At 42.0% G+C, this 121896-nt stretch overlaps 5 protein-coding genes and 1 long non-coding RNA gene across 15 annotated transcripts in view; 4 read left to right on the forward strand and 2 right to left on the reverse strand.

Moving 5' to 3' along the window:
* wt1b (WT1 transcription factor b) overlaps positions 1-5921 on the forward strand; it is a 7881-nt gene extending 1960 nt beyond the window's left edge. Inside the window, exons 2-9 of one of the 2 annotated variants that reach the window (XM_034562186.1) lie at positions 845-967; positions 1762-1858; positions 3238-3318; positions 3736-3841; positions 3934-4084; positions 4283-4372; positions 4937-5029; positions 5196-5921. In XM_034562186.1, coding sequence (XP_034418077.1) covers positions 845-967; positions 1762-1858; positions 3238-3318; positions 3736-3841; positions 3934-4084; positions 4283-4372; positions 4937-5029; positions 5196-5317 — 863 coding nt within the window. In that variant the 3' untranslated portion in view covers positions 5318-5921. The remainder of the gene's footprint in view (positions 1-844; positions 968-1761; positions 1859-3237; positions 3319-3735; positions 3842-3933; positions 4085-4282; positions 4373-4936; positions 5030-5195) is intronic. The other variant, XM_034562178.1, reaches the window with a different exon arrangement.
* Positions 5922-12798: 6877 nt separating this feature from the next.
* Positions 12799-18780, reverse strand: rcn1 (reticulocalbin 1, EF-hand calcium binding domain). The gene is made up of 6 exons (XM_034529417.1): positions 18271-18780; positions 17224-17417; positions 16938-17116; positions 14823-14883; positions 14238-14437; positions 12799-14107 (listed from the first exon to the last, which is right to left on the reverse strand). The coding sequence occupies exons 1-6, from the start codon at positions 18489-18491 to the stop codon at positions 14000-14002; spliced, it is 963 nt and encodes a 320-aa protein (XP_034385308.1). The 5' UTR covers positions 18492-18780; the 3' UTR covers positions 12799-13999.
* Positions 17790-25446, forward strand: LOC117728651. Its single transcript, XR_004609239.1, has 4 exons — positions 17790-17901; positions 18777-19100; positions 22480-22532; positions 25015-25446. It is a non-coding gene; the product is annotated as an uncharacterized LOC117728651 (long non-coding RNA).
* Positions 25447-35067: 9621 nt separating this feature from the next.
* On the forward strand, positions 35068-55881 carry pax6b (paired box 6b). 2 transcript variants are annotated; one of them, XM_034561971.1, is made up of 12 exons: positions 35068-35198; positions 40849-41030; positions 43803-43856; positions 47112-47242; positions 47701-47916; positions 48274-48439; positions 51578-51736; positions 52051-52133; positions 52242-52392; positions 52949-53061; positions 53333-53474; positions 54165-55881. In XM_034561971.1, the coding sequence occupies exons 2-12, from the start codon at positions 41018-41020 to the stop codon at positions 54248-54250; spliced, it is 1314 nt and encodes a 437-aa protein (XP_034417862.1). In that variant the 5' UTR covers positions 35068-35198; positions 40849-41017; the 3' UTR covers positions 54251-55881. The 2 variants fall into 2 exon arrangements, with proteins under 2 accessions (XP_034417862.1, XP_034417855.1); XM_034561964.1 differs by lacking the exon at positions 35068-35198 and adding an exon at positions 47580-47615 and having other exon boundaries at positions 40962-41030; positions 54165-55789.
* A 2695-nt stretch (positions 55882-58576) lies between these two features.
* elp4 (elongator acetyltransferase complex subunit 4) lies at positions 58577-107224 on the reverse strand. The gene is made up of 10 exons (XM_034526906.1): positions 107028-107224; positions 105598-105633; positions 101198-101319; positions 99668-99802; positions 98103-98239; positions 95375-95459; positions 92837-93025; positions 89313-89421; positions 87294-87400; positions 58577-59692 (listed from the first exon to the last, which is right to left on the reverse strand). Exons 1-10 carry the CDS (start codon positions 107203-107205, stop codon positions 59564-59566), a joined length of 1227 nt encoding a protein of 408 aa, XP_034382797.1. The 5' UTR covers positions 107206-107224; the 3' UTR covers positions 58577-59563.
* immp1l (inner mitochondrial membrane peptidase subunit 1) lies at positions 106939-121576 on the forward strand. 8 transcript variants are annotated; one of them, XM_034526914.1, is made up of 7 exons: positions 106939-107102; positions 108976-109053; positions 115639-115752; positions 115861-115949; positions 116132-116258; positions 120743-120853; positions 121419-121576. In XM_034526914.1, the coding sequence occupies exons 3-7, from the start codon at positions 115648-115650 to the stop codon at positions 121497-121499; spliced, it is 513 nt and encodes a 170-aa protein (XP_034382805.1). In that variant the 5' UTR covers positions 106939-107102; positions 108976-109053; positions 115639-115647; the 3' UTR covers positions 121500-121576. The 8 variants fall into 8 exon arrangements, with proteins under 8 accessions (XP_034382805.1, XP_034382806.1, XP_034382801.1 ...); XM_034526915.1 differs by having other exon boundaries at positions 108979-109053; XM_034526910.1 differs by having other exon boundaries at positions 106941-107102; positions 115642-115752.
* The last annotated feature ends 320 nt before the right edge of the window (positions 121577-121896 follow it).

Genomic DNA, 121896 nt, shown 5'->3' on the forward strand with positions numbered 1-121896 from the left:
AAACCTCTGAGAAGTCAAATGTCTGTTTCCTGGATATGATGTATCTGCCTTTACTGTAAACGAGGCATGATTGTTGTCTATTGGGGCTCACTACTCAGATGTCAGGTTTAAGGCGAAGTGTCTGCTGATGTGGATTTCATAGTCAGTTTGCAGTCTTTTGTTGTTTGCTCACTGGAATGTAATTTTTGATGAAGCGATAGACAACTCAGCGTAGTGCTCTGCAGGCTGAAGGGATTTAAGTAAGAATTTGTGAGTCATTTTTCTCAGAAACATTTCAACAGGCCTGACTCAGGATATAGCAACCTGTCTACGCTGTGTATGTAAAATAAACATGCACACACGTTGCATATGTCCGTATCATCATTTTCACTAGCTTTCTGAAATACAACACTCTTATTTAACTTCCCATCTACCCCCCCAAAAAAGAGACGTAACTATTTATTGCTGACTTGAATGAATGAAGAAATGAATGAATGAATTAAGCATACATTCAGTTCATTACTTCTAAACCTTGTTTTTCTACTGAGTATATTCTCCAGCACTCATCTCAGTCTGTCTGTGGTGTGTTTGCCAAATTTATTTTTCCACCTGCCATAAATTTTGAAACCACAAGGCCAAAGATAGATGGTGGGGATATGTTTCAAGGAAATGGGATTTACAAGTTTGATGAATGTCTCTCTGTGGTAACCCTTCCAGGGTCTAAGAGCTACTACCGGGGGGGATTCAGATAACTGACCAGATACTGCAGGCTTTGTTTGCGAGATGGTGATCTAATGACTCAACCAGGCAAATAAGATCATTTCAATTGACCATTGCTTCTCTTTTTTTTCTTTTCTCTTTTTAGGCTATGGAGCAGTGGGTTTAGAGAGCAACCCCAGTTATGGTCACACTCCGTCTCACCACACCCCTCAGCTCTCCAGTCTGTCCTTCAAACACGAGGACACTCTGTCACCGCCAAACAACATAGGTAACTACAGCTTGACGTCTTTTCTCACTAAATTGACTCGCAGACTGGAAGACTGTCATGTCACAGCAAGGTTATATAAGTAACCCATCATTTTTCATATCACAACAGAATCACTGTTCTCAATTTTTCCTTCATCTCTCTCCGTCTCTGTCTGCACACGCGTTCATGAACGCAGGCATACATAAACACAGCCTGCCTCTCGTTCCTAAGCATACGTATGGTTAATGACTCTGGAAATGATAACTTGAGGAAACAGCTTTATGTGACTCTCCTGGAATGTCAAAAACTGTCTCTGGAACAATATACTAAATGAACCTGAAAGAGACCGCTGTTTCTGATTGACCCGCTCTCTCTTTGAAGGAAGAGCTGAGTGTTTGTGCATGCATGTCTTAATACTCATTTACAAATATATATTTGAGTGCATTTTGTGTCGGCTCTGATGAAAGGAACTTGAAATATCCATCAAATGCAAACAAGAATACCTCAAGAACATTTTTGGGAGAGTTTTCAACTTAATACTGGATAGTAAGCTGAACTTTGAAAACCAGACATTTTGAAAAGCAAAACTTTAACCATCTGTCAATTGCCAAAATTCTTGATCAACTAAGTGTTTTTTTTTTTCAACTAAAGGTGTGAATATTTGTCCGTTTTCTTTTTCCTCTGTGATGATTAAATAAATATCTTTAGGATCTTTAGGGCAAAACAATCCATTTAAATATGTCATCTCCTGGGAAAATAAATGTTATAGACCAAAAGATTGAGAAAATAAGCAACTTTTGTGTTTGTATTTTCAGTTGACCAGTACCCTGCTCCTCCTCCCATGTTTGGTTGCCACAATCCATCTGAATCCTGTCCAAGCAGCCAAGCTCTGCTGCTGAGAAACTACAACAGGTACAATGATTTGATCCTGCATGCTGCTACATTTGACTCCTGCTACTTTGAATCTGCTCTTGTTACATTTCCACTCTTCCCAAACGTTTTCAGACTCCTCACTCAACAATTAACGTCAGATTCTTTCCACCGGCACCACATGCAGCTCCATCACTTGCTGGTAATTTTTAGGAGTGTGAACTCTCTCTGATCCGATGCTTAGCCCTGGTCTGCCTCTGTACTGTCTGGATCCTGAATTCTAATTTGTTCTGAGGTTAAGTGCTGCCCACTGGTGCTCAGCAGGCCAAAACAAACACAGAGCGATCTACTGCTGATGTGTCTGAGTCTGCCCTGAGGAAAAATTAAGGGAAAAGTAAAAGAGACAAGTTCAGTGAAAGTGAAAGTTAAGTGGGGGGTGAGGGGTAGTTGAGGCTGGGAATCTGCTCAATGTAACCTCTGAATGTGCTTCCAACTTGTTTTCATTTTGATGCAAAACATCTCAAACGGCAAATTAGGATGACATTCTTTGAATGCCGCCCTGCGATGTTGTTGGAGAAAAGGAACATGTGCAACCCAAATACTGGAACAGAACAGTTGATAAGAAGAAGGAAGACTTTGCGGTTGTTAGAGCTTTATGGCATGAACTGGAAACCCTCAAACAAACACAGAGACACGCACACACACACGCACACGCACACGCTCTCACGTAGACAGCATGAATATATGTCAGATATCAGTGAGTCTTTCCACAGTTTAACATAGCTCAGAGCTGATTAGCGAGCCATCGCGATCCTTCCTTCAAGGACTTCTCAAGGAATGCCGTCCAGAATTCCCCCGAAACTGGTTCCCGCCTAATGATACTGAGGACAGAGTGATGTCATGCACTGGTCCATGGTGTACTAGGCACGGAGGCACTCACCCCCGCAGAGTGCACAACTGCATCTCCAAGTGTGTGTATTTCTGTCAAGTGTGTGTGTGTGCGGTAGTGTGATCTGCCAAGGTAAAGAATGGCTCTCAGCCCATGTTTTTTAATGAAGCCAGTGAGGAGTGTGGTGGGTGGACAGGATGTGTTAATAAGCGAGCAATTTGGAGTTTCCCCTGAATGAAACGCTTTCATTATCCTTAGAAGGGGAAATTAATGAGAGGAACATAAATATTGTAAGTGTTTCTGATTTCACGATTTCCTAGACAATTAATTAATGAAGGCAGAAAACAAACAAACAAACACACACAGTATTTTCCCTTTCGTCGTTCATAACCTCAGAGCTAACATTGTTCTATAACCCTTTGATTTGTGTAACGTTTGTTGTTGTCTTTAAATTTCACAACCCACAAAAAGAGTGAAAATCTAGTTTTCACAAATGTAAAATGCTAATGACTGTGCTGCATGTTTCTCTCAGTGATAACCTGTACCAAATGGCATCTCAGCTCGATTGTGTAACATGGAACCAAATGAACAACCTGGCATCTTCCATGAAAAGGTGAGCATTTTTATTTATTTAAAAAACATGCTCTATTCTTCAGTGTTGACCAATGTTTGTAGTGGTGCAGAGGAGGAGGAAGAGGAGGGTTTGACCAGATGGATGTTGGCCTACTGCCAAGGGAAATCAGTAGAGGGAGAAGACCATATTCATGTTTGTGTATATGTCGTTTTTTGTGTACAGTCTTGAGCTTCTATTGTATGTTTTAAAGATTGTTTTTGCAAAGTAAGGACACTTTAGTTTTTAGAGTTAAGTCATGATAAAGATAGCTATAGTTTGTGCAATGTAGGAGAGAAATACCTTTCTCATGTAGATTAAACTCTCTGACTATATTAATTTTGACTGATGAACACAATTTAGTATGTATCTGTTTATCTAACTGCCTGCACTCAAACTCATTTTGCTCCTGCCCGGCAGTGGCCATCCACCCAGCTATGACAGTGATCCCACAGCCCCTCCTCCACCCATGCTCGTCAGTGCCCAGTACCACATACACACACACGGTGTCTTCAGAGGACTTCAGGTCAGTCAAAGCGAACACACATGTGATACATACAACAAGTAATTACAATAAACTTCTCCACTACAAAGTCCTCTGACTTCTCTTTCCTAAAGGATGTTCGACGCGTAGCTGGTATTGGTCCACCAGTTGTGAGGTCATCATCAGAGGCCAACGAAAAGCGTCCATTTGTATGTGCTTATCCTGGTTGCAGCAAGAGATACTTCAAACTGTCACATCTGCAGATGCATGGCCGCAAACATACAGGTGAGAGGATTTGACTTTTTTCCTGCTATAAGAATACTATGAGAAATACGTACAGGCTGTTGAAGTTGAGTTTAAAAATGTAATTAAAGATTCAATATGTATGCCATAATCTGTTGGTGAAACAAGTGTTTATGCTCAGGTTTGAATGTGTTAAAGGAAGATTGATAAAGCTGTTGATATGGGTGGTTTATTTTGCAGGAGAGAAGCCTTACCAGTGTGATTTCACAGACTGCGGCCGCAGATTCTCTCGCTCGGACCAGTTAAAGAGGCACCAGCGCAGACACACAGGTACACTGGTGTCAAGCTACGTATGAGTTTCCTCCAGGGACATAGCTACCACTGAGGTCATGACCTCTATTTTTTTCCTTGTGATTAACATGGGAGATTAACATTTCACATTATTAAAAAAATGTTTTTGTATAGGCAGATTCAAGGGTTTTTAGATTCAGTAGATTTCCCTTGACTACTTTTAGGCCAATAAATAAACAAATACTTCTAGGATTTAGTATATTCCCATCACGGTTGTATTCCTGGCAGTTTGGAGAAGGCCATGTGAAATAAAATTAGGTCTACCAGAAAATGTAACAGCTAAATAAAATAATAAAATATGACACTAAAGGTGTACTAAAGGTTAAATATATTATTCTGTGTGAATTCTAAATGATTTGAATTTAAAAAGTAAAAAAACTATTTGTTTAGACTGTAAAATCTCCCTGGACAATATTTATTTGTAATGATTTGAACCTCCACAGTGATCACTCATCTCATTGTGTATTTAAACTGTTGACCCTCACCTCACCCTCTTCTCATGTCTGTCTCAACAAACAAACAACCGTTTGCACCTCTGTGTAGGAGTGAAGCCCTTTCAGTGCGAGACCTGTCAGAGAAAGTTTTCACGGTCAGATCATCTTAAGACACACACTCGGACTCATACAGGTAAAACAAGTGCGTATACCTTTATTTTCTACCTTTCCATTCTTTTTTAGTTTGTTTGTTGGCTCACCTGACTTTAACTCAGACAACAAAACACAAGTTTGCATTCCATGAGTTGAATTCACTCTAAAGCAATGATTTCCATTTTTTTTTACCTTGTCTGTCCCCTCCTTGTCAGGTGAGAAGCCGTTTACCTGCCGCTGGTCCAACTGTCAGAAGAAGTTTGCTCGCTCTGACGAGCTGGTGCGCCACCACAGCATGCACCAGAGGAACCTGACCAAGCTGCAGCCTGCCATCTGAGCAGCGAGAGGAGGAGGAGGACGAAGAGGAAGGTGACATTATGTCGTGCCAGCGAGTGGAGGAGGACGCTGGAGCCTGGTCAGCGGTTATGGTGCCTTGCCAGACTCGCTGAAGTGGTGAGTCCAGCTGATGCCTCCCTCTGCCAGACGACGTCAAGAGACTCTGATGAACCCCCGATCTTCATGATGCACCTCAACTAGAACTAGTTCTGGTGATTTTACTTAAAAACTCAGACTGAGAGGGTACAATACCACAGTGATCCTGAGCCAAGAAGAAAATTGTTTTTATGTGAGATGAGGAAAATGTTGATACACTCTTTTGGATATTTTAGTACACTTGCACTGGCTTCTTTTTTATTGTTAAAATGGTGTCACCTTGAAAATGTGCAGGACAATTTAAACTGGATTTAGGAAATAGACAATGTGTCTCTTTTTGTCTATTAAGTTGAGGTTTTTTGCTTTGGGGAATGTGAACATCCTTATATTCTTACAGTATATATATAGTCTCTAAATTGCTTTGTATATATGTGGTGTATTTGCTTATCTTTATGATGTTCCTTTTGTATTTGTTATGTCTTTTCTAAGTTTATAAAATGTTGATTCACGTTGTTGTCTTTTAAGAGAGAGAGTGTGTGTGTGCGTGTGTGTCTGCTGTGTGTGTGTGTGTGTGTGTGTGTGTGTGTGTGTGTGTGTGTGTTAGAAAGAGAAGAGGTGTTGGTGTTGTCAGGTTAAGAGGCCACCTATGAGTGGTAGTGTGTGTGTGTGTGGGGGGGCAGACAGTAAAACAGCACCCAGCTGCGACTCTGACAGGGTGCAGGTCTCACCCTAAATCTCTGACACACATCTTCATAACTAGGAACATCTGGAGCCCAGTAAATCTCATTAGAAAAGACACATACCTCAGTGTCAGCTGGCTGTACTTCACTGACTTCCCCCTTCTGCGTAAGCTGGGCCCCTACATGCACACATGTTCACACACACACACACACACACACACACACACACACACACACACACACACACACACACACATTAAAGTCCCAATTGTAAATAATATCCTTCAGTTTGGAATGGCATTTTACATCATGGAGCCACATGATGGCAGTATCAGCCTTTTCACTCCAGCTGATTCACTGTGAGTGCTGGAGTGCGACTGACCCCATAATAGTGCTTTCATTTGTACATATAATACATGCCCCGAGAGGCCACAATAAATATGTGAAAATCAACCAAAGTGAGAAACAAGAAGGCACGTTCAGAGCATGCCCTGCCCCATCAAATATACATGATGTGGATGAAGTTGTGTGTCAAGTCCATCGGCGATGAGCTGATTCAGCTACAGCGGGTAGGTTAATAAAATATGACTCAATGTGGGAAGAATAGAGCAGCTGTATGACGCTGTGGGTTAATGATGACACATACCTGGAAAAGCAATGTAAACACGCACATGGTATATTTAGCTGTTGGCTACATGTTACACAGAAACCACAACGCACATTCACTGAAGGCATTCTCTCAAACTCATAAACACACATACAGTACACACTCACACATCTGCTTCTGCATTGCTGCTTTTATTCCATAACAGATCCTGACACTTTCCAAACTAACAGAAAGATTAAAATGCCATTCTGCTATTTCAGGGTCACAGACTCATATGAAGTGGTGATTCAGGTTGTTTTCCAATCCACTAAATGGCTACGAAGTAGTATCTCTGTGATCTGTTTTTTTCAGTTTCTTAATCCAACGCACTTTGATTAAGAACTGCTTCTCTTTGTTCTCTCTCTGCGGGGCCCCAGGAGGAAGAGGAAGATCAGAGGGACATTTTACTCACTCCAGTTCACTCTTAACTGGAGACTGCCCAGGCTGTGTGGTGCATGAGGAACCCATGCTTTAAACCTCCTCAAACATTACTACCAGAATTATTGCACATATTCAAAGAAACCTTACATGGATCTGCCTGTCCTTCAAAAGATTGTTTCTGCTCGGAGTTAATGGGAGAAAGTTTCTCATAACACCACAAATGTCTGCATTACTCCCTTTCTGCCAAACGTTACCACCAATCTGAATGCATGAACACACACACATATACACGCATACACACTCGCATGCACACACGCCACCAGATGCCCCCTCAGCTGTACTGCTGGCTGTTTGCCTTTAAGGGGTGCCAGTGTGGGTAATCTCAGGTGACGTACACCTGGTAACGCACAGCCCAAGACATCTGTAGGACAGCAGGCCTAGCTTCACAGCCTCCATATCCACGTGCAACCCCCCAAAAAGCCTTTGTTTTGAATGCAAGTGTGATTTAACCTCACTGTCACAATGAAAGCCAAGAAAAAAGCAGTTAATTTCATATATGCAAGATCAAACATGAACTTTCTCCAAAATATTAAGTCTTTTCATTTACTTGGTCTAATAATGGGATATTATTTGTCAATAAGTCATTCAGTGCATGGTCCAGGTGCATCCAACGTTATTATAAAGCTCCGACTGTGTTTCTTTGGGCCAAAAAGACATTATTTAACCTCCGGGAGCAGGAAAGGTCAATGCACATGCAGCACACTGAGGCCTCTATGAGCCCCAAGGGATTGTTAACAAGGTCAAGGCCCCAGAGAGGAAACTAAACGGGAATACAAGAAGGCCTGCATGCAAAAACAGTGCTACACCAACAGGAGGCGCTGTCAAGAACAGTTCAAATGTTTAGTGAAGCATGTTCTTAGTTGTATTCCCAGACAGCATCCCCCCTCCCCTCGGGCTAGCTCTCTTGTGCAGAGCTGCTGCTCCACACAGTCTGAGGGGCCTAGGGGTTCTTGGGGGTATTCCCTGTGGTAAAGCAGGGAGCCTGAGGGGCTCCGGTGTGCTTTGGGAATGCAGAAGCCTTGGGGGCCTGGAGCTCAGATGGGGCCTAGAGGGTAAACTTTCTCACACAGGGAGTAGAGATGGAGCAGATACATAAAGACAGCGAGGGGAAAACACCTTGAGAAGAGTCTGTCAGAAATGCAGGCAACAGCCGGGAAGATCCCACGAGGATACACAGGCACAGAAACACAAACACACACACACATGTATGTACTATACTCTAATCCAAAACCAATATGAGGGCCAGCAAATAGTGTTTTTAAATATTCCCCTCTCTCTTCAACCATACCATCTTTCATCTTCTCCTCTTTTCTCCCCCTGCTGTCTCCTCTATTCCACTGGAAGATATTAACGCCTAACAGGATTAGATGTGTGTCTATCATGTGAGACACAAGATCACAAACCAACCCCAGCCCCCTGAGGAACAGCGGGACAGGAGGGATGAAACAAGGCCACGTCTCCCCTCTCCTCCCCTTCGTCCCAAAGGTATCCAGATGCTGGGACATGGGGAGAGACGGCTAGAGAAAATAAATAGGCATATGTTGACAAATTAAGTGCGGGAGGCGTTTTGTCCAACGATATCAGTCTTACTTTGATAGCATTGTCTCCACACTCACTGCCGTGAACTCCAAAACTACGAAACTGTGGGCCACTTGTGTCTTTTAATTAAAACTTGAAAAGTTTCTCTCTGCATATATCATTATAAGATATGCAGCGGCCTGTCAGAATGAGTGGGCAACTAAAGGAGCAAAGCAGCAGCATAAAAGCAGTTTGAAACTGATTTTGAGTCATCCTGACCTCAGTCCAAAGGGCTCCCATTACTCCAGAAGCAGTTACAATTAGTTACCAACTCACTAGGTTTATGGTTCTTAAATTGAAATATATCACTCTTTAAAGCCTTCTCTCTAATTGTGTAGTCATTAATGGCCTATTCCATACTCTACGTTGATGGGCACTTAAAAAAACTCATGATGATAGACGAGCACAAGTGCAGTTGTTAAAACAAGAGGAAGTCGCTTCTTGTTCTGTCTCGTCACCACTAGGCGGAGTAGAGTCCTGTGATGGGGGAGAGGAGGGATAAGCACTTTCTACAAGATGTCATTAAAGATTGATTGATTCCTTCAAGCTTCATTGTCCAGAAGTAGACACATGTGAGGCGCCGAATTAGCCTACATCCACATGACACGCACATACAATCACACAACTTGCACAAACACAGAAGGAATGGTCTGCGTAGCATTGCCAGCATTATAGAAAGGCTGAGGTCAAAGGTCCAAGTTCACAAAATATAGCCCCTCCACCACACACCAGACAGAGGATACATGTTTTCTCATCATTTGGATTTATCAAATTGATTTGGTCAGCTAACTGTTCAATTATATTTTTTCTACATTTGAATTTCCTATGATGGTCTAAATGTTTATTTCACAAGACTGCCTATTCCACATCTGCACAAAATCCACAATATGTATTGCAAGTATTCACATGTAATCTTATCAAACAACTTTGTTCTGTGATCTAAGTTAGATTGATTCCATTTAATGTTTTCTTGTTCGTCATTTACTTGAAGAGCTTGGGATAAGAGACAAAGTTCATTTTAATGTGATGTAAAAGAGTTATGCTCCCGTATGACACAATTTGACCATTGAAACATAATTTGTATTGGTGTCTTCGAGGAACATGAGGAACTGGAGTCGGCCTTTAAGATACCCTCCATACGTTTTTGGCTGAAGAAAGAAAAGTCCTCCCTTTAGATTGCTAAAACCACCTCATTCATCAAGAAATGAACGAGGACCTCATTAAACTACATTTACATGTACATATTAGCAAGTAGTAACTAATTATGACGGTGATAGCAATACAAATGATATTATTCTAAATGTTATATATCACATATAAGTTCTTCTGTGTGCGGTCACAGCATGCATTTGATTCGTTCACTGCAGTTCCAGAAATTCAAACTATGATCTGTCCTCCACTGAGAAGACAGAAGGGAAAGCCTGTCTCTCGAGCTGTCATGTAAAGGCAAAGAAACATATAAAGTTCAGCCATTCAGATTGGTAAATATTTTGTCTAAACAGCTCAATAATTAACTGAGATTGTACCGTTGTTGTGCCATTATGCATGTTATTATATAATGGGTGCAATGCCTGTTATGAAAGCCTCAGCACAGGATGGTTCAGATGTCCCAAAGATCATTACAAACAACACAGTGGGCTACGAATCCCCAGGGCACAAGGAACAAACACAAGAGATAAAAGACAAAAATGACGGAACTCGGATTTATGCAGCTTAGAAATAGGGCATCGTGATGGTAAGAGTCATGAGGGGAGTTGAAGGGGGGGATGAACTGTATAGTTTATTATGCAGGCAGTTTAACTGTAGTAGTCATTTTGGGTTAGCTGCTGTTAATTACTGTTATGGAAATGGAAGTGTACTATGAAAAAAAGCTCTTTCAAAGGAGATGCAAGACTAAGTGAAAATTATACTAGGGGGCTTCTTAGACAATAATATTCTACACTTTATGACCGTCCTCTCCCACTGTTTCCACCCTGTTCTCACCCAGAGGGCTCATTATTATCAGTGGAGAGGGGTTGATCTACGCAGACACTCATATGAGAGCTGTCTGAAGGCATTACTGTACACACACTCCCCCAGTGTGAATGATTAGGAACCTATCATAAACAGGCGGGGCAGGCTGTTAAACATGACCGCGGGGCAGGCTGCACAGATAGCCCATGTGCCCCCTTCTTGCTCAGTCAAACACACATTTGGTTCTTTTACATCTGCGTGCACCACTAATACTCATCCACCTTCACTCACACACTGGCACCGACTCACAGATGCACCCTGACACATGACAAACCTCATATGCTATTTGGAGGAAGTACATTGAGCTACTTAGTGTTTTAGGCCTCCCAATTATTTAAATGTGTGATGCAAGTCTGACCACACACTCCTTAGAAAGGCAACAGAGCAAACATTTGATTATCCAATAGACATTATAGAGACCAAAAATAACTAAAAACTTCAACACCACAGGCAACACCTCCACTTTGAATGTTCCTCAGACCTGGAGCTTTTTGTCAGATGAACAAAGAAGGAATTAATCTGAAAACAAATCTGTATTCTTGGATGAAGCTGCACAAGTGGAGCCATGCCAGAATATGGTAACCTATTTCTGCAAATGTGTATGAAATAAACATTGTTATTGTCATGTCGTCCTCTTACAAAGTTATCTAAACCTGCAAAATGAGAGAGAGATGTATAGTAAAGCCAGAATAGCTTTCCAGACATTTTTGTCTTCTTGCAGTCGTGGTCTGAGTGTTTGAGGAAGGTTCTCCATCACAACAGAATAACACACCCCACACATACATCGCCCTGTCCCTTATTCCTAATGAGCTTTATCGCATTGGTCCCGCTTGACTTGTCTTGCTAACTGGCACACATATATCCATATGTTCCACATGAGCAAGCAGAGGGGACAGGCTGGGTGGCAGAGCTGCTTTCTCAGTTACATCTGAGAGTTTCACTGCAACAGCCAGCAGCAACAGCAAGTCAGCTTAACTCCATCTCTGCTGTGACTGTGAAGACTGCAATTAGTCATGAGAAGTGTTCACAGCATCCGCTTGTTCTTAGTATTCAATAAGTTAATAGTCAAATGCAGACTAGAACATTCAATGGCCTATTCCCGATATAGCTCCTTGAGCTACTCATCACACATAGATATAGTGCGAGGAGAACCATAAGAGGAAAAGACTCTATAAGTTCTATAGACTCAAATGCACAACACAATGGGAGCCTGGTGTCTTAAAAACTGTCCTTTGCAAGTGAGCAGAGGCAGAATGAGTGTGAGTAACAACAGCAGGAGAATAAGAATGAAATTGTGAGAACAGAGCAGTGTACTGGAGGACTGAAAGGGTGTTCAAAAGTATTATGTGCTGCAGTCTGGAATCTGTGTGAACAGACAAGTGTTGACCAGCACACATGTTCTTTAATAGAAGGGAGACGAGGAAAGTCGGACACGGCTCTACAATTATTAAAAATCCGATTGTTCCTCATGGTGAGACTACGGTATTTGTATAGGAGCCATAACCGTTTAGACTAAGAAATCAGTGATATCGATGTAAAAATGACGCAATGATATACAGGCTGCATGGTGGTGTAGTGGCTAACACCGTCACCTCACAGCAAGAGGGGCCCGGGTACGATCTCCCGTCTGAGCGGTCCTTGTGTGGAGTTTACTACATGTTCTCCACATGCAACTCATGAGACTCTAAACAGGGAGTACCCTGCCTTCGCCCCATTGTCAGCTGGGATTGCCTCCAGTCCCCGCGACCCTGAATATGATACATAATTGTATTGATGAAAGGAATACTCCGCATTGGGAAATAAGCTTATTTGGTTTCTTACCCAGTTAGGCGAGGAGATCAATACCAGTCATTCCAGCTTATGGCAGTATTGATCTTCTTTTCTAACTCCGATACAAAGCAAGAGCTATTCACAAAATACTAACTTTTAAGCTGCCATCTATCATATTCACAGAGAGTATATTTCTATCCTTGAACGGCAATAGCGTAAAGATAAATACTTACAAATATAAAAATGATGCGTTAAATTATATTATACGTTTTATTTATCTTGACACAATTCATGAGCATGTGCAGTATGGAAAATGAGACATATCGATGCGTTTGTGCCCATGTGTGAACTATGAATGCAATGAGGTTTGGGACAACAAAGCACAACAGAAAAAGAAAGAAAGAAGGAAGTGACATTAATTTGACTAAAATTACAAATGTTAGTCATAATTGGATCTTTTCATGACATACAATGTACCCATTAAGAAATACAGAACATTTAATTTGAAAACAATAATTAAAGATGACTTTCTGATCAGGTTTATACTGTAAACACAATGCCAAATGCATTATAAATACATGTGGTACATTTAATACAAAAAGATGACCTTGGAGTGATGTAACAGGAAACAAGGGATCATTTGGAGTTATGTATTCAAATCAACAAAGTCCTTAATTAAAATAGACAGTTGTAAAAGGAAGAAGCTCAAATGTGACAAAAGGTCAATTCAATTTAACATAGAGCATAATGTTGGCCTAAGCATACCAATAAATACATTTCAAACTAAGTATAAAGAAAAAAGAATTTCACAGGCTACACTTAAATCTAAACGTGTGCAAAAACCATGCCATTAATTGTCAGTTAATAAACATTTCTTAAAGCACAAAAACAACACGTCTTTAAAATCATGTGGCCAGGAAACTGTAAACAAAGAAACATAATTTGTGAATAAAGACAACCACATTATTCCTCTCAAACTTAAAGTAGAGAAGAGATTTGATAAATAAATTAAAAATTGTTCCGCGCTGTAGTTTCACATTAACAGTGCTATCAAAAACTGTTCTTGTATATTACAATTCACCTAAAGCTCGGCATTCAGCTTTCACAGGTTTTATTGAAGACTATCTACACAGATCTCTGAGGCAATGAATCCGACGATGCGGCTAGAAGGCACCATAGATGAAGAGTAAGTCCACCGTGTCTGGCTTTGCTCCTGAATGTCAGAAACCAAACCGAGACGGAACTTTAGTGTTAGTGGTACGACCAACCCTTATCCCTCGCCTTGTTTAGCATCTACAGTGTTGACTTACAATCCAACACTCTGACATCTGTCCTACTACTACGAGGAAAGGATGGAGTGGTGGTTGCGGAGAGGAGGTGCAAGAGTCTGAGTGGACTTTGAAGACAAAAGATGTTCATCAACCCTCCTCCCACACACGTCAGAAACTGCACCGAGAGCTCAGAGCTCATCGTGGTTCTTGGTGAGGTCCTCTCCGTAGTTTGTGGCCTGGCTTCCCACAAACATGTTCCAGTTTTCAAGGATCTCCTCTTTGGTCAGCATCTGGTCCTGGGGAGGGAGGACAAAGGAATTGCAAGATAAGTAACCCCTATTTTATAACAATAGACGTACATTTTGTTTATCTCAGTCGAAGACCACAGCAATGACGATGGAATACAAATCAGATGAAACTACACACCTTGTCCTGGTCGGACTCATACACCAGATGTCTGGCTTCAGCTTGGGCATGGTCGTAGTCTTGTGGCATAATCCAGTGGCGGATTTCGTCCTGGTCCATCTTACCATCTTTGTTCAGGTCTCGGAAGTCAGAAAACTGTTCCCTCTCGGTCTTGATCCAGTCCGGCTCCGGACCCCCGTCCTCATGGGCAAACATGTCGGCTGAAACAGCAGAAGGACAATGGAAGAGAAACATTTTGTTTCAGGTTAATGTTGGCAGATATAAAAAATCTATTTACAATACTTCTGGGATGCCTACTTAAAGGTCAACAATAGCGGTCAGACATATTTTACATTTGTTTCCTTCCTCAGGTCAACTCACAACATCTAGAGACTAGTCATGAACAAAACTCTAAGGCACATATACACACCTTCAACGTGAGTGTACATGAAAAGAAACTCATGGATTTAGCCATCAATAAATGCTAATGACAGCTATGCTGATGATATAGACCTGTATTGGCCTGTGTCTGTGACAACTGGCCTGTTGTGGACCTTTTAAGGTTTTTACTGTGTGATTTTATTGCATTAGATTGCTTAAACTCACCAATATACTCATCTTCATCCACGTGTCCGTCTCCGTTCTTGTCAATGTCCTCCAAGGTTTCCTGCATTCAGAATAAGTGATGATACCATAAAAGGGAAACACAAGGGTCAATATTAGTGGTAAATATAATATCACATATAGTAATAAAAGAAAAACATGACGCCCCAGGCACAAAGAGGGGATGTATGAGGATCAGCTCACAGCCGGGCTGGCGACTGACACGACAACGAATGAAGGACAGGGTTCCAGCTGATAAGAGCCACATTAAAAGATGATAAAACACTGGCTTTTAAAGCCCTGGGAGATGGATTTCCCACATCTGGGGAATTTGACTGAACAGTTACTTAAAGGATTGCCGTGTAAGCTGATCATTAGTTCACAACCACATACACACAAACATACACTAATTGCAATGCATATAGGTGCAACACACACATGCAGCTACACAGATTAAAATCACTGTATGCATCTGCAGGTGAGATGCCCTCGCTGAAACCTACTGAATGATTAATAGTCATGTAGCTTCTGTGGTCTAATAATAAACAAGCGCAACACTGTACATGAAAAAGAGTTAAATACCAGAATGTTTTATTTAAAATGGTGCTGAGTATTAATACATTTTAGATGGAAGAATCTATGGTTCTTCATCACACCGCATCAAAAGCAGCAGGTTGGTAAGCAACCTACAACTATGGAGGAGGCTCTGTGGTAGGGCTGCAACAACGAATCGATAAAATCGATTATTAAAATAGTTGGCAACGAATTGCATTATCGATTTGTTGTGTCGCGCGATTATTACTCCACCCAATAAGACGCGGAGATGTTTGAGTATAAAAAATAAAAACAAGTTGAGTTGGGAGCGGAGAGGAGAGGAGCAAAAAAAAAAAAGCCGGTAGAGCAAAGACCATCGGAGAGACCTGTAACGTTGTGCGAGAACTAACGGTTATTTCCCCCGTGGTGAACGGCTGTTTCTACGGAGACAAGGCCCCTTCCTGTCCGCCTGCATGTTATGAACCCAGACACCAGGGCGTTAGATGTTCAGACGTTTATGGGATGTCCACAACAAGTATAAAGCAGAACTAGTGGTTATTTATTCCGTGGTGAACGGCGGAAATAACTATTTTTACCGAGACAAGCCACGCCCCCTTTTCCTGCGGTTTATAGACAAGTGCGTCTTATTTATGTACAATTTCTTTTTTCTTTTAAAAATTAGCAGGTGCGGCCTATAGATAGTCCTGAATTTACGGTACCTGTTACCTGTGCATTTTCTGGCACAGTTTTGTTGAATAAAGGGTTGGAAATGAATGCTTTTTTGTTTTTTTATCCGATTCATCGATCAATATCGAACAAATAATCGACAGATTAATCGATTATTAACTCATTAGAGTTTAGGGTTTGTTCGGTTTACAGTGCAACGCAGTGGAGTTCTCGGGCCTCTCAAAGCAGATCGCAGCAGGAAGATATGAAGCATTGAAACAGAACCTGTTTGAATGTAACCTGCATGACGAGCTCCGTTAGTGACCTGCCCTGCTATCCTACAATCATGTCCTTTCCTCGTATGACTCATAGACCATCAATCACTCGCTCTTGTGTGGTTGTGTAAAAGATCTGTGTTAGGAAAACAAAAAAAGGAGCTTAATCTATTAGTATGGTGAGATTCAGGCTGAGCTTCAGCAATCACTGAACATCCTGGCGGAACAGTTGGTAACATTCGATGATGTCACAAAAATGAGAGATTCATTATTAACTCGAACAGAGCAGTGTAGTGCATCACCGCTAACATTTGCCACGCAACTGTTCCATGAAGCCAAATTTATATTTAAAGATCGAGTCGGTCCATCCCACTGGACCTGTTCCAAAAACATACAGAAAGTCAATCATTTCCTGGCCCATTAAAATGTCATTAAGGTGTTATCCAAATGTAGCACATCCATTCAAGTGACCCATTAGATGAAATACATGGATTATAAACTCCAATCTCAGTGGATGAAATTACATAACTCAAAATTAAAAGAATTATATATTTTCATCCATGTAAATCGGAATGTCGAACACTGTGCTTAATGCCACTTTCTAATTACACTTATAATAACCATGTGGTTACAGATAGCTTACCAGAACCACAGTATCCCTCATGTGTTCGAACTCCTCAGGATGGAGGAAGGATGTGAACTCTTCTCTATCTGCTGCCAGGTCCCCATCCAGATCAGCTCTTTTAAACCTCCTCTCATCACGAGGGAGCATCTTCTTGAAGCTAAACTGGTCTGTTGCTTCCTCAAACTCCTCCGGGTTGGCTAAAGATGGGGAATTAAAATCAGGTTACTGTCACAGATATAAATAGCTACTTTAATACTGTAAGTTAAAAACTAAATGACGTATAGCGTGAACAAAACACACGTACAAAGGTAGTATCCGTATGTGGCTTGCTTGTACTCATCCCACGAAATCTTGTTGTCTTTGTTCAGATCATAGTCCGTCCACACCTTAGCCACATTCTCATAAACGTAACGCTTCTGTACACGTTTTATCCAAGCCTTGAGTTCGGCTGTGGAGATGTAGCCATCCGCGTCACCGTCTATCCTGTCCACTATTTTACTGTAAGACAAGAGAATAAAAACAAGGAGCATTTGTTATCATAGAAATTATAGAGTTATCATATACTTTCAATGCTCAAACATGATGGTAAAGACAGTTAACAAACACTTTTTTTCTGTCACACTTCAAAACCTTGATCTATTATTCTTACAATCAGTCAGGAAACATATATTTGGTTGCACCACTTTTACTATCAGGGACGTGGCTTCAATGAGACTACCCTCGAAGGGAGGAGCAGGCAAAGCCCTTTTAGTGAAGAATGCAGTGTAGCCGGGGTATTCTTAGACCTAGTTTGCCACGTTGTGATGTTACAGGGGTCCTCCCACTCAACACAACAGGAAACAGTTTTTTTTAGAGGGCAAGCCCATTTAGCCAACGTGTGTTACATGGTGCCAACTTGTCAACCAAGCAGTGGCCAAAAAAAAAAAGAAAGAAACACTTTGAAGAACCACGTAGCACATGACGTGTAGGCCTATACACTGCGGTAAGTGACAGCAGCTCTACGTACTGCAACACAACTGTACTCAAACTTCACCACCTACATATGGTTCTTTAATTTCGATGTATAATTAAGATTTCAGCTGAGCAATTAACTCCATAGGAGAGTGTGCGACTAGTGCTGGTGGCGCAATAATGCACAGTTTCATATCGCCTTGTAGGTTTGCTGGCATGCACATCTTTCTCAGGCACTTGTGTTCATGTTAAATGTTAATGTCCTTAGCCTGAACAGTTACACGCAAGAGACCCCTTCAGGGGGAAAGTGCGTGATTTACAAAAACAACGACTCAAACGGAGCCCGTGACAATAACTGATATCAAAATCAGCTCGTGTCAGAGTAATGATATGTCCTTACCCAAGCCTGTCCTTGCTCTCCTCGGGAGTGAGCTGGTCAAATGTCCTGGCCTCCTCTTTGCCAAGAAAGGCCTCATGGTCGTATTGGAAGCTTTTATTGTCTTCGTGAGCTTGCCTGCCCAATTCGGGGTCATGAAGAACTCTGTCTTTCCTTAACGTCGGCTTACCGTGCACCACAACCGTGCACAGAAGCGCAGCACACATGAAGCTGTAGACGTCCATCAGTCAGGGATGAAGCTGGAGGTTCCCACTTGAACTAAACAGGCCTGTGACACTACAGCGCACAATGAGCAAGAGGCTGTGGAACTACTTCCACCGCTCGTGCCGATCTAAACCAACCTGTCTTCCTCGCTTCAGCGGCGGTGTGCAACAATGTTGCAGCTGCGCAATAACCAAACCTGCAGAATGCACCTGAGCCTGCACGCGGGTCCACAGAGAACACTTACCGACCTCACTCAAACGTTTTTAGGCAATCCTGTGCCCCTTTTTTTTTTCTTCTGAAAACAGACCGGGGATTTCCTGCCGCCTTACGTACAGCCAATCACAGTGTCCGTTTCAAGTAAGACCCAGCCTGGCCGCCGTCAGGAGCCCTGCCATTGGTCCACGGGATGCCGTAACGCGAGTGGGGTTCAGGCGCCACGTTGCACGCTGATGCGCTAACTCCGTTCTCTGTGGAGTCAGTATGTCAGTTTGAAACCAGTAAGGAGGGAACATATGAACATGGTTACAGCTCTGTTGGTTGCAGAGCTGCTTCTTTCTTTAACATGGTCGTGTTCCCACTCCAACATGCACCCGGACGGTGTGGCTATGTGTAATGTGTCGAGCATACAGGTATGTGCACGTATAAACGTTGCAAGCCCCCATTGCTTCAATTATGCACAGTCACTTACACATAAAACCCCGCAGTCTTGTCTTTGCTGTAGTTTGTAATGTATAAAACAAAGCTTGAAGTTATTGAAAATGGAACAACCAACCTTGAAAATATGTTAGTTGTCCCCAAGAAAGTCCTATATGTTCACTCAGTGTTTGTGTTGAGGCACAGTTGTCTTTTAACACAAGTGAATACTGAGTACAATGTTTGGGACAAAAGCTGTTTCATCACTACACCATCTGAGTATGATATTTGGATATAGAATAACAGCTGTTGAGTCTTTGAATCTGCTACCACAAAAGTACCTAACCTGTAGTATTTTAATTTAGGGATTGCATGAACATTATTAGGGAGGCTAATGCATCTAGTTTGTGCTTAAACAGTGGTATAGGTCCTTGTCACAGTAGCCATGTTGATGTGATTGCAGGTTAAATAAATGTGTAATTATTTACATTAAGTATAGCCCTGTTCCATTAAGGTGGGCCAGGGCCCTGCTATTGTGCATGCTGGTTCGCTGGAATGGCTGGGACACTAAATAAAGTGGGACTATAATTATTGCTATTAATTACACCTGTGTTTACCCTATGTCAGAATGGGTGCTGTAAAAACAGCCTTTACACAGAATTCAAAACAACTATTTTTTATGTAAATATACAGTGGAGTAATGTCTACCTGAGCAGAGAATGAAATGGCTCTCTGTGTGGTGTCATCTGAGCTTCAACTTGCCTTGTTGGCATAGGTGTGTCTTTATTGCATGTTAGCGTGTCCTACTGGCTAGCTCATGACCGCGGCTCTTCACTGCTCTCATATGGGGGTCCTGAGGACTGCATTGATGCGGAGCACCTACCCTCTGGTTGCCACTCAGGTAAAACAATATTAGCTCTGTTGACCCGAGTTTGAGCTGCTAGCAACGTTAGCTACGAGCCATAGCCATGTTGAAAGCCTTTTAGAGGCAACAGAAATGCCCCCAATCTCATATATTTCCTCCTTTTAAGTGTCAACAAAGTCCAAGACTCAGTTCCACTGTGGTCTAGGACCAGCTCATGGGCTGCAACAAAGAAACGAGATGCACCAAGTTGAAGTTTAACAATATTTTTATTGAAACAAAACAACCCAAATTCAGCCAAACTAAAGACATACTTAAAGGAATAGTGTGAACGTCAGTGAAACCAGCAGTGTGTGGTTACATACCCAAACCCATTCAGGTCCCTTGAAGGGCCAGACTGCTACTAGCAATCAGGGCTTTATAGACTGGGAAGAGCGGGCACAGGTATTCCCAGTTGTCCTTAACGATCCCGCCACTAGAACACATGACAGGTCGTTGATCACATAGTCAACAAACAACAATAAAACAGCAAAACATAGCTTTGCAAATGTCATACAAGGATGTATCTACCTGCTGCTATCTGCTTTCAGAGGCCAGAGACCTGCATTGAACCGAACAAGCACCATTAGATCGTACTCTGTATTGGTAGGTTCTCTGAGTTGAGGAATTGGGAAAGAAAAAGTTGTATTGATGCACCCTGTTATTAAATGTAGAGCAGCACAAGCCAGTGACACTACATGTAGCTCTAGTCCAGTACATGTGTGTTACTGTGAGGGTGGGGAGGTGTCCCTGTTTTGTTAACTTAATGCTTGCAACATAATGTTTTAAGAAAGACATAGAAAGAATTTGCATGGGGAGGGGGGTGCGATCATATCTACATGAAGATGACAAGAAGATTCACATTACTTAGATGCATCTTAACTAGCAGACTCTGTACCCTGGAAACAAGTTGCTGACACTGCCGTGCCTAATCCTTCTTTGTGGGCAGGAGAAATGTGTACTTTGCCATTCATCAGTAGCATAATAAGCCAGCACATGGCACTTTGCTGTTTTGCATAAATAGTACACCCCAGTTTATGATTATAAAGGGGCCCTGGGGCTAACTAGCCTCTTTATTCTATTAATGAATAGTTAATGTATTTAAATTAGTCCTGCCTGGTCAATTTGAATCAGTGTGTTGTGCAGACATGAAGAAATACAAATGTGTTTTTCCCAGTAAGAGGCATCTCTGAAATCTACTAAAAAGATATAAATAAACATAAACTTTGTAAAGTCTGGGCTATATTAAGATAATGTTCTTATTGGTATTAGACATGCATCTCACAAGCTTCATCAACAAGAATAAATCATTTTCTGTGAACAATTTTTATAGATGTATAAACTTCTGCATGGTGCTTAACTCACTTGAATTAGAATGTATACCATTTAATCCCACATTATAGTGGATGCTTTTGTGTTGAAGGTTATGTGAAGTAAGGAATAATCTCAAACAATAGTAGCATGGCTGAACAACTGCAGACATTAACATGTTGGAGAGAGAAAGTAGTTGGGAAGAGTGGCTTTCAACATGAATATTTCACAGAGGAATAGAAAGGGGAGGGGGTTGCAGCTACAGGGGTGTTCAGTTAACCATGAGATTACACACACTGCAGAAGGCATTTGGTTAATGTAATTAAGAAAACCCTATGGTGGGAGACACAGAGCATTAGTGTCCGGGATATACAGTTCTGTTGTGGCCTTTTCCTGCCCCACGCTCACAGACACACTGTATATTTATCCCGTTCACTTTTCTTTCTTTTTTTTTTGCAACAAAAGCTCTAGTTTGTTCATGCATAAATTCATCTGAACTGAATCTGAAGTGCTTATTAATAACTGTGATTTGACACTAATTTATTGAAGTGAATATGGCTGTTATCAAAAAGCTTTTTAAAAAACTTTATTTATTGGTGATGGTACACAAAGTATTTACCTAAAAATGCATCTAATCTGTGGGTAAATGTATATATTCCAGTGACGTTTCATTCAATACATAACTTCTCGTTTTTAACAAATGTACCCCCGTTTTGGGTGCAGATTAAGCCAGAATGGTTTGGATGACATGGATGAGGCCATTCCTCAGCTTTTTGCAGTCAAAGCTGAGTTTGTTACTGAGGCATCTGACCAATGAAGGTACATTTAATTGCTTTGCTCTGCTATCAGTCAGCTGCAACTCGTGGTAAGAAAAGGTTTCTTCCTATTTTGCTTGAAGCTGCCTCAATGCAGCTTTAAACCAGAGTTTAGAAAGAAAAAAACATTTATATAACCAGACATTTGAATACATGACCTTTGAAACTACAATGTCATTATTTATCAATTTACTCCTCTGCTTTATTTTCTTCAGGTACGGTAATTTCACCAATGTTTCTATATTATTTTTTATTGTTTTGGTTTCCGTTATGTTCTTGGGAATTCCCAGTGCGTTTCTTAATGAATGTGAGTTTTGTGTCTACAATAATTTTTCCGTCTGGTTTTAGGTTGGTTTGTGGAGGAGTTGAAGTAGAATATTGATTTGACTCAACAATAACAGGTAATATAGAGTCTCTCATCACACAATTACTCTCCACAATGTCCCTCCCCCTTGTGAATTCACATACTTATAATAATTCACCGCCCATACTATTCTGGATAGATTAATAAACTTCTCATTGCTGCCACATAGGAGAAAAGAAACCTTTGCTCTGTTTAATGACAACTGTAAAATGGAGGCAATCATGGGATGCCTCCCATGACATTTCCCAGTTCCTGTCCGCTCCACTTATCTTAGACAAATGACCGTGCCAGGCCACTATCGAGATGAAGCGTTTTCCCCGAGTCATTACGTCTGTCATCAGGGCCATTTCCATATTGAAAAATCTCAAACAATAAACGACGCCTGAGCCTTTAATAACTGTGAAGGAATCATATTTGGAAAATTGCATTGAAGCAATAACCTTTTCTCCCTGTAATTAGATGACAGAGAGGTCCTGGTTTTAATTAAGTCAGCAATTTATAGTTGCACAGCCATACCTCAGCGTGCTGATTAGTATAGGAGGGATCACAGAACAGCGTTGCCTCAATTTGAACAGATTTGATCTAGTAATTACTGTGTTATATGGCAAAGGCCACAGCAAGTCTCAGACTCAAGACTCTGGTGATGCAGTGCTCCGTGAAGCATGGCCCTTCCTATCGTTACTCGAGCTGCAAATATGTGGCGAGCAAGTGTCTGTCTGAATAGGCCTTCAAAAGGGGTCATCAACAGAGGACATCATGTTTGAGGAGGCATATTAAGGTGGGATTGTGAATGTGAGGTGTCTGTGTGTGCACGTGTGTGTGCGTTAGAGGGAATTTGTTTAGGCGCAGCATCATTTTATGCCGCATCTTAATTGATCCCATTGGTCACTGTTAAACGTTAACATTTGCACGAGGGGGCAGAACAGTTAAGGATGCTGTTTTAGTGCTGTGTTAATAAACATGGCAATTTACTGTCAATTTATGCCCTGACAGGTCGTAATGAAGACCATGAAAAGAAGATTAGCTGGAGCTGTTACAGCAGACCGTCTAGGGACCGTCATCATGAGACTGTAGGGACCAGCGCTTGTTGTGTGAGCTGGCACCCCTCTGGCTTTCTGTTGCCGTGCACATGATTGACATTAATGGTCCAGTTTACGGAAAGAATAGTAAATTCGTGTTCTCTCTTTTGAGAATATGACATTCATCACATTACACAGACATGCATCTATAGGCTATCAGAACAATAGCACATGGCAGCCCCCTTGACACATCATTAGTGACATCAAACAGATGCTTGTGATCTGTGCCGCTAATTTCATTAGCTTCTCCGGCTAACCACAACAGTGTTACAGTGTGGTAAAGGTCTGTGTGGCATCCAAGCAAGAAGGGCACATATTTGGTCTGGGTATGCCTTTCTACTCTACTATATATTTAATTTTTGGGGTTCACAGCATCTGGAATTAGCTACGCAGCCATCTCCTTCATGGGGAGTAGGGCATACAAAATCCTGCCAAAATGTCAACGATTTTTTTGACTATACTGTGACACATTATGGGGGGAGGGGGAGGATAAGGGTATTTAAAATTGGACAGGAAATGCACACACCTGGTAGAGATCAGAAGAGCGATCCATGTAGGCTCCTCGTGTCGACTTTTCCCAATCTAAGCAATGCAAATCCCGAGGGCCTAATGGGAGAATGGGGTTAATTAATCCCAGAGGACACCTCAGATTGAGGAGAGGGGCTCCTCAGCCCCCTCAATCTTTCCCCGATAAAGGTCACGCTTCACAATAAGACTATGAATGTGTCTCCACCCCCCCACTCCCCCTCTGAGTACTTCTCGTCCTCTCCTTCAAAACATCTAATTTGATCGCCTTCCTTCAATCTGCATAACTATATTGCCTGAGAACTAACCCTGAAACACACTGGGACATTAAGTGCTAATACTAAATGCCGTCCCCAGGCTTTGAATCATCCATAGATCTGTGACAAAGTGGCCTCAGAGGCAATGGAGTCTGGTGCTAAATGTCCGCCACTGGCTAAACATCATTTGTGTGCTGACGTTGGATGATAAAGACTCGAGGCCTTGGCTGTGTGTCTGTGCCCTGCAATTTATGGGTCATCATTTGGGTGACATTTTCCTCTGGTCCAACATTCTAGTCAGTTGACGTCACATTACTTTATTTACACCTTCTCTGGACTGTGGCATGTTTGAGTGAAACTGTATGACCCGTGCGCACGAACCACAGATGCTGTATCCAGCCTTTTTTGCTGTCGCTGCGGGGTTGTTCTGTGACAGAGGACACTCACTAAGTGAATCCTAATCCTTAATCCTATGTGATTTAAAGAGGTTTGTCTCTATAGTCTAATAACCCGAATTCTTCTCAGAGTATATTACATCAAGAGATCAAAGTCAGATCAATGCTAAATTGCCATGATGATTAAAACACTGGACCAGTAATCAAGAAACTAAATATCAGTACTTTACTTTCTATAAAATACATCTTCTTCCCCACTTTAGGTTATCGACAACACCTGCAAGCTCCTTCTCTGTATCGTCTGACTTGACTCCTCCATCAAGCAGATAGGATGGTTTTGGCTGCAGAAAGAGTGTCTCCCCTGGGCTGCAGCAGAGCTCCTGTCCCCTTCTCTCCCTGCAGCTGGAGCTACCAGAGCCAGATGCTACGTAGCTTCACCACCCTCTGTCCCCCATTTCTCTCTTCCAGGAGGATGGTGCCCAGAGAGGAGGATGACAAACGCCTCTGCCTCCTCTTACTGACGGATTTGGACGACCTGACTCCAGCCCTGCACTGTTCCAACCGCCAGCACAAGATGTTGACTTAATGGAAGGGGGTTGGCTGTGGATTGGCCCATATGCGTTTGTATTGGGAAAATATGGCAGGGCGGCGGTGTGTCTGTGTATTTGTGTATTCAATAGTGGTGTGTGTGTGTGTGTGTGTGTGTGTGTGTGTGTGTGTGTGTGTGTGTGTGTGTGTGTGTGTGTGTGTGTGTGTGTGTGTGTGTGTGTGTGTGTGTGTGTGTGTGTGTGTGTGTGTGTGTGTGTGTGTGTGTGTGTGTGTGTGTGTGTGTGTGTGTGTGCGTGCATGTGTGTGTGTGTGGCCCAGACTGCCTACATCCATCATGCCATGGCGCTCTGGCAGAGAGTGGAACTCAGACAGCTTCACTAACACACGGTCAGTTAAATTGCCTGTTAAATTGTCCTGGTCTATCTTAGGTGTAGATAAAAACACTGCACTTAAAGCCTGCACTTAAAGGCAGAAATTGTCAAGTAAATGCCAACCTCCCTCCATGCATAGAGGGAGAAAGAGAGGGAAAGAGTGAGAGAAGGAGAGACAGAGATGCTCTAAGGGAAACACATTTCCATTACATGACAAAATACTGCAGGATAGACACAGGATAGTGTGTCTCTTGGAGATGCCACAACTGTTGGCTTATTCATATTTTCATCAAGTTATGAAGTTTATACTGAGATAGTATTACCGTCAGAACATTATAGTATATATTTCAAAGTCTAAAACACTTTTTTTTCACTTTGTAAGATTCACAAATGTATCCAAAACGCCAATATACAGTTTATATGAGCTCTAGACTCACCTGATCAATAGGCTAAATTATGCATGAGTACAAACTTCACTGTGATCCCTTAATGATTAAAACAACGGTCTCAATCCAATACGTTTGACATTTCTCTCCATGCAACCAGATGGAAAATGAAGCCTCATTCTTTAAACATTACTGTGATATTAGGATAATTGCCTGCATCCTAATTGTGTACCTGAAGCCGAACGCATTCGAGAGCTGCTCTCCTGGTACCAGAGGTAAAGAAAAGGGTGGTTTATAGTTAAAGCCTCTGGTCAGAATTTGTCATAAAGAAAACTATTACAAATACAAGGGGAAATACATTTCACAGAAACATGAATTTGTATATATCACACAGAAACTTACATTTTGAAAATGCGTTCCAGTTTAAAAACGTTGTTATACTCTCCACTACATCACAGACTAAAAGTCTGTCTCTTGAAATGATACTTTGTTTAATATCTTGCTTAATGCTCTGAAATGTTAAAATAGGTTTTCCTTTGGCTCTGGATTTGGTTCAAAACTTGAAATGTCAACCTTCGTGTATTCAAATGAAGACAATAAAAGACTATTATTAATTACTTACACTAGTTGACGCACACAGTTCTGTCTTTGTTCTATTTTGCTGAAAATAATGATGATCCATAAATACTGATATAGATAGTTTTTATTCTCAAACATCTTATTTTGAGGTACTTTGATAATGTCTCAGATGTTATAACATATTTAAGGCCACATACTGTGGTATTTCTTCGCAGATTAGAAGCTTGATAATTAGATGGATGGACGTATTCTGCCAACATAAACTGTGATATGAGAGGTCATCTCTATTGACACACAGGGAGCTACTGCATCAATGAACAATGTGTGACAATGACTGTAAAAGCATCAATATGTGTCAGCAGCCATTAAGATGTTAATGTTTGCATAAACTAATGATAATATTTGTATTCAACGGCTCCAATGTGCAACACATAGAAACTCAGATTTATACTTTAATATATAATGTAATCACATCAGCTGCAATAGTACTTGCAAAGTTACATTTTTACATTTTTTCCTTGTTCATTGTGATTTATGACCTAAGAACTACATATTTGTTAATGATATTTTATTTTCATAAATCAAGAAGAATTAAGTGAATGACTCTAGAAATTTAGAATAAATAGACAGAGTACTTTATTAATAGTGAGGGGACAATTCACTCTTACAGCAGTTTAGAGCATAAATTTAGATTACAATTAGCAATAAAATGACATCCTCATATGTTGTGTCCCCACTTGATCCTCATTCATGTGAGGCCAAACAAATATCAACATAGAAATTTTAAAAAAAACATTATTTATTTAATTGTATAATATAATTATTGACATATCCCAAAGTATATACTCACACCCCACTCAACCAGTGACAGTAATCATGCAGAAAATAAGTGCACGTGAATACAAACAGTGCCAGGTTACCTTTGTTCAGCAGAGCGCAAATGAAACCTGCAGCATGTTTCGATATTGAACTCCAGCGTCATCACTCTGAGTGCCTGTGGGTCCCCAGTTGGACACTAGGGGGCAGAAAAGCTCCACAAGTGGCGACGGTGGAGAGCACACTGCAGCACTGGCCAAGTGTTCTCCTCCGTTATCACCTGAAGATGGTTTTGTGAGATTTCTGGGTTGGTTTGTATTTAGAGCTTGAGATATAATTGATTTTAACCGTTTTTTATGTTTTTATTGTTCATATAACTGCCGATTGGAAACTTGCCCCGCCCATTTAGTAAAGATTGCATAATGTGCGCGTTCAATTATAAACATATAGAGTCATATATAACACAGCGATAAACTATCTCAACATATCATATTATTAGCATACATTCGGTTATTTATGTCAAAGTTGTTATTGTGATGTTGTGTAATAGGACTCGTGAGTTGCTGATGTTCTTGCGTGCGTTGCTTGAAGGAGAAAGGTTGATGGAGTCTTTCCTTTGGAGTGTTTTTACTTTGGTTCAACCTGGCAACATTCTCTCTCCCTCTGTCGTTTCTCACAGGATTCAATCTTGACTCGTTTTCAAGTCTGCCATTTGTTAAGGGACATGTGACGAGGTCGAGAAGCCAAAGTTCAACCTTCTTGTCGGCCTTCTCCAGTAGTGGCTGAGCAGGCAGGGGGGACTTCGCGTGGGAGTTTTGGCTAAACAACCGCCCATCTGCTGGCCCATCTGAAGAGGTGCAAATGTTTAACTTCCACAATGCAACTTATGGAGGAAGTCTCTTGGTGTGTTGACCGCGTGCGTGCGTATAGACGCAGTGGATGAGTGGGCACAAATGGAAGCAAATCTGATGAATATATATAATCACATGAAACAGTTGTATTGTATTTTCTGCGTGATTAATTGCAGTTACACGTTTACACATAACGTATGCAAATTAATCATAAATCACAATGTTTGCAGATTTGTATTAGCAAATAAGGCAATGTGCTGCTTAATTATTTTGGTGGTACCTGAGACCTGGCTCTACCTTGGATCATGTGCGATCAATTTATTGTATATGCATAACTTTTGCATTTCTCTCATTTGAATCTAATTTAATGTGTCCTGATCGTTGGGGTTGAGACATATTTTTTTAAGTTGAGAATATGTTTGTGCAAATAATTTAAGATGCATGCGCGCGCGCGTGTGTGTGTGTTTGTGAGAGAGAGAGAGAGAGAGAGAGAGAGAGAGAGAATGATGATCATGTCCAGCCTTCGTCCTGTTTGGACCCTCAAATGACGCCCTATAGTGCGCAGGCATCAGACTAATACAGTGTGACCGGGGGGCTCTCTCTCGCGACAAAACCCCAGAGATGTCCACAAATCCATATATGTCAAAAAAATATGAAAACAAACACCCGGACAAAAAAAATGTTTTCCTGTTTATATTTCGTGTTACGATGCATTATAATGATCAGCGACCGCCAATCATAATTTAACCATCATTATTGATTGAACATATATGCATAGACGACTACGCGCTTCTTGGTTTGTGAGCTTCCCTTTCTGCACAAACGCAGAAGGAGGGTTGCATCTGTTAGGGTCCAATGTTAGTCTTAATTACTGGCCTTCATGTTCTCCATGGCCCTCAACCGTCTTTAATTAAAACCTTGATTAGGGGGGAGGAGGTCTCGAGCAAGACTATTACCAGATGGGTTTCCAGCAATAATAATAAAGACTTTATCCGCTGCCGCTGCTGCTGCCTGTGTGCCATAAAGCGCAGAGCTCACTGGCCATCCATATCAAAGCACAGCGAGCAGAAAGAGGCTGTTAATTACGCCGGTAATTACTTGTCTAATTACGGTTCGTTTGTGATTAGATTTAGAAACGTTTCGTGGTCTATACAGAGGCTTTCTGTTGCCAATACGCAGACTTAACACTGTATAGGCTGAAATGTAGTGTGTATCCACAGCGGGGTGCTGCTGAATAACCGGCTATAAGAGATGGAGTGAGTAAGATCAATAGTGAAGCACTGACCCGAAATTTATCATTATTTTTCTCACAGAAGTCCTCAATAATCTATATGTTCAGGTTACAACAAAGTGTCACAAACATAATTTGCTATCCCTCCTCGCCCTTTTGCATGCATTATAGTGTGCGCATTTAGAGTTTGGCAGCCTTTCTTAAAAATAGTAGAGGTCAGCTTATTACACAATTTAACGACGAGCTTTTTCAGAACCTTTGAGAGTCTCTGGATCCCCATCAATCTCATATTTTTCAGTGTTAAAAGAATATTTCCGTGTGTGTGTCTGGGGGAGGGGGGGGGGAGATAAATAATGCATGCTGACATATTCCGCCGAATTGCATATTAGCCATTTAAGATTCGCCACATTATGAATATATGTTGCCAATGGTCTGAAAGTCATTATGAGTGCATGCGCACAGGCACGATGCCGCTTTTATATTCAAGACAGAGAAACTTGCAAATAACAATCAGTTCAATTATTCTCAGAATATTTACTCCAGGATAGGATTTGTCATCCAGACACAGAGAATGAGGGAGGAGACAAGAAGTGATTTCTTGCTGCACTGTGTGCTTCCATTTTCCAGACGGTTTGTCGTCGTTATTGCCTGATTTAGTGTGTGTTGTTTTACATAGCCCAGTCATCTGTGTGAGTTCACGTACAGCGTTGTGCCGCTGCATCCATTTGTACATATCACACAGATATGCGTTGAGTTTGTCACATTTGGTGTTTTATGTTCTGGGTCCTCTCTCGCTTGGAGCTATAGGCTTGTTTGTAGAAGGTCCCACTGGCCTGTGCGCAATCCAGGCATCACATGCGCATTTATTCGGTCATTTTAACATTTGTTGCAGTTTTACGCACATAAATAGCCTCTATATATGCTTCTGTCTATATAAATTGTGTAGCTGGGCCCTTCAGTATGTGACCACGTGTGCAGCGGTACAGTATAATTACCTCCTCTTGGATCCTCTCTCGCTGCTCCTCCTGCAGCAGGTGCTCCGGCCGCTCTGACCCTGCACAGAAAAGTGCCAGAGGCCAGGTGATGGCATTAGTAAAATTATGTCTATTTTTACGCGCACATTCCGCCCCCTCTATCAGGGGATAAAGGAGCGAATACGATCTTTACACATGCCTCCCCGTCACCTGTCACTCATCATGTTCGTTGAATCGTGGGGAGGTGAGCCTCTATGGAAAGTAATGAGTTGTCACCAACAGTGGAGGAGAGATCCGGAACACTCCAAATTTAAAGGCCTACAGTATAGGCTATAATTACACTTTTGATAGTGAGTAAAATATTTTAGTGTAGACGAGGTTGTGGGGAAACAATATGTTACTGCATTGGATGTCAGTATGATGTTCAGATCAAGCGTTGTGCAAATTCCGATTCCATTTATAGTCAGCTGATACAGAAAGCATAAATAAAAGTAGATCAGAGAGTCAACGTAGTCTTCATAAAATGGAAGACAATAGAAGAGGATCAAATAGATATGACCCAATAAATACAAACTGGTATAGGAAGTATAATACAACCGATATTTAAAGTAGCCTGGTTTAGTTAGTCCAGCATCAGCCCAGCCCTGGGGATCATGTGTCATGACCATAACTACCATTGGCTATATCGCACAACATGAATTACACAGGAGAATGCACAACCTCAGCGCTTTGCACAAACATCCGTCAGATCACAGCCCTTCGACATGTGATGGGGAAAGCGTTTCGGAGCAGACTGTAGAGGTGGGGACAGGTGGCAACAGTTACACTGCATCTTAATATTTACACCTGGAAAATAAAGTCGCAAAGGCTCGTTTGTTCCAGTCTGAGATGGATTTGAGTGACACTTTTGTGAGTGAATATAAAACCAGCTAAAGAGACAAATATCCTGTACACTTGTTGAGCAGAATCAAGCAATTCATTCAGATCTTTGATTTTTTTTTAAATTAACAGGTGAGTTGATTTGACATGTAAAAACATGTCCAGATGCTGCAAAGATGTAATCTGAGAAAGACTTTTTCATCAAATGTGACTATGTTGGAAGTCAATGTTGCTTCTGTTAGTCAACTTCAGTCTATTGCTCCGTTGAAAGTATAACAACATAAAGTCCAAGGTCGAAATGGTCTGATAACAACAAATCATAGGTGTTGTATAGATACAAACCTCTTTGGTGGTGCTGAATCCAGGCCAACACCCTTTAGCTGATGCGTAATTTACCTCATCGTGCGTAATTAACTGCGTCTCAGCCAGAACCCGGTATGTGTAACACTTTATTTTGAACGGTGCAATACGTTTCCATTAAACGTTATTAAAGTGCAGGGAGTGACGAGCTCTCATTTGTCTTGTCAGGACATCTGACAACCTCGTTAGCTCCCATTTTCCCCTGTCAGCTCACAGCGCGACACGGACACTGACTTCAGCCACTCCTGGCAAGCGAGTGATAAATGCGCCTACTCAGCCCTGCGCAAAACCGCAGCACTATTGTTGCCAACACCAAGCATCAGAATCAATCACAGGCAAGTCTGCATGGCAGGTGTCAGTCTTTTTTGTTATCTAGTCCACTGTCAATCTTTAATCTAATTTAAAGGGTCATGGATTTGGGGCATTATGTCCCCTCGTTTGGACTTTCCCTCTCAAGCCTGACTCGGAGGACTGACCACTGCCGACACAGTCCGCACTTCGCGCTGCACGCAGGCTCCACTACCAGATTAGAGGTGTCGCAACTGGAATTGTTATGAATATTTGTGAGCAAATGGAGGATCTTGTTATTTTTGCACACAAAAAGGAGGGGGGGGGGACACTTAATGGCATGGGATATTTCCGCTCGCTGCACTCTCAGATGCAATTGTAGATCGAAGTCAGACTTGTCACGTTGAGCCAAAGTGAATTCCTAACATCCAGGACGTGCCTGTCTACTCCGGACAAATTGCATCCAATCACCCTGGGGGAATTCGGCTAATGTCTCGATCCAGGGCCGGGGAGCATGGAGAGAAAACAAATCAAACTCTGCACACAGAGCGTGTAGGGCTTATTAAAACATTTCACACAGGGGGGGGAGAGAGAGGAAAATAGACGAGCAGTGTGTTCGCTGTGTGTGTGTGGGGGTAATTAGGCTATATTATCATTGGACACTGCATCTTAAATTGAAAATAGCAGATGACCTATCTAAACATATATCTGCACACTACATGCCTGCTGTTTGAGTGGCAGGAACAGGCCTAATAACCGTTCCTATCCATGCAGATCAGGCAAGAGTTTGACCAACTTTGGTCTTTGTTTCTAATCTACCAAGTTTTGTCGGACGCGAACAAAAACTCCAAATGCAATTAAAAGCTCATAACTTTATGCATATAACAAAGTTCTAATCAAATGTATAGGGCCTATTTCACAGCCAGTTTAAACTTGAAGTTCAGATAAAACTTACCTTCTCGACTCAATCAATTAATCCTAATTTAGGGGATGAAATGCCCCCTTTGAACGCATCAGCTCCACGTGCACCCTCTGCTTTCTGGTAACGTGCTTGGTCCCATGGACATTTTTCTCTTTCTGCTACAGTGGCAGTAAACAATAAGCTCATGAGGCGTAGGCTATGGCAGCATAATGTTCTGCATGGTTAGAGAGGGGAGGTCGATCATTACACAATTTGTTTCAAATGTGATCAGCGAGCAAGAGATTGGCATGTCCAAGGAAAGCTGCCACCGGGCTTCCATATAGGTTTAAGATATTCTATAAGTTTCATACATGTTGTCCATTGTTCTGTTCACACCCACTTCAACATACTTGGAATCATGTCCGATATTTAACATTTATTGAAATGCATGGTTGCAAAATACGCATGTCTGAGATTACATGCAAAGGCTGATATTTATTATCATGAATAGGCCTATTTGATTTGCAAAATTGTTTCCATATATTCATAAAAAAACTGAAACAACTGTCAGTGTGGTTTAGTGTATGTGTGTGTGTGTGTGTGTGTGTGTGTGTGTGTGTGTGTGTGTGTGTGTGTGTGGGTGTGTGTGCGTGTGCGTGTGTCCCTGTGTGAGTCAGTGTATGTGTGTGCGTGTGTCCCTGTGTGAGTCAGTGTGTGTGTGAGAGAGAGAGGGGGGTGGGGGAGAGGTGGCGTTGTGCAGCAGCGTGGTGACGGCAGAGGGAAAACCGGCTGGACAGATTTGCGTTTCCGCCTGATCTGCTTCTGGAGAGCGGGCTGTGTGGGAAGGGAAAAGGAGCACCTGGCTCGACCGCTGTATCCCATCTCGTTTTATTGACAGCCTGATAAGCAGGGACCAAGCCGTGCGGTTTCCAGCGCGGATGTCGAGCACCCTGCTGCGTTGCACAGTACCAAGGCCTCTTAATGGCTGTTCCTCCAAATAATGGCCCAAACACAGCCAGTCCTGACTGGCCCGTACCTGCGCTTCCCGGCTCTCTTCCTGAGAGACCGGCGGCGGCGCGGTTGCCCATTTACTCACCGTCTTGTTCAAATTGACACAAACATCCGAGGCTGTGAAATAGGATTGGAGGCTTTTAGTTAAAGGAAAGCTAAAGCCCCATTACGACAACTTTATAGGGCTGTAGACATAACACGTTTTCAGCGCACGATGAAACTGCGGAATTGTCTCAAACATAAATCATGTTTATGGTTACAATTGAGAAGCATTGAAACAGAGCTGTGACAGGATAATAGCAGAGTTTTGGACACGTATTTCAACATACTTCCCAAATACATCACGATGAACAGTGAGAGAGGCATTTTATAGGTGTATGGAACGTGACTGCACCCGTTCTGCCCAAACTTGTTGGATACTGAGCATGCTCTGATTTAAGAACACAACAACAATCTACGTTTTTTACGTTGTCAGTCCACCCCTGTCTCCTCAGTAGCCCAGGTGTTAAAAGCAGCAGCTGTTGCAGCTTTCAAAATCCATTGTGTTGAGGCTTACGTTTTCATATATTTAAAGTTATATCAAATCTCCTGCTAAACTTAAAAAGACTACCAGGCTAAAGCCTCCAAGTCCATGTCACATGATGTGTTGTTGTATTTGACTATTCTTTAGTTTCAGGGTAAGCTCATATACCTCTCTCCATATATGACATCATTATTTTAAATGCTCTTAAAACCGTTGGAGTAACACCTTATTTTGTTTCTTGTGAAACCGTCCTTTAATCTATAGCAGCAGAGGGGACGGCGTGAAATACATCAAATTAAAGTACAATAAGAGGACATAAAAGGATAAAACAGGACGTGGTCCCTAGAATGATGTGTTAGCCTTCAGTCCCTGAACACAGCACACACTCGGACAGTAAACAGGCCAGTGTGCTCCACATGGATATTCTACTTTATACACTTCCCCATTCTGAGCTCTCTGTGCTGTCCAAGGTATGACGTCGACCCGTCGCTCCAGCCAATCACTGCCAACTTGAGGCTGATGCTGAAGGGAAAGTTGTTCGTAAGAGCCGCAGATTTTTTTGCCCACTCTCATTGACATTTCAACTCCACCGCGGGTCCAAAGGTAGATAGATTTTAATCGGGACCTATAACTTTCTGTCGCTGTGACACGGAGGAGCGATCCGGGGAAGGAGAGGCGACTTTATACGCGCAGGATACCGGCCAGACACAGCTGCTGCCTTCCAGCCGGTGAGTTTGGACGAACTAGACTCTCATCTATTTTTAATATTTAAAGCCCTGGTACTTTTCAAAATGATCACCTTGAGAATAATTAAATGGGCACACTTTGCCTGATCTCCTTCCAACTTTAAACGGAGCAGAGAAAATTCAAAGCAGAGACTTGCAAACATGCAGATTGATTCTAAAACTGATGGTACGGGCAAAGTTCGGTAACATTACCGGTGAAAGTGCTTGCACGTTGCTCCGTGTAGCCTACGGGAGACGTGGACACCCGCATAAAGTTTAACACAGCGAGCTGAATTCGTTGTTGTTGTCGTCACTCATTCACACACACACACACACGCACACACACAACACACACACAAACACACACGCACACACACACGCACACACAAACACACACACACACACACACACACACACACACACACACACACACACACACACGTGGAATCAGCGATCTTCACTGAAATATTGTGAGCTTTTCGCTGAGGGGGAATTAAAGGTTTCGACCTGGACAGTCAACTGAATGGTTATGGGGATCTCTTCGGCTCTGCTCGACCCATCAGCGCGGTGTAAATGACGCTGTCCATCAGGTTGTTCACTGCGCTTCTTCATCGCGCTGCAATCCACGTGCGATTTTTGGAGAAACAACTTTATATTTGGGCTTAAATGTTGGAGAAAGAAGTTATTAATTGGGTTGTAAAATAAATTTGACAGCCATTTACAAACACAAATGTCGAGTTTAAAATGTGGGTTTATAAAAGGGCCTGGGCCTTGCGTTTATAGTACTAGTGTTTTTATTTTTATTATTATATATATATATATATATATATATATATTTATTTGAATGATATGAGCTTCCATGTGTTTTAAAAAAAATATATTATAATTATTTCCTAGAATTAAAGTTGATGATATAATCATATTTCCAAACAGTAGCTGGGAGACTTTGGCTCTTGTATGTTTGGGTGTTTCTGTCTGTCACGCTCGCCGAGCAGCGCTGTGACACCATTAGCCCCGGTGTTTATCTCCGCCTTCAGCCTTCAGCCTTTTGCCAGGAGAGGGCTTCTGTGGGCTGCACACCTTCTGGGGGCTGCACAACAAATCCCCGATCCTCTCCTTGTCTCTCTTCAACTTCAAGGATCTGTAGATTAGTTGATTTAAAAAAACGCATTTGCATCGCTCAACACATCCTGCGCCATAATTCAGTTCAAAATTACATAATGTAAACCAGAATTGTGATGGAACATGTTTAAAAAACGCTCTCAAAGCTTGTTATTCCTTTTTTTAAAGCAGAATAAGGACCATTTGCGACATTTCTATTTTCCTGATTGTGTTATTTACCTAATGTGCTGAGTAATTATTAGACATTTGTTTTCTCACGCGGTCCATTTACTAAATAGCAGATTAATGAAACAACTGCGCAAAAGTCAAACAAGCATATGATTGTTTAATTATTGTTGATAAAAACAGAGCTGTACATTGTAAAAGTGCAAATAATTTATGCAAATAAACCAGCGATGTCCTCATTAATCTCTTTAGAGAGAATACATGTGACAATCCGAGGCTTTTTGATGAATGACAGGTCATCTCAACAAGAATACATCTTAGAAATCCAGGTCGACATTTGTAGTGATCATTGAGATTACAACATGAATAACACCAGTAAAACATCATAATTGTATGTTTTTCTTTTTTTTGCTTAATTTTTCATCAATCATTTTTTTTACACCTCTAACCGAATAATTACTAATATCATCAACAATTTAAAGTGTATGTATCATAATAAAACAATTGTATAAATAATAATTATATTGAAAATGGATGGATGGATGATAAATTGTATAATAATAATTTGCTTAACAGTGCATAAATCAGGTTTATTAAAATGTGAGGCCTTAAATTATCACTTCTACTGAGCAGCAGGTAGAGTTGGGATTTGTAGGAGGTAATAATAGTTAAAGCATTTATAATGTGCGCAGCGGTGTCCTGAAACAAAACAAAAATCAGGGAAAAAAACCTTCTCTTCTAAAAAAAATAGTATATATATATATATATATATATATATATATATATATTATGCATCAATGCTTTAATTTTCCTTATACAATCTAAATAAATACGAGGGATTCATCCAAGCCAGTTTTTATTTATCTGAAGCCATCTTGTTACAATATTAAAACATTTTCTAATAGACCTCCCCAGATGTCCTGCTGTATAAAGGTGAGTGAACTATGACCTCCAGTGGGATCATCACAAAGACAAGTATTAATGAATTAAGAAATACAACAACAGGTTTTCACAAAAACAAAACTATTTAGAATTACCAGGCATATTTCCACAAGTGTTCCACATTATCAATTACAATTGTATACATTTGCATCAGCCTGTAAAAGGTCAATTCTAATCCTAAATAAGAACTAAATTAGGGGGGTTTACCCTGCACTACATTTCTCTCCCTGTCCAAAAACAATGTCACTGTTTTTCACTGCAGCTACTTTCCCTTATGATTTTCTTTGTTTTTTTCTTATTTGCATTTCAAAGTTTATAGATATAGGTAAAAATACAGAATTGCCTCGGGGGGAAATAGCGACAAGATTAGGCTTTCTTTGCAAGGCCTGTGGCATTAGTTGCTGCTAATCCGAATTGGGCTAATTGCTTTCCTAACATCAGCCTATCCCGTTTTTTTTACTGACTTCCACAGCATCGGTGCCTTACAATAGTGCATATATATAATAATATTAATATTATAATAATAATAGTATTATATTATATTATATGGACAGGGTTGTGGATGATAAAGATGAAAGCCTACTTGACATTTGAGTGAAGGTTGTGAAAAATAACCCTGAAATCTCTCGAGAGGTGGAGACAACGAATTAGCTCTTGGAGCGGATTTACAGCTTAACTAAAGAAATCAATAACCTACTGGAGGTATTGTTTCCAAAGAAAACTACTTGACACACTCATCGGGGAATCTGTCTTTTCAGCGAGGGCAGGTTAGTGGTGGGAACTTTTGACAGCTGCAGTCCGAGACAAGTGAGTGGCAATAACATTTGCACCACAAAGGTAAACTATAAATACAAGCATTATAGGGATAGAGGCTGTTTGGTTTTTTTTTTGCAATTGAGATCACATTTGAACATTTAATTTGACGGGAAGTTCCATGTTTATCAGCATTTTGTGACACAATTGAGCTCAACTTAAGTGTCAAAATCAGAAAATGATTATGTTACTCATGAATGAAAACAATGGCTATACAATTTGTTTTGGTGCCACATCTGAAGCAGCTGTTCAAGCCGACATGAGGACGCATAGTTTAGTAAACACTGTAACAACTTCTTACCCTCACAGAGCGTCTCTAACTTGAGTTCATGTACATTCTCTCCACAGAAAAATATTTACCTCGATAAATAAAAAAAGTAAATTCTGCATGATAGCGTCTATTTGAAAGTTAAACTCCACCTTCAGCGTGTGTCAATCATAACCAACCCGAGTTCCCCTCATTGCACAAACTCCTATCGGGTGGGGGGGGGGGGGGGGGGGGGGGGGGGTTGTTTGTGGTCTAATGCATGTCTAATAGGGGGGTCCTTGACGTGAAAATGTTTGGGAACCCCCCCCCCCCCTAGCTGATATAAGCTGCGGCCATTCACGGTAGGCTATAGGCCGAGCCACCAGTCTAAGTGAGTAGAAACAATGCAGCAAGGAGAAACAGATGAATGTGCTCGTTTAGTTTACGGGTTGTTTGATGAAGGAGTATTGGCCAAAGTGTTGTTCCTCACCGCGGGACCCTCGGTGACAGTTTGAGCCGGTCCTCTCAGCTCATTATCTCGCCGGCCCACTGAGGGCCCCATTCAAGCCGGGCAGTCCCACTCTCTCCCCCCTTCCTCCCTCCTTCTCTCTCCCTCCCTCCCTCCCTCCCTGCCTCCTCTCTCTCTCTCTCTCTCTCTCTCTCTCTCTCTCTCTCTCTCTCTCTGGCAGCGTCGTTTGTCTACTCATTGAACCCATAGTCAGGAATGCGATGGTTGTTAGGGAGCCCTCTTTCACCTCCGAAGTGTTTTATTGATGAGCTCTGACTTCTCAAACTTTTTCACATGTCAAAAGAAAGTCAAGTGTAGGCCTCCATGACTTCATTTCAAGGCCTCCATCCCAAAAAAATGATCTCCCCTCCCCCTGCTTATGCCTGTCCCTCTCCACTCTCTCACTCTCTCGTTGCCCTTTCATGCACCCCCTTTTCTGCTCTAGTTTGGCTTCCACATCCATACAACCCTCATTCTCTTCCCTTCGGGTTTCCTCCTTTTGGAGTAAGCGACGGGGCTCCTCAGTGCTGAGACTGGTGCTGCCCAAAGCTCCGGGTGTATGCTCAAACACGGGCGCAGAGGGGTTGCTTTTGGGTGCGTTGAGGTGTGCGTTAATAGCCAGTTATTCAACCAGCGCAGTTTGGGAGCGTGTGGCCATGGCTGCACAGTCATTTGCTTTACTTTATTTACGCGTGCTATTTGCTGTCAGGTCGGAGGAGTGACGTCGCCGTGTCTCGCAAATGTGTCCATAAAAAGCAGCGGAGCTTGCCTAAAGGCTGCGCTCTTTACGCATGGCGTCCTTGTTGACAGGAAGGGCAAGGCTATTCATGAGAAGGTGATACCCAAAAGAATCAACAAAAGCACGTGGTGGACATTTTTGATCGTCTTTAGTGAATGGAGATCGTGCCTTTTTCAAAAGCAAAAGATTAAAAAAGTACATAATATCCCATATCAGCTGTCATTTCCATGCAGAGGTCTCCTCTCGTGGATGTGTTTCATAATGTATTTTAGAGCAATCAATTCATGGGTTAGGATGACTGAAGTATTTAAATTAATAAACATTTGACAAGTGGAGGCTGAATCCCAACTGTTCAACATAATCTCATAAGTGCATGTGTCTATATAACACTATTTTAATATGTAAAGCATCGGCTGCTTCATAAAAAGTAAGCTGCAGCTCTTAGTACTTAGTACTGCATTTCGTGTTATGAGCTCCACCGCTCACGTGTGCTGCTGCTCTGCTACTTCCCGTTCCCCTCGCAGCACTAGAGCCTGAGGTCGGAGCTGAAGAATAGAGCCTTCCGACCAATGGGCATTTCCGAGGCAGTTGCTTTGCAATAGGGCAATATTCAGCAAGTGAGCGCAGGGTATTTGCATGCGTGGGCTGATTAGTGGGTTGGGAAGACGAGATTCTCCCCCCCCCCCCCCCCCCCCCCCCCCCCCGCGCGCTGTGGCTCGGCCCCGTTTCCCGCTTTTGCTGTGGTGCAGGGGGAAGTGTTTATGTGGGGGATGATGACAGAGGTCGGGTCGCGCTAATGGGGCAGTGAAGAGCGGCGGAGGGAGGAGAGGAGAGGCGCACACAGCAGAACAGGAACACATAGGCCTACATTAATACACTTGTTCCATCGCTAATCAGCATAGGTGTGTTCATTCTCTCACCCCCACCTCCTTCCACCACCACCATTCTCCCTCCCTTCTTCCCTCCTCACCCTCCCTCCTCTCTCTCTCTCTTTCTCTTCCCCACTCTCTCTCTTTCTGACTCTCTCATTCGCTCTCTCACACGCCAGCGCACATCCTCGCCAAACTCCGTGCGTCCTGACATCTGAGTTCACTGTCAATCTCTGTCCCCTTCGCAGGGATATCCCCTCCGTCTCCGCCGAAGACCACTGGAAACTAATTTTTCCTCTTCTAAACTTCCCGAGAGAGACTGATCCTGGTCGGCTTTTTTTTTGTTTTGCTCGTTCTGTGGTGTGGAGAACTAGGCTGTAGCCTATAGTTTACCAAGGACTTTGACAACGACGCAGGATGCCACAAAAAGGTAAGATCCTGACTTAAAGTTAGTCCGTGCAGTTACATTATGGAATAATTATCCCTATGCTTATTCTTATTATCATTATTATAATTATTATTATGATTATGATGATTATTATGATGATGATTATGATTATTATGATGATTATTATTATTATTATTATTTTCATCATTATTATAGGGCATTGATTCTCGCCTGTAGATTGAGGAGTCTTCTCGTTTGGACTGTGCAGCCTGTCTTCTGACTGGACTCTCAAAAGTGCGAACAGCCTTTAGCGCCTCTGTCTGTTTTATCAGCTGGATTTTGTTGGTGTGTTTAGGCCCGCGGATAGCTTACCGCTTATTTATGACAGTCCAGAGTAAAAAGTCACGTTGGGCCAGGACAGTGATCATCGAGGAGAATGGGGCGCAATGACCCGTTGAGGAAAGGTGTCAGATTGATTCATGCAGGCGAGTCACCCAAGCGCCTTCCACGAAAAGAATCTCCATGGAGCACTTGGCGAGGAGGTCCGTTTTAGCGTGTTTGTGTCCAGCTTTCCCCTTTTTATAAGCTGATTCCCTTAATGACAGCGAGTTCAACTACTTTTACATTGGAGCAGTTGGGCTGAGTAGTATTTAAACGCACCATCTTTCACAGGCCTATCAGCCTATAATAGTAAATCCTGCTTTAAATAATTACAACAATATAATACAACAAAAGTATGCATACAAATTGCTGCTTTTAAACTATTTTGTTAAAAAACAGACAAATTAGTAGAATAAAACAGGAGTATTCATGTGCTCTAATTAGCATCTTTATAATGTAATTTTGAAGATAAATTCTGCATAATTCAGCCTAAAAATAGGCCTAATATATGTTTTAAAAGACTGATGGAAGAAACACATCAGGCCTTAATAAGAGGGCTTAATACTGTTTTTATTATTGATCCTTTGCGTTGAGAATAAACATGTTGGCGATATGCATGCTAAAAACTAATTGACTAAATATGTGTAATATTTAACATATTGTTTCAAGTAATGTACTACACTGGGGCCATTGTGGCCCACAAGCACTATTTCTGCATATGAATGTTGTGAGCACGGCCAGAATAAGCATTTTGAATTAAGACATTGTTGTTACGGATTACTAAAGGAAAAATAAATGCAGATTAGATCGTAGTTAACCTCGGGAACAACAACGTTTGAGGTTTCGACTTTAAATAAATGATTAACCACTTGGACCTTACAGGGCGAAAAGCTACTGACTAAACTGCATTTTTAGGCTGGTCAGGCTGTTTTTGTATTTATTATTATTAGTCCACTTTAACTTTGACATGACATCAGGCCAACAACAATAATTATATCTGCATTAGTTCGTGGTTGCTTTGGTAATGCGAGGTTATGCTAAACAGGCTAACTGCGGCTATGTGGCCCAGTGTGATGGAATCTGAATTTGATTAATGCAGCCTATTTGTTAAACATGAAAGAAAGCTACAATATAAATGAAATGGCGGCCCCTGCGTGCATCCCACAAACTAGCCCTGGACTAAACACAGTCTGTTCGAGGCGTCGCTATCAGGGCACTTTGCTCTGCACACAACTTCGCATGGAGGGAGAAAACGAAAACTTCAGACTTCTCCCTCCCTGGCCCCCTTTTTATCTGTCGCCCAGTCAATAGCTTCTTTAATGCATTTGTCTTTTCCAATTTAGCGCCCTACTGCGCTGTTGTGTCTCTGAACCCGCTTTACAACCCGCACCAGCAGCACAACACAACCACCAAATATGTGTTACAAGAAACTACTTCAAAAATATATTTTCTAGAAAGGCATGGGCCAACAAAACTCACATTCACGCACTAGCGCCACCGGGGTCACGATCGTGTGTGTGCGCGTGTGTGTGTGAGAGAGAGAGTGTGTGAGAGGGAGAGAGAGAAAGAAAGAGTGCGTGTGTGCGTGTGTGTGTGTGTGTGTGTGTGCGTGCGCGTGTGCGTGTGTGTTTATGAATGGTCCCGGAGGGGGTGGATGCATGCCTCCGGCTCTTTGTATTAATCTGAACTTGTTGGTGTGTTTAGTGGGGAAGCTGTGTGTTTCTAGTCGCGGAGGCCGAGTTTTTGCCCCGAGTTTGAGGTACGAGGCAGGAAAGGGGGTGCATTGTTGCGAGTCCAGCAGGCTTTGTGCACCAGCTTTGTACCCCCTCCTGGTCTGGACTTTTGCAGTGCAGTGAGGCGAGGTAGACAACGTGTGTCACTGTACAGTTTCTAGACAGACTCCCTCATAGGAGGAATATCAAGTTTATAAGAGGAAATAAATAGTGCTGTAAAAGTTATAGGCCCAATTTAATTATTTTTGCTGCTCTCTGAAATAGGCTTCACGTAATTTTTTCCTGCGTCAATTTTCTTTTATTTGCTTGGCAACAACATTGAGGTTAATTGTAAATAGGGCACAAATAAAGATACAGTAAGTGCATCAGTATAGCTGTGGCTGTGCTAATGTGTTGTTTTGCTTTGTCCTATAGGGAGACATTAAGTAGTGAAAACGGCAGATGATTGACTAAATTGTTAGAGTGGACAGTCATCTCTGTTTCCAGGCAAGTTTAATTAAAATACATACTTACACTGAGGATGTGAATATTCTTTATGCATCAATAATGTTTTAAGCACAACGATCCGCAGACATTCTAATCGAACGATGAGATGAGAAACTTAATTTTTTTTTTTTTTAAATGTTGCAAATAATTTGACTGAAAAAGGAAGAGGTGTACATGATGCTAACCAGCTTTGTCTTTTCCTTGTGACGCGTAGAATACCACAGCCAAGCCACGTGGGAGTCTGGCGTAGCCTCAATGATGCAGAACAGTAAGTGGTTTTCATATTTATTTTTGTTTTTCAAAGTTTTGATTAGAGCCGCAAGTTCTAATGTGGTTGCATGGAAGCAACACCCACTGACATTATGCACTGCTTATTGTTGCGCAATAACTTTAGGAACACTTTAAAGGAAAGGAAATGTACGTGCAGGCATACATTTGCATGACTATGAGGTGCAGGGGGGAAATATTCTCGGTTATTTGATGGCCGTTTCATTGCTGTTAATTTATTTTTTGCAATGATAGGTAGATAAGTTATTATTGAACAAGTTAATCACACGTCGTCCTGCTCCAGAGAGTGAGAGAGAGAGGGAACATAGAGGGGGTTGGGTTGAGAGGGAGATTTTTGTTTCTGCTTGAGTTGGTATTAAATAATTGCACAGCCGTCTGCATTAGCGTTAGAGCTGCTGCCAGGCTGCATACAAGATGAGCTACGTAGAGAAGAGCCCTGCATGAAACATGAGGAATAGCAATAATGTCTTATGTAGATTAGTCCATATTCTTCACGGACAGACAGCATGAACTAGAAAGAATGCTCATATTACAAACCCAGGCTTTAGTGTTAGGGCCAGCCTGAACTATCAGTGGAAGATAAATATTAACAAACATATTGTCGTGGGTGCTAATAAAAAAACATGGTACATGAAGTTGCTTATGGGCCTCTGTGTTTAAAGTGGCCTATGATTTGAATGTCTTATTCGTGTGTGTTGAAACAAAAAAGGATAAACATGAAACATTTTCTCTCTTGCTGCTGGACAAGAGGTGTATGACATCTGTGATGAAGGTGTGTGGGATGATTTTATTATATTATTCTCCATATACCTGTGTGTAATCTGTGCGCATTAGTAAAACAATAATAATGTTTGAATCCAATGTTGGACACCATGACAGTTGGTTTGTTTGATGTGGGGAGAGGTGTGATTTGTAATTAAAGTGACCTGTGGTAAAAATATATATATATATATACTTGTACAAACTGCTGGCATTAGTGTCGTAATTTATAGATGCCGCTATGTTTTTGTTTATTTGTATTTCATTTGTTGCTTGTCAGTGTTGCATTATAGAGATGATGGGGCCTTATCAAAAGCATGTACTTTGCAGCAGATTGATGATAAAGGGATGCTCCCCTGTCTTGGCGTGTGATGTCTGGTGCGAACAGCCGAGGAGATATCACTGGGCCCGGCCCTTTGGGTTGTCTAAAGGTCGCGACGGCCTCGCTGGCTTTTGTGCTAATAACTCCTGGGTGTATATGGTGGGGAGCGTCCAAATTGACACCATATGTTTTCCTATTAGTCGACTTGCAATAGAATACAAGGCGCATAATCAGCGCCAGCGGGCGCGATCGACTCTGGGCACTTGAGGGAATTGTGCCATGATTAAGACTTAACCTTAGGAGGGTTACATTTGTATGTGATGTCCTTATCTGACGGTTTTATCGATCCAGAGGATTTATATGATAGCTATAAATCAAATGTGACGGAGCAGCTCTGGAGAACCCGCAGAGCAGGACTGCTAAATGCGGCTAGGCCAATTTCAACGTAAGAAGTCTATTAATTCCACTTAATCCTGGAATTACCAAAGAGCAGGAGGGATGATAATGGATTTACTATATCAATCAGATCCATGCTGGAAGATTATTACACATAGCGGCCAACGGGGATATGTTACTAATTTAAAGAGGTTTATTTTTACTCATCTATACACAGGCCCCCTTTGATCATTTATATACAATTAAGTCTGCAGTTTAAAGCAGAGTCCTGTGACATATTTCAGACTAAAGACGCCTACCGATTGCGCACAACAGGAATGCAGTGGCTGTGAGCATTTGTTGTCAAATACAAACAAGGGGGGGAGAGGGGGGGGGGGGGGGGGGGGGGGGGAAGAACTGCATGTCACTTTTAATATGTTAAGAATCCAGGCGCGCCCTCGTTCCTGTGACCGCGCGTAGCCCCTGGCCACCTTAAAACGAAGTCTCCCTCGGAGGGTAAACGAGTAGCGTCCAATTTTGCCTGAGTGATATCCAAATGCAGACAGAAAGGGTCGTTTTATCATGCTACTATTTGTCGTGACGATGCGATTTTCAAAAGCAGAGCGGTGTCATAAAGTGACATGCCTGCCACAAGTGCTCCAACTGATCTTTTCAATTAGCCTCCCATGCATGATCCGAGGCGACTTCCGCCTATTTCCAGAAATTAAGCTCAAACTTGACGTGCAGCTAGCTTTATTTTAAAGACAAATGTCAGGCAGGCTCATCATATTTTCCCCCTCTTCTATATTTGGAGCTTATTTATTGCTAAGGAGCCTCTGCTCCCGGAGTCAATGTACCGGGCGGCAGCGCAGGGGAAGGGAGTGGAGAAACAGAGCAGCTCAGGCACTCCGGGGAGTCGGCTTCCCATTTGGCTTCAGGTTTGCCGGTTTATTCTGTGCTTTAGAGAAATACAAGAGCATTATTTAGGAATCGTTTTAAAAAAAGTTATCGTTTGTTAGACAATAACCAATTATAACAATGCTATTTTAGAGCTAGATTCCGATGCGGTGTCTGTCTTTATTTATGCGTAATTGTTGTGTGCTTATAGGACTATATCGTCGAAAGAACTTCTCGATTTAAAGTCATTTTCCAGAAAGCGATTCTTTTGAATGAAAGCTAATTTAATAGATTATTCCAATTCTAGTATTTTCTGTGATGGTCAGTGCTGCTGGTTTTTATTTTGAGGGTAGTTTTTGACTGAGGTGCAGGTGTTGCGCAGCTGTACATGAAGGGATGGATAACGGTGCGACTGTTTTATTACCGACGTTTGCCGGTTTGATAAAAGGTTGGTTTAGTTTTTTAGGAACAAAAGACCGACTGGTTTGTTAATTTATTATTGAAAAAAACGTAATGAGATGTTTTGGTTGATGTGAGACTATTGTCGTGTATTCCTTGATCTGCACGTTGTTACTGAATAACGGCGCAATGCTTGTCTTCATAGATGACTACCGAGCGGCTTAAAAGTTTATTAAAACTATTGTTTGATCAGCGCGCTTCGATTTTAAACAGTTTATTCCACATGTCAATTCATTTTGAAGTGAACTGTTCTAAACCGTCTGTATTTCGGTATGCTGTCTTCATATTTAATCTTTAACTCTGCTATATACGCGCTTATCACATTTTCCTCCCCATTAAAATAAACTAATTTGCGTTATGACCTCTGTTTTAATTCGAGTTATTTTACGATGTGATGACTGCGATGCCTTTGTCTCCATGTAGGTCACAGTGGCGTAAACCAGCTTGGTGGTGTGTTTGTTAATGGTAGACCGCTGCCGGATTCCACCAGGCAGAAAATAGTTGAACTCGCTCACAGTGGTGCTCGACCCTGCGACATCTCCAGGATACTGCAGGTGACAGCCACACTCCTTCAACAGAAAAACAGGTTTCATGCAGAATTTGTTTTCAATGGATGCAAACTTTTTTTTATTTTTATAAAACAATTATGCAAAAATATGAAAGACATAACGGTATGGTTTCCCCGTAAAATCCAGGTTTCCTCTAGCTTAAATTTTTCAATTTAAGATCGTGTTTAAATAAAAAATAAAAAATAAAAAATGTAATCATTACATCATTCCGTTTACTGGAAATGTAATAAGGCTGACAAAAAGGAAAGTAATCTGCCTGCTCTATTAAAGAATACACCTAATGCCTAATATACCATTGAAGGCATATGTTTTGTTTTTATAGACCCATGATGAAGTCCAAGTGCTGGACAGTGAAAAGGTGATAATTCTTTGACGCCATCTTAGAAATTCCGTTAATAGTCGTAAATAATGTATGTGAATTGTGTCTTTTGTTTTCTATACAGGTATCCAACGGCTGTGTGAGCAAGATCCTGGGCCGGTATTATGAAACTGGCTCCATAAGACCGAGAGCAATAGGCGGCAGCAAGCCCAGGGTTGCCACTCCAGAGGTGGTCGCGAAAATCGCGCAGTACAAGCGGGAGTGCCCGTCTATCTTTGCGTGGGAGATCCGTGACAGACTTCTGTCGGAGGGGGTCTGCACCAACGACAATATACCCAGTGTAAGTGTACTGACTGTAAGTTATGTGCATGATTTAATTTGCCACATGAAATGACTTTTTTTCCTCATGCATTGGAGGAAAAGGAGATGGGCAGCCATCCATTCAGTCTTATTAAATAGAAAGTGTGGGGCGCGCATTACCGCATGTGTGATCATCCAAACATTCAGTCAATTAGAAGCGGGCTGTCCATTTGTGCGCTTTGCAGTAACATCTGTGCACATTTATTATGATTATAAGGTGTGTGTGTGTGTGTGTGTGCGTGTGTGTGTATGTGTGTGTCACATCGTTTTACCCGTATTTAGAAACACACTGATACGGTGCTCCATCTAATCTTTACTTTTATCATTTGTCATTCAGGTGTCATCGATAAACAGAGTCCTCCGCAACCTGGCTAGTGAAAAGCAACAGATGGGCGCAGATGGCATGTATGACAAGCTGAGAATGCTCAACGGTCAGACAGGAACTTGGGGGACCCGGCCCGGCTGGTACCCCGGAACATCAGTGCCAGGGCAGCCCAACCAAGGTGAGCCTCATTATCACGCAGTGGCATTAAAGACACCTTGACGCACGCGCGTTGTAAAGACGGATGCAGCCGGCCGGTCTATAGGTTTGATGTCTGAGGCTCAGTGACATTTAAACATGCTTGAATATGGATACATTAGGATTTATGTGAACTCTCCACAGAGGTCACCATAAATGATCACGTTTGGATATGAATAGTTTTACAGCTTACTATTCCAGTGGTTCCGGTCCACGCCTCTGTTTGCGGGAAGGTATTGTATTGGCATGCTTTGATGCCCTGAACAAGACCCCCAATTAAGACTAGTCGACTAGAGTAAGCCATAGGTCATGCATGCAGTCTGAATGCTTCCACTGTCCCAGACATGGATGTGCGTGACAGCGGCTTGTCCTTTCAGCAGAGGTGTCCACCCAACAGCCAGCCGGGGAGCTGTGTGCGGGGATATTAGTACAAAGGAATGTTTTCCTTCACACGCAATGATTGGTTATGGGAACGGTCCGCACTACGTGTAATTGCTCATTAAAGAGGGCTTTGTCTCTCACATGGCAACATGCAGGAGTGTGGAGATGGTAAGGCTGCTGTGGAAATGTTCCACTTCAGAGAGTTTTCGGTCGGCCTACTGCAGGCCAAACATTGAGCACATTTTAATATAGAAGCACCTGTTTACGCTTCATTTTACTTTTTTTTTTTTAAATTTAAGTTTAACTATAAACCATTGTGATTGATTAATATGCATCAATATTGGGAATTAAAAGTGCTGAAATTCAGTCGTTGCAAATAATAATTAGCATTTGTTTGATTACCATTTGGACACGTGGAGCTGTTATCAACAAGCATCAAAGCGGAAAGGATCACATTTACAGCGAAATTATTAACTTTATTTTGGAGTAATAATAACAAACATTATTACTAGTAATACGCCCGTTGTTGTTGTTGTTGTTGTTGTTGTTATTCATATTATTATACATAACAGTAATATGCTACTTTTTTCTGTTTTTGGTACATCCATTATTAATCATCCTTAATAAAGATGATCATTCATAATAATTATGAAACCCCAAGAAATAATAATACAAACATATAATTATTATTATTATTATTAATAATAATAAAAGTAATAACTAACGAGTTATGTGTTTATTTTTTTAATTCAATGACTATTTAACCCACACATGTTGTCTCAGGGGAACGACAATATGTTTTCCATCCAACCGCCGAGTCAGCAGCTATAATGGCTACATGGAGAGTGACAGGGCCCCAAAAGAAGACAACTCTATCCACAGAGGAACGAATAAAAACTCCTTACCGATTTTGTCTTTTATCTCTTTCTCATTCGCTGCTATATGGCTCTAAATCCCGTCTATAGGATTTAGTCTCTCACTTTCTCTTTCAGTTCTAAGCGGTTTCTCAAGAGTGTTTTGATCCAGTCTCAGCAGCTGAAAGGTGCCGCAATTGGTTCGGTATCTCTTTTTTGCTGCTTTTCCGCCTCACTGGCTCAGACATCGTGATACTAAAGAATGAGTTTATTTCCCAGCGCTTTTATAAAGAAAACAAATCCCATCCTAGCGTCAGTGGGTCTGGCAGAAGGATAATAGCTGCACATTCACTCCTTTTTATGGATTATAGAGTGAAGAAACACATAGCGTGGATACAAACTATTGGCCTATAGAAGAATACTTTTGTCTATTTGTAGCGAGGGAAATTGTCAGGAAACATGTCGCATCAGCTTTTCCTCCAGTGAACCAAGACTTTCACATTTAGACACACTAAATATGTTTTCAGGTCTACAGCAAGGATGCACAATTGCTTTTGAGTAAAACTGCAACTTGCTTGAACTCACATGACGGAAACGGTGTTTTTGTATTCTTTTTATAATATTTAACTGCTGCATTTTTCACACAAGGCAACAGAAAGTTTGCACACATAAACTTCAAGTTCTGGGTGCTTTTAAAGGGCACAGAAGCCTAATGCATATGACGTAAGCCGTGCTGCACCTGTTCCTACCTTGCACGAGCAAGGCAATACTCTCTAAAACTATGCATGCTAATCTGATAGAAAAGATGAACAAAATCGCCATACAAAACGCTGAATTCTCATGCATGAGTTCCACCCATGGCTCCAGACAAACATCCGTGAGATATTACATAAACCACTCTTATCAACGCACCCCTGCTTACTTTCGCATTAACTTCTCGGTGTGATAATGATGTCCAACAACAAGACAGACATTAGTCGATAAGCCTCGCCCTGCAACTGAAGGGGCAGTGAATAGATTGGCCTTATTTTGGTTGTTCAGGGGGTTGCATGCTCTCTCCTCACTCATTTGTTTCCAATTGAAGACAGAAATCCTGACTGGCGTGTAGCTGGCCGGGGGACGTGATTAATGATGGTAGTGGATAAGGGTTAACACACTGGACTCAAAGCTCTGTTGACTGGGATCCTCGTGCGCACAATGCCAAAGTACTATAGCTTGTGCGCCTCCAGAGAGAGAGGATCCTTTTGTCATCTCCTCCAATAGCCCCCCTCCCATATATTACACCCACCGAGGGCTCACTGCTCGTCCCTGGCTGTGTCCATAGTTTAATGGTTTCCCTTACTCCTGAAGGCATTGTATCATTCTGAAAAGCGTCTTCTCCTATTCAAAAGTTGGTGGTCACCTCAATGGCTATACCAACGCCCATATGGGAACGACCATTGAGGCATTGCTCTGCCTTAAAAAAAAGGGGGCTAGAGAGTTTTAATACATTTCATAGGCTCTGAAAAGAGGCTCGCCACATCTTGTCACATTTCTCTTAACCTTTTGAGAACACACGCCATTGTTGGGAAGCGATAAGTACGCGGAGCCTTTCCCTCGCCAGCCTGTTTTTCCCACAATATTTTATAAACAGTTTAACCGCGAAGCCTTTTTCATATTGTTCCTTTTTTTCCATGCAGTCAGTCGTCTGTCATCTGGCAACATTAGGGAGCAACTGCAATAATTCCTCGGATTTTGAATTTAATCAACCATGACCGAGGCTTTAATTAATGATGTTGCACCGCGGTCTGTACAATTAGCTGCAGGCCGATACAACACGCGACCCGAGAATTCATTATTCAATTAGCTTAATTGAATGTATATTTCCATCATATGCTTTTTTGCAGATGGATGCCAACCACAAGAAGGAGCAGGAGAAAATACAAACTCCATCAGCTCGAATGGGGAGGATTCAGAGGAGACACAGATGCGACTGCAGCTCAAGAGGAAACTACAGAGAAACCGCACGTCCTTCACTCAGGAGCAGATTGAAGCCCTGGAAAAAGGTCGAGCAATCAGTGAATCATTTAAACATTTATATCCGCCATTTTTTATTTATTAATTTACAAAATATCAATGTTATAATAGACACGTTTCTGTTAGTCTGGAGGTATATGTTAGGATAGCGACACTTTCATGGTTTATTGAGAAATAAAACAAATGATAGGTCTAATATCTGTCAGACATATCTTCGTCCGTTTTGGATAGGCTCTTGACATACATATTTTAAACTGACAGCCCTGCACACAATATAATTACCCTAGACCTAATGCATTCCTGATATACTAACAATGTTGTTGTGCGGTTTCTTGCATTATAGAATTTGAAAGAACTCATTATCCAGATGTTTTCGCGAGAGAGAGACTAGCAGCGAAAATCGACCTGCCAGAAGCAAGAATACAAGTGAGTGATCATAACTTTTTATGTATTTATTTGGTCACAACGGATGTGTGAAAGGTTTCAAAGATAATGACGATGAAAGACAAACTAATAGGCACACTTTCGTTGCAGGTATGGTTCTCAAATAGAAGAGCAAAGTGGAGGCGAGAGGAGAAGCTGCGGAACCAGCGCCGGCAGGCCAACAACTCCTCCAGTCACATTCCCATCAGCAGCAGCTTTAGCACCAGCGTCTACCAGGCCATCCCACAACCCACCACACCGGGTAGGTCCCCGACAGCCGGGACAGATACCCCCACCCCTTCAAATACTACAATTTGTTATTAAAGAATGGACCAACTTGTGTGCTGCATGCATTAATAGTCACATTGCATTTTTAATGTGCGTAAAACACATTTAAGTGTCGATGGTTTCGGGTCAGACAGGATCAATGTTAAATATTACGAAATACTATTATATGCGACATCCTGCGGATTAATATAAAAAGGAGGGAAAAGGCCTCAAAGGCTGTGCGCTCTAGTTTACCGACAGAAGCACCGGTGGTTTCCTCTTGATGGATGATTGAGCAAAACTTCTCAGCTGATTTATATCTGCGTAATTGCCGAATCAGGCACGAGGGCACACCTGCAGAGCGGAAGCTCACGCTCACAAGTCAATCACCTGAGACACGCGCTGTACAGTACGTGCCCGGACCTATCAGCCCGTCAAAGAAGGCGTCACCTCGCGCACGCACTACTAAGCGCTAATGAGAGGGCCGACCACATCGGAGGGCTGCTTGTGATTTCATCGGGTTTTCAACACATGTTCACTTTCATTCACAGTGTCTTTCACCTCGGGGTCAATGCTGGGTAGACCTGACTCTGCTCTGGCGAACAGCTACAATGCGTTGCCCCCCATGCCCAGCTTTACCATGGCAAACAGTCTACCTATGCAAGTAAGTACACGACCATAATGCTCTATAGTCAATCATGTTTAAAGATATACCTATTACACGATATTGTATGATGATTGATGTGATTGTAAGAGTGGTATGAAACACACCATGAGTAATTTAAATTGTGTTTACTGGCCAAACAAAAAAAGAAACTTCTCAGAGAACCAAAAAGTATCAATTAAATTAAATCAAGCCACATCTGCCTTACAGTATTACAGACTACAACTATGGTTGGCTAAGCTAATGTAACATTCTCTCCCCCTATCTATAGCCCAGCCAGACCTCCTCTTATTCCTGCATGCTGCCTACCAGTCCGCCTGTGAACGGGCGGAGCTACGACACATACACGCCCCCTCATATGCAGGCACATATGAACAGCCAATCAATGACCACTTCTGGTACCACCTCAACAGGTAGGCAGACAGTTCATTGTTTACCAACATGCTTGGGAATTAATCATAACAAACAGTGCAATCTTTGAAACATCTGCCACCTTTCCTGTAAACAAGGGGGTACTATAGCCATCTTTGATTCATGATCTGTTGCAGCAACTTTCCTTTTCCTTTCCGTCTATTTGAGAAACTTCATGGTTTAAACGGATCAATATCTCTACATTCCATATAATTTTCCTTCTGCAGTTGCATGAAGCTCATTTCAGTGCCGCTCTACGCCATCATGTCATTCCCACTACTCCAGCCCATAGTTTAGTTCCACCCCATTAGGATGCTTTTACTGAGAGCCATATATACCAGTTATAGTCATGAAGAGTTAATCATGCATAACCACATTTCCTCTGTGCTAAATTGCTAATTAATTTGATTCATTTGCTGTTCTACGCGCTCTGTTTAAATGCCATTGCCAAAGCCTCAATTTATCGAGCTTGCAAGCCTTTTACTGTGCAACCATGTGCAGAGCATTGTGACTCACTGCAGCTCCACTGCTACCTATTTGCAAGCGTTTAACACACAATGCTCTGTGCTATGAGCCTATGTTAGCTGTCACACTAACTGTGCATGGTGCATCAATTTATCTAATTTAGCCTGGTGACTTCTGGGGATTTTTCTTTTTCTTTTTACTGACCTCTTCTCTTTTTGTCTCTGCAGGACTCATCTCTCCTGGAGTGTCTGTCCCTGTCCAAGTCCCAGGGAGTGAGCCTGACATGTCTCAGTACTGGTCAAGACTACAGTAGAGAGAAGAGCTACTTCACCCTGTAACCACCCACTCCACCATCGCCCTCCGGCAGTGCTCCTCACACATACACGGCACAGAAGAGTAAAGAAGGCGAGAGAGGGTTGTGAAGATGCAAAGAACAGGAGAGGAGAAAAGAAAGAGACTCTGGGAGAGCCTTGGGACGCCTGGGCTCTGTTTTTCCAGTGGGACTTTGTGCTGTTCTGTAGCTCTAGGCACATTCAAACGAGGATTTGGAAGAGAGAACAACGATGGAAATTCGGGAAAAAAATGGACCTCTGTAAAGTGCCCGGTGTTAAATTTTTATGGAACAAAAACTTATCTGTTTTTTTTTCTATTTCCAACTTCAGTCATTGTTTCCTTTTTTTCTCTGGTGTGTTAGTAAATGGCCATTTGTATGTTAATATGAAAAACCAAGATCAAGTACTGATAGATGGACTGCTAGAAAACCATGTTGGTCTTGCGTTTGTTTGAGAGAGGAGAACCTGAGAGATTCTGCCATGACTATCTTTTGATCTGCTTATATCGAGACTTTCTACCAGCCTTTGCATGGTCTCTGGACGCTGTTGCATATCATTAAAGACAAAAAGCTGGAGGGAAGACTCTTACTGTGTCAAAAAAAACCTATTTATTGGTCTTATTTCTTACGAATGGATATTTAGCAGAGGAAACTCAAACTCGATCCATCCACTGAGGCTGTGGTCTTGACTCCTTTGACATGGGCCTGCGTTTGCCGGCTTATGAAACACAGATCACTATCAACAGCTCAAAGTGTGCAAAGACGGCGCGACGTGCAGCACAACTTGGACCTTTTGCTTTGGTGGTTGGATTGACTCTAGATTACCACGAAGAACATTAAATGTGGAAAACAGGTGTAAAAGAAAACCTGTAGTCTGTAAATGGTAGACTGCGTCTTCGATATAATCCAGTTTGTTTATGTCAAAATGTAAAGTACTTGTCTTCCCTAGAAATCTTCCAGAAAGATTTCTCCAATAAAAGTTGATTTCATTTATATCCCTGAGAATATTCTATAAATGTTCCATGCATCATAAAATACATTTCTTTAGGGTCAGGTACAATTTGTCTCTTAGGTATAGTTGTATTATAGTGTCCTATGGTCAAAAAAAAATTGTGCTACTAGAAATATTTAATTCCTATAATTATGATTAAAGATTGCTTGACAGAGTTTTAAACTTAAGTGTTTGGCAGTTGTTTACAAGTACATATCAGATTTAATCATTGTTGATTGTAAAACAGACCAAAGCCTTTGTATTTCATCTAGTACACAATGTTTTTTTTAAAAGATATTAGTCTTGTGTTGCAATATTTTGTAAACACGTTCTGTTCGATTACATTGGCTTCGAGTTCGTAAGACTGCAGTCAAACCCTGCAGTCCTTATTTATAATTGAAGACCATTGGAGGGTTTTTCTAGCATCATCTGTCATGCTCTTTTGAGTTTTGAATTTTTATTTCAGTGTGTGCGTAGAACATGGACACACTGGGTTTACGTCTGAGCAATGCTTCTGAGATAAAACGTCTACACGCTGTCTTTTAAATATTTCAATTTAATTTTATTTAAAATGGAGCTTTCTAAATGTATTTTGTGAAAACTATAAAACATTTTGTACAGTAAAATTGTGTCTTAAAGAAAACCTTTTTGCCTGTTCAATGCTGTGTCTTATACAGTGTCAATCTTTTGACACAATGCATCATAGCTGCATATTCAAACAAATATGAATGCTGACAATGCATTTATTACAAGAGCTTGTAATACACACACAATACTTTCAATTCCCACCAAACAAAGGTGTCCAAAATAACAAACCTCTGTATGGGCTGAACCAAGTCGACACAGACCACACAGCACAACACTGCTTCACAATGAGAAAGGTCAAGCAATCCACCATCAGTGGCTCTTGTTGTAGTAGAGTTACGATGGTATGAAAAAATATATACAGAGCCAATGAAGAGGAGGGAGAAGAGGAGGGAGCAGTGGAGGGGGGGAGGGAGGTAGTCATAGAATAAAGCAGTCAGTGCCTAGAGCGAGGCAAAGGAGCGATTGTGTGGCAGAGTGAGTTATTTTGCTTCACTTGCTGCCTCAGCAGGGGGGTTGTGTCTGTGTGTATGTGTGTGGGTTTGAAGGGGTGTGTTAGTGAGAGAGAGAGAGATATACATAGATGGAGAGAGAGAGCGAGAGAGAGCATCTAAGAGGAAAGGATGTAGGCGAGAGAAGTCAGGAAACATTCACAGCATGTAACAGCGCCAAATATCTTGTTAAACTGATTAGTTTAATTTACACATTCCACTCAATATTTAATAGTCCAATCAGAAGTTTGAGGATTGATCAGATTTTTAAGAGGATTTTTTAAAATCACACTGAGTTTATCACACAGACGGAGGGAATGTGTTTTGAGAGCCCAGGGAGGGACAGGGAGAAGAGGAACATTAATTATTACACAGAGAGAATGAACGAGAGATTCAAAATACAAGGAAGACTGCAATTAGTGGAAGTCTAAATAATACACAGCTTTGGGATGAAACGGTTTAAATGTAATTCTCACTCGGAAAACAAGTTAAACAGTATATGTTTCTGGAAAAGTTCCGAAGAACTTTGGGCACTTTGATCTATTTTTTTAATGAGACAACAATTCTGAGCAGCAAACAGAAGCTAACATTCTCCTATTTAGTGTCAGCGGTTATGTTCTGTGTGTGAGTGCGTGCTTTATGCAAACATGAATGGAAATTTCTCTCATCATTGTAAATACAATACATAATGTACTAGCTTTGTATCTTTTGTATTTGACAGATATGGTAACCTCATTTGCAAAGGTGGGTCTGCTTTATTAAACCAAAATTGGCAGAGAGATATCGAGTGTGGTAAAAATGAACTGACCCACATTGTACTTGAATGGTGCTGCAATGTGCTGGCCATTTAATAATAAAACAAATAAGACCGCAGCTAAAGCTAGTGTAGGAAAACAACTATGGCTTAAATTCCTTAAGCCATAGTTGTTTTCCATAGGACGTGAGCAGCGTTTGCCAAAAGACACGTAATCATAAAAGAAGGTTCTCTACACTCGGTCCCATAGCTTCCTGTCTTTGCTTCAGGCCGAGTGTGGCTTTAAAGAAATAGGTCCTGTGAAATGAGTGAATATCTTATGTGTTATTGTTGCCGATTACATTAAGATCAATGGAAACAACAAAAGAAAATAACATGGTATAAACCATTATGAGATTTGATCAACAAAAAAGAAAAGATTAAAAAGAAGAAATTGGGTTGTACAGTATACTGTTTACTCTAAAGAGCCTCATATAAATCATTCATCAAACAAATCCACCCTCAATCAGGTATACAAAGTAATATTCTAAATGTTGTTTATTTCAATCTTAATTAACATGCATAGCTACAAGTATAATATGTGTATACTGAATGGCTGATAACTCACTACATTCTAAATGTAAATACAAATGGGAGAACTCTCATTCTTTACAATGTGCATAGAAGAAATGTATTATATTATTATAAAACTTTGCTAAAGGTTTTATAACTTAGAAAATAATGTACTTTGAACTATGGTGACATGGCAAGTGTAAACAAACAGACAGGGATATGTCAACATTAACAAATGCTAAAATGAAATAATTCTATTTTAATCTACCCAAACCGTGTGTCCTGAATGTCAGCTCTGCCACAACAATAACTTACAAAACAGTTTTTATCTTGATAACTCAAGCTTTTGTTCACCTGTATAAGTGACCCATGTATCTCATCTTTCTCTCATATACCCAATATAAGAGCACTCCATTCATGCATGAAGCTGTCAGGTAACACTACCCTCGCCCAACACGTGTTGCAGATGGTTACCAATACTGCCAGTTTTCACAGGCAAAATTATTCAAACTGGCATCAGCAGCAGACTGAGGAAAACAAAAATGAAACATTTAATTTTTCATGTGTTTTTTTTTCTCCGTTTCTCCATGTCACCATTTGACCTAATTTGTTTTTTTGGACTTGTCATGGCAAAGCAGCTCATCCAGCAAACATGCCTGATGAGGTGTGAAGCCTGCACCCACATCCAGCTCTACTACCCTCTGCCCACATTTCTGCTCAGCTCTCAAGCTCACTGGAGGTAGACGTAACTCACCGGCAGTCTCAGGGTCAGATGGAAGCATCCCTATTCGAACCTGAAACCAGTGAGGCAGACCAGAGATCAGTCATACATAACACACTCACTTTACGTCCTCTCACAGTCTCACAGATAGTCAACTTTCCTTTCAGATGATAATGTAAACAAAAAAACATAAATAAAGAGCAGATGCTGAGCATTGTGTATTTATTTGCTTTTATTTAACTAAAGAAAAGCACATTTTATTACATTTTCCAAGAAAAAGAATACTATTGTACATAGAGGAGCTAGTCAGGAGTGGCCACTTTGGTTGTACAGTACGCTCAAAGCGAGGGACAAGGCAGTTCAATTATTTAATGTTTGCCAAGAGTGAGAGTCTGTGTAGACTAAAAAATATTTCATAATGACACTTTAGTTGTAAGTGAAATCCCCAGAGACCGAGCACAACAAAAAATAAACAAAATGTACAACGTTTTTAGCATTTCTATTGCGTCCACAGGCTCTAAACATCAAGATGGCTGAGTCAGCGGCTAGCAGCTAACAGCGCGGTAACCGCTGTATGAGCGCAGTGAAGAGCGGCGGCCATTAGCTAGCCAGCTGGGCACCACAGAGAGAATCACGTGCACTACAATGCACGAGTGGGCGGCCCGTCTACGTAAACAAAGCACAGAGTTTGGATCACAACAAACACAGAGGGAGTGTGACTTCGTTATTTGCTCCACCATATCTTTACATTGTAAATAGTTGATTGCTGCTATACTAATGTTCTGACTACACCTTTGAATAATCCCGTCATCTTGCATTTGAATTGGGTTACGTACTGTTCACCCTGCCAATCATATAAACCTTCATAAATGGCTCACATTTTTGCAACTTACAGTGAAAAAAAGAAAACTGTAGGTATTCAACCTTGGCCACACATATAAGTTACATGAACTTCTCATAGCAGAATGGCACGTGCAAATGTCAATTTGTGAGTGTACTGTATGTTTATATTAAAAAAACTTGAAATATAGTTGATGTTTAGATCTTCACCCCTGGCTGGGACAGTTGGCAGGTGGTAATGGCTTGCAGGGTTATTGAGGTTGACATTACGTGGGCGAGGGAACAACCTGGTCACCATGGTAAAGAGGACAACGCCGCAGCGTTTCAGGTGTTGGTTGCCCTTGGCGACTGTGTGGGAGCTCTAGAAGTCCAGGTGTTTTTTGCCGGAACTTCCAGAGCCACAGGCTGAAGCCACCGTGGCCGCTCCTGCCAGCTCTCCCCTGCTCACACGACTCACCGTCTCAGACAAGTCTGGAGGCAAATGCAGTCTCTACAGAAGTCAGAGAGAGGGAGAGAGGGGGGGGGGGGGGGGGGGGGGGGGCAGAGTATTAGATCACCTTGTGTGGAGGAAAAAGAAAGAAAGCACTACAGTGGATCAACATACAGTAGATGGTACACTTCAGTGATGTTTATTCACAGAAAGCCATGTTGGGTTGAAATTGCATTAGATGCTTCAGCACTCCCCTCAGCACTGGCATCAAGGAGTAAACCTGCTAGCGGGCTGCTAAATGCTTCAGAGAGCTTTGGGTCTGTTACAGCTCACAGGGAATATGTCTGTGTGTGAGAGTGTGTGAGGTAAGGGTGTTTCGAGAAGTTATGTATGACATTTATGAGGTGAGGTGCGTTCAGACGCAGTTGTGCGTGCTATATCTGGATGTGTTTGCACTAGTGTTGATTGGCTTTGTTTGCAACACAGATGATTATGTTCAGCTAATACCAGAGTCATTAGGATCAAGTCTTTTAGCTGTTTCATAGGAAAGCTTATCTATGGAGTAGCCCTGTGCCAACTCGAAGCACAAAGACGCTAAGAGGTTAATGAGGGCCACTCATGTAAAGCCCTCTAACACCAACACGCTAACTACTATAAACCTTAAGAGGGGCTACACTGCTCTGCTCTCTCAAGAAGCCGTAGGAAAGGCCCCTAATGGAACTTCATGAACAAAGTCTTGAAGAGGTGCTGAGAGCGTGAGAGGAGGTGAAGTATCTCCAGAGTCAAGTGTGCGCCCAACAATGGTGTTGAGTAGCACGTTGCTCGAGTGTCTATCGAGGAAGTTAAATCAGAATACAGGCATCCCGGGTACAAGAGAAGTTAAACCCTGTAATTTGCCCCTGAAAGAATCTGCCATGACATCTGACACCAACTGGTCAAAGCCTGTGCTCCCACCCCACCCCAGCGCTCTGAAAAGTCCACGCATGCCACATCCTTCCCCCCTCAAGACATGCAGCTTTGGGAGAGCCCTTCCACTCCCACAGATACTTATCTTTTTCGTAATGACTAGGTGTTTGGGTACAGGGTTTAACAGCGTCATTACTAAGAGATAATTCAGGACTACGGAGCACTCTGAACCCCTCCAGGACAGACTACTTCCTCCCTTAGATTAATACAGCTTGTTTTAGGAGCATTCAAAGGTCTCAGTCTGAAGTAATTATGTTTTTACATCCATGATGTTCATGTCTGATATGAAGCCTTTTGCTGTGGCTACTGTGGCTAAGAGGTCAGAGGTGCCTCAAGTGGTCTCTTCTCTGTTCAACGCATTGCCTTTGTGTGTGTGTCGGAAGACCGTTTGTCAAGCAAGGAGAGGAAACAAGAGGAGATTATCTGGGGCAGCCTTGAGACAATCTGAAAGACCTATAATTTAATGTAAAATGGTAAAGGTAAGGTTACACATGACTTATAGATGCACAGACGGAAAATACCACTATGAGAAAAGACAAGAGATAAAAAATGAGCATAAACTAGCTCCTTTGACACAAGAAGAATGATCAGTTGGTAAAAGACATGATAAATTAGTTAAACTTCTCTCTGTATAACTCTCTCTGTGACACACACACACACGAACATCCACGCAAACTCATATTGGCCTTGAGGGGGCCTCCAGAAGCTCAAACTTCCACCCCTGCCAAACCTCACCTGTGTAACCTTTCGTGTCTTCAGCTCACTCAAGTGTGATTGAAAAAGAAAAACAATGCATTGATCAAGCCTGGACTCAGTACTGCTTAGTGCACCGCAGCGGAAACACGGTAGAGAGCGAAAAATCAATCACATATACATCACCCTCAGTGGGTGAGTAAAAAAAGAAAAAAGAGATCACACCGTTGTCTTGCTGTCACGCACCCATGGGCCTGGCTACGCCGTGTCTGTTTGGCTCTGAGCTCTGTGAACCCACTGAGCATGTGCAGAGCGAAGGTCAAAGCAATCCAGAAGTGCGGCTCAGCTCCTCTAACCTTTGAGTTCAGGGGCAGATGAGAACAATCAATGCTAACATCAAAGTTGGAGGGAGGAGCAGACATAACCAATCGATCGGTTTGAGGGAGCCTAGTAACAGTTAGCAACTATCCTGCACATCAGTGACAGACAATATTACAGCTGATAACTGTAATTGATTATCAGGGCATGAAAACATTCTTTATATTCAGTTCGACACTCCAAATAAATTACTTTCATATCACTTTCAACGCAAGATAACTCATTGAAGGTCAATCCAATAAAATATTTCAATTCTTTTTCAACCCTATTTTTAAAATGTGCACCCAAATATGTGAGGGGCTGCCATGAACATTTGCATTGACACCAAATTAATGGTCAGTTAGGACTTAGACAGTTAAACCAGAGAGGCTCTGAGTCCGCTTCCCCACGACCTGCACACTCCATGATGTAAACAAGGACATCCGGAAAACACTCAGAGGCATAGTGGGGTGTGTGTGTGTGTGTGAAGTCTTTCTCTGCTGCCTGGCAACATTCACGAGGGTGGAGAAAGAGGAAAAAACGGGAGACGGGGGGGTGTTGGATGGGAGTAGACGGCGGGAAAATAGACCATTGGCTGTGGTGCATTGGTGGAGGTTGGGGGGTGTTGTAAAAAAAATGGATGTGTGCCATAATGTTAGTTTGAGTGTGTGTTAGAAATGTGATGTTAGTGTTCCCTCCCTAGTGGCAGGCAGGGGTGAAGGTCTGTGGTTCAGCTCTGCTCCACAGCCAGAGGGGCTGGGGCCATGCTGGCAACAGGGTGAGGGGTGACAAAGCTCCAAACGAGCACTAAGCACTTGAAATGAGCCCTCAGGGCCGGCCCACAGACTGGCTTTGCCTAAGAGGGTTACTAATATCACCCCACAATGGACAATTCCCCTCAGCTTACTAAACACCCCAAAGACCCGGTTCTTAAGGAATATGGCACTTCATGCTGCTTGCATCCGGTCGCTCACACATACACCGGTGGTTGTTTGTGTGTGGTTGATGGCACATTGTTGTTTTATAGCTCAGAGAAAGCATCAAATCACTTTTTCAATGTTCATTTTAGTTATGAGTGTAACAGAGTTATGTAAGAGCATTATATTCCAAGATCCAAACAGACCAATATTTCCAACTGGAGCTTAAACAGGACCTACTCACACAAAGCAGTACCATCAAAGGCATTCCACTGGGGGTAACGGCTTGCTAATGACTTGAGTATTAGGTGCTAATTTAACGAGTCATTTCTTCCATAGAGTTTGAGCCACACTTTCAAATGGCCCATGTCACTGTACAGCTTAAACTATGGGAAACCTAACACCTCGGTGGAACGCATGACAACCGGTCTGGCTGTTCCAATCAGATTAGCCGATGTTGGAACATGCTCATGGAAGTGACACGATATTTACCATAAACACCTACTTAACACAATCATTGTTGTAATTTGGTCGTATTTGTTGTAAGCTCTATTAAGTCAGTGAAATGAGAAAACTGAACATTGTACCACTAAGCTGAAATCATAACAATCACAGAGGAAATGTCGACAAAGCAATCTGGGTATATGCTGAGAATGCATGGATAAGAAATTCAAGTTATCGTATTATTGATGCACCGATATTTTTAAAAAGTATACAGTTTGAATGGATTTATATAGGAAGTCCAGTATTCATGGACAGTGTTCACATTAGAGGTGATACCTTTTGCCAATTCAATTTCCCCGAGCAGCACAATTGCAGGGCATCCACTGTAAACTAATGTGTATGTCTGTCCATGACACCAGGCCAATGTCCTCCATTCCCAGTCCCATTTCTACAACCAGCCAAGGGTCAAAATGGTAGCATAACGAAATTTCCCAGACTTGCTGGTCTATCCAGTCACTAAACCAAGCTAAATCACCTCCCAGTGCCGTAATCCCCCACACCTCTAAAGTTACACTGCGTTGTGTGGGAAATCATTTGTTGAAGCTATAGGACAGTTCAGTAACAGCATAGGTTTAACTCCAACACACCAAAACCTGCACAATGAAGTGATGTCCGTTTTTATTATGGAAGCAAACTATCATCACATTTACACTGGACATTTCACAAAAGAATTCAGCTACCATACCAGCAAAAAAGCAGAAACAACCCAGCATAAATCCCATCACTTTGGTAATTCTAGCTCACCTGCACCTAACAAAAGCTGAGAAGAAGCTCTTCCTTCCTCTTCTTTTGTCCTCACAAAGAGTGCAACTCGATCCGTGACCTTGCCCTAAGAACAACCTGTTGACTAGGGAAGTTGTTATGCCGTGAACAGTGTTGATTTAATTCATTATACATCAGGTGAGTATTCTTTTTTTGAATAAATGTCAATGCATTCATGTCTTTGTCAGGGCATTTTGAACGTTCTCCCTACTAATAGTAGGAATTCAAACAATTCGGCATCAGCTGAATTAGTCAAATATAACATTTTACATGACATGGAAGGAAGGATACATTTTCTCTATATGTCCTCTAGACATGGAACTATTGTAAATGTAAATGTTTAGTGATTAAAAGAGGCATAAGAAGAGTTCATGAGTGACAGGAGAAGAAAGAAACAAATGTAAACTACACTGGAGCTCATCTCGGGTTTCCTTTTGGTAATCGGGTGATGGTCACCTGCTCGCCATGTCACCTGCTGCCTGATCCAGGATAATCTGAGAGGCAGGCCTACAGACAGTCAGGCGGACTGACAGATAGACAGATACAGACACAGGCTCCTCATCTCTTCTGCTTGATGGCTAATGCAGCTGACACAGTAGGCAGCAGGCAGGCAGAAGGATGAGTAAGCATTTTGAGTGTAATTATATTCCCAAATACTTGGGAGAATGGGAAGGGACTAATAGCTGACTGAATTTTATTAAAAGGGAGACATGTCCAAGCAGGAAATTGATTAGCTGACAATATTTCAAGGTTTTTTAATACCTAATGGAATGTTTATTCCTGTTCTCTTAGCTCCTCACTTACCCTTCACGCTCCACAGGCTGATGTAAAACAGCATTTGATAGTATCTGTCATGTTACTAAACATGACATGCTTTGGAATCAGTTGGCTCTGCGATGCTTTTGAATAACCAAATGGACAAACAAGGGCCAAAGTGTAACTGTGCTGTAACACAACAACTTGACTTGTTATCTCCGTCGTCATCATCTTCAACTGAACCCTCCTCTGGGGGCCTCTGCACGGGCCTGTCAAGAGCTTTGACAGGGGAAGCAGCGTGGGGCCATTTTGTCTCTTTTCAGTTTGGTTTTGTTTCTCTTTGGCGGGCAGTGTTGGTATGGACCGTAGGCGTTGCAGGGTGAGGGGGCGAGGGCGCATTGACCCCAGTGGTGGTGGGGAGTAAGGAGGGGGGGTTAGTTGGTGTTATGGACTTGGGCATAGTCAGGGAGTACTAGTCCACCCCTGGAGTGACATGGTGCCTGGGGAGAAAGGGAGGGGGATGTAGGGCATAGAGTACAAACATGTCTAAGTGCTGCCTTCACTACAGATAGGCCCATAGCAAAGAGCGTGGCTGCATCAGTTATGACAGCATATCTGGGGGACCTCTTGTGCCCTCCACCCCTCAAACATTTTGCGCCTCAAACCATGACTCTGATATGCACGTCCTCAGGTTCAAACACCACTGACACTTTTGGTAAAAGCAGGTTTTCTAGTGCTACACAGATGCCTTAAACATCCATTTTTTTAAATCTTAAAAACAGCACGAGGTTATAACCTAATCCATTATTAAACTGTCTATAGGCAATGGGGCCCACATCTTCATTATTATCAAGTTCAGGCCACTTTGAGCATTTAGATTTTTGATACAATTATTATAACACAATACAACACAGTTTGGGAAATCAACTGACGACATATTTAGACAAATTTAGGACAGACGCTTATTTGTGTAGGTTAGAAGAACAATACCACTCTCAAAAGCCACTTAGCTTAGCATAAAGACTGGAAATAGGGGGAAACCGCTAGTCTAGCTATTTCCGAGGGCAAAAAAAAAAAATCTGCCTCCCAAACTCTAAAGTCAACTACTTGACTCTTTATACCTTGGTTGTTTAATCCAAAAGGCAACGTTTTTTGGCGTGGTTTTGTGCAAAAGTAACTTATGTATGGTAGCATCGACTTCCTTGGTTGCCTGGCAACCTCATGGTAACGACAAGATGGTAAGCAAATAACCGCATTTCCCAAAATGTCGAAATAACCCTTTAAGATCACTGCCATAACAGGCTCAGGTCCTTTAGTCGCCAACAAATAAAAGCCAGAGCATTACCAAGGATATTTGATCATTTATTATTCATTCTCTTTTCTGTGTTGCACTCAGTCTACAAGTGCATACACCCATGTACAAAAGCAGACAGACAGACACACACTGCCACTTGCTTATGCATGTGTCGCACTGAGGTATTTACAACATGCGCACACAAAGCCGGCCAGTATAAACTGGGTTTCCTGAACCCAGCCTGCCTTCCAACAGAACAACCTATTTCTCCCGTTTGCGCCGTGATGGAGTTCAGGCAGTTTACAAGCATGACATTTAGCAAAGCGAAAGGTCGTCTGGAGGTTACTGTGTCATCCTGGGTAAGTGGCTGACCCCTGGGGAGGGGTGGGGGCGATCACACTCAGTTAAGAATGGTCAGTTGTTGTGCTAGCAAAAGACCATGAAGGATTAGAGCACACCATAACTTATAATATGACAGAGGGCAGAAGATAACAACATATTATCTGTCATTTGAAATATTTACAGCATCAACATGATGATGTTAAAGCTCCCACCACAAGTCTGTGAACCTCCAACCACCTGCCTTCTTGTACTGGTGCTGCACTGAGTTGTATGGCACTGTAAGGCACAAGATCCATACTGGGAGAAGAACATAGCAGAACAAATACAAACTCTTTTCTACCAGCTTGGTGCCACAATGACCAGCGCAAAGTGGCATGTATGAATATGTCAGTTAACTCCTCAATAAAGGAGAATGATCGTATAGTAGAAGAGCGGTGCACCTGCAGGAACTATCCATGCTAACACATGGATGACAAAGGCAACTTGGACGCATGTAGTAGCATTCATTAAGCAAATGAGGATTTCTGTATCATCACTCAGCAAAAGAGAGGAGAAAAAGTAAACAGAAATATTGAAGAAAAGTTGAAGAAAAACAAGTAAGATGTGTGCATCTGTATGTGAGCACCTTAACCCTTTTTTTGAAACACTTGTATAAGATAATGGGCTGATGTCTTTGTGGTTGCATGCATGTGTGAGAGTGTGTGTATGTCTGCGCGCATCCGTGTCTGTTAGTCTGCCCGGATGAATAAAGGGGGCGTGGGTATAATCCATCACCAGTTGATAGTCCTCACAAAAAAGGAGCCCTTTTTGCTGAGAGGACAGCCCTTGTGTGGACAAAGACCACCATACTGGGGACTTCATAGGACCCAGCTGAAAAGGTGTTGCCCAGAGTAACCCCATTCACATTAACAGGCATGCTGGCCAAAGCCAGTCATTACTGCTGACTTGGACCAGCCGGGCCACACATAGACCAGCCTAGAGCCTCTAAGGCCATTCACTCCACATCAGCCCACAGGCAAACAGCCTGAACTCTTCCACTGGGGAGCATCTAGAATTGTTACCATTCTATTCGACTGTCTGTCTTGAGAGCTTCAATATATGCAGCCTTTGAGTGTAGTCATAAAAAGCAGGAATATACAGTTCTAAAGGGAAAGAGGCTTTGCCTTTTCATTAAAATGTGGCAATAATAACAAAAGTGATAGCTTGCAATATGATCTCTTGGATAACTTTCCAACTTGCATTTTGTGAAATGAAAAGATAAAAACAAATCAAACAATAAAAAAAAATGCTGTACATTATTAGACAGCCTATCTTATGACATGTCTTATATTTAGTCTTTCAAAGGGCTCAGGTATTACCATTAACCCCCCCCCCCCCACTGTTATTTGTGACACTCTGAAATGAAGGTCACTTTCACAGTGAAATGAGAAATGAGAAAACAGCTGATGTGCTCTCAGTGGAGTTGAACAGGAATCGCTGGGGGCTGAAAGCTTCGTTCAACTATTCTACTGAGTTCCTAAATGCACTCTGGAAAACTCAAATCTGACCTATTCTCTGTCTCCTCTCTGATGCAAACTTGCAGTACAACTGAGAACAGCCGAGCCAAGAGGGACAGAATACTAAAGAGAAATGCTGAAACTTCCCCAATAAAATCTCTCAATTTAATATTCTTCATTCAAATAGCAAATTACGTGAAACTTGACCTTGGACAATCAGACACACCTCAATCTCCTACCCCCTCCTCCTCTCTTCCCCTATTTGTCCTCCATCCTCACCCCAGCTCCACCTCTGCTCTCCTCTCCAATCTGCTCCCTGTGGGCAGGTGGTTGTGTAAATTTAGCCACAGCTAGGTGAGGTGCTTCCTGGGTAGACTGTTGGCAAAGCCACCTTTAGGGTGTTTAAGATGTCAGAGGGAATGAGACATCACCTCGGCTGCCCTGTCAAAAAATTCAGCACCTTCTATTTCCCCCGTAACCTCTAGGTCCTAGAAGCACTGTGGGTGATGGGGAATTCTTGTTTTGTGTTTTCTAATTTAGCCTGAAACACACCAGCCATTATCTAACCTAGAGCGCTGGCTGAGTGTTAATTGTGAAGCATTACTAAAGCCATTAAAACAGTGAGCCAGGGCCTGGGGAGAATGCATGCTCACGTAAACAATCAGAGAGACAGTGCTACATGCATGTGATATCTTCTCTGCAGATGACCCCTATAAGAAGTGGCACTGCAGACAATGTCTGGATTTTAAAACAGTGACAACAAACTTAACACATTAAAAAATATGAACACTTATTTTCCTCAAAAAACAAACAAACAGTGGCTTTATGATGAACAGCATTTACACATACACATTTGAATCTTCATGATGTACATATTAGTAAAAGGAGACTGAATGTTCCCTCCATTAAAGATTTGTGACAAGATGATGAAGAACGCAGTCTTTTTAAGGTATTTTATGAAACATATTTAATAAAAAATGTCTGTAGACTTTTTTTGTACATGCCAGTCCAGTTGTGTTTAAATTGATATACATTAATTTCCCCTGAAGGTGTTTTAGAGTTGATTGGAAATGGGGGAACAATCAATATCAGAGCAAAGCTAGCGAGCTGCAATAGCAAGCTGGTTAGTAAAGTGACTATCCTGATTATGTAAGATGACATTCCTTTCCTAATTTCACAAAACTGCATTTGACAGTACAAGTTCACTTTGCTCTATGTTTGAATGTAATTACAGAGCCTTTCATTTCGTGATAGTCTCCGGCAACAGTTTTAAAAGACAAATGGAAGTATTTCTGAGGTTAGGGTTGGACTTATTTGCCAAAAACCTTTGATCATAAAACCACAAAAGCTTGAGGAGACTAATGGTTAAGAATATTAGTTTGATGGTTTGAGTGTAATTATGTTCAGTGAAGTATAGTTTAAAATAAAACAAAGTACGGGTAAGTAAAGAGATGGCTACAGAGCACTGTTGAGTTGAAAAGAATAACAAAATTGGAAAGCGTTCCAAATGTGACGATCAGCTTCTTCATTCTCCCCAATGTTGAGTTCAGCGTTTTGCTGGGAAATGGGCAGCTTGCCAGATTGGGGCCAAGTCAGAGTTGTCAGGGGATTACAGTTCTGCCTTGCTCACTGCAGGGGGTGCGGAGTGGGCCTCAATTATCCTGGAGCGGCGTGTTTGATTTGGCCCGGCACTTTTGGGGACAGACCAAAAGCTGAATAATGCACCATTAGCAACTCAAAATCCTGCCCTAAAATGAGTCCACTTATGCATCACATACAGTAATTGTGTGTCTATCAAAGGCTGGCAGGTCTACACCAATTACCCTGATAACAACAAAAAAATCTATGCATAATATTATCTGCCGAACACCTGTGGGCAGCCTCAAACATCCAAGCTTCCCTGTCTAAAACTTCTACATCTCATTCAAAGTCTGTCATCAACAGACTGCAGTGAAATGAAGTGTCAACTTTATATAATGCTAACACATGAAAATGACACGTTGCTGTGAGATAATATGGAAGAAATGTGGTGTGGTGGTAGAACTGTTTATGCTTGTATTTACAAATATGGGACATGGCAGAAAGAGAGTGTGAGAGAGGAAAGAGAGAGCGAGAGGGAGGTCCCCCTACTCTGGCTACAGTTGGAGATGTGCAATTGAATTTCACAGGATATGAGGCAGCAAATGGCATGTAAAGGCTGTAGCGTCAGACGGGCCAGACAGATAAGGGAGGTGTAAGAGAAATCATTAGGTAACTCTGCAGGACATCAGGGGCAGTTTGAGGTTGGCAGGGGGCTACTAGAGCCAGAGGTCCTCCTTGAGCTCCATTGAACACCCACTCAGCCTGATATACACACACTTACAAACACACAGGGAAAATCACTTATACAAACACAAGCTGCAAGACAAACAAGGACTCAAGACAGAGACAGGCCAACAACCAAAAGCTGTTTTTCCCCTCTCCACCCACAAATACAAGCACATGAAAACACACAGGATATGTACTGTGTGTGTGGACACACACACACACACACACACACACACACACACACACACACACACACACACACACACACACACACACACACACACACACACACACACACACACACACACACACACACACACACACACACACACACACACACACACACACACACACACACACACACACACACACACACACCCTTCAAACAGCAGACGCCTCATTTAGGTATCAGCCCCAGTGATTGTGTTTGTCCACCTGGGTATGAAAGAGCCATTCTGGTTTGTGTGGAGGAAACAGCAGTGTGGTACAGCTCAAGCCGGAGCCCAGCTAGGCTACGTCTGTCTCAGGCTCTCAGGGAGGGGAGCAGCCAAGTGTGGATGCACCTCATTACCTCACTCATCCACACACCAATTACCCCTAAATAAATACACCCAGCCCACAGGCAGCAACAATGACATCCAGCCTGAAAGGGAAGAAAGGACGCCGTTCAGAAAGCATTTGCACGCACAGAAAAGTGCTGTTGGATAATGATGAAAAAAAAGTACAGAGAAAAGAAGCAAAAAGAAGGACATGCAGGGGGCTCCAAGTCTTTTTAGGAGCTCAAAGACGAGACGGAGAAAGAGAAAGAATGAAACAAACACCGAGCATGCAGAGTGAAGTGATTCAGAAAATGATAATTTCTTGCTAAATTTCACCCAACACATCCGCAAATGATTGTTGTGTCGGGGGAGGGACAACGTTTAATTGTTTTAATGCATGCAGCCATGAGATAGCTCTGCCATGGACTACAATGGAGATCACAGTGGAGCTGACACCTATTTGCATGTAAGACGGACCGCTTGGGGTAGCAGCAGTGTGTCCGAAGGCCAAAGAACATTGACTAAAAAGAGAACTAAATCTCAAGAAAGTCGGACACAATATGGCAGCTGGCATGACATGTGACAAGCTGCACACTTCCTGACCGCCCAAAATGTTTTTAAAAAACATTTGAAGCTCTTAGCAGTGAAAAGTCTGTTACTGGAGTGAGAAGGTGAGCGAAGGATGCAGAAAAAGTGTGTGGCAGAGAAAAGAAGACAGATGTGTTTTCAGGGAAGGGGGGCACTACGGGGAGAGGAAGCCAAGAGTTCCTTTATGCCCCCTCCCTCTCTCCCACCTCCCTCCATGTGGGATCTTTCTGGATGAGTGACTCTGTCATACCTGGGGGACACAATGGTCTCTCTCTCTCTCCCAATTCTTCCCAAACTCTCCTCTTGTATGTCTGTGCTGTGAGCCTGGCTGGTTGTGTGGAATTGTGTGGCAAAAGAGCCAGAGGACTACAGGAGCAGGTGATGGGCTGTATGAAATATTATCATCAATGTCTTGAAACAAATCAAATTAATACAAATACTTAATATATGAAATTCTAAACAACTTTTCCAATGGCACGCAAAGGCAAAGGAGATGATTCACTTCCTCCTCTCACACCTGAAGTCGTGTCAAGCGAAGGGAGGAACTGTAAATCACTGAGGGGTGTGTGTAAGAGGGCTGCATCGGATATAATCCTTGATAGGCTTCTCTACAGTCACCAGGGTGTACGAGCCAATCCCGAACATTAAAATAACTCACATGACTAGGGCCAACCGGTTCACCTGACCAGAGGCAAATTCCTGGTTAACAGAAACAACCGCTAGGAACATGTCCGTTTTCCATGCTGTTGATTTGGTGTGATAAACATACGATGAGAGATTGAATTGAAGTGAAGGGAGCAGGTTTAGTAGGATTTCTTCCTGGGAGGGTATGGTGCCACAGATGGGCGGAGTGGCATTGACATGCATTAGCAGCATAGTCAGGATTCCTGAGACAGGCTGGAATCAGACTGCGTGGGAATCCCAGGCTCTGTCACGTACAACACAAAAGGCAAAGCCTGCAAAGACGTACTGGTGTTGAAGTAACCACTGTTTTTAGAAGGGTCCATTCTGCCTTTTTCCTCCCTGCTTGATGTAGCCTGGATGTTCTTCTTGAGAGCTCTAGTGTTTTTAATTGTCTGCACCTTACAACACCTACACATGCTGTTGTCAAACCTTCAGCCTCCTCTCACACACACACACACACACACACACACACACACACACACACACACACACACACACACACACACACACACACACACACACACACACACACACACACACACACACACACACACGAACACGTCGTTGTCTTAAAGGTCATTTATTTTATTTGAGTAAGGTCTGTAGGCACACACACATTTCTACATATCGGCACTAACACTTTCTTAGAAAGAGTGTACAAAATAAAGGAAATGTCCCTACAATTCCTGCATAGGAAACTCCTTTGTGGAAAGGTTTGCGTGACCTGTGAGATGTCACACGCTAGCTATGCCTGAAAGGAATGCACAGGAGATATGCAGGATCCTCGAGTACACACCCAGAGATGCCGGATGATCTGTCCACAAACATACAAAAGGGAAATTGGCCTGCTCTTGTTAGTTTATCAAAACATGTCCTGTGGGCAGGATCTGGAACGCCAGCCAGTTCTGTCTTTTACGCGACAAATGGTAATGATTTTACTCATTCATTCCTTGTTTGTGGTTTATAAGTCCTTGTTTGTGGTTTATAAATATAAATATATTTTGTAGTTTTGAGATTATTGAAAATATAATGATTCCGTAATAAGTTTTTTTGTCCAACAAGTCTTTTTTTCCCCCAACACAATCCAACAAAATCTAGCAATACACTGTACCGACTAAACTGGCCAATCAAACGTGCAAAATTGTCGTTAAATTTTTTTGTAACGCAATCAGTGTAGTTCAACTGTTTACAACACACAACCACTGGAGTCTGAGGAAGCACACCTTGACCAAGGAAGCCTTTTGTGTGGCTTCTACAGTCTGACCACCCATTGAATCTGATACATCAGATGTGTGGCATTGTGACCTCAGTCTGAACAGTCACATCATAAGACATACAAGTTCTACTAAACATGTGGGATTTCTTTTTACTAATGTAAATAACCTTTGCGCTGCTTATAAGGAGACATTTCTACAGAAAGGCATTAACAAAGGGTGTTGCTTCTACTTATGTTTTAATTGCTCCTGTATGCTAGGTGTGACATCTTGTTACGTTCCTTTTGTACATGCTGATGGGTTCAGGAGCATTACCTGTTGAGACAGGTATTGGTGAAGCTTGTTATGTAAAAATCAGTATCCGTTCTGAAGTCGTAAGTGTTTAAACTGTCAGAATATATATAAATAAAACATCCTCCATGTATAGTAATATCTTATTTCTTCTCCCACTGAGTAGCAAATGTTTAAAACTGTTGTGTGGAAAATATACACATAAAAAGCCAACTTTAAAAGGTTTTAAAGTTTAAAGTTAACTACATAATCATTTTATCACCTTTGATAAACATTGTAAAAGCATGTCATCCATCCTCTCCAGAGAACCACTCTGAATAAGACTTTATTTAGTTTATCATATACAGCGCTACGCACTACGACATGACTTAAACATACTGTAACATTTGAGTGGGGACATTTTGAATGGAGTCAATTTAAAAGTGATTGGGTCTCAAAGTGCCATATCACAATGTAATCTGACAATCCCTTATGATAGCACAATATCAGAATTAGCAGGACAAACACGACACATCACAGTTATATGGACCATATATATTGGCAAACACACTTACTTCATCTGCCAAATCCCTAAATTAACACCTTTTTGGTGAGAAAGCTCTATTTGGAAGACGTCACACAAACACCACAGCTGGCATTCAAGGGTAAAATTAATTACTTCAGATACATGTGCTTCCTCTCAAAGTGGCAGACTTATTTGCATTGAGGAACATTCAGCAGAAGTAATCGATGCACACACAAAATACGGCCACCCAATGACCCCGGCCCCGACTCAAAGTCCCTCCCCGTCCCCGAAGCCCTGGCGGCTCATCCATGCATGGAGGAACAAACACAGGTAGCGAGAGAAAATCAGACTGCAACAAAACACAGAAACATGAATAGGAAGCATTACAATGACGGGCTGGATGTAAGACAATGGGCCCGACATTAAACAAATGGCAAATCCCAGGATGGGCTGTGGGAGTACGATACAGATTACAGGCACCTAGTCCCTGCCTGGGGAACAGGGGACAGGGAGAAAAAAGGACACAATATTGCAATCTGACAGCTGACGTCTTCATATAAATGTATGAATTTACATTCCAATTAGAGGAAATTTACATCTTAATCACAGCGAGCAGTGTGTCGGTCCCTCGGTTAGTGTGTTGCTACGGTAATGAGGTGGGATGCTGCTGTGCTCTCTCATCCAGACAGTGATCTGTCAGCAGACGACACCTCCCTGTTATGAGGGAGCTGCACCCTTAAATGCAACCGCCACCACAATCCAGTAATATCCGTGGAGATCTGTCTTAAATACCAACAAGGTGTGAGCTGCCACCCGAGGATAATGTGCCGAATATGGAGTTTGAAAAACATCAAACATATCTTAAATACAGTGCACTGAACCAGGAGTGTCTTTAACTGTCACTCAAGTGACAAGCTTTCAGTACTGTATGGCATTCCATTTCTAATTTCCATACTAATAATGGGTATATTATCTTTAATGGTTTGACTTTGTTTCATGGCATTTGTAATGGATGGTGAAACCGTCTGTGGAATTACTCAAACATATCATGTCATCAGATCACATGCTACTCTGGTGCTAACAACGGCAAAGTGAATGGGTGAGATGGAAGGATTGGGAACGAATCATCAATATCCTTCTGGTCATCATCTACATCAGCGTACATCACAGCATACAAGCTCAACCTCAAGGAATGCACACGACGAGAGGGCGTGTGCATTCTATTGGGGAGAGAAGAAAAGACCGACAAGACCGACAGACAAGTGCAGAGAGTGCAAAGAGTTTGTAAAGTCTACTTTAGGAAACTTGTTGTGGTTTAGTTCAGTTAGCCGACAAGAGCTGCTGGTTTGAGGTTTTGGAAGTGAAACCACACAGACAAGCCTAACGCCCGGCCACGGTCCTTTTATAAGCTCACAACGGAAAAAGAATATATGTCACAATGCTCTACCGATATCAATTTTAATGAGTCCGGAAATGGGACCATTTAATAACAAAATAAAAAAACAGCATCAAAACCTTGCTAGAACGACTTCTGTCCATGAAACCATTTACTTGTAGAGCAGAACTGATTGCTGACAATGCAATCAGGACCAGCAGATTAGCCAGCACCACACAGGAGAGCACATAAATCAGTTTAACACAGTCCTTTGCCATCTTCACGCTTGACTTTAATACAGGGATGTGTGAACAAAATATCTGAGGTAAATGAGGCATGGCCTCTTTATCACCCACCTCGTAGCCAATCAGGCCTCACCCGTCAGAGACACTGCTCTAATGGCTGATATCTATGGAAGCAGCCTATTACTGGATAGTGCCTGTAATTAAGACAAGTCAGATTACACCAGGCCAGTGCTTCTTCTCTGATATGTAGGCTGCCATTAAGGCCAGAAGGGGTGATGTGCTTGCACACCACATTGAGAGAAGAAAGAAAGCTCATATGTTTCTTTTTTTTTTAAAAGACGTGTGCGTGTCCAGAGTAGGTGTCGGATGCATTGCCAAACATCACATGGGGGTGATATGTGGGGCGTGGCTGGGATTTCACTTTAGCCTGAAGGGTGTTTGGAGAGGATGCTGGCCACGCACACGCACGCACACACACACACACACACACACACACACACACACACACACACACACACACACACACACACACACACACACACACACACACACACACACACACACACACACACACACACACACACACACACACACACACACACACACACACACACACACACACACACACACACACACACACACACACACACACACACACAGCACTTATCTTGCATATTCTAACCTTGCAGATTGATTCCCACAGCAGTGCTAATGTGTCTGTGCACTTCTGTCCGACCATCCAAATGAGCTTGCCTATCTCTTTTTTTGAGGGGGGGGGGGGGGAGTTGAGTCTAGCAGGAATGTTCATCATGACTACAGCATCTAAAAACAGGCACCAGCTTATAAAATGCCAAACTGACTTTGTGTCTGGTAGCAAATGAGGTGAAAAGAGTGAATGTGAAGGCTGTTTAGTTGGATTAAAACCTCTCAATGTAGAGAGCAACACTCTTAAAAAGCTCACTATGATTAAAAAAAGAGGAGTAGAGGGAGTGAGCGTTTGACAAAAGAAACAGAGTGAGTGGGAGAGAGAAAGAGGGAGTGAGTTTGAGATGGGAAAGCACTTCTTTCTTTCAGTACACAGTGACCTTGCTAACACTCTGCCTACTCTAATATTCACCACTACACATGCTTTTGTGCGCTATTCCTTGCCCATCTGAGCACGCAAACCCTCCTCTCAATACACATACTACTCATTATACAATTTCACTCGCCGGTTATCCAAGACTTGCACAAGCCTTAACACTCTTGTAAAGATTCAAAGACACACACAAACACCAAGATGTGTAATATGTTGAGGGGTGCAATACATTCATGCTGCTGATTTAAATATAATGTTGCACATTACATCTACTGTCTCCTTGTAAGACTACTGTTGATGCAGAAAGCTCAAAGGATGTCTGCTGAATGTGTTTTTCAAGATGTGCATCAAAGGAGGCTGTTAACTTTCATGACGCTCAGTGGGATCTTTCCTCTTGTTGAGGTTAGCAGGTTTTTTCTGATATGAGTCAATTAAGTCACTCAAGAAGTGCACACTTTAATATCGGCAACAGAGACATAAAATATGCCCATCATATATCCAACAAAGAAAACAAACAAACCGAATGTATTCACACTTTTGAAGCTGAGGTGTACAATGTTCTTACTTTTTGGCAAATAATGTAAAGTCATGAAAAAAGTGTTTCCGTGACTTAAAACAAAACTATTGTGTTGAAATCACAAAGGCATGTAAAGACACACTGTCAAGATTAAATGCATGCTAAACACAGGCACACAAATACACATACAGGCACACACACAAATTCACGGTGGGTGATGAAGCAAGCGTACACATCGTACCCATACAAACAGTCGGTGTAAGTGAGCGTACAACACCAGGCCATCAGATCACTTCCCTCTCCAAACATGAAGCCCTTAATAGATGTGAAACTCCGGGCCCTGAATCTTTTCACACCACTGAGTCGCAACTCACACAGAAGAACAGGAGGCAGAGGATGACGGAGCAAAAAAGGCTCTATTCATGATGAGGGGATCAAGCAGAAATATAGCCGAGTTGATTTCATTCATACAAATCTTTCAAGACTTGAAAATATGCTTGTCTGAGGGAAAAAAAGATTCATAAGAATCTTCAGACTAACATATGGAGTAACCTTTGTGGCCTTCCGGGACTTGGGGGTGGTGGGGGGGTTAGGCGGGGGGGTCTAACGCTCCGAGGACTGTAGGCACGCTAGGGAGAGGTGAGCTGTCACCCCCTATTACGATCACTGCCTGAGCTCAGAAAGGGGGAGGGGTAGAAGGAGAGCAGGCAACAACAAAAAAGAAATACTGGTTCCTCACTAACCGCCATCTAAAGCCATCCGCGGGCCTCAGAACCCTCAGTCTACTACTGCCTCCTGGGAAACACTTGCACGCAAGTCCTCCCCATGCCTAGCCAGCGGTGGGGCATAATGTCTGTGTGGGGGTAAAGGGAGGGGTTTCTGTGTAGAGTTGGGCTGTGTAAGCAGAATGTATGGATTTTGCATAACAAAAGGACAACTGTGCATGTTATCTTACTTGAGGATATCTGATATGCAGTTAGGCTGGGTCAAGAAAAGGAAGTGATGTAGAGAGAGAGAGAGAGAGAGAGAGAGAGAGAGAGAGAGAGAATCTCAAGGCAAACTTTGTAAAAATGTAAAAAGAGGGCAAAGAAAAGGCAAGAGATATCTCAGGGGCTCAATGTGATGAGACTCCAGTAACGGTGCTTTTGATAATCAATAACTGACAGAATGTGTTTACTTTAAAAAGACTGCAAAGTCCTTTTCAAACTGATGTTAAGAATAGTAGTGGAACTGCATAATAAGTAATACTGTCAAGTCAGTGTGAACACACCACAGAGACATGTTTTAGCTTATTATGTGACACACAACATGGTGCAATATTATATGCCAGTGGATAAGAAGCTTGCCTCAGATTTGACCTTTTGCTGCCTTTTGTGTGAGTTTGGGTGAGCACTGCTTAGGAGCATTCTGTTCCCCAGATCCCACTCCTAACACCCCTGTCACTCATCATCACTCATCATTGTTAGGGACAAAAGGAAAGTTTGGTTAAGCCACACACTGGAGTATTCTCCCACCCAGTGCCTCCCCCACTTCACATATGTGCGTTAGGTAGCACACACACAGACACACACACACACACACACACACACACACACACACACACGCATTGACAAACGCACAAAATAAATTGTTCTATTTTTGCTGCGTAAACGCAAGACCACTGACTCAAACATGCACCTTAATTCTCGGACGGGGTCACAAACTATTCGATAAAGCGCCATCAACTTGCCCTCTAACTTGCCTTTTGAAGTGCAGGCTTGTCCTTCAAATGGCCCTCTGACTCCTCTCTGAGTGTAATTAAAGTCTATTCAGGGCTCTATGTCCTAACTATCCTCCATCATTTGGCCAAGCCTTTCAATAGCCACCTGTGAACTCTGAAGGAAAAGGACACTTGCCCTCATAAAATACATGAGCACGACTGCATTCAGCGGCCGGCCAATTTCTCTCAATGGCCGACACCACTTTAAACAACTCTGTGTTGACTGTTGGGTGAATCCTTTTTAAATACAACCATATTCACAGTAGCAGGGGTTAAGTACCTCCCTTGATTAGCTGAAAGAAATGCCTTTATGGCGTGCATGGAGATAAAGAGAAAGAAAGAGGATCAAAACACCCAATTTGTTTTCAAATGGTGGATAGGGAGAATACATTTAACCAAGTAGGAAACAAATATTTAGTAAAACAATCCCAAAAAATGGTGTACACATCATCTTGTTCAGACACATTTTTTGTGGGGGTGACTGTGGCTCAGTGTTTAGCAGGGTGGTCATTCAATCAGACGAATGACCACCAAATGAAAATCACACATCAAATCATGTTGATTTGGTGTGTCTACGGTGTGTGAATGTTATATGTTATGGGCAGGTGGCACCTTGCATGGGAGCCCCTGCCATCAGTGTGTGAATGGGTGAATGATGACATGTAGTGTGAAAGAAAGCGCTTTGAGTGTTCAGGAGACTAGAAAAGCGCTGTACAAGTACAGTCCATTTACCATTTGTGTTTTCAAATATGTTTAAATCACAGCAGCATGACATACATAAACACTGAGCAGACACACAGAGAAATGCATACACACACTCCTCCTCCTGACCCCCCTAGGACATTGAGCACTGAGTGTGGGAAAGTTATTTTTAGGACCCAAGCAGAGAGCCTTCCTGAGTTGGATGCTCCTGCTCCGGATCAACATTCCACCTTTGAACCACTCCGTCCATGGAGCTGTTTGTGCTCATTGTGGCAATTTGAACTTTCTCTGTGGACTAACAGCAGTGAGGGGACTTTCTCATTTTGGCTGGTTTAAAATTACACCATCAAAAACAGGACAACTTCTGCCTTTTGCCGCCATTTATTCAAGTTTCAGCAATGATGTTAACAGGGTTTCAGTGCAATTTTAGATTAGGGATTATTTATAGCACTGAACATCTAGCTTTTTGAAAACGAATGCATGATTGCAAATGATCATGCCCTATTCTCTGTAGTCTAATATGCAGAGTGACTGATTATGTATTGTCTGTTAAATGAAACACTCAATGTATATATTTTGGTTGCTGCATCATATGATATCTAACTTCTATTCACAAACAAGTCTCAGTATTATGTTTACACAACCAAAGAACAAAAGTAAGCAAGGAATGATCCTTGACTGAGAAAAAAACAGTAGATGCTTTGCACAGGCTTTACAGTGAATCCATCTTGTAAATAAGGTGGGGGGTTTTTAAGAGGAAAAGTACATGAACCTAAGGCAAAATTAGGAGATAACAATAAAATGATTCAGAAGCCAAGGATACAGTGAAGACCCAGTTTATAAGCACCATGGGGCCTAAGGTTCCCCAGTCACTACCATTATGCTAATGGAGAACCCTTTCTGAACACACTTACACATACCCTATAGTACCACAAGACCCCATGGATGTGAGGTGGCATGCAAGTTACAGCCTTTTCCTTTCTCCCTCTAATGGGAGCTGAAGACAACAAGGGCTACTCTAATCAGGTCTGAGTCCAATGTGGCCAGTCTAGTCTGATGGGGGCTGAGTGGTGCATGGACCATGTTAAGGGTTCACTGCTCACTGATGAAACAGCTTCACTTCCAGGGCAAGTTTAGGCAGACCACACTCTTACTCAGTCTGGCAGGAGGAGCACATATGCCCTGTTTGGTTTTCCTTTAATACTCCATGTTTGTAAGAAACGTTTCGGCATTGTGTTGATATACTATAGAGGGCAGTACAATTGGCAAAGCCCCAGATATTCTCTTGTTGCACTTTGACTCGACTACAGCAAACACAACGTCTTTTTCCCTAGGCATTTGAGGATGAAAAATAAATAAATCCTTAACGACTGATTCAGCTATTGTCCTTATAATTTCTGAACCTTGACCTTGTCAAGACAAGCACATCCTCTATACAATAGAGCCTCTATGCCACTGCCAAATTTGCATTTCCAGACATAAAACTCAGTGGAACCTTTATTCACATTTGGCAAAGTAGGTTTGGTTTTCTCAATCAATAGATTTAACAAAGATCAATATTTAAAAACGTCATGTCCAAGTGGAGCAAATCCCTTGCAGGTTCCATCACGCAGGTACTACAACAAACAAACAAACAAACAGAAGAAGCATGCCCATGTTTTCACCACCGACACACCCAAGACTCAGCACAGAGACCTTACAAGCTAGGCCTTCTCAAACACACATGCACATTTGCAGAATAGATAAAATCCCTGTTAAATAATAAATGCAAATCTGGTGTATGTTGTGAATATTGTTCGGCTGAGGGGTCGGATCGCGTGCCACTGACTGGCCTTCACCAGGCTCTCCGTCTCTCTTTCTCATACACGCACAAACCATAAGCACACCTCATTCCAAATTGCGACAGAGGCTAGTGTGCACCAAGGGAGGAAGTATAAATTATTCAATTGGAATATTATTCCAAAAGGTCCATTCCCATCTGATTGTGATTCCCATGGCAGACGTACAAATCACTTGCAGATGTATGAAGAACATCAGTTTTTTTTGCATTCTACTAATAGGTTCAGGACATCCAATAAGCCTATTGTTTGCATTTAGTTTACTCAGTCTGCAAATAGTCATTGTGATCTGCTAATGGAAGTAAATATTAAATGACCCAGTTCAGTTTTTTCTCCATATGAGTTATTTTCTTTGATCTTTAGTACCGGGTATTATTTAAGACTTGGGGAAGCATATATACGACCAGGCATGAAATACAAACAAACATATAAGCAAATACACAAACAGGCCCTGAGGACCGGGTCCCTGTCTAACTCATTCTGCATTATACAATTCCTTCTTTCCCTCCCTTTTTATTTCTCCCTCAATAAGACGGTTTGGTGCCTCTGAGGATAAGCCCTCATTTTAATTAGACCTGACCTGAGAATCACTTAACTGCTCCTCTCCGTTTATGCCTCCCCCTCCTCTCCAAGCCTTCACTCTGTTCCTCACATAGGTCCATTAACACTCTTCCCTCGGCACCCACAGGTTTCAACAGGGAGCAGACACAGGCGTTGTCTTAAAGACGTTTTGAGGACATGCCAAGAAATATTAACCTACTCTATACACCTCCTTCGGACTCTTTTAGTTTGGCTATCTCTTCTCTTTAAGTCTTCTCCTACTCAGCACCATCACCCTCTTCATCCCCCTTTTCTGCTCCCTCATTGCTTCCACTCAGCTTAAAACTATACTCTATACTAGCTGGCTAATGTCAAGTGCATGTCATATGGGATGGAAGGTCATTGGATAATCTGAGATGTTTGTATGACCGTAGCGTGGGTCTTCTGAAAGTAAAAAATACAGTGCATTGTCAACCTAGCATCATAACCATTAAATTCACATTTATTTACCTTTAACGGACGACTGTGGCTGACATGAGGCATCTGTGTTTGTTTGCTATTTTGGATGTTGAGACCAAAGCCTGCATTCAAATAGGCCGGGGGCTGTGTTTGTGGGCATGTGATGTTTCAGGTAGTGGTGAGGTGATGACATACAATTCATGAAGTCTAATCTGAGTAGAAGACGAGTTTCAAGGCCTATCAGATCCCAAAACACTGCACAGCAGTTTCTAATACTCACAATGGCAATTATTTTGTCTTTTATTGCGGCAATTTAATTTAATGTAAAGTATTAATACATTGTTCATGTTATAAAGTAGCTTACCAAGAAGGTGTTCTCACTTGTATTTGATTGGCCAACGAAGCACCTTGAGGGATGAAGTTGCAGAGTCTCAGAAAGAGTTAAGCCAAGTTCAACTTTTTTGCTGGAAGCTTTCCAAAAACAGAACTGACTCTCCCAAATGGTGACTTAAAAAAAAAAAGCATTAACATGAAAGTTCTCAAGACTACAATGTTTAGCTTGTAGCAAATGCCTGCACCCAGCCTACATAGCCATCCAAGTGACAGAGGCAGTGAGAGACACCTCTAGTCTGTCTAGGGGAAGACTCATTTGACACAAATCTCCGTCTTATACTGTATTTGACCCTATGACCTGCCTCTGGCACCCCAGAACCCCACAGGCACATAGCCTGTCAGTTTAAAGGGTCAAACAAAGGTAAGCAGAATGTAATTGCGACCATCTACATTCTTTAGAGCTTCATCCTCAAAGCATCTTGCATTGTGAAAGCAGTGATAGAAGCCTCTGACGGCTTAATATGAGTGAGTGAGAACATTCTCACACGCATTGCGTGTCACCTTCGTGCATGCGTTTCTTAATAAGTATGTGCTTGTGTCATTGCATGAATGTCAATATGCGTGTGGGGGTAGGAAATGTTTGAGTATGTGTTAATCTGGTCTAAACACCTAACACTCCCCTACCTGCTCAGACAGGGCCATGGGTTAATTCTGGCTTCAGGCGCCATGGCTAATAACTACTCATCAACCGCAGTTTGAACTCTTGCAAGCGTCAACCGTTTTCACGGTAACCTTATCAAGGAACCAAAAGAACGTTGACGATGGTGCTAAATGCGTGGCAGCAAATTAATGTAGACTACTAAAACCCTCATAAATTAGGAAAAAATAATTATGAATTATACTTGAACACAAAAACATGTCTCTATTGACAAAAACCTGTGTGCTGGTGTGCCTGAGGCACTCTGTGACAGACGTGTGAGTCATCCAACAGTTAGAAAATTAGTTATCAGCATGACTCCAAGCACAGCCGGGGTGACATGTATCTGCCCAACCCAGCTGGTGAGAAGCTAGCGCTGTCAATAACCTGTCATTCACCAACACTCACCAAAACGCAGAGTGAAGGCTGAATTCGCTGCCTTTAAAATATAGAACAGGAGTCAAAAGTATAAAGCAATGTATAGTAGCCGGAGCAGTGATCTATCATTACCACAATAGATAGATAGAAAACAGACTGTGACCACAACACTTGGTAAGAGAATGCTGTAATATGTGGCCCCAGGCAGAGGAGTCCTGTAGTTTGAGTAAATGAGGTGATTAGCAGGGATGGTGTGAGCTGTCACACATCAGACACTGGGCTTAGAATCCAATCACCATCTCATGTGTCAATCAGTGGCCCACCGAGGCCACTGACCAACAGGTCAAACAAAGTATACGATGAGCCACGTCAGAGCACAGCGCTCGTCCTGCATGCAAAGTTACACACAGGTATACTGATATTAACCAGAATCTGCACAGAAGGACGCAGAGCCAACATGCATTCATACCTTTGTGACATCTCCATCTCAGGTGATGTACTAATTAATGACAGCAAATCAAAGTGCCAGAAAACCCAACACTAGAACATGTCCTGATTGATTTGATGCATGACTGGTGATACGATACAATGTTCTCTGGGAAATTCCCTGACACATACAAATGTGTGATGGCCAAGGATTGTGATTGACAGTTCATATTAGGTGCGCTCTTGTGTCAACAATCACAGCCATTTTAGAATTTTGAACCATTTTTGGATATCATTCTTTTAACACTAAGTGTATGAGGGCAATACAAGAGTATGGTTACCATTCAACAAACAAACTCCAATAAAGCTCCTTAAACAAGGAAGGCATACAAAGCGTGGACTTTACATTGTGCTGCTGGGATATGACACAGTATCCTGGCCCCACAGAGCTACAGGGATATTTTAGGCCTCTGCCCCCTGCCCTGCCAAATACAGAAGCCTAATTAAAAGACCATTGAGGATAACCACCTTGACTTTTATGGACCATATAAATCTATGCTGGAGTGGCCTATTCAGGGGGTCAGAGAAAGGAGGGGGAGCGGGCCAATGCCGACCGGAGAAAGGGTTAGAAGGATGGTGAAGGCTGGCAGAAAAAGAGAAGGGCTTGACCGTAGGATGTGGAGAAGGTTTGGGTGGTGGGGTGGGGAGCATTCCTCTCCTCCCCCTCACCTCCTGCCTGAGACAATAGGACTCACTAAGAGCCAGGGACCAGAGGATGTGATAAGGTAATGATAATGTAATGAGGACCAATCATGAGCCTTAGCCAAGAGGAGGGCCCTTTAATTTGTCTCCTGAGTGGTAATTCCGTGACAGATTGATTGCTCTGAGTGAGACTGATGATGTGACACATGCAAAATGGATGCGAAGAGAAAGAGGATAAGAAATCCTGTATCAAATTTTATGAAGAAATAAAAAAGCCATACTGTGCTGCGTTTACACCCTATACTGGCAGAGCAAACATACCTATCTAAATTGACAGTTCACACAAACAGGGAATTGAGCAGCAGAGCCAGCAGTTGAGGTGCTGAGTGACCCATATTAAACTTTGTGGAAAACGTGGACCCTCACAACCCTGAGGTTTTCCCAAACAATGTACGAGGGCAACTCACAGTTCCGGAGGCACTATGATGCTCAGCCAGTTCTCAAAGGAACATCTAGCACGATTCAGATCGAGCCGTTGAACTGCATGTACCACGTGTACAGGGAGGAAGTTGCTGTGCAAGTTGCTGAGATATTGTTTGTTGCTGTGCACATACCAGCTGGCACATATTGCCAGTGAGAAAATCTTTTTTAGAGACAGGAAGTTAGGATGACACTGTTGCTGTAGGCCTACCACACACCATCAACAGTGTACTGGAAACTCTAAAGTTAGGGGACAGTTTGGTTGCACCAACATATGAAAGTGTCACCACGATGTTCGCAGCAAACAGACCTTGATGAATGAAAGCTATCCAAATGGCCATTTTGAGCACTGCGATGGACACTAGCTCAATATCACTTTGCACCAGCTGTGCTCTGCCAGGGGTGTTAGGGTGTTTACTTATCGCCACCTTCTTCTCAAATTCTCACAATGACCTAATGCACAATTGTCTGTCATTGATGCAGCTGGAGTCAGGAGTGCTGTTGTTCAGTTGGAAGGGAATACATAAGACCTCAAATATGACCGAGCAAATTGAAAGATTGGCCACTTCAACTCATGATGGAGCAGATGAACCAGGCTAGAAAAGTATATCACTAATAAAGCACCAGTTACGAATGAGGCATGCACCATCATCTCAAGCGCTGAGCAGTGACTTTAAGAGAGTGCACAACTTATCGCTGCTAAACTAGTTGATAGCTCTATTTGATCTCAAAACAGGATGTTAACGCCTGAGTCTTTCAAAAGTATCGTAGAGGACCAACCGCCGTGCGTCTTTTCTCTTAAAGTGAGCTTTGAATTGGTGAGTGAAAGACTTTGTTTATAAGGCTTCCATGTTACATTTCTGTGTACATTGTACATTTGGCAAATAAACTGATTCGTAATTGAGGGCTTGGTTCAAAACTCACTGTGTGCTGAACGGTTTAATCCTGTGAGTAATTATACTTATTCGCCTTTTTAAACAAGGATACTCTACCTCTGCATGTTTCATCGTGCAAGCAGTGTTTGTATGACTCTCACTAAGTGTCTTGTGGTCAAAATATGAATTATTCATTTTGGAGTGATATGAAGCATTATGTAAAATTGTGTAATTTTCTGATCTTGCATCTGTCCAGAGAAGTTGTTGGCCCGGCATTTTATTTCTAAATAAAACCCCTATTGATCATACTGCCATTCCAATGCGTTTATTGGCTCCGGTATGAAGTGAGGCTGCTGTCTACTGCTCCTCTTTCGCAGCAGGTCACGGCGGTTGAAGATGAATGAATGAACAGCGACCTGTCAGACAAAGTCAGCAGCACCTACTGTGCATAGCTTGTTCCCTTGAGAGCTTTTGTGGCTTAGAATGTTTCTGATAGAGCAAAGATGTTTGTTAAGGTTGCTTTATTTATGTTGGTCACGGATGGCTGCGGACCTGTCCAAACAGTAATATATTGACCAATGATTACTTCATACTCCTTCAGTTTAGAAAAATGTGAACGCTACCATTAACTTAAACTCCCCCAGTATTTTTTTATTGCATATTCATGAATATAGAAATAGATTTTTCTCACTCTTTTGCCTCTGTAGTAAGTGTGGCAGCAACAGTCAATATAGCTTCACCTTTGATTTTGACACCCGATAGTAGAAACAGGCTGGCAGAACTAACGTGAGAGACTTCTCATTATCATCAGCACTTAAATTCAGCACTGATACAAACATGTTGAATGGGAACAAATGTAATGGCTTTCTCAATAAATAATGACTCATCTAAATTCAGCTCTTGTTTTAGGTTAATGGTTACAAGACAAGTTATCAAAACACATTAGAAAAAAAATCTGATTCTGATAAGAGGGTAGAACCCTTAACAGTATGTTTTGTTTCTAAAGACACTCTGGCTATGCTGAGGAAGCTTGACAACTTACCTCAATAGTGAACTGTTTTCTTTTGAGCTTAAAGGCCAGGTCTTTGTGGTCGGGGAGTTTACTCGCCAGACAGTTTAGGTGAGGAACTTGACGTACATGCAGCAGACCTGTGAAAGACAGTGACAGCAGATTAGAACGACCTGGGCTGAACAGTGCATCAACACTGGAGTAAAAGTACAAGCAAGATATTCCAGTGTGCATATCCCAATGTACATATGTTACGTTACACTGTGCGAATGAAAAACCAACCTAGACAAAGTTGTGTGCTTCATTTTCAAAGTGTAAAATCTTGAGGATCAGGCAAATTTTTTTCACCATCAAAAGTTTTCTTACGCAGATTTCATACATGGAGGATTTGTTTTTTACTTTACACATGACAGGCAAAACTTCTAATAAAATCTAATATTTGTACATTTCGAATAACGTCTGTGCCCGGTTTCTATTCTTGATACCTACAAAATGTTATTTCCTACTGTCATCTTATTTCTTCACAGGCTGGAGCATGGCTGTACTGTAAACTCAAATTAGCCAATTAAAGGACACATTAGAGCAATGAGGGACAGACAGCGAACATACAAGCTAGGGATTCATGCAAAGCATAGAGGGAAGCTGTGGAGCATTATTTTACTCTTTATTTCTCTTTTCCTGTTACCACAAAGTTACATTTTCATAAAACTGGAAAGTACTGCCGAAGTGGGTATGTTTAAATGAGCATAAGAGAGAGAAGAAGAGATCGAGGGAGTAATGGAGAAAGGGAGACAGACAGAGAAAGTGGGGGATGGTGGGTCCTCTCCTCTGTGCACTTGGGTGATTTCCCCTTGCCTGATTTGCAGTGACAGGCTTCCCAGCATGCTTTGAGCAGCCCTGAACTGCTGCCGCAAACACGCACGCACACGCATCCGCACGCACTCTCACACTCGTACCAGATGCGTTTGCACTCATGAACACACATCAAAACAATCATGCACATAAATGTATTTCATAACCTAACCATAATTTCTCTGGCTGGTTAAACAGATGGCAAATATATTCTTGAACAAGAAATTCAAATAGTTTTAATTGCAAATTCCAAACAACATTTTTGTACTATAACATTAGTTTACAACGTGATGCACTACAGCGTGCATATGTTGAAAGGGTGTACATACCACCTGCCTTTACAAGGCAGAGGAATGTGATCATTATGGGATGTGTTATCTAAATAAAACATGATGTTGGATGAAACCAAAATCTGCCATTGAATGTTTTTTATTCCTCATCCCTTCATCTGTCACAACCGGGGCTGTCTAACCCGAGGATGGGAGGGAGGGGGGAAATGAAAAGAAAAGCGCAAGAGTGAGTCGGAGAGTTCGAGAGGCACGGCTAAAAATACTCCACTCGCTTAAACTGACCTTTATGCGCAAAGAGTGCAATGAAAAAGAGGGAAGCAAACAGGAGAAAGAAGGAATGGTAAAACCGTAAAGAAAAAGTGATGGTGAGGGCCGAGAGAAGCAGAGACAAACTATGTTGCCCCCTTCCTCTCTTCGTTTCCATCTCTCAAATCGTCACATACCAGTGTCCTCTTTCCTACTGAAAGCCTTGCCCTCCATTTATTAGCAGAGCATGCTGGCCATGGAGACATTGAGTGAGGGATGGAGAGATACAGGCAGAGAGGAAGAGAGAGTGATGGTGAGAATATCGATTCCCCAGTGTTGGTCTGCTCTGCTCCAGAGCCTCAGGGGTATGGGACTGGGGATGGAGAGGGGGCGAGGCGAGAGGGAGCGAGGCTCTGCTGTAGGGGGGGGGGATGCGAGGGTGCGAGGGAGAGGGGGTACAGCGTGGCAGCTGAATCCCCCCCGGCCTGTCTACTGAGGAGCACGTCTGATTGAGCAGCAGCACACTAACACGCACTGACAGCCTGGCCTGCAAGGGGGCTGCCCTGCCTCCATCCACAGCCTAGCCTTAATGCACTGCTTGTGTGTATGTGTGTGTATTTGATGGAAAAGAGACAGAAAGATAAGCGAGTGTATGCGTTCTTACCATGGTAATCTTTGTAGAGTGGGTTGGTCTCTCTCTCAGAGCCTTTGAATGATTCCAGGGCTATGGCATTGTCACATAGCCTGGTTATGCTGCCCATTAGAGCTCTGTCCTGTAGGGTCAAGAGAGGGAGGAAGAGAGAGACACAGAGAGAGAAACATGAGCAGGTAATTAAAAGCCACCTGACGGGCCATCAGTGTTGCAATTAAATTAGGTCATCATGTCCCGTGGCCAGGTCATTTCTACCCATGGCTGAGGTGAGGGTGATGAGGTGTAGAGGGGAAAGAGCCCTGATAGGGGTTACACAGGTGACGTTGGGGCAGGAAAATGGACATACACATCCTTGCATCACGCATACATATACAAAAGTGGCTTGGGAAAAGTCAATCGAAACACACTGAAATTATCTTTACTTCATCAAACCTGCACAAGGCAGGAGAGGATAGAGGGGAATTGGGAGAAAGCAGCAGAGGCTTGATGGGGAGAGCTCCCCCTACTGGTTAGGTCAGTGACTTGACAACAAAGAGGACTCGTCAGGGGGAGATTACAGTAGATAGAAAGAATGAAGGAAAGATATACAAAAGGGTAGAGGCAGAGGGTAAAGAGAGAGGAGGGGAGCGAGAGGGACACTGGGATGGAGGGAAAGAGGGAGTCCTGCATTATTAATCCCTTTGCCTCTTGAATCATTCACATCCTTCTCTCTGTGTTGGCTGCCACCGCCTAATGCAGTTTTCATGCCTTCATGTCTTTTCCCCACTCTTTCTTCTTCCTTTTCATTTTTGTCCTACTTTTAAAGTATGCATATCCCACCAGTCAGGACCGCCAGCACTTACAGGGTATCTGAGGTCTCTCAAATGTCTCAATAAAGCCAACGTAAGAGTTTGGCTACAACAAATTATTAAAAACACTTATGGCACAGTACGGCCAATAATGTCACTATGAGAGAAAGGATCCGCTCAATCTTTGTGTGCTAATTTGTCTCGGCCATAATAATTATTCACTTTCAGTGGCAGAAGGGCAGAATCACGTCAGTAAGGCATGCAAGTTCTCCACAGTTCCTTGAGTTTTAGGAGGTTACATCTTTTTTTAAATCTTATTTATAATTGATAAGGGACTAAAGCAAGAGTCACTTCAGTTCTGCAATGAAAGTCTTTGCCGGCTCAATTAGCTCAGAACACCCTGAGCCTCAGCTGACCATCACTGACGAGTCATAGGAAGAGCTAGGGCCGTAAAGTGGGGTGTCTGATGGCCTCTCCCCCACTTCCTACCCTCTTACTTTAGCAACCTTGCCTGGACCACACCCATCTTCAAAATCAATCTTAATTTTAATCTCAAATAAACACCTGTAAAGTTTTCTGACTGCATCAAATGTGTTATTTCACAAATAATGAAAACTGCTCAGAAATCAAAAATATTTTATGACAGTATTCATCCCATCAGTCCTTCAAGCTTTACATATGAGCATTTCTTTGTTGATATAAATATCTTTACGTTTTGGACTGTTGGCATCACATATGGCTCTGGGAAGTTGTCAGCGCTGTTTCATAAACTAAATGATTAATTAAGAAAATAATCAGCAGATTAATTGATAGTGTAAATAATTATTAGTTGCTTCCTTAAATCTAAATGACCAAATGTAAAGGTCAATTGAAAATGTATGGTCAATTTCTGGGAAAATTGATGGTGATTAAAATGAACCTGCAGGTTTTGTAGCCACACCACAGTACTAAACAACTCTACCTGAATACACATTTGCATAGGCCAGGACACCACTTAGCCTGAGCAGCAGGTGAGGTGTGTATGGATGCATTTTAGAAAAGACTGTATTTTGTGTTTGTGTGTGTTTACTGGTGGGGATGATGGCAGGAGATAGTATGATGGAGGAGGACCAGGCTGGGACAAGCCTAATTAATGTTTCAGATGGACTGTGGCACTGGGCTGCTTTGAGGAGGCTTTCAGTGAGTTGCTCAACTTCCCAAGCTGCTTAATAATGGATAGAGAGTCCAGTGTGGTCTCGGCCAGCTAGCCCTGCTACTAGTCTAGACAGTCTTCCAAAGGCCACACTCCGTTAACTAAGCTAATTATCTAAGCAAAGGCACTGGCAGAAAGAAGCTCTGAAAACATATCAATTCATACCATACCATGCACACTGACATTAACTTATAATGAGCAGCCCAAACACCTTGGTGACCTCAGCTGATCAATTATAATCTTTTTTTATGCAACAACACCAAGTGTGGTTAAGCTAATCATAAGGTCATTTCATTGATGCCCATCTTTAACAGCCTCTCATTACCTCCATGTTGGCTTAGTCATCCAACACCTGATTCAGTCCAAAATGTCCCCCTCTCCTCTTCTTCCCTCGCTCATTCACTTCACTCCCCAGGGTGGAGAAGGGGGACAGATTAAGGGTTTGGAGGCCAGGCCAGAAAGGGACAGGGGGACCGCTCCCACCACAGCTGACATCTGCTAGTTAGCCACTTTACCTTTTTTGACTAGGCCAAGGCCGCTGTGCACTGAGTATATAGGCTTGGAGCCAGAGCATGTTGTGGCAACACAGCTGTTCAGAAAGTTAAGCATCAACCTATATCTTTGTATCAAGCATCATACACAATGCAGCTATCATGTTGTTAAGAATGGGCACTATAAGGAAGTAGGGTGTCTTAAGTGTAGGCCAGATAAAACATTTGAGCAGAAAGTCTCAGATGGCTATTCTGGTGAGTGTGCGTCTATGGCCGACTGTCTGGGGGAGGGCTGTGGTTTGCCATATGTCTCAGCAGATGACTCCACCTTCACACTGAGAGGCCAGACTGTACACAGACGCATGCACGCAGACTAATACCCCTGCCCCCCCAAACACAGCCAGAGATACACACAACTACAAGGAGGGATATTTTGTAAGAAAATAAAATACATACACAGGCACACACTCTCATGGTGTACAGCTTCAAGTAATTAAAAGCCCAAACAAACAAACTCAGAGGCTTTTGAATGAAGTGTGCACTCGACTGGGTCTGTTGGGGGAGCGATGCGTGAGGAAGAGGCCCCCGCGCAGGCCTGAGTCATACCAGGGTGACACTGGACCACAGGGTCAAGAGGAGGCCCCACTACAAAAGACTTCAAACTTTGTTCCCCATTAATGAACAAGACAAAGAAAAAGCACATGGGCCAAACATCAACCCACGCACAAAAAATCCTAACTGTCTCTTGTATGTAAACTGAAGTTGATTCAACTTTAGCACGTTATTTATCCCTCTGGTGGCAATTAAAGGAAAGTGGTTTAGGACACAACAGGAGCAAAGAGAACTAGAGAATAAAGCCGAACCTGATGCAGTTACGACTTGTTAAGATTGTATATTGTGGCATTCTTCATGACAAACTGGTTTCATATAATTAACACTAGCATACAAAGATGTATCAGTTATAAATCAAGGTTAAAGTTTCTAATCAGACACATTTCATTCCAAGTACGTGCTGATGCTTATGAACTTTGCCGAGTTGTTTTCATGTGTCCAAAGTTGCCTTACTTGGATGAGATGTGAAGGCACAGTAACTACTGCAACTGATAGCGATGACCTCAGCAAAGCACGCAGTCCATAGAGAAAGGTAGTGAGGGCGTGGCCATTTCTAGGGTTGTCGTGGCAACTCAGGTCATCACCCCACAGAGCCGAGCCAAGAGAGTGAAGCCCAATTCGCAGGATGTTACGCGACTTTGTCTATGGGAAAGAACAAACAAAAAGAAGGGTTCAGGAATATTAAAAATATACAAATATGACACTTTCTACAGAAGTAAAAACACATACTAATGCCGTAATACAATTGTATTTGATTAAAAGCCCTGCCATTACATCTTAAGAACAACAGATATTTTGGAAAGGTGCTGTTTTGGGTAGTATTCCCAAACTCTGGGAGAAGGCGACTGGACAGTCTGCTCACCAGCACAGACGATCGGAACACAGTGCCCAAACGTGACTGGACACAACTGCCCAATCACAGAGGCCATCTGACACACGCACAATGGACCTGTCAGACAGGCTTCCAATATGGCCGCCACCCAGAAACCCCAGCACATTCTTGGCACAACAGTGATGCTCTGCAGCCAAGGGGGCCTGGGTAAGGGTGGAGTGCCTTCCCTTGAAACACCCTCCCCACCACAAGAGATCAACAGTAACCCACTCTCACCAAGACTGAGAAAAAGTGGTCAAATAGTGGTGGGATATATATCACTTTATCACTTAAACTGAGAGAATAGAGGCGCCTGTCCAAACTGTGAGAGGTTTTTAACCTTTACTACAATTGCCTTCTATTTGGGGTTTCTTCAGGATGGCTCCTAATTACTGAGGAGAGAGCCAAGAGTGATTAACAAAGCTCTGGCCTAAAATCTGCTCACTTTTTCCGTTTTTTTCCAAACCTCTCCTCTCTTTTATCCCTCCCCCTCTATTATCTCAACCCTCCCAAAATCTCCTCGACCCAACTCCCCATCCCTTCCTCTCCCAACAGTATGACCTAAGCTTCGTTTGGACCTGGATCAGAATCACAGGCATCTAAGAAAAATAAACCCCATTGTTTCTGGGATTTTGTCACAGTTGGCTCATAGTTTCCCAAAGGAGGACTTTCACACCGAACTCTACATTCATCCTCCTCTACAGCATTCAACATTAGTGCTGCATCTCTATACCATACTATACTTAGTGTTGTGTATGTGTGCCTTTGTCCGTATTAGATATGCCCTTTCTTTGTTTAACACGCTATGCCACCAAAGGTCTTGGGTCTTCTATTTCTATGTCTGCAGCCCAGCAGGGGGGTCTGCGGTAACACGACTGTTGCTGTGGCATCAGGAGAGGCCAAACTTAACTCCTATAGTTTAGCCTATAGAAAAATCAGGGAACAGTGCCAGTTGAGTCCAGCCAAGGACCAGAGGCCAGCCATATAGACTATAGCCAGCCTGGGACTACAACCTAATCACAAGCCAATCTCTGTCGAGACTCACAGTCCTGCTGCCACTCCTGTCTCAGACATCTCCAACGACTCCAAAACATATGGTCAAGGAGATGGATCCTTCTTCTAATCTGTTATTTACAAAACACAGTTCATATGAAATCTGCATCTTGTTCCCAGTCCATGATGGCGGATTAACAAATAAATATACAAACGCACACACCGACTATCACCCATACTGGGCATTCTTGTGCCAGTGCCCATGTTGCTCAGCGCCGGTCTGCATTCCTGGACTGTGCCAACAGCATGTCAGGCGGCCACACTGCTTTAATGATGTCAGCAGTTAATCTGCTGTGAGTGACAGCGCTCGGGGAGGGAGGGTGGGGGGTACTGGAGGTAAATCCTGTGTGGGAGTGACAGGGGGAGAGGTGGCTCCAGGTGACGAGCAGAGGGTTCACAGAAAGTAGGTGAATAAGGCGTGGGAGGCGAGAAGGCACACACACACACACACACACAAACACACATACACACCCTCATACTGTATATATATATATATATGTATGTACAGGCGCATCACAGTGTGACGTTTGTCTTGTGGAAAACAGACGGGGCCATGGATGTTTCTGGCATTCTGTGGGGCACTGTTGATTATTAAAAAGATGTATGTCAAAGGTAAGACACACACAGCTGGGACACACAGGTGAGGCCAACCAGAGCAGGTGACAGAGAGGTAAACCGACTCAAGAGAAGAGGAGGTTGAAATGTGACAGAAGAGCTTGGGGTCACAGATTCTGATCTATTATCTCTATATCTTAAAAATGCTCCTCTGGTCATCACTCATAATGATTTAAATGCACAATAGTCTGTCAGGGCTCATCGTAATTAGTTACAAGCAGACATTTGCAACATGTTAACAGCTGGAAATCAAAGAACTCACCTTGAATAACATTTAGTGTGTGAAAAGAAACAAATGTACACCTGTGTGAAATCACTACTAGTGGCAGCTTACTGCATGCCTATTGCAATAAACCAATGATCTTTTTATCAAAGCGCCAAAACCAAATCCACAAACAGATTTGAGCATTTGAAAAGGTGTTTGGTGAAATGGCAATTCATTCATTTCTTACCATGGGGGCTGCGACATCAAAGCCCTCCCTGTTTATAACCTCTTGAAGTGACTTCAGCAGCGCAGAGTAGGACTCAAGCATGGTACTGAAAAGAGCACAGGACAGAGGAGAGAGTGGACGAAGTGGAGAAGACAACCAGAAAGAGAATAGAAAAGAGTTACTTAGGATGTGTAAAATGCAATTGAAACCATTTTGATAAAACTGGGCCAAGCCTTTCACCACAGTAGCTTAATCCTCTATGACTGCAGCATGTTTCTCCTGACTGTGCTTTTCTGGAGCCACTGAAGCAGACAGATGATCCATATCAAGAGATCCAATTAATTTATTTGGTTGATTAGATTACAACATGACTGGTTCTCTGTCAGCTCCCCGAGGATTTGATTGTGCCGAGACAGACAGACAAACAGACAGATGAGACGTGCTTATGCACAAGCAGACACACAACAAAGACGATAAGTGAGAAGGAGGGGGGAATTAATGGGCTGATATCTAGAATTAACAGGGAACAGCATTTTGGAGTTTAATCAGGGGTAAGATGTGCACTATTGACAAGGGGCATCCAGCACCATCGGAGCAACATTGAGCAACAGTCAAGGGATGGGTTACTGCTGAGCCCATCATGTGCCTCTAGGATGGCCAATAGGAATGTTAACCCCATCATTTTACACAAGTCCCTCAACTTAAGAACACCCCATCATTGTAATGACCACTCTGTGGTGAGTCACAGTGGGCTGCTATGTCAGTTGTCAATTTCACCTGCAGGCTACAAAGGCTGATACACATAGATTGGTCACACACCAATAGCCCTGCATAAAGAACAGTAATACATACTCGTGTTGATTACACTTGCGCCAAGTACATCCATGTACTCTATTTCAGTTATTCAGCCCAACAATGATGCCTCCTGACCCCGCTGAGGCTAATGATAGAGCTGGTTTGGTGAAAGAGGGACACCTACCCTCATTGGCCTCTCTACCCATGCCCCTGCTCTGAGGTAGGGGGCTGGGATGGTTTGACATGCAGTTGAGCAGGAGGTTGCCTCTGGTTGGCCTCTGGTTGGCAGCCATTGTGCTGGACGGCATTGTGTTTTAGCTACCCCTACTGAGCACCCCTCATTCAGGTACCAAAAGGTCTAGGTGCTTAGCTACAGGGGCTAGTGCGTCAGCTAATTAAGATCATGCACAGGGACGCTTCTTTATCTCGGTGTTCCTCTTTCAGTGAGGGAAGAAAGGAGGAGAGAAGGGGGATGCTTGGTCTTAAACAACAGGATCTGTATCACCTAGAGAGCAATTTGTGCCAATTATGCCTTCAAGTGAAACGGAGCAATTTAACAGCTAGGGTATCAACATGGGGCTGTGGACACGTGCAAGGGGGAGTAGCCTGCTTCGGAGTTTGTGTGGTACATGTGCGTGTGTAATATGCTAAGTGTGTGTGTGTGTGTGTGTGTGTGTCAGTATTGAGGCGGGGCTGGGGGCACAATGGTGTGGTGCAGGTGTAGTTTCCTGCTGTCAAAATGTCCATAAGATCTATAACCCATTCAGATGCCACAGCGGCACAACAGTTCCACCGTGTCACTCTTACGCACCACACTGACACACAACGCTGCAAACATCAGCGGAGAAGACATGTTATTGTTTTGTTTCTATCCTATCAAGAGGCATTATTACGTTCTGAACTGATATTTTGTTTTTAAAAAAGCGAATGCTGTCACACATGTGAAAATATATACTTTAAACCAAATATCCACAACATTTAATGTGTTTGCGTGGGTGCTCTGTTAAAGAGTCTCTGTTTACTGAAATAAAGGAAGAGGCATTCTATAAAGACTCCTCCACATCCTCTGTGCTCCAGATTGCTGTATTTACCCAGTGTGTGTGAGTGTGCCTTCGTGTGCCCTTGTTTGTTCAACAGCACTCTCTGAGTAAAGAGCCTGTGTGACCTTTGAACCCTAAATACACTCAACGCAGGAGAAATCAAGCAGACGCTGAGCAAACAACCCCTTATTTGAATAGACATACACAACCTTTCCAAGAGGCTGGATGTCTTAGGCCAATGGCAAGCTACTTGGAATAGAGGATGAACCCAGCTGCTTTTTAACTGATTTGTATCGGTAAAGATACTGCGCTTTTAGAGAACTCAGTTTTGTTAAAAATTCAATTAAATGATATGATTAAAATTGTGGATGCTTGGATTCAGCAGTAATGATTAATATGTTAAACAATCCAATGAATCTGAGCAACTACTATACAAAACCAAGATTGTGTACTGTACTTTATTAAAGCTGTTAATTTATCGATCAGCTGATCTACAGAAAATATTAAACTATTTCTGACATTTTATAGAAAAAACAATGGATCCAGAAATGTAAAAAGATGAATTCATAATGAAAACAATATTTTGTTCCAGCCCTAGAGTTTATTCAATTCTTATAAATGAGTATTTCAAAAGGGCTCTACATAATAATAGGAAGTGAGTTTCTTCCTCTCAGGTTGACTCTTCCCTAATGCTGGTTGCAGTCTGTGCTCTTTAAATGATGTTAGTCTGTCTGCATTGTGGGTTTACCTGTATTCTGTGAACTATGGCATGTTTGCTTACCTGTGTTCTGTTGAAGATGTCTAATTTGTGTAACTGTGTTTTTGTGGATGATGTCGTGTTTGTGTGCCTGTGTTCTGCAGCTGGTGTCTCATTGGTTTCCATGCGTTCTGGGAATGATGTCTTGTCGTTTTACCTGTGTGTGGGTGATGACTGGGTGGGATGTTCTGGAAGGTAAAAGCAGTGGCACTTGGCTGCCTGGCGAATTTCTGGCTCCATCGTCTTGGAGACATCATAGTAGTGCCCAAACCGGGATGAGGATGCCAAGGCACTCTGAGGAGGTCAATAAGTCAAACTCATGTTAAAGCATATGAGCACTAAAGACCTTTAATTAAAGTGCAACCCTAAATGAAGCTACTGCTTGCTTTACATTTCTTACAATAAATAATGTGCATTTCACTCAATTCCGATAAGAATAAAGCAATTTGTGAAAAAAAGAATTCTCATTTGTCCTTCTAATATTTTAAATGAGTATGCTTCACAATACTATGGTGATGCAATTGCATTGTTTATGGGTCATTCCTCAACATTCCTACACCGGACAAGTTAAATAACCACTAAGGCCGTGCTCTTAATCATTTCTTCACATAAATGTCCACTTCTGGCTTTAAAAGCAAATGTGTCAGGGACGCAGGGGAAGGCGGATGTTTTCCTGCAGCTGAAAGACGGAGTTTTAACTCTTCTCTCTCAGTGAAACCAGGGATTCCATTGTTAGAGGGGCCCATAATCTACTCCTAATCTGGATTAAGGCCCCCGGTGTGTCCCTCTCCTGGCGGGACGAGGGGGTCAGCAGGGCAGGGGGGTCAGGGGCTCATCTTCTCTTTGTGAGCCAGGCAACCCGCTTAGCGTTCCATCCCCGCCCTGACGGCCTCACCTTTGATCTGATGTCTTCATCGGGAGAGTAACACAGTGGGCTATGCCAGTAGAGGTGTGTGTAAGGGGAAAGTAAGCGTTGACTCTGGGGGTGAATTTGGGATGCAAATCCTCTGGTGGGGCTTACTAGTGGTTTGTAAAGACGATTTTACAGGGGAAGGGGGAGCGATGAGGAAAGGACACAGATATAAAGAAGTTTCCAGGGAGAGAGAAAGAGGGAGAGGATCCCCAGGGACACACTGTGTGCTGTTAATCCACATAGCGATATGGATTATAGACTGAAGGGGGGAGACTGCAGAGAAGGAGAAGGGGAGGGTCAACTCTCCTCAAAGCGGAAGAAAGAGTGTAGGGCTGCCGACCCTAGCAGGGGGAAAGGCAGGGATTTGGGGGAAGACAGAAGTGCAGGTCTGGGTCATAGGGTTGAGCGAGCAGACATGTCAATGCACAGGCTACAAAGTACTCTTGTTTCCCAGGCTAAGCAGGGGTGCAGGCGTGTGTGTATGTGTGTATATGTGAGTTGGGGACCAGTGAAAAGCCTACCTATTGCCAGCTAAGTGTGAGTAATCTGGTCCAGCTCTGAAAGGAGAGTCTGAGGCCTCATTCAGTCCACAAAGGAGTTTAGAAGCTGATGGATTTAGTGGTAGAGACAATTGCCAAACCACTAAGACCAGAGAGCCAGTGCTGTTCTTACTTCATTAATCATTAACAGAGACACATGTTGGACTTTTGATAAAAGTAGCATTAATACAGTGTTATCTGTATTCTACTGTATATATACTGCAATAATGATTTCAGACAATATAAACTGACATGTGATCACCTGATTACCTGTACTTTTGGAAGATTCTGATAGCGCCAGGCTATCTTCATGGCATCCAAACTGTCTTGAGGTTCACAAGACAGCCTGGGCTGTTCCACTGGTTTGTGGATAGCAACATCGTCCAAGATGGGAGCAGGAAGTTCCTACACAAAATAATTCAATTAACATAATAACTTAAAATATGTTGATTGTGAATGGCGAAGAGGCATTTTATTTATCTTTATTGCTGGTTAATATCATATGACTTATCACAATGTGTCACACATAAGGTAAATGCACTTTGAATACAAATTTAGCTGATATCCTGATATCTTGAATGTAAACAAAAAGCAAATTGGTTTTGCTGGTCATGTTCTAGCAATTAGGAAAACCCAGATTAAACTGCGAGATTTCTCCTGGAGAATCTGGATTTCTTGGCCATGTACAAAACTGAATTGGGGTTCTTACGATAGCACATGTGCATTACAATTATTCACACAGGAAAAGTAGCGCTGTGGCCGCAGTGCGGAGAGATGAATGATCCTCATAACGACGTGGCCTTGTATCAAGTTAGATGCAAAGTGTGACTAAAATTAGAACTGCAATAAGCAATTCAGTCAATTTCTAAAGCTGAACAGTCAAGTAATTGTGTAATTGTATGTAATGCGCACAAAAAGAAGAATCATTTTTACTAGCTGACTGATAAACAAGCCTGTTCTTTCACTGTGCAACCAGTCCAACAAAATCCAACAAAATGTATACAAATCTTGCTCCTCGGTTCAAACTCATGGTAGGGTGGGTGGGAAATCTGACTGATTAGCTGGTTTAAGCAATCATGGGTTTTTAAGTGCAAATTTCCTGCTTTAACTTGATGTCTTCCAGCAAGCTTGTTTCTTGTGTGCATGCTAACGTAATGCATAAAGTATAACCTGAGCATCTTAACATTAGCATACTGTGAATGCAGCTGTGAAAACAATAAATAATGTGATATATCCCCATTGGGAGTCCCCGTCTCTTAATAAGCCTTTGATATGTAAAGAGAGGGTGAGGCTGTGACCCCTCCCACTATCAATCAGTGGGAGAGAGGCCCTCCTCCTGTATGCTGGGTGGCAGTCAGCTTCTGGGACTACAGTCCCCTTCACAGAGTGATGCATCGGGAAACATTTCAACAATGCCACAACCATGCCACCCTCGACCTCTCAGATACCCCCGCTGACCCTGACACATCTTGGGGAAAGCTGTGCGCCTTTAATACCTGCTAAATCCCGGTCTGACCTGCGTGAACCAGGCTGAATACTGTACAGCGGGAGCTGATTGATTTAGGATGAGAAAGAATACTTCTACAAGTAGGCAGAATATTCCCAACATCTTCAGATGACTAAAGGTAAACAAATGCAGCAGTTGTACAGGGATGATGTTAAAGTAGACATATTGAGGCCATCCCTGCTTCTGTGTGGATGGTTTGTCTTGACTTGCAGCTTGAAAAAAAAAAATCACACGTCGCAGTAAAACAAATTTCCTTCTTAAGAGCTTGCAAAATACGGCACCTCCTCTCCTACCTGTAAGATGTCATCTGGGTTATCTTGAGCCGCCGCCACAAAAAGTTCATGTCGACACACCACTCCTTCTGCCAGGAAGTACTTCAAGATCATACGAGAGTAGCTATCATATCGGTCCTCCTCTAAAAGAGAAACAAAGACAAACACACACTCTGTCAATCAATGCCATTCGGCTAATATTGTCCGAAAATTCCAAAGGAAATGATTTTGTGACAAACACTTCGCCTAAGAAAAATATATCAACCATCGGATCTTGCCTTGATCTGACCATTCATATAGACACCACAGATCCAGAAGTTTATGACCACATCACAGTCACTAACTGTAATTGATATAAGGACCACATTCGGGTTACCTTTGGTATGGAACAGATGAAGGAGCAATCAACATGGCACAGAAACAGAAGTGTTACTGTGTGACCTGACTATCAAAGTGGAGCTGACATCTTCAGCTCTCTTGTTAAGGTCTTCACAGTGTCCCTGTCCACTTTCACCTATCATATCCGCAGCGGAGAGAGGGAGGCACCTGTCTTAAGCACTCACCTGACACCTCCCCCTGAACACAAAGGCACCCCAGCTGTTAGGACAACTGACAAGAGGAGGCAGAAGCAGGATAATATAGTGTCTGTCCTCAAAATGCTTACCGACATCTGGTTCAATCTCTCTGCTTTGGGTGTGAATCCTGCTGGCAATGGCATACTTTCATTATTATGTTTCTACATCAGGTGTATTTGTTGTCATAAAGTAGGTTAAAGGCATATAAAAGTTTCATGAGAGACTTTTAAACACATGTGTAAAGGGTCATTCTCAGCTTAGAGTGGTGACATCAGTCTCATTTAGATGAGTGTGCAAGCTTTAAATGGACAGGCAAGTGATTCCAAACACCCAAACCATTTTCCCAAAGGTAGCCTTTCTCCATGCACACAAAGCGGCCACCCGGCCATTCCCCACCCCAAATTCACAAGCATCATCACCATGACCCCCCCCCCCCCCCCCCCCCCCCCCATCAGGGCACATAACTCTACCCAGCATGCTGCTGCTGCTTCCTGTCACAATCATCATTTTGTAAAGATTTCATAGGCCTCTCCATACAATGACAAACAGTGGGTACAAGGACAAAGGCAGCAGTGACAGTTTAAGGTAATGGGCATACAGCTGACAGCTTGGGAATGACATCCTGATGTGTCATCCTGAATCATCCAGAGAATTCCCCCCTCCCACGTTCCCGGTCTATGTCCTCACCTACAGACTTAGGATGGCACAGGAAATTCCATGGCTCTTCAATTTGTTGTCGGTGGGGCTCCCTGTTCTCTTATTGATGGGTTTCTAGGTCAGCAGGCCTTTGTGGCTTTCAGCAGGCCCCACAAAGACTCCCAGATGGGCCCTCTCAAGATGGGGCCTATTGTGGCTGTGTTTCTATGGGAGCCTTACAAATGGAACCTCCAGGAGTCATTAGGCTGTTGAGGCGGGGGGTAATGGAGGGGGTGTGGGTGGGGGGGTATATACAATCAACAGGGGGTGGGGGACGGTCATATCTTTGAGGTAGATCAATCACTCTGGACAGTCATGGCATCATTTTTTCTTCTCCTTTATATGTTTGGGGATTCTAACTGAGGTTTGGTAAAGAGGGGAAATGCCTCTGTTGCATTTGCCTTCAGACAGGAAAGTGTGAGTGTCCTGAATCATATCTGCTAAACCGGCAGGGGGAGGAGACTAAATATCTAGGTCAGGGTGTTTTCCCCCTTGTATGAATCTCTGGTCTTTATCATTTCTACTGAGCAGCTCAAATTCATTTAGGGCATAAGCTGGTAAACTAAATAAGGACAGTTAATAGAAAAGCACTTGAGCTTCAAACTAACTGAATCACTGTAATTCTACTAGAAAGGTGGGTTGTATTAGGGTACCGTTAAATGCCAATTAGCAACATCTGTCGAGCCCCATATACTGTATATGTCTGACATATTTCTATTGTTAAGCTTCAACCTGTGACCATTGTTCCTCTTTATTAATTAAATGTGTTTGTGAAGGCACGTGGTGTTTCTTATATTGTTTACCATTGACATATAAAACAGAAGACATGACTTCTTTAGAGCTGTTAAGTGTTTAATATATAAGTTAAAGCTGAACAATCATATATATCATATGTTTCCCCTTTTATAATAGTTGCAATTCTTCATTGTTTAATGCACATTTTATTGTATTCTGTATTGTATGTATAATATCGGCAATGTGTATGTCTTTATTGTCTTAATATCTTTTTATTGTTTACAAATGTTATGTTTTATGCTGCCTTGCAGACATAATAATTTCCTCTTGTGAGACAATAAAGATCTGAACTAAACAAATTTTCATGGAACTTAATATAACCTCTAGAGAAAAGCTTGTAATTGTGATTCAATAACTTCAGGGTTGTTTTTTTTATTGAATGTTGCCATACATTGTCACTGGATTTCCTGTACTATTATGCCTATTTAGTTTGACAAAGTAACTACTTTCAAAATATTTGTTGCAGTATTCTAAACAAATACTCAAACTATGGTCAAATTGAAGATAACTCTCATTCAAAGTGTACTTTAAAGCTTTGAAAAATGTAAACTTGTAAAATAATTTCATAGTACGGTAATTACTATGGGTACATTAAAAATGAAAAACACATTCACTCAAACTAAGGAAATGAAACCGTACATGGTCAACATAATAAAAGCTGGAAAGCTTTGTTCCTTCTATTACAAAAACACAAGGGACGAGAGATCTTCAGACAGCAGCCATACTGAGCTGATCCCCCTCGAGTTGACAAATCAGGATGGACAGCTCAAGACACTTCAAAGGCAGACAACGACCAGTCTGATAATTTTATGTCTGTGTCTCACAAACAGGCCATCACAGCTAAAGGGGCCGACTGTAGGAGACGACTGCCTGAAACAAACACAAACAAACACCACCCACACAACAACACAGGCACAGACAGCGTGCGTGTGCACACACACACACACTCACACAAACACACACACACACCACTCTTCATAGACTAACACAAGAGAGCTCACACACGCATTTCACCTTTACTGTGTCTCTCATTACCAGATGAAACCAACCGTACATTGATTCCCAAAATGGAAGGGAAGAACGCATTAGTGTATAATCACTGACTCCTGCATCGATTGGGGGGATGAATTAAAGGGCAAAGCAATATCATCAGTTGGTATAGGTCTTTGCTGCACACAAATTACAGCTTCAAATGGAAACAAGAATACCTTAACCTCACTGTCTACCAGTGCATATAGCCTAGCCTATGATGAATGATAATAATAATAATAATAATACAGTGGAACACATTTATGTGCCTAGAACTTGCTTTGAATGTACTTCCGAAAACTTCTATAAACACATATGCAGATGAGCATATCAATTAAGGATCACAGTGGACGTGTGACCACCTGGGATTCTAACTAGAGACCTTTGTGTCATTAGTCTGTTTGCCATTCTGCTAGACGCTGGCACGCTAACCACAAAGACCCTGCGACCACAGACAGTCTCATTAGCTGTGGCATGCTACTGAATCCAGCTTTGGCAATACATTGGATTTCTGACTATGCATGAATATATAATATATGATTGATTTCAGCAATAGGTTAATGCAGGGTCAGCTGAAGGCTGTAATGAGTCAGAATAGAATATTCATCTGGCTTATTGCGTATGATATATCTTTCTAAACACCAATACACTGGCGTTTACAAGGCAACTTCTACTGACAGTTTCAGGTATTGAAACATTCAGTTTCTACATGATGTGCTTGATGTGCTTATCAAGTGTATGATAAGCACATACACTTGTTCTTGAAGCCTAAGAACAAAAATAATTGATGTACTTCATGAGCAGTCAACTGTTGGTGTGTACCGTTTACCATGGATTCACATGCGCTATATTCACCATAGGCTGTGTACCATGTGAGACATGTATTATTTGGTCAAAGTTATTCTCATTCATAAATGGCTATTTCTCAAGACTTAAGCACCTGATAACAATGTAATAAAGTATTAGCATAAGTAGTGGCTATAGCTAATTCAATATAATGCTATTAGGTATACAATCAAATGTGTAGTTGAATTTCCTGGAATAACGCCTTCATGCTGCATTCGTGACAGTAACATAAAAGACTAAACAATAAAGACATCACACATTTTTAACAATCGTAGCTTTTAAGCTGTTGTGTCCAATCACATTATATTTCTTTCAATAACTGTTAGTCAATTGGTTTGAACTGGTGATTGATTCCTCACTGTCTTATGTCTTGCCCAAATAGCCTGTTTCAAAAGGATGTACATGTCACATTATGGAGGCAATTATTCCATTTAAGGGGACCTTTAAAGCAGCGTTCAATTTGTCAAGTCAGAAGCTCACCTATGAGAAGTACTGTTCCAACTGCTAACCCGCCACCTGTTTGCAAAAACACACAACAACAACAACATTTAGATATACATTTTTTTTGTACAATATCAGTCACATATTATAGACACTATCTCACTCTAAATCAATCTGAACCACTTGAGGCCTTCCTTTGGTCAAATACAGCTTCACTCTCCACAGCTGTGTATTCATCTTTATAAGAAAGTAGGCCTTTTTCACAGCAGGCATTTTGACTTCCTTTCGAAGGAATGCAAGTGTTAATAAAAACAGTAATACAGGCTGCTTTTTAATCAAGTGTCCCAGTAAGCTGTGACAATGAACACAATAGTAGCACCTTGAAACTGAAGCGACACAATGGAATTCAGCCATCATTCATTTTGTTGTTAACACTTTTTCTTTTGTGACATGTCAAAATATCTTGAGTTAAAAATGGCAATTGGCGGTCTGGATATCTGAAGAGATACTCGTTTATCACACTTATCACAAGAGCTTCATTAAGCCTGCTCAAATCTAAGACCACTGGTAAACTAAGAGCATTTTATGCTGGTCCTTGATTATGCTGACTGCTCTAAATGCAAGCAACACATAATCAGTTTTCTTCTTTTCTTCATTAACTCACGATGTTAGTGAGAGTATATGGCTGGTAATCTCAGACAACAGAGGTATAATAGGTTTAGAATGAGAGAACAAGAAAAGTGACACCAGCACTGTTGCCACATCTGCAAACTTTAGCATAGTTACAACACAATTATGTTATTGAGAGTAAGCATGAAATAGGGATATTCCATATAACATATTTGAAAACACCACACTATTCACACACTGCTACATTCAGACAGCTCGTAGCATAATAATTATGTCAAGTTGTGATAGAAAAATGTTGGTTTCTAATTGTATGTTGTGAATTATTCCAACAAGAAGTTATCATTCTGATATCGATCATGTGGATATTGACAGCTCTGGTACTAAATCACATCATGCCAATTCTATGAAGACATGTGATTTTATAATGATGATACATGGAAAAGCATAAAGATTAAACATGGAAATAAATTAGACTATTTTGAGCCTTGGCTCCAACGAAGATGAGAGCACTTCCGTTTGGGCATCAGCTTAATTGCACATTAACCTATTGACACAGCTCGAAGCAAATACTTTCCCATGGGCTGTGGACATTTCAATGTAAATAAAATGATAGTAGGTGAACAGATTCCGACCATTAGAAATGTTATGTTATGCTAAGGTTAACGTTCATACGTTTCGTACAGATTGCATTGTCTGAACAGTGACACATCTCCATATTCTGTAATAGTCATACATTTCCTCTTTGTGAACTATATCACTAGTTATGTAGTAAACCTAACGTTGAGATACACCGTTAGCCTGTGTGGCTGGCTAACGTGAAGCTTCAACAGCAGACTGACCGAGCAGATAGTCGAGCGACGTGACACCGGTCGACACTAAGAGTTGTCCATTCTGAACCGATGGTCTGGTACCAGGTATGGAGATTAACTTGGTCCTCGTTTTCTTCTGAAAACTCGTAGTATTGAACGGCGACCGCTCAGTTGAGGGTTTACCCACAGTGCTCACGGGGGCTGCCATACTGCTAGTAACGTGGGGACGCCTGATACTGTTTTGGAGAGCGTTGTCCAATCAAAGACGACTTTGGTGGGGCTCGACCAATGAGAGCAGCGCTTGTTACCGGGCCGTGTGCGGAAGCGCTCGGGAGGAGTTTCAGTTTGTTGTGATAAATGAATGGTCGGAGCATTGAGTCAGTAGGTGAGTAAAGCTAAAGTCGCTGGTTATAGCTGTATTCTGTTCGCATTGATGTGAGCTCATGCCTTCTTGCGATGGCCAGCAGCTATTCTGTGCCGAGAAAAGTCACCTAATTTATAGGGTTGTATCGCCATGACCTTGTTGGTTCATTGCGTAACTTTAGAATATATGTCGCCCCTTCGTTTAACATTACAGCTCATCTCTTGTTTAGCAGCCATAGTATAATTAACCACTACTAAGACAGTTAGTTATTGTACGGCAGATGAACACGCTGTTTACACGATACATCCCGCCACAATACGACTTATATCATAGAGGGGAACATTGCCTACACGTGTGAAGAGGGACAATTATGTTTAAAAAGCAGGAATCAACCGCACACTTAATTAATTCACTGCATAATAGATATAAACTGTTTTTGGCAAGAAGCATACGATCTTTTTTTAACACACAACAACATGTAAAGGTCACATTACTCGCACGTAAAGCAGCTATAAGTGCCAGAAGAAAATTGACAATTTTAGACGGAATTTGATTCACAATATGTATATATATATATATATATATATATATATATATATATATATATATATATATATATATATGTGTGTGTGTCTGTATATAAACATACTTTATTCAACTACATAAAAGCAAATTACTACAGTGACACATTACTTTTAAATTCCAAATGTAGTGTATGTGTTATGTAATGTGATTGCAGTTGTACAAGTGCATAATTACTCATTTTCTCCCTACTTGACTACTGCAACTCCCTCCTTTCCGGCATAAATCCAAAATCCATCTCCCGCCTCCAACTAGTTCAGAATGCAGCAGCTCGGCTTCTGACTGGTTTTAACAGAAGGCATCACCTTACTCCAGTCCTGGCCTCTCTCCACTCGCTCCCTGTTAGTTTTAGAATTGATTTTAAAATGTTGCTGATCACTTTTAAAGCACGCCTGGGTCTGGCTCCAAGATACATCATTGAAATGTTAGCCCCATATGAGCCAGCTCGCAACCTTAGATCCTCCGGTGGAGCCCTTTGGCCGTTCCAAAGTCAAGGCTTAAATCAAAGGGTGACCGTGCTTTTGCCATCAGAGCCCCTCGACTTTGGAACGACCTACCTGAGGGGATAAGACTAGCAGAATCAGTAGCTTCTTTTAAATCACTTCTTAAAACCCATCTTTATAGAACTGCTTTTAAGTGATGTCGTCCTTTTATGCAGTTTCCCCTATTTTAGTTAGTCTGTTCTGCTTTATTTTGTATTTGTAATTTTCTATTCCATTATTGTGTTCATTGCCTATATGGCATGGTCTCCTTTGCCTCTGAAATGTTTACTTTTTTTTACTTGAAATGTACGTTATGTTTTGCCTTGCTTCTATGTAGAGCACTTTGTAAACCTTGTTTTTAAAGGTACTATATAAATAAAGTTATTATTATAATTACACAGAGCAGCTTCATATGCCTTTGCACATGGGATCCACTGTATGTAAATGTCTATGTATGTCCAATTCTGGTTATATAGACTAGTCATTTTATTCTGACAGTGAATGTAATCCCTGTCCATCGCTTCCCTGATAACATTACATTTTGGCTCAGCAGGTGTGAAGGTCAGAGGAGGAACGTGTCCGTGCATGAAGTAGGAAGACACTGCAGCTCAAGAATAGCTGGGACGTGGTGAGCACCAGCAGCTTCTGAATTTTAGTTCAAAAGTTGTGACTTATGATCACAGGTTAATCAGCACTAGACTTCAAGTTGATTCTTTTTCGACTATACCTTGAATAGGGAAGGTAGCGCCGTAGTAGCACTTTAGTAGCACTTAAATGTCTCTTACTGATAGCACTTTGTAGTTTAGCACTTTAGTAGCACTTAAATGGCTCTTACTGATAGCACTTTGTAGTTTAATGTTATTGAAGAAATTGTACTTGCTTGATTCTTGTTGTTCTGAGTTTGGACTCATGGTTTAATGCACTTATTGTAAGTCGCTTTGGATAAAAGCGTCAGCTAAATGACATGTAATGTAAAAGTTGATAATGCCAACATAGACTATGTCTTTTTAACCTGCTCAAAACCAATTTGGCTAACCTGATGACGAACAGCTGCCTTTTTAAATGCTTTCATGTTATTGGTAAGTGTTCCTGAAACATATTAAAGTGGAGCATTTAAGATTGTATAATCTGTCCCATTTCGAGAATTACTTTTTTTCAAATACACAACAACGATATCGTAGATGTTACCATTGTTAAACAAGTTGTATTTCATATAATGTGTTCCACAATACATTCTGGTATTTTATATAATATTGATAATATATTTTAGACGCAAAGTATTACAACTGTATAATCAATTTAATATAATTGATCTGTGACTTCTCTTATGTATGCCCCGACATTAACAAAAACTAAAATGCTTTGAACTGGTATATGAGTTTGCAAATGAGGTTCAGCACTACTGTGTACTGTTTAATGCAGCACTTCACTCAGCAGCTAATAGACATTTTTCACAGAAGGCATTTTAACATGCCACAAAAGGAAAAGTACAGGTAAATATTAAAACAAATGATGGATATTAATTAAGCTGCTTTGATTACAGGTTCCCCGTTATGGGACACTTAAAGAGAATGGAGCCATTATTATTGTTAAGTCATATCTGTCCAGTACCACCTGAGAATTTTCCAAATATGACAAGTCAAAATGTCTGCTGTCAGACGGGCCTGCTGACGAGAGAAACCTATTTCACATATATCAAGAACTCTTAATGTTCTGTCAGATCAGAAAATCTGGCAGGGCAAAGGCCAGTTTATATTGTAGTGTATAATGTCCACTATTAATACTGGCCAACGTATGAGTGATCAGTGTAATCCTTAAGACAGCTGTAGATAAGCGTTGTGTGGGAGAGAGGCCAGAGGCAACACGATCACAGGACACTGTAAGGCTCCAGAGGAGGCAATAGCCCAACTGCTCACTTTACAAATGCTCTCAGCGGAGGCAGTCCTGCTGTTTTGACAGTACTGTTGAGATTTATATGTGCTGACAGGAGACCAAGGGAATATATCATGACTGACAACACTGGGCATTGTGGAAAGCCTATATGAGACAAATAAGATGTACTCCCTGACCTGCATCTCAGACAGAGGAGAGCGTGCTTCAGCAGTGCAGGATGTAGGTGTACATTGCTGTGGAAACTGTGTCCATGTTCTCTGCACAGTCACCTTATTTCCAATTGTCTCAAATCCCAATTTAACCTTTGGGCTCTGTAGCACAATTCAGTCTGTGGAGTTGTAAATACAGAAACCTAATTGTACAAAAACAAACTGATTTGTCAGTTTTATCAGTGTCTGTATCTGATAGAGCTATATAATGGCAGCAGTCATAACATGTCAGACCTTTCCTGGTCAGATTGTTTTGGTTTCTTCTGTGTAATTCTGCCATCGGTGTGGAACAGCAAGAAGTTGTGCACTTCTCATGTCCGGGGGATGCAAGATTATCATCAACATGGACCATATTTGTTTTGTTAGTGTTGAAAGTAAAGTCATATTCTAAGGGCACAACTACAATAAGGGTAGGATGGGTTTTGTATGCAGCTAATTTTGTCTAAAGATTGGACTTTTCCATTTGTTCAACATCCCATATTTTGAATAGCATTATTTTGATTTTCTGAGACTATTTTGCTGATATGACATGGAATGCAACAAGACATATTTAGCTTGACTTATAGGATATTAAGAAAGAAATTGACCCTGAACATATATATATTCAATTTAGAATGAAAGTAAACCCCAAAAATCATAGGTTTGCTTTTAGGTGGAGGTGTCTGTCATGAGCTAGTGTTAAAATATATCAGGCTTTGTCGGGAGCAGGCGAGTGCAAAACACAAACTCCTTTGTGAATCTGATACAACACCAGATAAGATCTCTCAATTCTCTCAGCACCAGGCCAGTACCATGCATTTGCTCGTGGTCAATACAATAAGGCTTAGCAGCTGATTTTTCCATTCTATGTAATTGGCTGGGGACTCTGTCAACCCACACTTCCTTTCAATTCATAGCAGTTGTATTCATATCACTTGGCTATTATTTGGTCTAGCTGACCCATTGATTGTAGGTTTAAACCCTCAGCTCTTCAAATAGTAACCTCGCTCAGCTGTTTCACGGCTATGTTGCCGTTAGTAACAATGAAAAGAGCAATATGGAGATCAGTTGCTTCAATTAAGCCTCTGATAGAAGGCAGACCTAGAAGAGATGGGGGCTAGACATCGTACTCTGTCAGTGAGACTTTTACATCTGTCACTCTCCATCCAGCCAGGTGTCTGTGTCTGAATCAGCAGGATTATCTCTGATTGGACTGATAGTTGAAACAGACCCCCCTGGTTGCCAAACCTCCTTTTTATAGATCACATTAAGATCAAATCAAGCTCTGCGCAACAGGACTGATGCCCCTCCTTCCTCTACCTTCTGCTGCCCAGAGGAAGACATCAGAGGTGGGATTCGTCCCCTCGCTTGTGCCTGCTCCTCCAGACTCCCTTCCATCTGGGATCCTCAGGGAGAAAAAGAATATCTGACAAGGGGCTTGTAAGCCTCTTAGCCCCCCTGTTGCCCAGCTCTCTCTCAGCCCATGTTTTCCTAATTTAGTTGTGTAAGGAGTCCGCTGCAAGGCCCTTATGTGCTGTTTGGATTGTGATTCTCTTTGTGGTTCTAATAGACTTGCCATGTTTATCAATTAACACTACTGAGCCAGTGGCAGGTTCAAACCTCTTGAGACCAGCAGCGGTAATTCCTTTTGGAATATTTCCTTATGGCGTCAATAATGTTTGTATAATCAGGTATCAATTTCAGTGTGCTGTTATTGACTTCACCTTCACTACACTGGCTTTTTTTTGCTGTTCCTACATTAATTGAGTTTAAGGATACTTAAATGCAATGGACCCGTCAGCATAACATTGGTCCGAAAAATGGCAGTTACATTTTGTTCATGCTTATTTGAAGCCGAATGTTTTTACACTCCCAAAAAAATATTTTTTTAGAAATATCAATGTTAATAATAAACGATTTTATTCCACTGATAAAATTATAATGTAATAGCATAAGAATGCAAGTACATCCTTTTAGCAGTGCACTTTTCATTTCCTGAGAATATTCAGACATGAATATGAATTGAAATTGGACACAAATAAAATGATGTATTAAATAAATAAAATAAAATAAACCACACAACAAAAAATAGTAATACAATTAATTCTCAGGTTCTGTTGAAAAAGAATTGCACGTGATATAATAGTAGGGAAAAGCCTAATGTTCTGGTATCATGTTGGTGACATTCTTGTGTCAACAAATATGCATGTAAACACAATGGGCAATGCATCAAAATGTCCATATATACATATCTAGTATAAGATAAGTCGATAACGTAAAAATATATATCCTAAGATAAATCAATGATGTAGTTATCGTTGCAGGCCTAATTTACTTAAACATGAGAACATATCCAAGGTCAACGCATTGTTTTCATCCTGAGGAATCATCATATTTGATAATATGAAAGAACAATAACAATTTGCTCAATGCCTATAAGCTTCTGAGCCACTATAGCCATTTTCTTGCGGATGGGTCTGTCATAGGGACACTCAGGAAGCCTCTTCACCCTTGTCAATGCTGACAGTAGAAATACACCTCGTCCACATTTTATTTTAGCAGTCTCTGAAATTGTACACATAAAATGCTTTTGACAGCTTGATAGACATCCAAATTATTGTTGCACTTTGTGCTGAGAAAAATAAATAAAAAATCATTCATCTACTTGAAATTGCTGTGCCCTGAGTGAACTGGGCTCACAGTAAGAGGATCACAGAGTTAAACACACAATGAGGTGTTTCCATCCACAGCCTTTCATTTGGGATCCCCCTCTTTGCTCCACTGTAGCGCTGTGCCACGGGAGGTCGGTGGCCACAGATGGTTCTGCAGAGAGGGCTGCGCTGACTCTTTGTTTTCCCATGAACATGTTTGGTGTGTAATCCTGGATTAACAGAGAGACTTTGAGTTAATTTACAGCTCTAATACAGCATTCAGTTAATGTTGGTTCTCCCCAACACACACATGCGCTGGGTATTAGGGGCAAGAGATAGTGGTGGTTGCCTGACCCTTTCCTCAGGGGAGTTAGAGGTAATGGAGATCCAATCAGAGGTCTCTGTGGATGTCCACCTCATTCTGAATCCCAAAGGAGTCACTGCAGCTCATGTACACGTTCTATGAAACACATAAGTAATGCTTTTGTCTGTGCACAGTCACACCACATCACACCACATGCGCACACACACAGGCACACACTATCAATGACAGAGGGTGCCTCAGAAAACCAGGCGGCTGCATATGGACTCTCTTGATATCAGTCACTGGCCGTGTGATCTTGTTATGCAAAGTCCCTTAATCCCTACCTATGATGAATGCAGGTCGGAATGGAGGGGGGATCTGAAACAGAGATATGAGGGCAGCTGTAAGAGAGGCTGTCCACTGCTTTGCGAATGAGTGCTAGCAAAGATTCCTGATCCCCAGCCTAGCAGAAGGAAGAGCACATGTGGGATAATGTCTGAGGGTGCATTACAGTACCACAATGACAGAGATGTTGGTGGAGGAAGCTGAGGGCAAGACAAATAGAGCTGAACATGTCGCCTTAGTGCAGACCTAGAGATTCACATTAACCTTTAAACCACTTGCTTCCCAACAGAGGAATTATAGGGCCAGAGGTGTCATTGTGCAAGCTGTGGGAGGACTGACTTTACATTTCCTGTTGAACAGAGCAAGAGACCAGTGAAGATTAAGCCTGCAAAGGGGCACTTCATTTTGGCCCTGTGCTGAGCGTATATATATGTGTCCCCCGTCATCCGCTCAAGCGCTGTTATTCACAGTGGCGGCAAAAAGAAGAGGGTTGCCAGGGGTGATCAGGACACAGGGGGAAGAGTGGAGTTGCAGCACACAGGGAGGTGAAAGGATGGAGTTGGTCTTTTTTGGATCAGAAAGGATGGTGTATGGGCCAAAGAGACAAACCGTGCTAGGGATGAAGGAATAGATAGTGGGTTTAATAGGTGGAATATAGTTGGCGTGTGTGTGTGTGTGCGTGTGTGTGCGTGTGTGTGTGTGTGTGTGTGTGTGTGTGTGTGTGTGTGTGTGTGTGTGAAAAGAGCAGAGGGGGGTAATGGGATTAGGGGTAACACCTTTGGCAGGGCTGGGAGAGCCACCTGACACCCGGTCTGTTGGGGACCTGGGGAGAAAGGGGGGGTGGAGGTGGTGGGGCAAGGGAGAAATTGGGGGTCTAATCCGTGTCCATCTTTGGGAAGTCATTCCCAGAGCTCTGAGGATTTGGGGCTTTGGTTTCCGCTCTACTTGCTTTTGTTAATAATACCCTGGGAGGGAGAGAAGACATGGAGAGAGAAAGAGGGAAAGGGACAGAAGGAATAAGGGAGACGGAGAAAAAGATTTCTTTACCCTGTGGTGGACTGGCAGGACAGCGGCCGGAGGAACTTTCCTCTGAGCCGAGCTGTATCTATTCTTTTCAAAAACATACAGTTTCAATCTGTTTGTATTTGCGTGTGTGTGTGTGTGTGTGTGTTTGTGTGCCTGCGTACACACTGTGCACGGCCGTGTGTAAAGATTGACTTACTTTCTTCTGTCCATCCAACAGGTTGCAGCTTTAGTAAAAGTCAATAACCTGAGTGTGGCTGGGATGTTTGCTCAGAAGACACACGGGTAGTCGTTGTGTGCATTTGTTTGAGGGCGGGCGGCAGAGGGTTGCTGGGGGTGTCTTTGTGTTTCTATGGTGTTGACAGAAGTTGATAACTGCTCTAATGATTGTGGTGGGAGTGGAGGCAGCACAGTGTCAGGGACTAGCTACAGACGGTGCTGAGCTGCTTGGCTGGATGTGTCACAGCCTCTGTGTTTGTCCATCACCTGAGCGCTAGGTGTTGATTGGTCCATCCTACACAGGATCAAAGTTCAGGGCAGTTTTCTAGTGTGAACTGGCCGCTCAGCCTTTGAGAATGAAACACCAGGGAATGTGCCATCTTAGCAGTAGGCCAACTGTGACAACCTTGTCCACACCTTTGGAAATGAAACCCCAAACAGGTTTTTGTTTTTAGAAATACTGCAAAGGACATAAGCCTACCATAAATGGATCAAACATGAAATCCATTCCTCACTATGAATAAAGCAAATGATAACTCTGTACATAGACATGGTCATTGTGCCATAACCTGTCGTTGTGCTCTGTGCTGTAGGTGGAGATGTTCCGCAGTGTGCTGGGGAAGACTTTCGGGTTTGTGGGCTACACAGTCCAGTATGGCTGCATTGCACATTGTGCCTTCGAATACATTGGAGAATTTGTGGTGGTGTGTATTATTTAGATTACCAAATGATCAAATTGATGATTATTGTTCTAAAATTGAGTTTACTCATCTATGCACGATGAATAATCCAGTTTTTGTTTGTTGCTACAGTGTTCAGGTCCATCCATGGAGCCAACCATTGTCAACCATGATATTGTCTTCTGTGAGCGGATGACTCGTCAGCTTTACAAAATACAAAAGTGGGTGCCAGTCAGTAGATCCATATGCAGTCATTATAAAGAGAGGACACAGTAACCATGTTGGAATATGAAGAGACATTTCCCAATTCTCATTTTTGATTCACTTATTGGCTGAAACAATAGAAGCAATTTACTGCAAATAAATCCAAAATAAGGGATTGTGTTTATTGTTTTCTTTTCAGGGGTGATATAGTAATTGCAAAGAGTCCATTTGACCCAAATATGAACATTTGTAAAAGGGTTATTGGACTGGAGGGTGACAAGGTCTGCACGAGTTCCCCATCAGATCTGTTCAAGGCCCACACATATGTGAGTATGTTCACATTTCTTATACATTCTGTGATTACTTTCTTTTCCATTGAAGGTTCCTGGTAGCATTTTTATAGTATCTTTGGAAGGAAAAAAAGGTTAAAAAGATAAAGTAACATAGAGAATGAATAAAGAACAACATTCTTGATAGTTTGTTTCACTGTAAAATGACAAACAGAATCTCTATGCATAATGCAAAACCGTCTCTCAGCTTGTCTTTGGTTTTCTTTGTGTCTATTTACCGTAGTCTATAGACTATCATCGTTGTTTACGTTTTAGACCGCACACATCTATTTTGTGTCATTGGTCAAAATATCAGCTTTTGACGAGACCTATATTTCCTCAGAACAGTGATAAAACCAGAGAGAGAGCAGGGTTCTGCTCCTGAAACCACTGTCATTGCTTTTCTATTACTACTCTCCCCAACGCCCACAGCTCAGGCCTGCAATCTCTCTGAAGCCTGTTAGAGTTAGTGCCAGCTGAATGGACAGACTGATGGGTGGGCGGAGGTGTGTGTGTGTGTGTGTGTGTGTGTGTGAGAGAATATTTCCACAAACCAAAGGTTGCATTGCGTGTTGCATGTTTTTGAATTGTATGTATTTTATCGACCATGGACAGAATGTTGAATAAGTTCAGCAAAACATAGCATAAGGCCAAGCCTGTAAGTGTCATTCAACAACTGAAATAGAAAATAAAGAGGTTTCCTTTTCACTTGCTTCACCCACACATGCAGGGGACTGAACTAGTAACAGGTGACATCATTGCATTGTGATTCGTGATCCCAGGATGTAATGACAGGTGATCAGTTTGAGCCATTTATAAACTTTCCACTCGGTTGACAGTTACTATATTTTGTCATGTTCAGGATAAAACATATTGCCTTAATTGTGGACGCTCCTTCATTTTCATTCATTCATTTGATTGTTTATTTGTTGTCTACTGTTGTTGCTTGTTGTTGTTTGTTATGTCTGATGTCCTATGTTGCACCACCCACCACGCTAAGTTCCTTGTAGGTGTAAACCTGCTTGGCTATTAAAAGTTTCTGATTCTGATTCTGATTCTATATCTCAAAACCAATCAATATATGACAATATCTTGATGTAGTTTGTTTCAGGCCACTTTGTAATTCTTCAAATTAATCTGCTTCCCACTCACTATGAATATGGTTAGTGTATGTATTATGGATCCTTAAATCAGGGTTACTTACACAGGTTCTAAAAGTTTAGTTGTGCCTATGAACCTCAGGTTACTTTATCTTACAGGATTTATTTTATTGTGTAGCTTTATCCAGTTTCAAATGTAAGTTTTTAACTCAAAAGATTGTACCAGAATAAACATATCAATTTTTTTGCCTGTGTTTACTGTGACATCTTGACTCAAATCAAGTCCAGGTTTAAACAAAACTAGAACTAATTACAGTTTACACAAATAAGATTCATAGTAGTTATGTTGTGAAAATATACAATAGTGCTTTGTATAATATAATACATTGGCCTCTGTGCAGTCAATGCATCTTGTTTATTGAACAGTTCAGCATTTTTTGTTTTGAATAGGGCAATTATCAATTATTAATTGCTTGCCAAATTGCAGCAGAATAATCTAAATTAGATTAACAACTAATGTCACCACTTTCACATCAGACTGCTTTTGTTTCTGCACTGCTTCAGTTGTATGTCATACATGCAGCTCAAATACCGCTCCTTTAAAAAAATGTAAAACTGCTTAATTTGAAAAAGTATTCATTGCTAAGACTGTTGCATTGTTTTTGACCCATCAAATACAGTAAGATAATGAAAGGCTGAAAGTGATATTGTTAAGCCTCATACAGGAGTCACAACAAATGTACCTGGATCTTTTTTGGTATCTGGTGGATGAAAGGAGTTGTGCTCGCAGCAGGAATAGAGAGACGGGGAGAGAGAAAAATATTAATAGGGTTTATGATTTATTCTTTCCCCTTTGAGACCACATTTATCGGCATTAGTAAGTGATGCCGTGTGTTGTATCAAGTTTTACATCACTCTAAACAGTTGTCAGCTTTACAAACAAATCAGGTCAGAAGCTAGTCTTCACAAAGCTGATTGCTACTAAGCAATTTTTTTATATCATGCAGCCCATGTTCATTTTTTTAACTCCCAGAAGCCAAATCACTGGCTTTACGTGACAGCGTTTGAGGTAACTGTGAAAATACCAGCTGTTAACATAAATGTTTGGGCTCCCTCAGGGAATTAATTTTCCCCCCAGAGGATTTATGTGTTTATGTGTGACTATTAGGATGGCGTGAGGCATTATGGTTGGACCTGTAAAGAGGAAGATTTTGGAAGGCAGTGTTAGATCCTGTCATCACATCCTTTTTTTGTTCTGACAGGTCCTCTCGACCCTTAAGGATCCAGCAGTCGACTAATTGCCCCGTCACCTTTTAGGAATCATTTCTTTGTCTGAGCTATTGTGTCAAAACAACGACACTTGATCCCTAATATTACAGCAAGCGAGGGAAAGAGAGAGGTGGACAGAGAGGGATGAAATGTCCACATGCGTTCTGTTCTTTGCAGTAAAGACAGACAGAGTAATACGGTGAAAGATGAACTCTATAAGCCTGCGTGTATTTAAGCTGAACATAATTCACCACCTCAATCATGTTAACGTAATGAGCACTGTAATGGTGTGGCTGTTAAACAACACACCTCCACCGCGAGGAGATCTCCCGTTTCAGTACCTCTCGACACGTCTCTGACAGGTACACAATACCTCGCTTCACCCAGCCTACAACCACAGGACGGCTGCAATTTCTGCCATCCATCATACTGGAGCTGCCAGCAGAGCGGATCAAAGTGACTCCACATCTTAATATCTTTGTGTTAGGGCTACCTGGATCTTTTGAAACCCTTGTGGTTGGAAACATCTGTTGATGACAGTTAAAACTGCATGTTTATACTGTTTGTGTGCCAAACTAAGGAATGACTTGGGTATTTCCACACCGCCCTGTCTACAGAGAAGCTTCTGAAACACAACCTTTATGTGCACGCAACAAATTAACTGACGCTAATTGCTTTGTGGCTATTTTCAGGTGCTTTAAACGGCAGTTGTATTTGAAAAGCAGAGTCAAGGATGGTGCATTACACCTCTGCTTTGGACCAACGCAGTTTTAATTCCGAGATTCACCTTTGACTTATTCCTCTTCCCTCCCTGTGCATACCTGCAACTTGCATCAGCTTTTGTCCTCATACTGACCACAGTACAGCAGCTTAAGTTTCACACCTCTTCATTTTCTCAGTTTTCTAAAATACTACTTGGTTGATCCTTAAAGTACAACAAAGATGATGCTTTTTTTATAGAAGATGTAGAGAAACAGGGAGTTCTGGTTTGGCAGATGACAAACGGAGGTGTTTCTTTTTCCTTCTGCTTGGGAGCCAGCATATGTTGCCATGTTAATGAGGTGTAATGGTGAGAATCCAGCATGCTGACATATGCTTCTCAGATGACTCCTTTAATGATATTCATTTGTGTCGTTGTTATTTAGTGCGTTGTTTACCTCTTGTTAGGTCAACGTGTCACTGGCTCATGATTATGTCACATCAGCTGTCTCAATTATCAAATACGAAATGAAATGCAGCATCTCACAGTAGGACTGAAGACTAATCAGACAGTAGGGTGATGGGACTAAGAAATAAGAGCATAGGCGAAGACGTGACGTCACCTCGGTCTGGATAATATTCAGTTTCTTTATTCCTGTTTTTCTCTTTCCCCATGAGGACTTTTGCCGTTAAAAAGTTAGGCAACACAGAAATAGACTCGTGGATTGTGATGCCCATTATGACAATATAATGTGTTGTTGATCCTGTCTGCACATATAGGGGGGACAGCGCACTTAATTAGGGCCTTGACAAGCCTACTCTCCTAAAGTGATGAGATTAATCATAATTGGTGTCACTGTGAATTAGAGCCCGCTTGGATGACCGCCCCACTGGCAGGTCGGACCACGGTGGAGACCCTTGGACACTGCTGCTAGCCGCAGCTTAGCCCTCTATCTCTCTTTTTTCCTCTCTCTCTCTCTCTCTCTCTCTCTCTCTCTCTCTCTCTTTCTCTCTCTCTTTGACCAGCTATCTCAGAACCCTCTCTTGCCTTGCCCTTCCTGAGTAAGAGGGGCACAGATCTCAGCCAACAGCCTAATGACCCCGTTTGAAGTTCTTCTAAATCCCCCCCGACCCTGCCTGTTACCCATGACCCCTCTCCTAAGACGGTTCAGGGTTAAAGAGGAACAGGCAGGTTGACGTTAAGATAGGCTGAGGCGGCTCGTTGGGGGTAGGGGGTGGGGCATAAGGTAGATCCTCACTACAGCATAGATCCACTCACTTTGACATGTTGTGGTTAAATTGTGCTGCAATTTCAGAGATTTGATTTCTATCTGATTCCTTTGTTGTGTGGTAAAACAGTCTACATGTTAACCATCTTTTGCTTTCTTTCCATGTGTGTGGTGATGTTTTTAGGTTCCTAAAGGCCAAGTATGGCTAGAAGGGGATAACCTTAGGAATTCCAATGACTCAAGGAGCTATGGCCCAATTCCTTATGCCCTCATCCGAGGGCGTGTTTGCTTAAAGGTAACAGGGGAGGTGTACTGTATCTTGTTATGGATTTTTTTTCTCAAAAATGTATTTTATTGCAAAATCAGGAAAATAGTTTGAATAAAATCTGTCACATATGGGTTCTCACCGAGTTAGCTGGTACGTTTTTTTTCTTTTTCATTCTGCCTTTATTAGTCCAGTATGGCCATTTTTAAGCAGAATTCAGAGACGCGAGTCAGTTGGAAGTTCAAAGCAAGTGTGTCTGATTGACCAAAGCCTGGACAACATATTGTCTAGCTTTCCATTCTGCTGTGTTGTCATGTCACTGGATGTCATAGCAACCACGACCCTGGAAACAGGTCAGCCAACCTTCTGTCCATCTGATTGGACAGCGGCACTCCACTGGAGGCCCTATTGCGACAGCTGATGAAATAATAAGATCTCTTATGAAGTCAAATGCTTCATTAAAAGCCATATTTGCAAATGTGTCCAAGAAGTGAGATACTATGTTGCACATAATGGTTATAAGTCTTGTATTTTGTTTTTTTGTGAGTCTTAATCTCACTTAACCCATTGTTTCTCTATACCTTTTGTCCTATAGCTCTGGCCTCCGCATAGTGTTGGAACCCTCAGTGAAAGCCCAACCCGACGGATCATTAAGACTCAGAGTGACTCAGACTGACTCATTCACTTTGTTTGTACCGTGTACGTTACTTTGTTTCCAATCATTTTTGAAAATAAAGCTGATATTTATTTAGATTTTTTAAATATATGGTTATTCTTTAATTAAGCCGATTTGATCAGCACCATGCAATCATACATGCTTCAGTTATACATTTATTTGTTTTATAACTGACTAGATTCTGTCATCTGGGATGTGGCTGTGCAGCACTCTAAGAAAAGTGCGTGAAGCTTTGTCTCTGTGGAACTGCTAATGGAAGAGAGTGGCCAGTGGCCATGCACAAGGTTCATGTTGGGAAATATGATCATTCATTAATAAGACACACACACATAAATATGTTTTAAATAACCACATTAGAGACCAAATCATACCTGACATTCACTGGGATGGTTACCTG

This window comes from Cyclopterus lumpus, chromosome 3, assembly GCF_009769545.1.
Source record: "Cyclopterus lumpus isolate fCycLum1 chromosome 3, fCycLum1.pri, whole genome shotgun sequence".
In the NCBI taxonomy this organism is placed as follows: domain Eukaryota; kingdom Metazoa; phylum Chordata; class Actinopteri; order Perciformes; family Cyclopteridae; genus Cyclopterus; species Cyclopterus lumpus.

Excerpts from the sequence above, each read along its gene's own strand:
- elp4 (XM_034526906.1), bottom strand. The coding sequence starts at position 107,205 with ATGGCAGCCCCCGTGAGCACTGTGGGTAAACCCTCAACTGAGCGGTCG. Across the intron at positions 101,320-105,597 it reads TGGAACAGTACTTCTCATAG|AGGAGGACCGATATGATAGC; the intron begins GTGAGCTTCTGA and ends TTTCTCTTTTAG. Across the intron at positions 93,026-95,374 it reads TTGATGTCGCAGCCCCCATG|ACAAAGTCGCGTAACATCCT; the intron begins GTAAGAAATGAA and ends TCTTTCCCATAG.
- pax6b (XM_034561964.1), top strand. Across the intron at positions 47,917-48,273 it reads CCAACGACAATATACCCAGT|GTGTCATCGATAAACAGAGT; the intron begins GTAAGTGTACTG and ends TTTGTCATTCAG. Across the intron at positions 52,134-52,241 it reads TGCCAGAAGCAAGAATACAA|GTATGGTTCTCAAATAGAAG; the intron begins GTGAGTGATCAT and ends CTTTCGTTGCAG.
- rcn1 (XM_034529417.1), bottom strand. The coding sequence starts at position 18,491 with ATGGACGTCTACAGCTTCATGTGTGCTGCGCTTCTGTGCACGGTTGTG. Across the intron at positions 17,418-18,270 it reads GAGAGCAAGGACAGGCTTGG|TAAAATAGTGGACAGGATAG; the intron begins GTAAGGACATAT and ends CTTGTCTTACAG. Across the intron at positions 17,117-17,223 it reads CACATACGGATACTACCTTT|CCAACCCGGAGGAGTTTGAG; the intron begins GTACGTGTGTTT and ends CCCCATCTTTAG.
- immp1l (XM_034526914.1), top strand. The coding sequence starts at position 115,648 with ATGTTCCGCAGTGTGCTGGGGAAGACTTTCGGGTTTGTGGGCTACACA. Across the intron at positions 116,259-120,742 it reads TGTTCAAGGCCCACACATAT|GTTCCTAAAGGCCAAGTATG; the intron begins GTGAGTATGTTC and ends TGATGTTTTTAG. Across the intron at positions 120,854-121,418 it reads GAGGGCGTGTTTGCTTAAAG|CTCTGGCCTCCGCATAGTGT; the intron begins GTAACAGGGGAG and ends TTTGTCCTATAG.